The sequence below is a fragment of the Lemur catta genome, chromosome 9 (genome assembly GCF_020740605.2).
Source record: "Lemur catta isolate mLemCat1 chromosome 9, mLemCat1.pri, whole genome shotgun sequence".
In the NCBI taxonomy this organism is placed as follows: Eukaryota; Metazoa; Chordata; class Mammalia; order Primates; family Lemuridae; genus Lemur; species Lemur catta.
Window position 1 is genome coordinate 9788429 of NC_059136.1, and position 144179 is coordinate 9932607.

The 144179-nt window shown below is 48.1% G+C and overlaps 1 protein-coding gene and 1 non-coding gene across 3 annotated transcripts; both read left to right on the top strand.

Annotated features, from left to right (window-relative positions):
* Positions 1–34275: 34275 nt before the first annotated feature.
* On the top strand, positions 34276–97090 carry ST8SIA2 (ST8 alpha-N-acetyl-neuraminide alpha-2,8-sialyltransferase 2). Of its 2 annotated transcripts, XM_045560432.1 has the most exons (6): positions 34276–34461; positions 67178–67240; positions 71405–71533; positions 75736–75993; positions 79333–79626; positions 96648–97090. In XM_045560432.1, the coding sequence occupies exons 1-6, from the start codon at positions 34364–34366 to the stop codon at positions 96931–96933; spliced, it is 1128 nt and encodes a 375-aa protein (XP_045416388.1). In that variant the 5' UTR covers positions 34276–34363; the 3' UTR covers positions 96934–97090. The 2 variants fall into 2 exon arrangements, with proteins under 2 accessions (XP_045416388.1, XP_045416389.1); XM_045560433.1 differs by lacking the exon at positions 67178–67240 and having other exon boundaries at positions 34346–34461.
* LOC123645505 lies at positions 55272–55410 on the top strand. The gene has a single exon (XR_006737617.1). It is a non-coding gene; the product is annotated as a small nucleolar RNA U109 (small nucleolar RNA).
* Positions 97091–144179: the final 47089 nt, after the last annotated feature.

The window sequence follows — 144179 nt, forward strand, 5'->3', positions numbered from 1 at the left end:
AAATTTTGGCAAATCACACTAGTTTGAGAAAAACTATGCCTTTTCTCTGATTTATGAGTTTTAAGTATGACACACAGTACATATTATTTTACCTGGGTTTGTTTTTTCAAGAACAAAATAATTAATCAGAATCTTCTAAATGTGTATATGTTTACTAATCAAATAAGCTAACATTACTTCTACATGATGTTTAAGATTATGAACATTATAAATTTGTGTTCAACTAGGTTGAGTCATTATTTGACAAACTTTTTATGACAACAATAACTATATTTTATATTGAACCAGTTTTGACATAATTTCCAACATCTTTAGTTGAATTAAAACTTGGACAAATAAAGTGAGTTAGTTAACAGATTTTAGATACCTAGATATTTTCTAAATAAGATAGTATACTGAAACATTGATTACTAAGCATAATTTAAAGTTCATGTACTTTTGCTTCTTATTTTTATATGCTATACAGCTGTATCTTTGGGCTGTGTTAATGAACATGTTCATTTTGAAGTGTAAATATGATGTCTGAGGCTGATGAAAATTGTATTATGTGTATCACAAGCTTTGTTAGTCTGCTGAAATGCTTGTATATGACAGACAGTTCTCAATTATCTACCTCCCAGTTTTCTCCATGAAATAGAAGTTAGTTACGTTAGCTAAAAGTCATAATTAATATGTATGCTTGAGATTGCACTAGGAGCCCAGAGAAATATAAGAGCCTTGCTTTTTCAGGCAACTCTGATCCCGAATATGAAAGAGGGTAAGTGAAGAACAAAACATGGAAATTGAATTTTATCTTTCTTAGTTTATAATTCCTGAATCCAAAAAAGAAAACACAGAACATGTTAACATTTTGGCAAGGTTCTGACCATTTTGTAGGGCTAGCTTCATTGTTAACTGACCAATGTCTGTACCTACAATGTGAAAGAATATTTGTTACTTTCTGTGTAATCTTTCTAGATAGCAAATATTGAAATAAGTTTCTTATCAGAAAAAAATTCTCATTAGAAATAATTATCAGACTACTTTCCTGTGTTTTGTGTTGATTTTATTATGTCCTTGATTGTTAAAAAACAAAATGAAACAAAACACACAGTTTCATCCCTTGTGAAAGAGCTGAGTTTCTTTATAAGTCTATGTTATTTTAAAATGTTTTACACTCACTTTGATAAATATGTAACCAACTGTTATTTTTCACACACCTGTGGACCTATCTTAATCAAGGGCCCAAATCATCTCTAACAAATCTTTAGATTTTGCCCTCCCTAGATTGGATCCGGATTTTCAGAAAAATAAATAAAACGTTCAGGATCTTTTCTCTACCTGTATTTTGAAAATTCCTAGCAGGCCACTGGAAAAGACTATTGCAAAAATTTGTTCTTTTACCTTATAAGAGAAGAGAGGTGCTACAAATAATTAGGTTTGTTTGATGTGAGTCTTACTCTTCAGCTAGATTCACAATTGTAAGAGACGCACTACAAGAGCTGTCGGATCAGAAGGGCTCTCAGCCTCCCCTGGCTGAGACACGCCGGAGCCTAGACGCTCCCTGCCACCTGGACTGGGCACAATGAACATGACCTTGCTTCCCTCTTCTCTCTTAGAGCGTCCATGGGGACAGGGTTTAGGAGTCCAAAAGATTGGGGGAGGAAAGAGTTCAGTGACTGAAGGAAGCACAAAGAAGAAACTTGTCTTGAATGCTTTCTCACATGCTCACAGGCCCAACAACTTCTAGATGTTTCCTTCTCCAAGTAACCAGAGTGACTTTTCTAAGCCAAAGAGAAGTGGACCACTAGGATGGATCGATGGATGGATGGCTAGGTAGATAGATTAGATAAATAGGCAGGCAGGTGGACAGACAGATAGGGCTGGGGATTGGATCTTACACAGCTGTAAGCAGTCCCCCTGATGCTGCTGTCTTCCCTTCTGTCGTTGGACTGGAAGGAAGTCTCTAGGGTGGGAAGTCAGGAAGGGGAGACGGGTGTACTATGAGGAAGGTCAAGGACGCGAGGAAACCCACGGGATGGGCTGGAACCTGTGTCAGCTCTGATGTCCCGAAGCAGCTGACTTTGGACCATGGGGAAATACAGCTGGTTTTGCACAAAGTAAGAAATGTTGTGGGTTTCTCAGGTTCTCTTCACCACATTTCAGGCCACCACTTTTATCCCATTGTAGCTTATCTCTGAATTTATTCAGGGTTTTATCAAGTGGGCATTCCCGCAACTCAGCCTGAAGGACAGTTCACAAAAGCCTAAACTTCTTAATTCCTCTCTAGCTTTTCTCTCATTTGCCTGTGGGATTTTTATCTAATCTATGTTTGCAGAAGAAAAACATCTGGTTGGCAAACAATCTTCCAGAATTTTTCAGCCACTCTTGGGCAGTGGCTTTTCAGTCTTTAAAACCAAGCATGTGGTGTCTCTTCCTCTGGCCCCGCCGTGGTCACTGCTTGGGGAGGAAGTAGGCTCCCACCAGGCTGCCGGGTGAGGGCTGAACAGCGGACGTGGGCGGCTGGAGGGACGGCAAACAGGCGTTGGGGAGCAAATGGAGAAATGTAGGGGGCACAAGCGTACTCATCAGTTAACATTCCAGAGTTTTCCCCCACCACAAAAATATTCCAGAATAGGGACTAATAGGGCAATAATTTCAACAAATATCTTACTTCTTTCTAGTAAAGAAGCAAACCTCTTCCCAATGTACCTGCTGGAAACACGGCATTTGAATTGGCTGAGACATCGGCTTTGGCTTTGAAAGTGGCATGTAGCCATGGTCATTGAGAGAGGAAGCTGCCATGGCCCCAGGGCATCCCTGCCGGTCCTTGCTGGCTGTGCCCGGATGCAAAGCCCTGACAGCTCTTCACCTGAGCCACTTCTCAGTGGCTTCTCTCTCCCCAAAGAGCAGGCTTTCTCCCCTCCCTATAAAAGCAATAAATGACCCAAGCTCAGTGCTCTGCCTGTGCAGGCACCCATGAAGGCACAGGTACGCCACCTCCTCCTGCCCCCATGGGACTGCGGGTCACCGGGAAACAGCACCAACGTGACGCTCTTGCTACAGATTTTGCTGTGAGCAATACAGTCTGTTGTCTCTGATCCAGGTAGGGTAGCAGGGTAAACGCAGAGCACTAACAGTTGTTGTCAGTGGTGGTCTCTCAGTGCCTTCTCCGCAAGGGCACATCGATCACCTTAACCACCATATGTGTGGTTAAGCCCTGGGTGACCTCCATTTAGCCCCTGCTAAATGACATTAAGAAAAGGAGCTGCTGGTGATAACAGAAAAACAAAGCCAATGTAGAAATTCATTGTCCACCTACCACTGGCCGCGCGTGCCTGGGCCCCGTGCCTGGATGGCAGCAACCTGGCCCCTTGGAAGTGCCTGGCTGATGGGGTGGGGGGCTGTGCTCTTGCGTTTGGGGAGAAAGCCCCTGCCAATCCAATCCAGCTTCTCAGCCTGCTGCTAGTGAACGCTTGCCACGCCCACACTCCTCGCAGCCTTTCCAGACAAGTTTTCAAACCTAATTAAGCTTAGCATTATCATTGTTTTTATCACATTAAGTTCCCACTTGGCCCTCAGCGGCAGAGACCACAAAGTCAGCACTGCATCTTTAAACAGAAACAACAGATTTTGGTTCAATTAAAAATTCATTAAAATGCAAATTAGTTTGTAAATTTTTTTCTCTTCTTCTGATGATTCCTCAACGTGGCTTTTTAATCATAGCTGGCACTGGAGGAGAGGTGAACCCGTGGACAGAAAGGAACAGACGGGGAGAGGCAGACCCCCGAGCCCCCTCCCCAGGCAGGGCACGTGCTCTCTGAGAGACCATCCCCTTCCTCAACCTTCCAGAACTCCGTTTTCTCCCCAGAGGAGACCTCTTGCAGTCTCATTCTTCCTTGGTGCTTGACTGATACACTCAATCATTTTTCTGATCTCAATCTCACTGAACAATGTGATCTTAAGGGAAAAACCAGGATAAAATGAATAATTAACCTTATCCGCCTACATTCCCTGGCCTGCCTGTAATTCTCTGACGGTGCCTTCATGAAGATTTCTCCACTAACAAGGCAGTGAAATTTGACTAGTGAGCTCCTGCATGACTTTAAATGACAGCTAGCCCCCAAGGGCTTATTCAGGTAACCTCTTTGCCAAATGCTTCAAAATGACAGAGGCCACAGGAAAACATCTACAAGCTAACAACAATGCCTACCATGTACAGAAACTGTAGGACTTTACTCTCATCAATCTACATAGCAACCGTCCTGAGGTCAGTATTGCTATGCCTAGCATAGAGTGGGGAAACTGAGGCTTGGGGATTCTGGGATACCTGCCCAAAGTCACATAAATAGAAAGCAGTGGTCAGGATTTGAACCCACATCCACTGGATTTCAAAGCCAGTGCTCTTTCTGTTACACTAATCACATGACCCCTTGTTCCCATGTCACAGACCTGGTTCAGTTTATTGTGTCATTGAATTGACCAGCTGTTGCATTCAATTGCTCCTAAGACAGGTCGGATGTATACCATGGTGCTGGGTTTCAAGAAAACAATGCCATGCTGCCTCAGACTCAAGGAGAGGTGGTCTCATCTTCCTGTTTACCTTGGGAAGCCAAGCAGCTACTGCAAGTTCATTAGATGCCCCTAATTGCTGAGAACACATCCAGGAAGTATGGTAAATGCAACTTAATTGAGAACGAATTAACTTGTTATAGTTATCTCATTACGTGCCAATTAGATGTCTAAATATTCCTTTCTTCTCAGATAAAGGAATTTTTTAAAAAATGATGATACAAACTGGATCTCCCAGTGAGAGAATTCAGGGGGCAGGCCCTGTGTAGACGCCAGCCCTGCAGTGGCATCAGTGGGCCTAGTGGGCCTGAAGAGGAAGTCAAGACCATTAGCACCCTTTTAAAGGGACATGTTCAAAGGCAGTGGGCAGATTTTGACTTTCAGAAGAATTCTCCATTAAATCTGGTGTGAAATAGGATTTGGCTCGAGGACCCCAAGAGACAGGCCCTGGCAAGGGCTGTTCGAACCACACGGCTTTTCTGTGGCTCTTGAAGGTTGGGTGTTTTATCCCTTTGTTTGCTTTTAATCTGCCCTTTTCTGTGAAAATCCAAGGAGACCTTCCACGTAACTGCACACTGTTATCAGGAGTGTGTTGCCAGGGCAGGGCTCAGTTTCAGCTCAGCTCCTGTGTAATCGCTTGCTTTTAATCTATTTTCAATGGCGATGGAGTTTAACCCCCTCCTCTGCTCAGTTCCCACAAGCTCTTCCAAAGGGAGTCACCAGGGGTGCAGGAACTTCCAGGTGCTTCCCTCGCGGACCAGGAAAGAAAAGGAAGGAAGGGAAGGCTCAAAGAGTAAGTCTATTCACAGTGCTTTACTTTCAGCCCTGATGTTTCTTTCCAAGTATGTCTGTTTAAATCACTGAGAAAAGCAAATTCTATTATTCCCGTCAGAAACTCAAATCCATACACGGTCCTGGGAGAAGAAGTGAATCAGACCCCAGTCTCGCCCACTGGAACTGCCGGTCAGTGCGTTCGGGCTGCCTCGTGGAGCCCAGCTGGCACTGCAAGCGGGAAGGACGTATCTGGCTTCTCATCTTAATGACAAGCAGGCATGGCTGCTTTGAAACGCTCCACTTGACTCCGCAACCTTCCAGTTTGACAAATAGTGCTAATTCCAGATCTTTCTGGCTGCCTGTCTCTATGAAGAATGTCCCAACCCCATGGTTCCCGGGGCTTTTCCATTCCCCCTTGCTCACAGGCACTGTTCACTATGTTCAGGGCTGACGGTGCTAACATGGTTTGTAGGATTCCCAAAGAGAAACTAGGATGCCGAAGCCCCGTTCCTCCAGGGGAGCTACGTGCCTGCTCTGCCCCAAAACCGAACACCCAACCTCTCTCTCCAGATATGTTTTTACAAAAGAACCTGCTGGGGATTCCTTCACTCTGGCCTCTGTGGAGACAACAAGAGAATTAATTCAAAATGATGAGCCCACCCTCTGTAATGAAAATGATAAACTACTTATTTATACAGTCACTTTAAGCTACGGTGCACTCGGCAAACTATAAATAACACATAGGAAGACGCTGATATGAATTTCCAATTTTTTCTCTCTACAAAACGAGTGTGACCCCTCCCTAGTTAGTGGCACCAGGAGCTTGCCTGCCATCCGATTCATCTCGATTTGGGGGAGTTTGTTTTCCTGCCTAGGTTCTGCCAGCTAGCTTCCACCGAGTCTCCATCACCAGCCTTGTTTCTCTTCCGTCTGTGCCGGGACACAGCTTCTCTGTATCAAGCCCTCGCTTGCTTTTCTCTGCAGAAAACGCCCCATCTCTGCTTATGCATTTGTTCAAAGTTCACTTTAAGTACAGCGTATTTATCAACTGTATTGCTCTGCAAAGCGCCTGCCGCCGGTTACTCATTACGGCGAATGGCTTCCCTCCCTCTTCTGCATGGCCCCGAAGCTTTCTGTCTGTGCCTCTCTCGCGTGAGCGCTGTTTTCTTTGGCCAGCTGCCTCTGTTCTCAGCCTGCATTCTCATGATCGGTGGCATACTTCAAACTCTAGCCCTTGAGGGTGGGGAAGTAACTACCGGTTTGGGATTAACATTAAAAGAGCTCTTCTATTACATAGAAACGTGGTTACCGTGTGACAGTCCTCTTGGTAGAAGCAGCACCTTGGTGACAGCAGTCTCACCCAGGCTCTGGGGATGAGGGTGACGTGGGCGACAGGGAAGCGTGGATTCTGCCAGTGAATGGCTCTCAGCCCTGGCTGTCCACTGGAATCCCCTGGGGAGCATTTGAAAATTCCGACCCCTCTGTCCCACCCCAGAGACTCTGACTGAATCGTCTAGGCGGCAGCCTGAGTCAGGGCTGTTTCCAGTTCCCCAGGTGAGGCTGAGACCCGCAGGGCTGGAGGTGCTGCGCCAGATCAGAGTCCGTAAGGGAAAGCTGAGATTCACACTCAGGGAGAGCAAGATCACCCTCGAGTCCAGAGGATCAGCAATGGGCTTGAAGTCCAGACTCAGAGCCAAGAGTCCAAAGTGAGGCAGAAATGGAGCACAGCAAAGATAAAAGCGAATTAGACAAGAGCCACAAAAATCCAGAGTGGCCACTGTGAGGGCCGTGGCCTGGTGGGCCCACGGCTCAGGCTTACGGGCCAGAAGCGTCTGGCGCCTGCTGGTCAGCTCGGCCTGATCCTGTGGCAGGATCCACGGGGCTCCGTGACTCCCTGCTTTAGGCTGTCACGCACCCTGTACCTGCCGTACCTGAGGGTTGACTCACTCTACACCAGCCCCACGCAGATCATAATGACAAATATGATGTGAAATCACAGCGTTAGAGCTGGAAGGAATAATTTAGTCCAACCTCCATCGTTACATCAAAATCAGATCAGGATGTGTTTCTCCTCCCCGGATCTTCACGATAAAGACAAAAAGACTCAAGTCATATGTTCATAAAGGCAAGCAAAAATGGCTTGAAATTTTAATAAGAAAGTTTCAATTATCATCAACTCTCCGTGGCAGGGTGGTGGGAAACGTATGATAACCCCTAAATCAGCCTTTCCCAAACTTCAGTATACTCGGAAAATGCCCAAGGGGGAGCACTTTAAATTACAAATTGCTTGGCCCACTTCAGAGAGTCTCATTCAGCAGGTCCGGGGTGGGGCCCAGGAATCTGTATTTTTAACAAACGGGATTCTCTATAACCCCAGGCATTCTGCTGCAGGTGGTTCCAGAGCCAGGTTTTAAGAAATACTGGTTCAAGCAGTGACATCTTCATTGCCTGCTTGTAAACCTGGCTCGACTCCTGGGCAGAAAAGCAATATTCCAAATTGGCAGTAATCAACCCTGGCTATACTGTAGAATCATCTGGAAAGTCCTTCTAAGAAACACTGATGCCTGGGTACCTTAGTCCTTTCAGGTTGCCATAACAAAGCACCATAGACTGGGCGGCTTACAAACAACAGAAGTTTCTTTCTCACAGTTCTGGAGACTGGGAAGTCCAAAATCAAGGTGCCGCAGACTCGGTGTCTGGTGAGGGCCATTTCTCTGGTTCATAGATGGCACCTTCTCACTCTCTCCTCACATGGTGGAAGGGAAAGGCAGCTCTCTGAGGAGTTTTTTATAAAGACACTAATCCCAATCATGAGGGCTCTAACCTCGTGGCCTAATCCCTTCCCAATGGCCCCACCTTTAATACCATCTCATTGGTGATTAGGTTTCAACATATGAATTTTTTGGGGGGGACACAAACGTTCAGACCTTAACCCAAACCAATTAAATCAGAATTTCCTAGAGTTGAGGCCTTGTATTAATTAGACATTGCTATAACAATGCTGCATAACAAATATCTCAAACTCAGTGACTTAAATCAACATAGATCTGTATTTCTTACTCACAGATCTATGGGCAGCTGGAGTTTGGCTGTTCTAAGCTGGGTCAATTGGGTGACTCTTGCCCCAGACTGTAGGTTGGATTCAAGTCAGCTTCACGTATGTTTCGCTCTCTTTGGACCAGTGGCTACCAAGGCTATGTACTTCCCAAGGTGGATCCCTGAACTGTGGTGCAAATTGAGCACATTTAAGACTTACCTAGCAGCAAATGCAAGTTATGTGGCCAAGCCCAATATCAACAGGTTGGGGAAAAAATACTCTGCTTGATGGTCCAAACTATCACAGGCTCCTCCCCAGACCAATTCAATCAACATTTCTGGGGTGGGGTATGAGCAATAACAAAGCCCCCTGAAATGTGCAGCCAGGGTTGGCACTGAGTCTTCTATAGGGTGATTCAGCGATTCGGGTCCCAGACCCATAAATATGCAGTTGGTCCTACGTGAAGGAGTTGTGGTGTTATATATCCGGAATACAACATGAGAAGTAGCACTGTAGCAAAAGTACGACTAACTGAACGATGGAGAAAATAATAAAAATCAAGCAAAGGCCATCATGCATGTCAAGCCCCTCTAATGTTTGGCCTCCGTCTTCATGTTCTGCACCACAGACCTCAGCTCCTTCCTGACCTTTACACTGTTAGTTTCTCCAATCAGGGTCCAGACAGCTTGCCGTTCTCCTCGCCATCCAGCTCACGCTTCTCCGAACGCACTCTGTACATCCTGATGTACATCCCTTAAATCTAAGGTCTCCAGAATATCCCCCAGGGCTCCTGCTATGGCCTTGACTTGAGAGAAACAAAATCATACCGCCCTGCCCCTGTCCCCATGCCACATTTCTGCTCATGCAGCCCAGGTGAAGCCGCCAGGGGGAGGGCAGCACCCACCCCCCCCCCTCCACCGGCTCATCAGGTGCAGCCACCCTGGCTCCATGTCAAGACCAGTCTCTCAGCCAGTTGCCCTCCCAGCTCTGCCTCTGGATCCACCTCCTCCTCTCTCGCTCCTAGTTTCTGCGTCTGAGTTGGCCACAGGCTTCCAGCCCCAATATTGGTGAGTCTGGGACCATGTAGGCGTGAGAGTGGCTGTCAGAGAAGCACTGCCACAGTCCGGGGGCCCAAGGGAAGCCCAGCCACTAACTAGGGGTGCTCGCCAACAGCACTCTGATTAAACACTCAGGCCTATGCAGCCCCAGAAGATTGTTTTGTTGCTGCTAACAGAACGATCCACTAACCGCCTTCTCCCCGTCATGGAGGTGGCTAAGGAAGAGCGTTAACACAGCCGGGCCTCTGGGGCCATCTAGGACGCAGGTGCCCATCTGCCACAGCGTCAGGAGAACTTGCAGGCCTCACTCCCTTTGCCAGGAGGCCCTGCTTTTGTAGGAAGCTTTCACCACTCCCTGCACCGCAGTACGTGGGAGCGCCCATGGAGATCACTCACCCGTCAGCCCTAGTCTGACCAGCAGGCCCTGTGGCCTGGCTCTGCCTCCCTCTCTGCTCTCGTCTTTCCTTGTCTCTCTCCTGCTTTGCCACGCACTCCTGGACACCCCCCAAAACACCACATTCTTTCCCTCTCACCTACCTTTGCGGTTGCTGTTTCTGCCACCTGGAACACTCTGACTGGGGTGCCTAGCCATCCCAGCATGTCTGAAACTGTCCTTGTTTTGTCCCTGAGAGCCCTGGTTCCCAGGAATCCCCCCAGTGTGGGGCAAATAGGAGGCCCATCACCCTGCAGGCCTAAAGTTCCACATTTCCTCCAGTCTCTGCTGCATGGCATGTCCTTAGAGAGGCTGCCTCAGCCGCCTTTATAAAACACCCACCCAATTTCTTTTCATTTTTCATCACTTACTGAACGCTGAGCTTGTGTGAAATGCATTTATTGTCTGTCTCCTCTATCTCAAGAGCAGGGGTCTAGTCTTTTTTCCCCATTTAGAGCAAAGTCTGGCCCATAACAGGTATTCTTCATGTATTAATATTTTCTGTTGGACTGATTTGGGGCCAACCGTATTGATATCTTCTCCTCTCCAGTCACAGATTGGAGCCCAGAGGCATTGGTTTCAACATCACGCTCTCCTGGAACATTTTAGGAGGCCAACTCATCCTTGAGTCCCAAGAGCTTGGACCTTTGCTGTCATCGTTATCAGTTTAACAACAGCACAAGTTACCCAGACATGCAGTGACCAAGGCTCCAATGAGAATTTCATTAGCTCTTTAAACCGGTGGCAAAGTTTCCTGGAAAAACATGACAACTGCTCGACACAAATTCAAAGAGAAGAGGTATAGCTTGTCCAGGGACTGGAGAATAGCCCAGTATCACACATCCGCTCTTTAGTCATAATAAAAACAGCAACTGCGTATAGAGCACCGAGTTAATTTAATTCTCACAACATCTATAAAAGGTAGATAATATTACTTCTCTTTAAAAACAAGGAAACTGAGGCACAGAGAGAGCAAGTAAATCACATCAACTGCCAAGTGACTGCAGGTATTTGAAGACAAGTCTGATTCTGAAGCCTTTATTTTTCCCTGGATACCAAATTTACCAAATTGCCTCCTCATTTCACTAGCTGTGCAGTAATTTTAAAATATAGTGTGACATCTCCACAATTACTTGGAAAACACCATGTGGTAATGTTTCATAAAAATGTAGGATTCCAACACGTCGATATACTTTATTAATATTTACATTTTTAAAATTTTACACAAGAAAAAGCATTTATCTAAACCGTGATGTCATAGTGGTTGCATTGAGGGCTAGATTTTTAAGTAACTTAAAAAATAATTTCCAAGTGTTTGGTAATTTAGACTTTAAAAAAATCAATATATTTGTTCAGCGGGAAAGTAGTTACCAACCCCTGGTTTACTGTGATGAAGTGAGAAATCCCTCTTTCAAGCAAGACATTGGAGAGCAGAGAAAGGCTGGTGAAGTTGGAGAGTGTCTTGGCCAGCACCAAAACTATGGTGAGGATTCGCTGTCAAGGGACAAAGACCCCTGTGGACAGACTACCCTGAGCTAGTGCCCAAGGATGGGGCCACCAGCAGGCAAGGGCCTCAAACCAAGATCATTCCAGAAGGAAGGCATAGAATCAACTCAGTCCCCTTTCACTTACAAGGGGAAAAGTCAGGAGCAGTTTTCTGTTTTACAGGTGTTTTGGATCCGATATGTTCCCTGAGATGCTCTTAATATGGCCCAACCTTGAGATGTTTTGACAAGCGTATGATCAACACAGAACAAGCCTTGTGTGCACTTCCAACCAAGTCTATTATTCACAAGGCAAAAATTGGTGAATAGTGAAAGAACGACTCGTCTGTAAGACCAAATTCCTACTGTTTAGGACTTCTTAATCATTTCTCTGAAATACAGTTTTATAGAGCCCAGGACCATGGTATAAGAGTGGATTTCTGGGGATGGTGGATTCACTGAATATGGGCTCCAGCCATTCAAAGGATGGGAATCAAATGTCTCCTTTTGAACAGCATCCTTATGACAAGTTTAAATACCAAAAGCAATCCCAAAAGGCAGTGTGGATTTCTCAGGGAAACTTGCATGTGCTTCGTCATGAGTTACTTTACCATCATCGTGTGATATTTTAACAGAACGGCATAAAGGAATCAGAGATCATCCCGGAGAGGTGTCATGGTGCGCTGCGGTGAGCTCAGGGGCTGCATTCAGATAGATGTGGCTGAAACCCAGTGTCTTAGTCAGCTTGGGCTGCCGTACAGTGCCCTGTGGTGTTCACAGACCAGGTGGCTTAAACAACGGGAATTTATTTTGTCAGGTTCTGGTGAGAGGTCTCTTCCTGGTTTGCAGATGGCTACCTTCCTGGTGTGTTCTCACATAGTGGAGAGAAAGAAAAGAAGCCAGCTAGCTCTCTGGAGTCTCTTCTGGTAAAAGCATTAATCCCACCATGAGGGCTCCACTCTCCTGACCTCAGCTAAGCCTCATCACCTCCCAAAGGCCCTGTCTCACAGTAATATCACATCGAGAGTTGAGGCTTCTACATAGCAATTGGGCGGGTGAGGGGCACAAACATTCAGTCCACAACACCTAGCCTTACCACTCACTAGCTGGGGCCTTGGGGAGGCCACGTGACTTTTCTGAGTCTCAGTTTTGTCACCTGAAAAACTGGGAGACTTACTGGGTAGCTGTCGAGTTAAATGAACTATAGTATATGAAAACCTCAACATAATGCACACAGGAGGTGCCTTAGAACTGTTCCAAATATGCTTTTGGCAGCCGCACCCTTTTCTTCAGAGACAGAAGCACAACCTAAACAGGGAACAAGAGCAGAACTGCTCTGTTAAGGTCACCCTTCCACTGGCTCTCACGGACCCAGGGAATCACACCCCAGGAGCCAGGACTGCAGCGAGCACCACTCACCTGGTACAGCCCCACTGCACCTGCCCCCACCCTCACTCCCAGGAGTCCTGAATAGAAAACACACACCCAGCCAGCCACAGTGAAGACACCGTCGCACCTAAGGCAAGCCCGGACTCCTCAGGCCACATCCACAGCCTCAGAGGGATCCCATTTGCATCTGCACCGGCATCTCGTCCTAGTGCCCCGTGTTCGCTCTTCAGTGTCAGCACCACGCCCACCTCTGCAAGCCGGGGCTCAGAGTCACCCGCAAGTCCCCTTTTAGCAGAACTTGTCTATAAACTCCCCCTCCCATGAAAGCAAAAGAATTTCTTTCTTTCATTTTGGGGGTTAAAAGTTTGGAACAATGCTGTGTGTATGTGAGACACACACAGAGAGAGAGAGAGAGAGAGAGAGAGAGAGAGAGTATGTACATGTGCACACCATGGATCTCAGTTTAGACAAATTTACTGGATTTGGGAGTCTTGTTTTCTCTTGAGTTGTACAGTGGGTTAAAAGGTATATTATTCATAAGTTTTGCATTCATTCGTATCATTTCTATGCTGCCAAATGCATAATTCTGACACATAGTTCCCACTAAACCTATAAGCAAAAGGATTTATTTTATCATTTCATTTTTGTTCATTGCTTTCCCTTCCCTGTCAGGGTTTCCCTAGGACTGTGTCATGGGCAAAATTTCACCTGGGATTAGATGCGGGATTACAGTGGCAGGAACTGGGAATGTGGGTACAGGTGTCTGGTCAGGCGGCACCTGCCACCTGGGTGCAATGGGATGTTTCTGGGGAGAGGGACGGTCCCAGTCAAAATGCTTCCAGCCAGCAAAGAGGAAGCCTTACTCTTCAGAAAGTCCCTGCTCTGACTAAATTCTAACCCCAGGGTATTAGGATCTTCTTTTTAATATTTTGTATTTTCCCTCAATAGTTGGAAGAAAATGTATTTTCCCTTTAATCTGACTATCCCAAAATTCATAAGTAGTCCCCATTGTGAATAGGCAGTTCACAGAAGCATAGCAGAAGATGTTCATTCTCACACATAATGAAATAATTTGCATTTACAGCAAAAAATGCCATTTTTTTCCCACCTAGCAGACAGCCAAGATCAACAAGTTTGACACTACCCTGTATTAGCAAGTGTGGACAAACATTTTGACGGGAGAGTATGTTGGCGTAGCTCTTTGGCAACGGCCACCAAAATGTAAAATGTACATGATCCCTGAGTCAGCAATTCCACTCCAGCGACTTTATCCCAGAGCTACTGTGGCCCATGTAAATATTCCTGGAGAAAAATCCCACATCTGTGCAGGCTGGACTCACTCTAAATGGTCACCACAACTCTCAATTAGGCACCCAACCTACTCAGCAATTCTCTCTCTTTCCCTGGTCGGGTAGCGTCTGCTCTCCCGGATGACCTTGTCATGCCAGCCCCTCACTTCTTAAACCCCTGACTTATCCCAACTGGAAACACCCCTTCAGGCTTCATTGAGAAAGAGATACAGATACAAACTCATTTTCCCAATTAAAAGTTGTGAAGGGTATATCGGGGGAGGGAAGAGAGCACAGGATTTGGCACCCCAGGAGTAATGAGTTTAAATGCTGCCTACGAGCATGACGCTGTGGTCAAGGCCTGTTGTAGACTCTCTGAAATTCAGTTTCTTCATCTAAATAACCAAGATCCTGGCCAAGGCCATGAAGGAAAGAGAAGAATCAAGAAAGACTCTTAGGTTTTATGACCTAAGAAACTGCACAAAGGGTGGTGCCAGTAGCTGAGAGATGGCAAAGGTTTAGATCAGTGGTTCTCAAAGTGTGGCCCCCGAGCCAGCAGCATGAGCGTCACTCAGCCTCCCCCCCCAGAACTACTGACTCGGAAACTCATTCGAGTGGACCCAGCAACCTTCTTTAACACGCCTCCCATTCTTCCATTTCTGATTCGTGGTAACATTTGAGGACCAATGATTTGGAGGATGTATTAGAAGTGAAACAATTTTAGGTATTTTAGGCAAGAAAGGATTTAAGATAGAAGGTGCTTATAAAACCTTTGGAAGGGGAAGGAACACAGGTCAGGGGAGGGTGTCTCTGGTTCACCTCCAGCTTTCAGGAAGGGAGAAAGTTCAGGAAACCTCCTGCAATAATTTCAACTTCAGAGGTAGATGATTCATAGAAAAATGCTGGAGGCCACTGCAAAATCTCTTGTTTGCTACAAGTCCAAGAGGAGCAATTATTTGGTTTCCACTTCTCTTCCTCCCTCCAAAACTCATACAGATGCTTCTTATTGGTGAGATTTAAACTGGAAACCTATAGGCAGGAGTTCTGGGAAATGTAAATGGCAAATCCCCGTGCCTGTGACAGGGGCGGAGAGTAAAAGGCAAGAATGAGGTAGAGTTGCCAACAGACCACCTAGCACAGTCAGGGAAAAAGCAAGAATTTTGTCTGCAGTACAGATGACACATTCCAGTGGTGAGGTGAGGTGAGGTGAGGTGAGGCAGGCAGCTGGATATCCAAGACAGAAACTCAGGGGCGAGGTCAGGGCTGAAGATCTAAATGCAAAAGTCTTCAGCATATAGATGGTATCTAAGGCCTCAGAGCCCCAGGATAAACGTTGTCAGAGAGTGTGTGTAGCTGCAGACGATGTTAAGAGACTCAGAACTGGGCCTTGGTTGACCAGAGGAGGAGCAAATTGTCAAGGACCCAGAGAAGAAGGGGTTACCCAAGAGAAGTACCTTGGTGGAAGTATCTGAAGGGGAAGAGGGCCTGACCCAGGCGGAGCTGCTACGAGGTCTGGTGAGGTGGAGACAGAAAACAGACCCTTTGGTTGGCAAGATGGCGCCTACTGGCAAGGTCAATGGGGACCACTTTCAGAGGCATGGTGGAGACAAAACTGGAATTGGTTGAGGGAGAATGAGCGTAAAGGAAGAGAAAGTGGAGACAGAGAACTGACAGCCCGTTCAAGGACATGTACTATGAAAGGGGACAGAGGAATGAGTCACTGCCCAGGTCTTGGTTATTTAGAGGAAGAGCATCTATGTAACTTGACCAAGGTCTCACGCTAGTAGGCAACACGCAAACCCATTCACCCCTGAGGCTGACTGTTGCCAAATCCCGTGCTCACTTCTCTCTCCCAGAGAGACCCTCCATTATTTTCAAGTTGTTATTTTCTCTGAGTTTATTTTCTCATAGTTACTGGAAGGAAACCAAACTCCCTAGCTACTCCTCAAAGCTTCTTTTCAGAAGGTGACTTTTCTTACTGGAAAAGAGATGTTATTAGACAGAAGCAGGGGTGAGGCCCCAGGCTGGTCTTTGTATCTTCAAAAGCAAAAGCCTTCTGCTAGTTCTCTCCCATAAGCACTTGCACCGAAGGAGAACTTTCAAAGAGATACCAGGGGGAAGAAAGACTGACACCCCTTCCCTTTGATTGTTCTAGGTTAATAAACTGGTATTTGTGTAAAGGGATCGACTCCAGTGGCTTCACAAATCTGAGCCAGCCAAGGAAGATAACTCCAAAAATGATCACAACAAGTCAACACCACCCTAAGAGGGGGTCATGAGCTGCCTATCACTTGCTACCTTCCATATGATGACACTTGCTCCTAGGGCTCAGACCATGGATTGCCCATTAGGTCTGAATTCATCCTGTGTGAATGTGAGATGCATTGGATTTAGTCAGCCCAAGACAGGCTGGAAGGTAGCAGTGGGTTCCACAAAGGTGTTAAAATGATCTGCTCAGCAACTGGGTTTGACTGAGTTTACCCCTTTGTAACCTGATCCTTGCAATCCCAATCACACATGCTACCTTACACACTGGGAACTGTAACCAAATCAGCATTCTCATGAAGCACATGAACTAAGAATGGGTGATCTGATTTATTTCACCAAGAAATAAAAAATTTTGTCTTATTTTCTTTATTATTAAGTAACAAATGGACACCATAGAACAAAAATGAGGAATTACACCACACAGATTCCTGTTCAAGGTCAGACTTGTTGCCCCAGCTGTGGGGGGTGCAGTCAACAGATGGCTCCAGCTGTCAGTTCCTTCAGCATTGGGCCTGGCTCCTGAGAGCTGCTCGATCAAAAGCATGCCCTCCCCCTGGGACCTCACATCCAGCCACTCATCACGGATGCCTGGCCATTTCTACCCACTAGGGGACAACTCAGGTGGGCCCCACATGTGCCAGAGCTCCCTGGGGGCTTGGCAAAGCCTTTGTCAAGCCTGCATGCTAGTTTTCCTCCTTCCCTTGCCAATCCTGCTGCCTTTCCTTCCCTCTCACAAGTGTTGGTCCCCATAAGAACTCCCATCTCCGTATCTACCTCTAGAGAGCCCACCCTGGGATGCTTGACACTGGGAGTGGTCCAAAAAAGCAGGCACTAGGATGGGGTTTGGGAGGAGGATCCTCAGCTGCTGGCTGGCAGTGAAGAAGAACACATCACTGTGATGGTGGGAGCACAGCTAGCCTCTGGCCCAAGGTAGCAGTCCAGTTGTTCAAACTCTCACCTTTGATGAGCTGGGATGGCAGACCAGCGGAAGGGAATATATTAGCTGGTGCAATTTACCAGAAGTGTGTATCAGGGTGGGGGATAGTACCAGTCAGGATAATGGATGGAAAAGCACCACGAATACTCTAGAAAACGTTCATGAAGAGCTGACAACTGAAAGGCAAGTGTGAAAGCCAGAGGACTTCCCTGGTGTCTATCAAAGAGGCTTTCCTCTGCTGCAGCAGGAGGACAAGAACAGCTGAGACCTAGGCTCAGGACTTCATAGTAGGAGCCAACAAGCTCCAGAGAAGTTCAACCCCCAACCAAGACAGCTCTGTTATGTCAAGGTCAGGGTCCTATATGAGGAAAAACGGGGCCCACATTTTGGGGATGAGGATATTTAGGCAGATGCCTCTGGAATTTTGAATTCCCAGGTTCCTCTGAACCATGTGAGCATGCAGAAAAGTCCTAACCCTCCCTGTTAAGGTTTAAGGTTCAATGCAGAAGCTGCTTCCCCATAGGACAATACAACCACCCTCTTAGGGACCTTCCCCCCGCCTTTCTGGTCATTAGGCTTATAAATAGGGTTAAGTCACAACATAACCCACCTGTGAAGCTGCTGGACCTGCTAAAGGAGGAAGGAAGCAGTGTCCCAGAGGGGCTGCATGCCCTCGCCAGTGGGTGCTAGCAGGAGCCAGGGTGCTTGATCAATGATCATGGGTGTTCCATCAATGGGGTCAGAACATAAGGCCGGATCAGGCATAGTTTATTGATTTGGGAACTGTCTCCCAGGACACACCCTGCCAAAGACCCCAGGGAATGATGCACACTTGCCGCTAGGATGGGACCTAGATACATGGAACAAAGGATGGTTGACACAAAGTGAAGCTGAAATGCCAGAATTGCCATGGCAGGTGCCAGAGAAAGGGATTAAAAGGCTCTGCAAAGTAGGCGTGCCATGTAAATATGTCACGTACGGCCAGGAGATACAACAGATGTTCCCCTGCTCAACAGATGTTCCAAGAAAGACTAAAGATACGGCCTTCTAAGGCCAGGGGTTAGGGGCCCCAGCATCACTCAGGTGTTCAGTGGTGGCTCTCCTCTGTAAGCTAGGGATGGTGTAGGAAGGGTTCTTCCAGAACTCAGCTCACTGGGGCCACTGGGGTGACAGGACCAGGACTAATAAAGGCCAGGTCATGATGAATCACCAGAAGCCAGGTGGACACGATTATCCTAATGAGCACCAGGGTAGCAATGGCATCCAAGGATGCTCAACCCACAGAAAACCAAAGTATGGAGACAGTTAATAGAACATGGACTGCAGTTCCTCTTACTAAACTTTCTCTTCTAAGTTTCCCACAGGGAGGTAGGAGGCTCACTGGAATCTTGGAGAAGCAGCTCCCCGAACGTATGCAAAGAAAGGGATCTGCATGCTGTGAATATTGAACTGTGGACACAGAGACGTCCACCAGCTCCCCGTGGAACGAAGGGCTTGTTGCTGCAGCTGTGGGGAGTACGGTCAGTAGACAACTTCCAGCTGTCAGCTCCTTTGGGGTTTGCCCCAGCTGCAGAGAGTGACCTCACCCAAGGGCTTACCATTCCTGGGGCAACCCACGTCCGCTGAGCCATCGTGGGAGGTATAAAGATCTGGCCTTTTCCATCCCATGGGGGTAAACTCTGATGGATCAAATAGCTCGAGAGTTCCCTGCGTGATTGGCCAGATTTCTGTTAGGTCCTCCCTTGGCCCAGCCCTGTTTTCTAACCCTCCCTGCTGCTGTGGCTGATGGAGAAATGAGCTGCCCACAATCCCACTCGAGGAAGCACATGTTGCCCCAGGGGAGCCACCTAACCAGAGGTCACTCCCTCCCTGGGGGCAGCCTGCATCCAGTGGCAGAGCGAGGCAGGGCTGTGGAGGCCATTTCAGCCCCGTGTAAGACGCTGGGTTGGGTGAGGCTTTCTTGGACCTACGCTGCAGTTCAGCTTCTCCTTCTGCCCATTTCTGCTTCCCCCCCAACTCCATCCACAGAGACTGATCCTCCCAAATGCCTTGTAACCTAAGCACCTTCTCAGTGTCTGCCTCCGGAGAACATAACCAGCAACAAAGAAAGAAGAAAATAAATGTGAATTAAAGTCACCTCAAATCACAACCCCCCATTATAAATACAGAGTGCATCTCAAAGGCAAGATAGCTCTGTCATAGTATATGAAATCAGCCAAATTACATTGTAAACTGTTAAGTCACCCTTCTGTTTATTCAATGACAGTGTCGAAATCTCAAGTTTTTCATAAGAATAAAATATAAAAGCCTGCCAATACTACAACTAAGTGATCTGTAGCCCACAAACACATTAAGAATGCTACATTTATGTCATCCAGACATGATTACATCCAATATTTTGTAGAATATATCACCAGACCTCTTGCCCTGGGTATTGGTTATCTCTTACTACATAACAAATTACCACAAACTTAGTGGCTTCCAACAACACACACGTATTATCTCATAGTTTCTGTGGGTCAGAAATCTGGGAATGGTTAAGGTGGATTCCCTTCTTTAGGGTCTCTTACAACGCTGCAGTCAAGGTGTTGGCCTGCGTTGGGGTCTCATCTGACTGTTCAGCTGGGGAAGGATCCATCTCTAAGCTCACTCAGCGGTTGTTGGCAGGATTCAGTTCCCTATGGGCTGTTGAACTGGAGCCTCAGTTTCCCAATGGCTGTTGGCTAGAGGCCACCCTCTGTTCCTTGCCGTTAGAGGCCTTTCCAACATGGTAGCTGTTCATCAAAGCAAGCAAGCCAAGAAGGCAAGACAGAAGGCACAAACTTTGTAACCTAATCATGGAGTTGACATCCCCTTAAAGTGGCCATATTCTGTTGGTTAGAAACAAATTAATTACTCATGGGAAGAGGATTATACAGGCTGTGAATACCAGGAGAGACACATCATTGAGTTCCATCTTAGAGCCTGCCCACCACACCAAATATATACACATTTATGTTTGCAAAAGTGGGATCATGCTGTCTTATAATCTTCTTCAACTTACTAGAATGCAAATAGACTTTTATATCCATAAAAGTCATCTATATATCATTGCTAATGGCTGCATACTATTCCACCGAATAGCTGTCATATGATTTATTCATGAAGCCCTATTGCCAGACATTAGATTTTTTTCAATTTTCATTTCTATAAATGATGCTGTTATGAATATCCTTATATCTAAATATCTCTACACATTTATATATTTCCTTTAGAAAAAATTCCTAGAATTGTCAGGTTGAAGGGGATGTTCTTTTTAAAGACTTCTGTTACTTTATGAAATATTTTTAATTGGTCTTCAAGCAAAGGACTTGTCAGATTAGCAAGAGTCTTCCATTCCTCTCAGTAGGAAATTATACTTCTGCTCCCAGGGTTAGCCAGATGTACAGGAGGCACAGGCCTCCTTCTGGTGGGTCTGCATGATTCCGTTCTCACTGACTATTGGTTCACCCTATGTAACAGGCCCACCATATAACAAGACTTCTATTATATTGCAAAAGTTCCCTCCAGAGAAATTGTTTCAAGTGTTAGGGATTTATCCCCATTTATTTTAGATCTTCTATCTGACAAGGTGCTGACCTATCCTCAAGGAAGTACACACATGTGGGTTTCATGCCAATCCACTTCCTAGATGTCTCTGGAGCCAGGCAGAGATCATGAGGGGACTTCAAAAAGTTTGTGGGAAAATGGAATTAAAGGTTAAAAGCAAAAATATAAACCATATTTCTCAATATAAACTCCATCAAGGTCAAGACACTTTTGTAAGCAATGATACCAGCCATTTAATCCATCCCTAAATAACAAAGGGCCCTGGGCATTTAACCATGTCAATGCAGTCTTTTTTTACATTATTAACTGAAGAAAAATGGGTGCCTTTTACAGATTTAAGATTGGGAAACAAAAAGAAGTCAGAAGGAGCCAAATCAGGACTGCAAAGTGAATGCCTAATAATTTACCATCAAAACTCACACAAAATTGAGAGGAATGAGCAGAAGCGTTGTCATGGTGGAGAAGGACTCTTTGGTGAAGCTTTCCTAAAGATTTTCTGCTAAAGATTTAGCTAATTTTTTCAAAACCTTCTTATAATAAGCAGGTGCTATCATTCTTTGGCCCTCCAAAAAGTCAACAAGCAAAATGCCTTGAGCATCCCAAAACACTGTTGCCATGACTTTGGCTCTTGACCAGCCTGCTTGTGCTTTGACTGGGCGACTTCCACCTCTTGGCAGCCACTGCTTTGTGCTTTGTCTTAAGGATCATAGTGGCAAAGCCATGTTTCATCTCCTGTGACAATTCTTTGAAGAAATGCTTCAGGTTCTCAATCCCACTTGTTTAAATTGTCCATTGAAAGCTCTACTTTCGTCTGCAACTGACATGTGTGCAAGAGTTTTGGCACCCATTGAGTGAAAAGTTTGCTCAACTTTAATTTTTCAGTCACAATTGTGTAAACTGAACCAGTCAAGATGTCTATAGTGTTGGCTATTGTTTCTGCTGTCAGTCATAGATCATCGTCAATTAGGGCACAAACACAATTAATTTTTTCCTCAAAACTTGATGGGGATCATCTGCCACTGTGGGCTTCATCTTCAACATCATCTTGTCCCTTCTTAAAATAAGTTAATCACTTGTAAACTGATGATTTCTTTGAGGCATTTTCCCCACAGACTCTTTGTAAAACATCACTGATTTCACCATTCTTCTACCCAAGCTTCACCATCAACCTTATGTTTGTTCTTGCTTCCATTTTAGCAGAATTCACGTTGCTTTGATAGGGGCTCTTTTCAAACTGGTGTCTTATCCTTCTTACTGCCTCAAACTAGATCCTGTTCAGATATGTTATATACAAGTCAGTATGAGTTTATTTTGGTGCAAAATATTTTGAAATCCATGCATAGTTTTGTTAATATGCATTTTTCCATGAACTCTTTAAAGATCTCTCATATGTGAATCAGGTTAGATGTAAAAAAAAAAAAAAAAAAACAAGGAGTGGAGGACCCTGTTAAGAACTAGATTGTCTGCAGCCCACTAAAGTCCTTCAGATTCAGGAACATTTATTTTATTTTATTTTATTTTTTTAATTTTATTTATTTTTTTTTTTTTGAGACAGAATCTTGATCTGTTGCCCAGGCTAGAGTGCTGTGGCGTCAGCCTAGCTCACAGCAACCTCAGACTCCTGGGCTCAAGTGATCCTCCTGCCTCAGCCTCCCAAGTAGCTGGGACTACAGGCATGCGCCACCATGCCCAGCTAATTTTTTCTGTATATTTTTAGTTGTCCAGCTAATTTCTCTCTATTTTTAGTAGAGACGGGGTCTCGCTCTTGCTCAGGCTGGTCTTGAACTCCTGAGCTCCAGTGATCCACCTGCCTCGGCCTCCCAAGTGCTAGGATTAACAGGCGTGTGCCACCGCGCCCGGCCCAGATTCAGGAACATTTTTAACTACTTTGCTGGCCCAAGGAAATATTTTTGTGGCTCAGATTAATCTTGGGCTATGAGTTTATGATCCATGATTCATAGTTGAGAGACGGTTGGTAGAAAATAGAGTTACTACTTCTGATTATGGGGAAAAAAAAAGAATTTCCTAAGCAAAGTCAACTGTGTCATAGAGATGACCTGAAAGTAGTGAATCTTTACTAAACAAAAAGTCCTACAAAACGGGCCATCAGAAACTCCAGGATGGACAAAGAACACAAAAATGAATAAGCTTTCTCTTCTTGGGGAGCAAAACCAGGTGTCATAAAAAGCATAAATGAATGAACAAATGATGACAGCTTCTTAGTACAGTGTTCACTCTCTCCTTACCTGCTACTGGCACAGAGCTCTCTCCCTTTGAGAACCTGGGAGTAATGGGAGATGCATTTATAAATACACCCACACTTCCCCTGAATCTCAGTACCTTCAACTTCACATCCCTGGAGGACTAACTATAGGAATCCATTAAGATGATGAGGGGTTGGGTGCAGCTATATCTGTGCAACATGTGACAAGTGTCACCCCATAATTGAATCAGGGATCTTCTGCAGAGACTCTGGGAGAAAGCTATGGCTTCTGTTTCTTAATTACCAGAGTTCTGGGCACCATGATAGGCACAGAAGGAGAAGATATTTAATAACTACCCAATAGTTGGTGCATGAGATTTGAGAATACAAATGCTGTTTTAATATCACCCTCCTTCTCTTCCCCTAAGTACGTGTATTTGTTGTTCCATATGCCTTCCTCTTTGGGGGAGCGGGAGGAGCATGAAGAGAAAGACTCCCGGTCCAATTACATGCTGTGCAAGGATAACTGGGCAGAGTAGAGCCAATTTATACTTTTTAACTTTTAAATTTAAACAGCTGGAAATGTACATCTACTCTGGTTGTGCCCAAATCAGAGACAGTACAAGGCATCAACCTATTATTAATTTTCATTGATTCTGCAAGGTGTCAATCTGTTACTGGTATTCATTATTGATTATTGGAAGAACTGCTCAAATTTAATTTCTTCACCAAGCAAGGAGCACTAATGAAACGACCCCTCTGCAGAAATTACCTAGTTTTCCCAATCAATTTTTTGATGATCCGTGTGCATCCCCCCATTGATTTGTTTGCCTTTAATACTGATTTCCACAGACAATATGTCCACTTTTCATTTCGATTCCAGTTGCATGGTGATTGAAACTGGCTTCCATGAATCAGGTTAGTCCATGAGAAAAATGAAAGATTCTTGCTTTCCGTGCCACTGTAGCCTCTCCCAATTCCTATTCTCATTCTCTCAATTTCTCCTTTCACCCTTTCCTCACCCAGGATTTACCTGGTACTGGTTTAGCCCAGTACGTTGGCTGCATCAGGACACCTGGTCTAGCACAGTGCCACCTAGTGGCACACCTCAGCTATTACAGCAGGACAACAAAAGCAGGGAAAAGCCTACCAAATTGGTGAAAATGAACACAGCCAATATTAACTGTACAAAAGAAATCAAATGACTGATACCGAGAGAGACAGGAAAAATGAATTCTTTTGTGGAACTGCCCATAGATTCACAAGTTGTCTGAAATCAGAGTAAGCATTGATTCTGCCGAGACTATTTACAAACATCAAAACTGTACTCCTGTCCACGTCTTCTCTCAAAATACCTTTCATATTGTATTCTGCCAGGGGACAAGGATGGCTTTTGAGTGGTTAACCACTCTCAAAGGATGATTTCTCTTTACTGGCTTCTGAAAGCAAAACTGCAAAATGTTTTTCTATTATCTAGCAAATTATGATGAATCATCAATATTATTGATACTTAAGAGTTTATCTTTTCAAATGGCTGCAGCGACCTGGAAACAACAATTCCTACTTCCTACAAAGCATCTCACTGTCACAATGGCCAGCTGCTACTGTATCCTGGGTCCCGGCTGGTATTTGGCCGTGTGAAGACAAAAAGAACACAGCAGCAGTTATCTTTTTTAGCAGTTATCTTTTTTAGCTATGCTTTGGAAATGACCCTAAAAAACTGTGTGTTGGATGTGATTTTTTTTTAATTTCTGTATTTTTAAAATGGGTGCTGCTTAGTGATTTATATCCTGTCATTGTTTGTGGTCAATTCCATTATAAAAACTGAGAAAAAAGTTCTTTTCTTGCCAGCTTCATCTTTCCCATTGATTTCCTCACCCATTGCATGCCCCTAATGGAGCTTGAAATGAATGCAGCTTTGCTTTTGTTTTCTTCCTTTGTTGGCACACCTCTGCCAGGGGCCAGCTGCGGTGTGAGCCACAGGCACTCCTCCTGCAGGGAGGAATCTGCTCCTACCAGAGGCTGGCAGACAGGAGGTATAAAGGGGAACGAAAGGATGTGTTCTCTTTTGCTAAGCCTTGAACCACAAGTGAATATTATCTTTTGAAATGAGCTGCACTACCGAAAATAAAAGCCTTTCTACAATACACAAGAGCCAGGAAGTTAGTGATCCAGTTGGAAAGGTAGAATGACAATGTTGGAAACATGAGGGCTTTTTATACCAGATAAAGTCCCTTAAAAACGACAGAATAAATGCAGTATTACCACACGTGTCCTCGCTGGTCCAAATGGGGATTATTCACACAGAGAAACACAGAAAGAGGAGGACGCTGGTTAAGCAAGTCCTCCGAGGCGGCTGGCTATCCCTGGTCTCCGTTCCTTCTGAGCTCTCCCTGCCAGACAAGAGCCTCAGTCCACACCAGGAGCTGCATCTGTGGTCTTGAGCCAGTGGGTCCCCCTGGTAAAATTTAGAGTTTGGCTGAAGATCTTATAGGGATTTAGAGGAGTATAATAGCCCCCTATAAAACTTTTCTATCTCTGAGAGCAACACACCCTCCAGCTTTTCCTTTTTGAAAGCAAACGCAAAGCTCGGGCTGGTGTTCCCATCTCTCTCAGGCCCACTCGTTTCTCTGACTCAGCATGTAACTTAGATGATCACGGGGGTCGCTGTGATGTGTCCACTCCACCTCCAGGGATGCCAGACGGCTCGAGGCCACGGCTTCTTCCAGTCACTCAGGGAAATTTAGTAAACTGCTTTTGAACCCCAAGAACCAGCCACTCAACACTGTCTCGTTATCTCAGCGAATTTCCAGAAATCTGCAAAATGGGCTGCGTTTTCCCCATTGGATTAAGGCTCCCATGGAGGGTTCTGTCACTGCCCAGGGACTTGGAAGTGGATAAATCATAGCTGTTATCAGTAACATGTCGTCACAGAGGCAGATACACCACTGCAAATCTCTATAATCACTTAGAATTGTCAAAATTATCTCCCTGTTGGTAAACATGGACTCCAAACTTCAGTTATACACAGGATTCCGATGTATTTGTAACACGAAAGCACAGCAACACTACTAGTTCATAAAGATAGTCTTTCCAAACAAATGTTAACAATAATAAATGTTAAGTAGTGAATAATACCCTCTTAGAGTGGGGAAAAGTTGGAGACAAGTTGGGTTTTACAAATCTCTAAGAATGTGTCCAGGGAAACTTAACTTACTATCTGCTTTTTTAGCTCAATAAATTTTCTCTTAGACCGCACCAAAAAAAAAAGTTATTCCAAAATATGTGGTGGTCTCTGCACTGCATTCAAGGGGAGGATAATTCTTCTCAGAGAGCTGTGTGGCTCGGGATGACTGGAAGGCCTCGCCAAGGACTTGATTTGTGAAGATTTGGAGATGGAGGATCTCTTGGTTATCATACTGGTGCTTATCTGCCCAGCCCTCCGCCCCCATTTTAACGCCTCCTCCGGATTGTCGCCTGCAGAAAATCACCCACTGGCAGTGGAGTGTGAGCAACGGGGAGGAGGCCAGGGGACACAGCTCCTCCGCCTGTGCTAGCTGGTGGGACTGGAGCGCCATGTGGATGTGAAGCCACAGCCTCCTGTCTCTGGGTCACCCCCTTGCTCTGACGGGGGGCTTTGCTGTGATTCAGAGCAATCAATAGAGGGGTCCAGGCCGGTTTGGTGAGGAGGTTGCGTCAGGGGAAGAACATGCAAGAGGGGAGCCCTAAAGCATCTCCTGGCTTCCAGCGCCAGCAGGGGGACGTTTTGTAGACTGTGTTATCCTCTATTGGAAATTGCAATATGAATATTAGGTAGATGCTTAACAAAACATCAAAGAAAGGTTGGAAATTGTTTGCAAAACCAATTTTACTAAATATGTGTGTTTATATTGGGTTATTGAGAAAGAATATTAAACTCTGGCAAAAGAAAATAACCCTCAGTGCAGAGAAAATAGGCATAAGAAATTTTAATTACTTTTTTCCTGATTACAGAGTAATTTATGATCATTGTAGGAAATTTATAAAACAGAGAAAAATATGAATAAAAACCAAGATCAACCCAAATTTCACCACCCAGAGATAACTGCTGTTTTTTATGTGTGTGTATATACGTATGTGTGTGTATATGCATATGTCTCCTTTCTATTTTTGCATTATCCTAAAAATAAAGATTTGTATGTAATAATCACTTTATGCTAACATTTTACTAAGTACTTTAAATATATTATCTTAGTTTATTCTTACTAAAACTCATGAGTTAATTATTATCATCTCCATTTAATATCAAGGAAACTAAAACTTAGAGAGATCGAGATCACACAAATGGCAAGAGATAGATAAGTTCTGAACCCTGATATGTGTGATCTCAAAATCAGCTCTAAACCAGAACTACTCAAAAATGTGGTCCATGGACCAGTGCTGGTCTGTGAACTGTGTATTATTGGTCCATGCTGAGATAAGTAAGGGAATTGAGGACAAGCATCTAGAAGCTTTGGTAGCAATTTCACATTGTTGCTCACATAATCCATCACTGAGTCCTATTGATGAAGAGGGCTTGGGGGTGTCCAGCTTGCATGGTGAGTGGTTTATGGTGTGAACAGAATACCAGTCAGGGAGTAGGATGATTGCTTTGCAATTGATTGGAAATTTAAGAAGAAAAAAAAAAAACTCATCCTCCGCTACAGATGACTTGAGAAGCATTGCTTTAAACCATTGTATTGCTTCCCTAGGGTGAAAACAATGAAGTAAATATAGCCAGGTAGGGTGCTGAGAAATAGGGAGATGAAAGAGTATGAAGCTCTGCTCCAGACATAGCATGGTTGCCCAAAAACTCAGTCATTTCTGGTCAGAGACTTTTGGCAAGTCCTTGCTCCACAAAATCATAAAGGCAGGGCCAGTGAGGAGGTACGTGCAGAGCTTGAGAGGGGGAGAAAAAACCTATATGGTCTTTTCTATTCCCACTGTGGCAGACCCTGCCTGTTGTCCCCTCATCTGTCCTCTCTTCTTCCATAACAGATTCTCAGAAGAGTACATCAAAGCCCAGGATAAGGATTTGTTCCCTGGTTCCCTTGCAGCTAGGTGTGCCCCATGACACTGTCTGGACAAAGGGGTGTAAGTAGAAGCATCAGGTGCTTCTGTGTTTCAGGGTCTTTTTCCCTCCATTCTGTTGTTCAGAACCTGTGTATGATGGGGAACCAGAAAGGGCTCCACCTTAGGGGTGCTGGAAAGGAGAGCTGCAAGGACCTGAATCCCTAGGGACTTTGGGGGACAACCATGGCCAAACCAGCACTGGCTGCCTGCTTGGGGACTCACGCACAAAAAAAGAAGTAAACTTCTATTTTGAATAAGTCACTGGCACTTTGGGCTTACTGTCAAATCCAATCCAAACTAATACACCCACGCAGACAAAGGCACTGGGCTCTTGATCGCACCATATTTTTCCCAGTCTGCCTTGTCTAACATGACCCGGTGACGGGGCAGGGAAGATGCACAACCACACGGGCTCCATCCGAGGCAGGGGAGAAGCGCAAGAGGATCCAAAGGGACATTTTACAAGAAACTGACTTGGCACCAAGGGGCTCCCTGCCTTGTCTGGTGTTCCCTGCCAACATCCCAGCAGGGCGACATCCTGGTAAATGGTGCTGTGCCTTTGGAGACCATCCCACCTGGAGCTGACTTTAGCAATAACCTTTCACCACCACACATATTCACTAAGGCATTGGGACTGTCAGGACTGTCTGTTGCCACTGGTCACTGGTGTTGTGCTGGATGTGGCTTGTACTGATTGCTCAACACAGTCATTACTTAAAATTAAAATATATATAAACTTACAACTCAATAAGTTTTATCTAAAACAAAGGCAACATATAGTCAGAACTCATCACTTCCTAATCTTATTTTCTACCCTTTGCTATGATCTATGATCTTAAGATTATCTTGTTTCTCATATGGATATGGCGGAAATCCTGATCACGGTGTGTCATTTGCATCTCTTCCCAGCTCTGCCTTCAGCGACACGACACTGACGGCTTGAAACTGGCCACGGTGGGAACAGGTGTTGCTTGGGGTTCTACTGCGCTGGACAGTGTGGAGCCAGAAGAGGAAGAGAAGTCCTTACCCCTCTGGAGTTTCCAATCTCATCGAAGTATCATGAAAACGAGATAAAATAGGACATATGAAGGAGACCTAGCACTGAACTCAACGAGAAGGCAGGAGAGCCAGAATCTGTTCTCAGCTCTGACACTAGCGGTGGGACTGTGGGCAAGTCTTTTGGTCTCAGGGTTTTTCATCTGGAAAATCCCACCGGATGCCAAGTGCCTCTCGGGGAGGAGCTGTGCCCAGCTCATTTGCCCCGACACCCCATCCCTCCGGCATAATTCCAGACGCATGATGGGCGATGAAGCAACACCTGTCAAGTGAGTGAATGAGCAGGAAAGCGCCATTCCACCAACCCTTCCAGCTCCGGAATGCAGAGGTCCATGACCCAACCCGGGGCCCAGAGAGTGGCTGTGCCTGACAGCCAGGGAGGCCAACAAGGCCCCGCTGCCCCGGGCACCTACCAGGAAGGGGTCATCCTGGACTCAGGGCAAAGGGGGCCAAAGAGGGGCAAGCCAAGACTCAGAGATCTCAGTGGTAATTCCTCAAAGCCCTGGTAAGAACAGGGAAAGAACATTCCTTTTTATTCTTTTCTGCTATCTGGTACCTGACTTCGTGCTTTGGTTCAAAACTGCTTTTAATCCTAACCGAAGAGTTAGTAAAAAAAAAAAAAAAATCTCAGCAAAAAAAAAAAAAAAAATGAACCCCTTGCTCCTTCTACACCTCCAACTCACCACAGAGCTCATGCTCTCATCCCTCCCAATATCTCTTACTGATGATTCCAGAAACATTTACAGCCTTCGCCTGAGTGTATCTCTTTTCTTTCTTTGGCTAAACTATCATTTTGCTATTTATAAAAGTTACAAATGGAATGCAAATGTGCCTGTTAACTTTTACATATTGTTACCACTCTGATTCTGATTTTGAAGGGGAAAATGTTGCATTTGTGAGAACATTCAAATTTAGTGTAAATTTCACAAGCTCAGACAGATTCTCTCAGTTATTGGAGACACAGAAACACAATAGCCTATGAATCTATCCCCACTATAATATTCTACCTGTTTACATCACCCTCCCATCCTACCTCCAACACACACACGGCTTCCCCTTCAGGGATGATGAAAAAGCAAGACCATTACACCACGCTGGAGTTATTTAATGTTCGAAATCGCTCTTCGGAGAGTTCAAAGGTGTTAGGTATTAGGTCAGAATTTTGGATGTGATCATTATGATTTATTCTTGAGTTAAAAAATAAAGGCTGAATGGATTGAAAGGGCTAGCCTTTTCCATGTGGAAAGATGAAAATGGAGATTTATAATTACTCTCACAAACGATGGAGGGTGGGCAGTGAGTGCAGATAGATTTGTCCCCTAAATCCTGACACACCAGAACTAAGGGGATACAATAAGAATCTAAGGAGGGACTGGTTTACAAATCCATTTAGAACTGCCCCCAAGTGCCGAAGGGGACATTGCAATCCCACGATCTCAGAGGTTCCTGAGGCCCAGGGGAGCTGACTGGATTAAAATTTCCTCCCCGCCAACCCAGCCACCGTGGGCAACTTAGCCTCTTTGAGACTCAGTTTCCTCAGACGCAAAATGGAGATGATGATATCCATATGATTGCCAGGTGGACTAAATAGGAGAAATAGCCCAGAACGGTGCTGTGCACTGTATGAGCCCATAAATGCTAGCTCCCCTCCCCCACACCCCCTCCTGCACACACACTCCCTCCCACGTCTGACTTGCTTTTTCTGCCCAGCCAGTAACTTGGACAAGTTATCATCAATATAGGCCTTATTACTCCCAAGAAGTAGTTCAGGTGAAAATTTTGCATAGCTGGGGTGGAAGGGAGAGTTTAGTTGGATGTGTAAATGGTAGATAAAGTTTTGAGGTTTCCATAAATTCAGGCTCTGGGTGGCTCCCCACTCTGGAGGTTGCCGCTAGAAAGATAAACTGCCGTCAGCCAGTGTCAGAGCCAAGGAAGGGCTGTCCCACTGCTGTGTGACCCTGCTGGGCCCCATGGGGGCTTCTGCAGAGCCTCCTGCTCCTCTATCTCTCATTAATACAAACTGTCCAGGGCCTTACTAGCTGCCTGAATAGCTAATATACTCTATTAATTTGAGTTAAAATGTTAATGGGTAGTAATGACTTTTAATTTGCTGCCACTCCCCTACGACTCCTGCATTTTAACCCAAACATTCAATGACTTAGTCTAAAGAAGTAATTACTGTAAGACCTCCCAGTTTCTTGGAAAATCCAAGGCAGGAGAAGGGACTTGCTTAAACAGCGGGGTGGCCAAGTGTTTGCCCATGTGGCAGTTTACATCAGCAGTCTAATATTTGCTGCCAATCTGATCGTGCTTCCTCTTTCCAGATCCCAGAAACAAACTCATTTTTCAGAGACGGCAACGGGTGGTGGGTGTCCACAGATCACTTGTTAAAGTAGCTGGCCCACGAAAATCCAAACCTAAGTGCTTAAAGACAGCATTCTACAGTCAACAATCACAGGGATCCCCCATCACTCTCCAGGAAAAATCCCATCTTTACGACTCACATTTCAAGGACAGCCTCTACCTTACAAAGCTATCTCTACTTCCCAGCAGATGTATTTGAGGGACATTGCTCTGTTGGTCTGGTTACAAGGATTTCTCTATAAGGGATGGAACTGTTCAATAAAATTTTCTACTGTTTCCTGGCCACTCCTAATGACCCTTCTCTGGTGGGTGCAAAGGAGGACGACTGAGCCTCAGATAGGAACGTCGGTCACCTAATAGGAAACAGAAATAGACTCAGCTGTGATAGTGCTTATAGAAATGAGGTTTATCTGACCGGATGATCACAGCAACCTCCATGATGTTCTTCCTAGTAAGGGTGTAGTTGGTAGAGGAGCAGAGACCAGAGGAGGAGGATGGCCAGCTTCTTCTTGCTCTTTTGGGTGATCTTATTAATCAATTATTAATATAAACTAGTCAGGAGACCTTAGCTCTACGGGTAGCTCACATCCCCTATCATACTTAGACACTTGCAGGTCTGTCTTCCTCATGAACAGTGAGCCACTAGAGGGCAGGAAGCTAGAAGTGTCTCTCTCTTCTGCGTATCTCTAGCCCCTAGCACGGAGGGCACAAGGTAGGTGCTCAGTAAATATTGCTGAGTGTTGGAGTGAATGGAGGAGTGATTGAAATGTTAAGTGGCATGCCGGGTGCACCCTGTTCTTACCCTGCCTATTCAGTTGTCCCAACCACTTACCTCAGAAAAACAAGACAAAGTGATAACGAAAACAACTCCACACCTCCTAAACCCCCACCAAGCCAGACAGAGGGAAAGATTCCAGGCGCTCAACAAACTCCGAGACAGGATGGTTGGACCACGTGGCCGGCTGCACTGATGAGAAACAGTCTTTTGCTGTCGTGTCCCCTCCTCTGACAGGGAGAATGACATCCAACACGGCTCTCAATACCAGAAAGTCTCAACGTAAGAAAAACATGCTCCTGAGGAGCTCTCCGGGAAAGGAGCAGAGGTGCACACACTTGGCCAGGGGCTGGGAAAGAAATGCAGGGCTGGCTGGGAATCAGTGCACCCCTACTGGGGGCGGGGGTGGGGGGGGTGGACATCTGTCAGCGCTCAGAGGAGGTGATGCGGAGCTTTCTCCCACTCTGTGCCTCGTCCCCATCCTGCTCTCTAGGCAGGGGGATGGGAATTCCTGGCTCCTAAGGTCACAAAGTCCAGCAGCCCCCCAGCTTGGAAGCCTCCTTCCTGCCCCTCCTTAGAGGCGAAAGGACAAGCCACTGGTGGTGCTTCCATGGGGAAATCAGAAGGCCCTCATATGTCCCCAGCATCACCCTGAAAGGACTTGGCTGCTGCCAGCCTCTCTGCAAACCCCTCTGAGAGGTGCTGGGGGCACAGCCAGCCTGCCCGTCCCCTCACTGTCCCGTGCTTACCAGCAGCCAGGACCTTCCATCCAGCTTCTCCAGCAGGACTCTTCCCCTCACACTCACACCCCAAGGACCCTTTCATAAACCAGAGGATCATGTCTCAAAAGTTATATTTCCCGATTTCAGGGATTGTTACAATTAGTGCAAGGGGGAAAAAAAGGTAATTATCTAATTCCAGTAAAACTTAATGGGGCCCTTCCCACCCCAGGCGAATGGTTGGTTCAAAACGTAATTTGAGTTAAACTGTCTAAGGCTGCGAAAGCGCACAATAGTCAGCGGGGGATGGGGGAGCGTTACCTCTTCCATATTTTTCTATAAGGCTTTTTGATCAAGATAGGACTCCGGGGGGTTATTGATCTTGCTAGGTGAGGGTAAGAGCTGGGGAAATGAAGGCCAACCAGAGTCAGCACCGGGAGGGCCGAGGCAGGGCGGGCGCTGAGTCTGCCACTGTAGGTAGAGAAGCCACTGGAGCAGCAGCCCAGGGTTGTAGCCAGGACTGCCTTGACCTGCAACTCGGAGAGCTCTCTGGACCAGTCTCGGGCCTATAAATGGAGACCAAGATGACCACGTGGAGGGAGTGATTTCTGACTGAGCACCTCGCCCACAAATTGCAGTCAGCATCTCTGCCGAAGTTGGCCTGTCTTGGGTATTTCTTCTCCCCTCACCTTCCCCCACTTCCACTCCTAATTCGTCAACTGCTGAAACATCTGTCTGGCTGAAACCGCCTTCTTGGCGCGCGCTGGGGGCTGTCCCCAGGTGTTGGTCTTTGTGTCGGGAAAACTTTGCGAGGAAGCGAGGGCGCTGGACAAAGAGCGGGCGAGGGAGGGCGTCTGCCAGCTGTCCGGGTGCTCCAGGCGGTGCGCGCTCTTCCCTGGGCTCAGCTCGGTACCTGGTGGCACGCGGTGCCCCGAGCCCAGCCGCCCCAGGCCGGGAGTGGCAGGCTCCCGCCGCATCCCCGGCACCTCGGGAACGGAACGAAGCCAGGCGGGAGAAGCGAAGGCGAGAGGCTGGACGCTGGAGTTGGTGGGAGGAGGGGAGCAGAGGCGCGGAGCAAAGCTGTCAAACTGCGCGCGGAGCCGGGCGCGGGGCGGGGGCAGGGAGGAGAGGGGAGGGGCGGGCGGGAGCGGAGAGGGAGCGAGCGGGCTCGCAGCGCCTGAGCAACCCCTGTCTGTTGCTGCCGCTGCTGCCGCCGCCGGCCCGGACTCGCCCCGAGCGCAGCGTGTCTGACCCGCTGCGCGCGGAGGCTCCGGCGCCCGCCGCTGCGCCCTCCAGCCCCTGCTCCTCGCGCCGGCCCGCGTGGGTCCCGGCGGGCGCGAACCCACCATGCAGCTGCAGTTCCGGAGCTGGATGCTGGCCGCGCTCACGCTGCTCGTGGTCTTCCTCATCTTCGCAGACATCTCGGAGATCGAAGAAGAAATCGGGTAAATAGCTGCGCCCGGGCCCGTGCCACGAGCCCTGGCGGGATCTCTCCCTCCCCCCGTACTCTCCCCTCCACCCGCTTTGTGTGCGCCGCGCCCCCCTGTCGCTTGGCTGGAGAGGTGGGGAAGGTTTTGGCAGGGGTAGTGGTGCTGGGGGCCCGGGACGGTTTGGGGAGCCGAGGGTGGGGGCGCGGCTGCTGTGGGGTGTCCCCGGGTGGGGTTCACGGGCAGCCCCCAGCTGGCCCGCGTCGGGAAGCGGACTCACCCACCCTTCCCCCCTTTCCTGGCGTGTCCAAGCGCAGTGTCGCCGGGGTCGAGGGAGGGCGCCGGGGAGTGTCTCGCGCGGGCGGAGGGGCCGAGAGTGGAGGGAGGCAGGAGTTTCTTTGTCTCCAGCTCGGCCGCTTTCTCGCCTTGGCAAAGTGGGCAGGGGGCGCGCGGGGATTTCTAAGCTGGGGGAGGGGTTCCCCAGGCCCGAGCGGAGGGCGGGGGCTCGGCACGGGCTCCGGGGAAGGAGAATGTCCCCGGTACACACAGGCACACGCGCCTCCCGCCGGCCCAGAAACCAGGCGTAGGGGTGGCACCGCTAGAACGGGGCGCGCGGGGCTGGGCTGAGACCCCCGCCCTTGCCTGGCTTTAGACGCTCAGCCAACCTGCAGCGATCCGGGCGACCCCGGGTCCCTGTGCGCTCGCAGCGCGGAGACCGAGACCTTTCGGGGAAGTCTGTACCGTCGCCCGGTGGGCTCTGGGCCCCCAGCGCGCGATCTCGCCCTCGCTTCTCTCCGGATCACTCCGGCGGCGGGGCGGTGCCGCAAGCGCCCGCTCCTCGCGGCTCAAGACTTCCTGGAGCGCGCACTTGCGGGGCGGGACGCACCGGTGGAGTGTCCCGGAGGCTGAGACTTGTGCCCCGCCCCGCAGCCTCCTGCACGCCGGGCCTGGCCCCTCTCCAGAACCTCTAAAGGGCGAAGGACAGGTAGGAAGGCAGCCGCGGTTCTGAGGAGGCCGAAGGACAGCGTCCTGGCCCTGGGTAGGGAGAAGGTGAGGTCTCAGGGCAGAAAGTCCCTTCCTCTATGGGATTTGTGCCCAGCCAAGCGCTCTTCACGAGTCCCGCCCCGCGTGCGTCCCTCCTTTGTCCCATTTGTTATTTCATTTATCATCAGCGAGAGTTGAGGGCCCGCCACGCTGTCAGGTCCCTCCAAAGGGAGATGCCAGTCTTGGGCCCAGGATGCCAAGACCCTAACGACCAAAACCTGGGGCAAGTGACACTTCCTGCTCTCTCCTTTCCTCCCGACTCTGCGCGTCTCCCCAGAATTCCTTCCGTGAACTCCACACTCCCTCTGCCTCTTTCTCCTCCCATTCTCCGATTCCCCAAGAGTTCCAAAAACTTTCACAAATGCTGTTCTGTGAATACACGATGTGCCACCAGCTCCCACGCGGAGATAAACATGCTACTTTCCGTAGCTGTTCGCCTCAAAAATGTGGCTGGAAATCAGACAAGCCACGTCTTGGGGTGCCGGAACACGCAGTGAGGGGGCCTTCCCCGGGCTCCCTGCTTTCTTCCCTCACGTGCGGGCCCTGCCTGGCCCAGATGTCTTGCCCACCTTTGACGGGGTGCGAGGGGAGGACCAGCAGCTGCCCATTGTTCTGCTGTGAAAACATAAGTGCTGTGCTGGTGCAGGCATCCTTAGCTCCTCCATTCACTGAACTTTTACCAACTACCTTCTACATGCTGGGGACTTTTAATTTTTAAAATGCTGTCCGGAGATCACTTTGCACATAATGTTGCACTTTCCTGCCAAACGCATTGTGAAGCATGCACTCCCACCTCAGATTGTTTGTTCCAACAGGGAATTGAGAAATAAGCTCCAAGGCCTGGGCTAAGAAGGAGGGCATTTACAAACACACACACATACACACACACACACACACACACACAGTGCTCTTCTCCTGTGGGTGTGTCCCCTGGGACCTGTTTCACTTGGAGGTCCCTATTTCTTTTTATCCTGCCCCTGCCTGGGCTGATTCTAGGAAAACATTGTCAAACTGGTCAAATACGTCATCTTCTATGGTATCTTTCTTCCCTCTGTTGCCTCTCGTCCTCTGGCTTGAGCAGTCCCGACCCAAGCCTGAGTCACCCCCCTCTCCCAGTCTGATGTAGCTGCCGTGGATGGACACTCTCCATAACGTATGATTGGGACCAGCACTCTAGTCCCACCCATGGCTGGCCCCACACATATTTAACCTGGAGGAATGGAGGCACATCTGGGATTTGCCACGGCTAGGGGAGGAAAGACGTGGGATCCTAGCGTTCAGGAATCCTAACAGCAACTTCTGTCTGCTTGCAAGTGAGGGTTTGACACACAGTCACGTATTTAGTCCTTGGAACCACCCCAACTCTGAGCAGCTGGGCTCTGTGCCCATCAGTGCCCTGGCACAGTGGCCAGTGAGGGTGTGGAGAGGGCTCTGTGTTCCTCACAGCATGCCTTCTGGAGACCTTGAATCATACTCAAGACCACGCTGCTGCTGCCCCAGCCCTGCACCACCCCTTCCCCCAACTTGCTCTCAACCTGTGCTAGGGAGGATTACAAATTACCTAACGGTGTTGGTCCCTGGGAGAAAACAACGGTTCTGCGACGGGCAGTGGACAGTGGGGACCTTGTGGTCTGTTAGGAAGGAAGGAAAGACGGAAGGAACCTCTTTGGGGGCTAAAATTTCCAAGGATTAAGAAAGGAAAAGTAAAAGAAAAAAGTGAATTACATTTGTGTTGTCTGGAGGAATAAAACTGAGGCTCACTTTTCTGATTCTCTTTCTTATAACATGAGGCTTTTTAATGTGGTAGTCTCGGAGGCCCCGGCCTGCCTGGGGAGTTATACACTGTGTGGCGAGGAGCGGGGCTTTCTTCTAGGGGCTTTTTCCTATGACATGTCCCCTGTGCCAAGTGATTACTTTCAGAGTTCCGTTTCTGACTGTCTTGCTCCCATTCAGATGGGGCTGAATGAGAAAACAAAACGTGGAAAGATAAGTTCCCTGCAAAGCACCCAGAGAGTCCTCCCTGGTGGCCAAGGAGTGAATTCAAATTCTAAGCCAGAAATTGGATGGGGCTGCGGTAGAACAGGTTCTGACCCACTCTGCAGCCTCCCACGTTTTAGAGTCGTTGGGCCAAGTTGTAAGCTAGCCTTCTTCTGGTTGTCCCCGGAGCTTTAATCCTGAGCGTAACCTCCACAAGGGGAGTGTGAGACATGGCTGTCTTGCCCATCGCTGGTGTCCCCAGAACCAGGCACACGGAAGACATACTTAATACACATCTGTTGGATGACTATCCTTCCAGGTCTGCCGCAGTGATGGGCACAAGTGGCATCCTTGGGCGAAGTTGAGACTCACAGAGCCTGAGGACAGGAAAGCAGCATAGAGCTCCCCCTATAGAAACCTCCCCTCTTTTTTTTATCAGTTAGGGTAAATTTGTCTCTGCAATGTAACATCACTTGTCCAAGGTCACAGCCTGACTGGTTAAGGGCGGGGTAGGCTTGCACAGGTCTCCTCTTTGATAGCCCAATGCTGTAGTCCCCAAATGAGCTTCTCTGCCCGTAAGGGAGTTAGAGAACTCTGGTTAAAGAGGAGATGAGTGACTAGCAATGATAATAATAGCAATCATGACAATGATGAAGATGATGATGATGGATGGTTAGCATTTATTGAGCACTTGCTGTGAGCCAAGAGCATTCCAAGTGCTTTCTAGACTTTAACACGTTGCTTCCTCATGGCAACCTGGAGGTCACGTACTGGTGGCACTAAGAGCTGCTATGGGTTGAGCGCTGTGTGCCACACGCTGTGCTAACTGCTTTGAAGCACTCATTCACTCGATCCTCTAGGTTCCCTCAAACCCCTCTAAGGGAGGTACTGTTGCCATCCCAGTTTACTGACGAGGAAACTGAGGCTCGGTGAGGTTGTATAACTTGCTAGTGGTAAGGCAAGTGCTTGACCCTGGCTCCATGGGAGGCCAAACTACATAGTCTTGACCGACATGCTAGACTGCCCTGTCCTCTGAATTATTTTTCCCCCTGCCCTAATATTGGGGAATGGTTCTCATGACTGGTCTTCCTAACTCATCCCCCACAGTTCTTCCAAATGCCCTGAGTTTTTTTTAAACAAAGAGCCTGGTCTGGCCTTCTGACTTTCCCCTTCAGTAGTTTAGCAAGAGAGAAGATGGACGAGGAGGACTGGAGGGGAACTCAGGGCTCATCTCTTCAGAACATCACTCTGGTCCAACAGAGTTCAGTGCGAATGCTAGAAGACAGGATGGCATTAACAGGCAGAGCCCTGGACTAAAGCTGCTGCAGGAGGGAAAGCTCCTGGTCCATTGCCAGCCTGACTCTGATGTCAATGGAATGGGCCTTCCTGGATTCTGCACGCCGTACTGTTGGGCATCTGGAGCAGGGGTGATCATAAAGATATTTAACAAATGGTCCCTCTCTGACACCATCCTGTTAGAATGGACATCTGAACGATGGGAACTGATGCTGCCCAGTACATCGTGGCTGGGGTTCCTAGTTCCCTGCAGCCAAACATCAGGCCCTGTCTGGGAAAGTATTAGATGAGGTGGGACTAGCTCTGAGCATCAGCCTAGATCCCTGAGCAGGTGGCAACGGCTGCCGCCAGCCAAGAGTGAGGTGAGTGCGCTGTTCAGTGGACCAGTGCAGGTGAATGGGAGGGAAAATGACCTTGGGCAGGTGCAGTCCAGGCACGCTGTAAGGAGCCTACGTGATTGCTCAAGGCGATGCAAGATGCAATTTTTTTTTTAAAGTCCATTCTTCTCCCCAGTCCTGGTGTACTTCACTCAAGTATAGACATGATTGGAGGATAAAATAGGAGCTGGTTTTAACTCACTTGCCTCCAAGTCCTTGTTGCCAACTGTTCCTAGCATCAAATTTAAATTGTAAATAGATATCCATCTTAGAAACCAATTCACCACTCAGGGCCTCTTTCCCCTTGTAAAGCAGGGTTGCTAGGTTTTAAAATTGTTTTAGGTTTCACAAATTGGGAATGTTATAAATTGCAAATTATAAATACTTCTTAGAGAGAGTGGATTCTAGAAAGGCTCCCATTGCTTTCAGAAGGGCATACAAAGCAATGCGTAATCTAGCCCTTGCCTCTCTCCCTGGCCTCCCTGGGGCTCCAGCCACTCCATGTTCCTCACAGTTCCAAAGAGCATACCATGATTTTATACCTCTGTGCCTTTGCACATGCCAATCCTCCTTTGTGAAACACGCTCCTTCAACTATTCTTCCTGCCTTCTCCTCCCTCCCCCACTCCTCCCTGGTCATTCCTCCCAGGAGACTGCTCTGTCTCCTCCTTAAAGGCTAAGGCCTCATACCACCTCCTTTGCAAAGCCTTCCCAGCCCCCATGCCCTCCTATGTGCACCCTTAGCACACATTATGCCAGCATCCTATGGAGATGGATTCCACAATTATGCCTCATCTATCCTTTCTCTCCAGCCCCAGGCGATGAGTATATGGTTTAGTGAAGGAAGCCATAAGATATTTTTTGAATCAACAAACATGGGTCTAGGATATGGCAAAAATAAGCACTCAGCCCCTCTGCCCCAAGAGGTTCACACGATTCTAATAATAATTACACATCCTCCACTTGATCCAAGATCCACTTTTTCCTATGTATCTAGCATGGAAGGCACAGCCCAGCGAAGAACACAGTCTGGCTGTGACATTATTGTCTCAGAATGTTGGGGGCCAATGGAAATGAAAGCTCCTCTCTGGTTTGTAAAGGAGGAGGATCAGTGGTGTGTTTGCCCAGTGCCTGTTTGGATAGAAAGCAAAGATCTAGAGCCCAGACTCCAAGCCTCTGCCCGGCTCTTGATTCTCCAGAGAGCCCTTGCTAGCCCTCTGCTGCCCACAGTGCCACCGGGGCTGCCTCCCTCCTTCTGCTGGGAGAGGATGGACGAGCCAGCTCTGTCTGCCTTGGTCACCTTCAGGGCCGCCATACCGGCACTGAGAGAAGACCAGGAACTTGGGGCCAGCTGTTTCCTTCCAAGGGTCTGTCCCCAGGAAGGACGCTGGAAGCTGAGTTTTTGAGACATTGAGAGACTAAGAAACGTGACGTCAGGTCCGTGTGTGTCATCTCAGAGATTTTGCTTATTAAGCACTTTAAAGTGGTGTTGTATTTTAAAACACTCGTCAAACCAGGGGATCGTGACGATGAGTCCAGACTTGGGGCAGCTGCGTGGACCCTGGATGAGCTCAGCAGCCTCATCGCTCTCAGCTGTCACAAGCAAAAATAAGTTCGAGAGACAGATGGGGAGAGAGAGGAACCTGGATGCCCCACTCGGGTGAGTCAGGTGCCAGGGGACAGGGACAGGCTCATCTCCCCAGGAGGCACCCCGGGGCGAGGCTCCATCCCCTGTGGCTGCCTGACTGCCACCTCTCCAGTGCTGAGGCTTGTCCCTGAGTGTCAAGATTAGTCACTCTCCTCGGTGGCAGCTGGGTTGGTTTTATATTCTCCCCAGTCGCCTACAATTCGTCACCCTGCTAGGAAGCCGCTGGTGTCCTGAGGGGACCTGTTGGTCCCCCTGTTTTCTCAGCTTTGGCTGTCACTGACTTTGTGGTGGGCTCGGAGGGAATGGTTCCAACTGGGGAGAGAGCAGTGGCCCCGACATGACATGTGTCTGGATTATATGTTGGCAGCCGTGGCTCCGCCCGGCACTTTCCAGCACTTGGGATGCTGATTTGCTCCCCTCGGGAATCCTCGTGTGGGTGGGCGTTTGCGTTCTCAAACTGCTCTGTGAGCATGAAGCTCTGGCTCTGCCAAAGGGTTTCCCAGCACTTTTGTGTTACTATTGGAGGAACACAGAGGGACTCAGCTCTGCTGCCTGGTCCCTTTTCAGTTTCAATGCAACAATTCCCCGTCTTCTTTCTCCTCCTCCCTCCCTTCTCCCCTCCTCCTCCTCTTCCTCCTCCTCCTCTAGCCTCTTAGTCCATGGTGGGAGGTTGAAAGAACCCCTGGGTCAGTGGTGCTCAAATGCTGATGTACAGATGGGTGGTGACCCAAAAGGAGAAAGAAAAGAAAAAGCACAATGTAGTCGTCATTATTAATAGTTTCAAGTTGCCAGCTGTCATTGCCGGAGAAGAGCTCTTCTGTATTCTGAGATGTTCTGTGTTTCTTTGGGGTAGTAAGATGTCCTTTCTTTTATGAAAGAGGGGGATGGTAGCTATAATGTTCCTCACTGGCCGAGAAGGGTAGTAACCCCATCCTAACACCCCAGTGCCAATTTCCTGGACATGTTACTGGTCCTTACAATCTGATAGTCTGGGCTCTGGGTCCTCCAACAAGCACACTGGGGGGCTTGCTTTGGGAAACGAAGCCCCACTCCTCACATATTTTTCCCCGTAGAGTCTGATGCCAGCAGAGAATAACAAGTCGCTTTTTGCGTGTGTCTATGTGCCAAATGACATTCTAACCACTTTAGCTGTATTCACACCTGTAACTCTCCTAACAATCCAATGAGGTCTATGTTATTATTATCTCCATTTTACAGATGAGGAAACTGTGGCACAGAGCAGTTAAATAACCCAACCGAAGTCACACAGCTAGTAAGGTACAGAGCTGGGATTTGAACCCAGGCTCCAGGGAACAAGGATAATTATCCAAAAATGATGTCAGGTGGGGAAATTGTTCATGCTCGTATTTCCAAGGGGTGAACCTTGAAAACCCAAAGGCCTGTGGGAGAGAGAAACCTGGGATGCAGCATTGCTGAAGGAACCATAAGGGACAGCATGATGGAGCCCAGGCCATAATGGGATGTGACAGCCAAAAAGATCAATGCAATTTAGGGTTGCCAGCTCTGAAACCCCTTAATGAGGGATGGAGACCGGGCACACCGCTCTGCCTCTGCCCCCGCTTGCCCTTGCCTCCGGCCACCTCCCTGCCCCTCCCGGGTCCCATCAGAGTGGCTCTGGAGTACAGCATTGGTTTGACCTTCTCATTACCAGAGAGAGAGAGATACTGAGAGAAGAAAAACAACACAAATGATGAAGGCCTGGAGGAATTTTCTTCTGGGGAAAGACAGAAGGGTTGGTGCTGCCAGCTTCCCCACGCTGGGTGCAGCCTGGCAAGGAAGGGAGGGAGAGAGGAAGCCGTGGGAGCCCCATTTCCTGCAGGTAACACTGTTCTGCCGAGAGCTCACATCTCCCTCAATCCTCCCAGCCACCCTGTTCACCCATTTGCAGATGAGCAAATGGAGGCTCAGAGAGGTTCCAGGACTCACTAAGGTGACACAGCTGGAAAACGAGAAGCTGGGATTCCAGCCTGGTCCGCCTGACTCCATGGCCCACCTGCTCTCAGCCACTCTTTTGTACTGAGGTTACCTGGCTGCCTGCTCCCATTCCTCCTGCCCTAGACCTCCTGCGCTCTATCCCGTTTTCTGTACCACACCGAGCTTGCAAAGGGGCGCTAGAAGCTTTTTAAGGCTATGGAAGAGACTCATGGATGTGAGATCGCCTCCCAGACAGAATGGTGGCCGTCACCGTTGGGCACAGCACTTCAGCAGATGCCAAGGAAGGGGCAGACACACCTGGGCTCTGCCCAGCCAGGTGTGGGAGCTTGTTATTAGGTTTCTCCAGCTCTAATTTCAAGAACGAGAATATTGGCTGCACTCGGAGTAGTGATACCCAGGGTTAACTCACATCTTCTTTCTTGGTAAATGCCAGCGTCGCTTAAATAATGAAGGCAGGACACATAAGATGTCTGGAAAAAATGAGTTGGTAAATTGATAGGTCAGGTGACTTTCCTTTGCTGTTTTCCTGTAAGCAGTGTAGGCCCTCCGTCTGCACCTCTGGAGGTTCCCAAAATTTGGGACTTGACTTTAAGTGGACTCTGGATGATGCCCAAATTGTACCCTCATCAGAACGTTTAGTTCCCAGCAGAAGCAAAGAGGAAGATGAAGGAGAAACTCCCGGTGTTCTGGCCTGGCCTGGGCAGGGAGCCTCTTGGCCAGCTGGACACAAGGGCATGCTGACAGATGGCCTCCCAAAGAAAGAGCAGTGATGGCCCAGCTTTGGTGGTGGAGCCGGCTACAGCTCCATGACCCCTTCCCCAGCCGGCCAGAGCCACCCACCATGGCTCTATCCCCCAGCAGAGTGTCAGAATGACTCACTTAGGTCTTCATCTCTCCCAGCCTGGAGCCTTACTTTTCTGCTATTTATAAGGACTGACAAGTTCTCCTCAAAGCTGGCTCATGATTCAGGACAGTGGGCCACACCCCTGGAGCAACTGGAAGCTACTATTAGCAGATTGAGGCTCTAGGCTCTGGTAGAACACATTACCTGTGTGACCTCAGGCAAGTGAGCTTACCTCTCTGAGCCTAAGTTTCCTATTCTGTATAATGGGATTAATAATATCCAACTCAGTGTTCTGAGGATTAAATAAAACACAAATGATGAGAATGTAAACTGGTGCCATCACTAAGGAAAACAGTATGATGGTTTCTTAAAAAATTTAATGTAGAATTACCATAAGATCAAGCAATTCCACTTCTGGGGATACTGTACCATCCAACAGAATTGAAAGCAGGGCCTCAGAGAGATATTTGTACACCCGTGTTCCTGGCAGCATTATTCATGGTAGCTGAGGTGGAAGCAACAGAAGTATCTACTGACAGATGAATAGACAAAGAAAATGTGGGGTGGGTGTGTGTCTGTGTGTGTGTACATATATATACATACACAGAATATTATTCTGCCTTAAAAAGGAAGGAAATTCTGACACATGGTGCAACATGGTAGAATCGAGGATATTGTGCTAAGTGAAGTAAGCCAGTTACAAAGGACAAATTTGTATGTAAGTTTATAATACTTACATAAGTGTGTGAACTCGACTTACATAAGTTACCTACAATAGTCAAATTTACAGAGACAGAAAGTAGAATGGTGGTTTCCAGGGCTGGGGGAGGGGGAATGGGGAATTGTTTAATGGATATAAAGTTTCAGTCTTGCAAGATAAGGAGTTCTGGAGACCAATGGTGGTAATAGATGCACAATATGAATGTACCTAATGCCATTGGAATTGATACTTATTGTTAAGATGGTAAATTTTAGGTCATGTGCATTTTACTAGTTTAAACACACACACACACACACACACACACACACACACACACACACGCACGCACGCACGCACGCACAGAAGCAGCCAGAAGAGTGCCTGGCAGGTGCTCAGGACACACTGATTTATTTTAAGAGCACAGATGTGGTTTTAAACAAAGCAACATCAGTGTATTATTTAATTTTAAAAATAATATAGTGCCAAAAAGCATGGTGGGGGGGGAATGGAGGGAGAAAAAAAGAGGAAGGATATAAACGCAGAATTAGAAAAACACACCATGACTTTGTTGTGAATGTTTGGATACACTTGCTGGAAGTGGCCCAAATAGCTGGGACTTGGGATTGTGGAAAGTGCAGGTACGTGTTTTTTCTCTGGCCACTCTGAATACTTGTTGGCCTGGCGGCCTGTGTAAATTCAGTGGGGTTCCCATAGGGTTTCGTAAGAGCGTAAGCTGCATGGAGGGCACAGAGTGATGGGGACACTCAGGTGGGGCCAGGACAGCACAGACCCCTCCCCCTCTCTGATGCAGCTTCCCGGAAGCCCCTTTCTTTCTTTACCACCTGCGCAGGGGTGGTCTCTATGCAGTGTTTTTGGCTCAAGGGCGCACCTGAAAACAGTCCCAAAATTCAGCTCCCGAGATTTGGCTCCTTCTGGGCTGGAAAGAGGTGGGATGCAGCTGTCTCTTCCCCTTTAGGCTCAAGCCACGAGATTCCCAAAAGACAGCAGGAATGAGCAAGCCAGGAGGATTCCTGGAGGCGCGAAATGCCAAACTGATTTTCAAACTTGAGAGAGCATCAGAACCTGCCGGAGGGCTTGTTAAAAACCCAGTGCTGGGCCCCACCCTGGAGTTTCTGATTCAACGAGTCTGGGGTGGGGCCCAAGAATTTGCATCTCTAACCGGTTCTGTGGACGCTGTTGGCCCTTTTGAGGACCACACTTTGAGAGCCACTGGGCTAGAGCCTTCTCACTTAAAGTGTGGCCCTCAGACCAGCAACGTGGGTGCCGGATGGAGGTTTGGTAGAAATGTAGCATCTCAGGCCCTACCCCAAACCCAAAGCTGCTGAATCTGAATCTACACTGTCACAAGACCCCAGGTAATGTATACACACACTCTGCTAGTGGCAACGATTGGTTCCCGTGCCTTCTGCAGAGCCCCGCTCCAGGCTGTGACCCTGGCCCATCTTACCAGGGGAAACTTGTCGGTGTATCTCCATTGCCCATCACGGAGTTGGCCGAGAGCGGCCTTTAAGTGGATGTCCGCAAAATGAACAATGATTCTTACTGCAGCCACTTGTTGGGTACCTGCGTGTACACAGGAGCTTTTCATACATTGTTTCACACATTTATTGTAAAACCCCTGCAAACCCCATTTTGTGGACAAGTAAACTGAGACTCAGGTGGAGTAACCGCTTAGTAAAAAAAAGCACTTGAACTTCATCACGGTCTATAGCTGGCCATGTGCCTCGGTGCCCGGGGTTTGGCCATGTGGCTTAGCCTGCTTCTCTCCCTCTGCCCTTCCAAACGAGGCCCAAGGCAGAAGGTAGTGTGAGGAGAAATCTTAACCACAGGTTGAATTGATTTATTAAATAAGCCTAAGGAGGCTGCAATGTGTCCAGAAACACCCTTGACCCAGCGCTGGAGCACTCGAAGGAAATTTCTAGAGAAGCTGGACAGCGAAGCACTCATCAGCTGTGTCATTAAGCTCTCTAATGAGCTTGGCTGGGATGTGATCATTCACACGGCAAACAGCCCCACTTCACGGCTGGCACATGCAAGAACAGTTCCCTAGAGTTCTGGGGGTTCCTGAGCGGATTTGGTGACCTGCCCAGCCTGCAGGCTAAGTCCAGACTCCACTCTCAGTTATAGAAAGCAGAGGAGTGGAGCGGGGAGGCCTCTAGGGGTGGTGGAGGTAAGTCTAGGGGAGCCTTGTAAAACCAATCTGCTCCTCCAGATAAAGCGAGCCTGTGGGCAGGCTGCAAGCCAAGGATTTAATTATATTTATTTTTGCCATCACTTTCTATTTAGGGCAGGAGATATTGGTATTCTATTTATGGTAGTGATATAAAGATTCCTTTTGTGATAAATTCATTTAAGTTTTCATTTAAGTGAATCAAGTATTAAGTCAATAAAGTCTAGTTAGCAAAACACATGAAGGCGGACCCTGAAAATCATTGGAGTTTATGCAGTGATATGCCAGGCTTACTTCTGCCCCGTGGTAGTGGAGCAAAGATTCCTTGCAGAACTTCTATGCAGAGTGAGTTGATCCTCCAAAGAGGTACCTAGTTACAGAAACAATTTGTCACTATATTTGGGAAATGGTCCGACACACAACAAAAGAATCCTTGAATGAAACCATCTGATGAATGATTTAAACCATGTGCACCAACACTCCTCAGAGAGAAGGTGGTCCTGCCGTGGGGGTAGGATGCTTTCGCCCAAGAGGACCCCCCCCCCACCGCTGCAGCACCACTAGGTTAGAGCCACAGCTTGCAGACCTCTGGGGCGCTCTGCTTCTCTTTGGCCCCTCTCCACGCACTTCGTATTTGTTTTGTGCTGTCTCTCCTGCCTGCAAGATTATAGCTCCGTGAGGGCCAGGACCGTTTCGGATTCATGCCCTGCCATCCTTCCAGCTCCTTCCACACTGCCTGGCAGACCTGAGGTGCTCATTTGGAGAATGGGGAAAGCAGGGAGGGAAGGGAGTTAGTTCCTCGAGTTCCCCGATTTTCTGGGATCATTTACATATTTCTCTCCATGGCCAAAGGAGAGAAAATGTGGCGGGGCTGTATTAACTAGTTGTCTGATTTGAAATCCGTTGCGCTGCATCTTATGTATGGATGAAGCCCACTTTGCTTTTGGCTCCAAATTCCACGAAGGAAGACCGGGCCACAGTTTCAGTAAACACTCCTAGCAGGCTGATTCACACTTCCTAACAGGCTGCGTGGCCTCCGCCTCATACACACAAGCCAGAGGACTGGAGGGATGTGGCCAGAATTGGGAATCAGGCAAGCTGGTTCCTGGCAGGCTGAGATCAAGCTGATAACAAGGAGATTAATAAGAGTCTGCAACCTCCTCAATCCTGTAGCATGGAGCAGGGTTTTCAAATCAATGGTGGTTGGGCTGGCTTAACGGTACCTAATCTTACCTTTTGAAGCTCAAACATTTGGGAGTTGAGATCAATTGAGATAAAATAAAGTAATATGTGTTGACTCTGGATTTTTTGTCTTCATCACAGTCCCATTGTGCAGCGTTTTTATTTTCTGTCTTGGAAATAGGCAGAGATTAGCCACCGGAGAGTGTTGTTCTGTCTGGACTAGGTGATGGTATATTTACTTTTGTTCTTTTATTTTTCCTTTCATTTTTTCGCTAGATGATTCTTCATAAGGGAAGGGCTCATGTCTGTCCTGTTCATCTCTGTATACCCAGTGCATGTCACCTGGTAAATGCTCAATAACTATGCAGTGTCGCAGTGTCACCAGCATAGACTATGTGACATGAGCCAGTCTGCTAGGAAAGCCAGTCTGCTCCTGATTAGGTGCAGACACAGCAGCCTGGCAAGGCACTCGCAGTGCCCCCAGAGAAAAAGGGTCAGGACCCCTCCCTGCCCCTGGTTTGTGTCAGGTACCGTGAGCCATGTGCAGTCATCACAAAGCTACATGTGACCAAAATGCATCCGATTCACTCTACACAGGATGCTGATGACATGCACAGATGAGCACAGCACAGAGTTTGTCTGGTCGGGGAGAGTTCTTGTGTGCTGATGAGGAACGTGGCTGGTGGTGAGAGTTTGGGGCTCTTGGCTTTGGTCGTGTATTTGCCACCAGCTAGGGCACATCCTAACCTTTCTGGGCCTCAGTTTTCCCATTCATAAAATGTGGGTTCGATGAAGCCGCAGGTCTTCTCTAGCTCTAGACAAACAGGACTGTGTAGCTGCCTCAGGGAGTTTCCCTGTTGAGTGGAGTTTTAGCCTCACTGGAAATAGCTAATAATTTCGCTATGCCTCTAAATTTCTTGCCCTGAAATTTTAGAGCAGGGCAATAAATAGGTGCTGGTCTATTTTCACCTACCACCTGCTCTATAGTAAAAATAAAAGGTTGCTAAAGGGCAGAGGAAGACAAACTAACACACTGAGCAGCTACTCCATGCCAGACGCTGCCCCTGACACTTCCACATCTTGATGACACTGCGTGGTGCACTTGCAGGACAGGGTCCCTAGCATCATCCTGCTCACCTCTCAGTCTCACCTGGAGAATTGTCATGTCACAGCAGGATCAGTGTTCTGGATAAGCAATGCTCTATGTACCATATTTTTAAAAAGCACATGAGTGTATGCAATGGGATGTAGAAAAGCTATTTTCAAGCATACTTAAATGTGGGGATTTGGGAAGCCTTCTTCATGCTGCTGTCAGGGAAATCCATTATCACCAACACACACCTCTGTGTGTAGTGTATCAGCCTAGTTGCCGTCCTGGCCCTCCGTGGTGAGCCCTGCTGTGTAACAGAAACAGAGATGACAATGTTGTCCTCGTGGTACTGATGATTTGTACTCCAGGACCTCCAAAGAGGGAGTCCCCATAAAGAGCCAGGGACTGCAGAGACACTTCTGAAGAAAGCAAGATCAGGCTGGGACTTGAAGGAAGGACCGAGCTGGAAAAAGAATGAGGTTGGTGATTCAGATGAGGACTATGGCCAGGACCAAAGAAGTCCCCAGTGTATAACAGAGATTCTTGCATCATGACTTGGCTGGAGCAGAGGTTTGGCAGCCCCTGGAGGTGCGGGGAAGTACGGCAGGACAGAGGGCTCGGGGCCAGGCTCTTAGGACTGCGGGACTCAGACTTGATTCTTTGGGGGTTTCTTTGGTTTCACTTGGGGTGCAGAGATCTCTTAAGAGTCTGTGATAAGGTTCAGGAGATCAAGAATCTCTTGAAATTATAGGCGTTTTTCTGGGCAGAGGATCCATACATTTCAAAGGATTCTCAAAGCTTATGAAGAGCTGCTATGGGCAGTTGGGACCCTTGAAGTGCTTTGAAGGAGGTCTGTGCAGAGAATATGTAAACTGTTTAGAGGGGACAGGGGCTGGGAAGACCACCCAGACCATCCCACGGGGGTGGCGTTGAGGTTTAGGCTGGGGTGTTTTCAATAGAAAGGGAGAGAGAGTTAGGGAGTGGTGGTTCCAGGGAAGAAATGACAGCACTCCGGCCCTGGGGGGTCAGTGCTGCCTGGGAGGGCAGCTGAGCCCACTGCGGGTGCAGGAATCCAGAGGGGAGGCTGTGTTCTGGGATCCTGTGGTGAGTTTGGTTTTAAACATGACTTTAAGAGGATGAGTCCATCTATGTGTGGAAATGCAGACATTGAAAAATCACTGACTCACCAATTATTGGAGCAAGTAGAGACATTAAGAGGCCAGCATGCCCACCCACTTTTAATTAATAGGTACAACAGCTGAGGCCCTGAGATGGGAAACAACTTGTGCACAGTCACCTAGATGGTGGGCAACCAGGGACCCACCCATAAGAGAATAACATTTAGGAGCGAAGTCAGGAGACGGAGATCTGGAGCCATCCTGGGGGAGATGTAGTTGAAGCTGTTAATGCAGAGGAAGTCCCTAAAGTAGCAAAGACCCTAGAATTAAGCCTTGGTTTTTGCCCTAACTTAGAAGTTGGAAACAGACACCATGGCAGCAAAGGCCTTAGAGTAGGGTGGTCAGAGGGAACCAGGAGACCATAGCAGAGGCCAGAGGGGCAAGAGCTCCTGGCAGGAGGGTCCACATGGGGCCAGGTCGTCAGCTGGTCCCTGGAGATGCCCGAGAGACCTCCTTGATGGTGGCGTGAAGTAAGATCCCACAGAGAGGTCCCCGGTACCAGGGGCAGTGAGAAGAGACTGGCCTTGCTGCAGGTTTGGAAAGGAAGAAGCAGCAGACTGGGTGGAAACAGGCAGGAGGGGAATATTGTACAAATGAAAGTGTGCATTTGCAACAGTAGGGTGAAGAAACGAGAGGGACAAGGAAAGGGGGAGAGGAGAAAATGGGACCAAGCAACAGGATGGGGAGGAGAAGAGGAGGACAAAGATGGGGCCATCTGCTGGGGTGAGGAGGGCCCAGAACCATCGTGGATTTAGAAGGTGGGAAGATTGGGATCCACTAACCCATCGGGCTCTTTCTTGCCTACAGGGCCATGGCCCGTGCAGCCCCTCCGGCCCTGACATTTCTCCCACAGCCCTTTGCGAGGCTGGCTGCCCTTCATCCTGAGGGGTCCTGACAATGCCATGTCCTCTCCCGAGTAGTCATGCAGTCTATTTTCTGTCACTGCTTCTCATGTGATTTCTTCTCAGTGCCACCCAGTGCACAGGGAGGCGTTTCTAACTCTGTTCCTCTGCTGGGATGTTTGTGTGTGTTTGTTTCATGTCCCCAAATTTGGATTTGAAGCTCCTCCAAACTGGAATCAATCTGTCTCCATCTATACTGTGACCTCAGAGCCCAGCTCAGTGCCTGACGCAATAGTAGGTGCTGAATTAAATACACGTGCATTGGAACAAAAAGGGAAGGCAGGGGAACTGGACCTAACCTACTCTCTGCTCAGAAAAGTTTTAATCAGAACAACAAAAATAAAGTAAAAGCAGCATCTGCCAAGCTCTTTATATGTATTCACTATTTCTTTTGCTCTTCACAGTTTACCTGTTTTAAGGAGTGAGGAAACTCTGTTTTGAATACTCCACTAGTTAAGATGGAGCAGGGATCACACCAAAGCTCGTGTTATTTTTTGCCCCCCCCCCCTTTTTTTTTTTTTTTTACAGTATTGTATCAAAGAGACGTTTTTGTCAAGAGAACAGAGGCTCGATCCCATTTCTCCCCTCCTCCTTGCCAGGTGGTGGGTGATTTCTGTGCACCTTTGCCCCACACTTGCCCATAGTATCGCCCCCTTCCACATGTGCCCGGACAAAGCCCTTCCCGTGCTGGGTGTTTTACAAGAGCGTAAGATCAGTTCAGGAAAACAGGGCTAAATCTCCTGTCCACTCTCAGGACACAGCGGTCACATGGAGAGGTCAACAGGAAAGAATTCTCTTTGCCTTTGGATTATTCTAAACCCCAAAGAGCAGCAGACTGTCCCGCTCCACCCCAGCCTTCTTTCCTGAAATCTGTAAGAAACTGACAGCAGGAGCTGTGGGGAGAGGGCGAGGCTCTGAGGCAGCCCTAGAGGTGAAGCCCTCAAGGACACTTTGAGCCACTGTCCCCGGGGCACCAGCCAGGACCCTGGGGGCCAATAGGCCCAGCCTGCCCTGGGAGTCTGTGCTGATACTCAGGGCAGTGGGAAAAGCAAAGGGGCAAGGGACCTGCTAATTCTATGTTTGCACCTCTCCCCTGGGGGTGTTCAGAACAGAAACCAGCCTCCCAGCCCTGTGCACAGCCTGAACCTCCTGTCAGGATCTGGGGGACACAAAGCATAGGGCCAGCCCCACCAAGAATGAGGGGATAGGATAAGGTCAGAGGGCACCACCCCAGGTCTCTGCCTTCTCTCCTTACCTCCCCCTCTTCGCTCAGGCTGGGTGGGGCTCTGGAGTCAGGGGTGGTGGCCCAGGTGCAGGAGCCGCCCTGCCCTGCCCTCTGGTGTCTGTCAGTTTGCTCCTGTTACACAGAGTCCCAGTTTTGACTCAGCTCAGGTTCCGACCACCCCTGCCCCACCCTCACCTTTGCATCCTGTTCTCAATTAGGAGACAGTCTGCAGACAGAGCCGGGTTCGAATCCTGCCGCTAGCTGTCTCCTCTCTGTCAATCTTTGGATAGGATGCATAACATCTCTAAGTGAAACGGGAGGAATAAAAATGCCTGGCTCCCAGGGTTGGGTCGGGGAGGAAAGGAGGAAGTTCACAGCAAGGACTGCCACGTGACCAGAGCCCAGGCAGGATTCACTGTGGTGGTCACTACTCTTCTTGACACTGTCCATCCAAGCAAGGTTCTTCCCAAGTCTCCAATTCAGACACCTGATTCCAGCATCAACCTGGCACAGCCCTGGGGGCCGCCATCCTCTCTGTGCCCTGCCCCTCCCCAACCTGCCACCAGCTACAGTGACATTGGTTGGATGCCGTCATTTTCCAAGCCCTAAATCAACATGGCTGGAGTTCATTGGTTCCACTCTGAGCACCGTCTCGGGGCTTTCCCTGAGGCAGTCAGGAAGCGGCTCATGGAGAAGCCCTCCCCCACCCCCCTGTGCTCCCCAGAGCCTTGGGCACCTACAGAACACAGGTGGGAGGGGTGGGGATGGAGGCCACGCTGACACCTGAAGACACCTGAGGCTGAGTAGCCTCCCAGAGCCCAGGCTGGCTTCCTCGTGCTGTTCTATCAGGTGGTGGATCAGCAAGCTTTCAGTCAAGAAAGCAGCCTCGTCCAGCGTCTTAGGAAGCTCAGAGCTCTTCTTCCCAGCACTTTTATTTTCTGAACGTTACTTGGGGGAATAGGACTGTGCCCCGGGTGTTCCTCCTTCTGCTTCTGCTTGATTTTATCAATAAGCATCTGTCAGTGGTCACTGAGAAGAAGCAAGAAACTAGCACCCCCTGCCATATCCTTATGTCCTCAGGCATAAGAGGGGCTTTGAGTCAGGGAAGTTGTGAAGAAGGTGACATGAGCTGAATTTTGCTACTTGGTAGGAGGGTGAGTCTAGGAGTCTCAAACTCAAATGCCTTAAGGATCCTGGCAGGTCACATGCATAAGTGAAGCAGCTCAGTGTAAGACAGTAGGGAGAGGTGTGGACTGTGGAAAAATGTAGCATCTGCTCCCCCACCCCACATACACACAACCAGAAGACACTGCTGCTTCTCAGCTCCAGCAATTACTGCGGTTCCATAGTGCCCGATCGTCTGACTGTTCAAAAAGAGGCAGAAACTAAGACATTTTATAATGACTAGTCTCTTGAGTTTTAAATGTTGGCCTCTGATTTTAAAAAGGTTTACATTAGGCAAGCCCCCAAATACATATTAAGGCCCAGTATGACCTGGGGCTGGCAGTTTATAAACTAAATTCAGCAACTGAAAAATAGAACAAGGGATTCCTGAGAGAGACCACAGTATTCAAAGTTACAACTTTGTGAACTGATTACTCACACGTTCCAGAAACTGTCCCTTGCTCTGTAGAGTTAGAAGGCGGATGTGTGGAAAAGTAGAAGTTGTCCTCAGAGGGACAGCTCAGAAAGGGTCTTCTGTGCTGCACTAAGGAATCTGAACTTGATTTTGAACGCTCCGGGGAAGAATTTCAAGGCAGGAGACACGTTGCTCTCTGCATTTCAGAAAGCTGGGTCCCACCTGGGAGGGGCAGGCAGAGCAGCGGCCTCTGCACACAGGGAGATAAGACGGAGGCCACGGCAGGGATCCCGGGTGCGCGGATGCGGGCGCCCGCACCTGCCTTGCACAGGTGAGTGAGCTCAAATCCAAGGGCTGGAGACCCTTGAAGGGGGCACATGGTAGGGGGGCGTGGGGAGCGTAGACTCCGCCCTGATCCCAGATGCACTTGGTGCGGCTGCCACTCCCTGCGAGGACACTGGGACAGAGCAGGGAGGGAGGAGCTTGTGCAGAGACACCCAGGAGTGCTGTGACCTGGAGCCAGGAGGCGCCAGAGGCAGGTCAGGACGTCACCAGCACACAGATGGGCAGTAGAGGTCGGGTGCTGAGTGGCCTGTGCTAAGGGTGCACTCTCAGCACCCTCAACACCCAGGGGAGGAGGGAATCCTGGAGGAAGGGTTGCCACGAGGAGGAGGAGGAGGAGGGAGTCTGTGCCCTGAGGGATCCTCCAGGGTGGTGCTCAGTGCGCTGGCAGAGCAGAGAGACCCTGTGGTCGCATACGCCCAGCCAGGGCCCAGGCCACGCCGTGAGGGTCTGCACCCAAGGGTTCCATCGGAGTTCAGTCCTGCACGCCCCGTGGGCCTTGGGGACGCCTCGCCCAGTTTGCGGCCACCTGACTTTCAGATGCGCCTCTTGTGCTGAAGAAAAGAAAATGCCCGAGTCTGACCTCCCGCAGACCTCCCCTCGGGACAGTGCCCAGACGCCGCCCCTGAACGCAGCAGCAGCAGCACCCTGCTAGCTCACTCCGCCTTCCTTCCTCCGCCGCTTACTTCTCCCTAATGGCCTGCACTGTTGAAAAGCAACTTCCCTGAGGACAGCTGTTCCAAGGGGACTTGTCAGACTCCACTCGCGGCAACTGGTTGTTCTGTTCCGAAGGGCCGTAGCCACCACCTTTCGCAATACTGCAACCGGCATTCATGGCTGTCCGGTGCTTGTCGTTTTAATCCTACAACAGGACCCTGATTTACAGAGAAGGACATCAAGACCTGGCGAGGACTAGGGCTGCAAAACTAAAACCCATCAGGAATGAGAACTCCAGTCCCCTCCCTGGTGGTCCCATCCATGTTCCTTCCATCTGACACCGAGGCTTCCTGAGCGGTGACCGCCACAGCCGCTAGAGCAGAGGGAGTGGCCATTTCCCTGGGACCAGGCAGAGTGGGCAAGGGGACATATCAAACACCCAGAAGAAAAGTGACGCTTCAAAGTCCTTCCCAACCTGAGTGCCCTCCAGGAATATTCTCATGAAAGGGCTGCGGCTGACGTTCACAGGCTGCTGCCTCTGAATGCCGGCCAGTCAAGACGGGGACAAAAGAGAGGGAAGAAAACCAAGTTGGAGGCAGAGGTCTTTCAAGTCCCCTCGAGGCAGGTTCAAGAGCAAAGCGTGGCATGCCAGACTGGCGTGCTGCTTCTCTTTAAAGAGCGTGGATTTATCTGTACCATGTGATGGGAATGAAATGAGGAGTTTCCGGGGCTGCCAACCTCTTGGTTAAGGTTTGCTGGTAGTATATTTCTGCGACAATAAAAAGGGAAAAATGACAGCTGAGGTTAACAATGTGTCTGCAGCGTGAGACCCAGTGACGGTCAGTAATGGACACTAAATAACTGGACAATGCAGGATTGAATGACTTTTCATATAAAACCGTTCCTAAGCATGGCTGTTAACGGCCGGGTCACACTTTATCTTTATTGGTGTGGTGCGAGTGGAGAGCCTAACTGGAATGTTTTCCCAGTTAGCTAACCGAGTGTCTCACAGCTATTTGTTGAGTGACCTTTGCTTCCTCTTAGTGCTCTGGCGCCTCCTCGACTGTGTCTTAGATACTTTTGAGCAGGAGGTGAGGGGCTGGGTGCAGGGGGCAGCTTTCTGCAAGGCATATGAGGTTTGGCTGCATGCAGACCACCAGCAAGTCCCTGCTCTGCTGGCTTATGTGCTCGGTGACCCTGGGCAAATGGCTTAACCTTTTTGAGCCCGGGTGTCCTATTTCTAAAACCAAGTAAGAAATAAGAAATTTTATGTGCCTCTGGTACAGTGTGTGGTGCAGGGTGGGGCTCAAGAGAATAAAGTTGTTAATATTTTTAATTAGTGTCTGGGAATCTGTGTCCCCGTCTAGGGAAGCGTGTTAACCTGCCTGTCTGAGACAAGAATTGTCACCTGGGATGGTGGAGGCATCGCTCTTAGGTAGAGTGGAACTCTGGTGGGAAGAGAGAAGCTGTTTAGTTTGAAATATATACATATACATGTATATATATATATTCATTCAACAATGCTTTTGTTTGGAAATTTTATAAAACTATCATTTTATAAGAAAAACTGTAGACAGTAATGCTGAACAAAATCCTATTGGGTGTGAACATAGAGAAATACCGACAGTTTTAATTGGGGCACCTCTGCCAGGGGAACAGTAAGATCAAGGAAGGATTTTATGTCATAGTAAATGGAAGTGTTGCAAGGAGATGATTTAAAATAATGGATTTTCTGAGCCAGAAGGAATCTTAAAGATGCCTTGAGGACTCTAACCCATCCCATCACTCGGGACCATTTGTCATGTCTCGTCCCAGCAGCAGGCTTCCTGCAGAGGGCGCCCACGGGAACACTTGCCTCCTGCTCCCCGGGAGGAGGTCTGTCCAGGGCCACCTGCAAGCCAGGCAGAAGCTGGGACCAGACCCAGGCAGCCCCGGATCCACCTACCCAGGAAGCAGGAAGTGTCTGCCGTTGTCAAACACTGATGGAGTCCAAGTAAAAGGGGGACTGAGAAATGCCATTGCAAGGTGACACAAGAGTGCTTTTGATAGAGTGATGGGGACACAAACCAGATTGGAGTGGAAGGAGCAGAGGGTGCGTGAAGGAGAGACCACCAGGGTAGACAAATGAGAAAAAGTTTGCAGAGTGCTGGCGAGAGAGAAAACAGCTGAGGGGACTATGGAATAAAGGTGGGGTTGTGTATTTAGGGTGAGAACAGCAAACCTATTTTTCAGTGCTACCGGGGGGGCAGCCAGCAGCGTGGCCTAGTAGTTGGGAGCTGGGCTGTGTAGCCAGCCTGCTGGGTTCAAATCCTGCTGTCCCTCCTGGGTAGTTAGGTGGCCCAGGCAGGTTTCTCACCTTCTCTGAGCCTCAGTTTCTTCTTTCTTAGAAAGGGGTAATCATTCCTGCTTCGCAGGGCTGTTGTGAGGCTTAACGAAACTAATACATAATTTGTGGAATGGAGCCCAGCATGCACCAGGTCTGAGAAAAATACCAGAATTACCGCACAGCCAAAGGAAGCTGTTGCAGATGTGGAAGAGAGAAGACATGGTGGATAGGAGAGTCTCGAAGGCCACGAGGGATGCAATTCGGAACACAGGTGGAGGCACGAGGCTTGGATAAGAGGACAGCTGGCTCCTCTCTTGCCACAAGATGAAAGCCTGAGTCTTTCTATCTGCAAGTATTTATTGACGCCCTGTGCTGTCCAGGCACCGTGCCCAGCAAGACAGACACACGCTTCCACCATGGAGCTTACATTCTAGCGGCAGAGCCACACAGACATTTACCAGATGAGTATGGGGATAAAAAGATGGCAGGAGATGACAGTCCAGAGGTGGAGGCTGGGGAGGGACACCGTGGGGCATGATGGGGAGGAGAGAGAAGACAGTCAGGGAAGGTCTCACTATGAAGGTGACATTTGTGCAAAGATTTGAAGGAGGGGAAGTGAGACAAGTGTTGCAGGGAAAGGGAAGAGCCAGCACGTAGGCCCTGGGCCCGGAGCCCGCCTGGCGGGTGAGGGTAGGCGGGCGCTGGCAGTGGCAGTGGGAGTGGGGCTGGGTTTCCCCTTCCTCCCCAAGCCATGCGTCCGGGAGGCCGAAAACGCTTCTCTACAGAGGACGGGCACCTTCAGCCCTTCTGACCCATTCGTTCAGCGGTCCTCTCTGGAGCACGCTGGCTGTGCAGTACGCCTCCCGTGGCCATACAGAGATGAGCAGGACCCTGGACCCGGGCCTGGTGCAGCCTGGGGGGCAGCGCTGAAGCCAAATGCGTGGAGGCCAAGGCAGCGGAGTGGGGGGAGCACCTGCTCCGAGAGGCCCAGGCTCATCATACTGCAGGGGCTTCAGAATGGGGCGAGTGACTCAGAAGAGCTCCGTGGCCATGAACACTGTACGGAAGATGTCCTCTCTGTCCAGAGCTTTTCACCAGCTCAACCAGCAGCACAAACACCAGTATTACCCCTGGGTTTTAACTGCTTCTGTTTCTGGGGTTTTGAGTGGTAGGGATTTAGGAAGGCAGCATTGCCTTAGAAGTGTGTATTCTAAAGTCTGTCTCCTTTACAAGACAGGTGTAGGTTAGAGGACAAATCCCGCATGAACTGGTAAGTCCCAGTTCATGAATCCTCTCTGGTCGGTGCCTCTGTGCACTCCAAAAGTGTTCTGGTTTGGATGATAAATTATATCACCCCGGTTAGAGGTGACCCGCAGTTTTGTGATGAGAAAGAGGAAGGATCAGGAATTGCCATGGCGGGAAACGCTTGGCATCTGAGTGACTTGTTTACTTGCATTTTGATGTGCAGATGCCTCTAAGAACTTTCATGTAAAGACTAGGGAAATTGGCTGGAACACAATCAAAGCCCCAAGTCCTCAGGGATATTTTCTGAAGTTGAGCAAAAGAGAGAGCCAAGAGTGAGCTGGTACCTTTTTGTACACTGATGAAAGCTGATTAACAAGCAAAAGTTTGCTGAAATCAAAGCAAATGGATAAATCAAATCAAGCTAATATTTAAGTGAAAGCAGAAGAGATGGCAGGAAAAGAGCTGAGCAGCGGATGAAGAGCACTCGGGGGCTTGAAAAGAGAGACACCCATGTGCTCGCTGTGTTAATGCCCCTGTTGGCCCTGGCAGCACCCTTGGAGGCCCCGTGCCAGGGAGCCCAGCTGCCGTGGAAACACCACTGTCAAGGTCGAAACCCACATGGGTCTTCAGAGCTGCTGTGCCCAGTGGCACTTCAGCATCCATGAGGTTCAAGAGCTTCTTTCTGTACAAGACTAAGACTTGCAATATGGAAAAAGAGGCTCCAGGGCTGTTGAGCGTGTCACTAAAGCCTGATGAGCCAGACACTGCGAGTGTGGAGCCAGAGGAGAGCACCAAGCTGGCAGTGGGTACGCATTGAAATCTAACCGCGAATAAGTCTAAATTTTGGGCAAACACCTTACCAGAAGTTCTGCTTGCTGCCCACAAAGCTGAAGCTGCTGCAAGGGGGACCCCTGTACTGTCACACTGGGTCTCGTCTGGCAACCCAACAGTCACTGGCCACATCCAGCTATCAGCGTGACCCATGGCAGTTCTCACACTGATCCTGAGCGGGCGGCGCAGGCGCTTATGGTCCTGCCTGGTGGAGCCGTGACTTCAGGAAAGCCCTGCTCAACCAGAAGGATGTCATCTGGGAGATACAGCCCAGAGGCCTCCTAGGTGGAAGATGAGGGGCGTTTTGCTCCTCACATCTTAGAGCAGGGATCAGCAAAGTAGGGCTCACAGGGCAAATTCAGCCAGCTCCTGTTACACGTGGCCCTCACACCAAGAATGGAAAAAAAAAAAATCAAAGAGTGATTTACAATATGCCTTGCAAAATCTTTGCATTTGTTAGTTCAGGTAACCTTTAGAATAACCCTGTGAAGTAGATACTGTTACTCATTCTATAGATGAGGAAACAAACAGAAGCTTCTAGATAGGCCAAGTCATAGTCAAAGATCACACAGCTAACGATTGGTTCAGCTAGAATTCAGACCCAGAGAGTCTTAGTTCAGCACTTGTTCTCTCAACCTGCTTCCCCATATGAAAGTTCCCCTGCACTAAAAGGGTAGAGCATAAGTTCCCAAAGGAAGATTCAGATAATACATTCGGGTGCATTCACCAGAGGAAAGATAACAGTATGTGAGAGAAGCAAGGGAGGCTTTGTAGAAGAACGAGGCTGCCTTTCCAGCATGATGACGGGAACACTAACTTTGAACTCCAAGTAAGCAAAATTGTACGGCCCCCGAAAGAATTGCATTCTTCTCATAGTAGACTTAAGGAGATATTTTCGAGTACAAAAAAATCGTTCTCAATTACTACAGTTTTTATTTTGTCCATGGAAATTTGTTTTCTCTTACTACCTAAGTACCTGCATACTGTCTTCAGTTTTTTCTCTTGGCCCATAAAACCTGAAATATTTGCTGTCTGGCCCTTTCAAAGAAAAATTTGCTGACTCCTAGAAAATACAGAACCTTGGAGTGTCTATGAAATCTGATTAGAAAGCGTGGCTACACTTACAAAGTAGTGGGCAGCGTGCACACCATAGCCTCTAGTTCTTAACAGTGTGGGACCTTGAACTCAGGTCTCCTGATGACCTCAATAGCTACATCACTCTGACCAGCTGGTGGGCAGGTACAAGTCCTTCAAGGGCTTGTGGTGTCTACCAAAGATGCCTTAGACCAGGATGACTGGGAAGCTTAAGAAGCTCTCTGCTCACGTAGGTCATATCCCAGAGGTAGGGGATCACCTCACTGTGCCCAACCTGAAATGAATTACCAAGACTACAGATAAGGACTCATGCAACTGCCTCCCACTCAAAGTGAATGAGACCCCATGACGGAGCCTCATCAGAAGTGCAAACTGGCCCAGGCCAAAGGGTAGGGTGCCATGTTTCCCACTGTGCTGGGGCAATATAGCTTCTGAAAATACTTTCATTGCCAACCTCGTGGTGAGGATCTGCACTGGATCTAGCAAGGCTGGGGCCCCTCTTCAGAAGAGGGAGAACATGGGCAGCAAAGCTTAACTTGGTGGTAACAGATTCTGAAAGCTCCTAGCCAAGTGAGCTCTGGGCAGGTGAGCGCCTGAGCCGCTCAGGCAGGTCAGCTGATGGGCCCTCTGCTGCTGTTCTAAGCACAGGTGCTCAGGGCTCCAGACTCTGACACTTTGGAGGGGCCTCTTGCCCCTTCTCTGCAATGTTGTGCCTCCTTAGAACTGCCACGTCAGATGCCAGGCTTCCCATATGTGCTACAATGTGGATCAGCCTTGAAAACGTTATACTAAGTGAAAGAAGCCAGATACCAAAGGACAAATATTGTGTGATTCTACTTATGTAGAATATCTGGAATAGGCAAATTCATAGCGATACGAAGTGGAATAGCAGTTACAGGAGGAAGATGTGAAGGAGGGCAGTTTTTTTCATAATGGGTACAGAGTTTCTGTTTGGGTGATGGAAAAGAGAGAGATGGATGGTGATGATGGTTGTACAACATTGTGAATGTATTTAACACTATTGAACTATGCACTTTAAAATGGTTAAGATGGTGTCTTAGTTCATTTTATGCTGCTGTAATAGAATACCACAGGCTGGGTAATTTATAAAGAACGAATTTATTTCTCACAGTTCTGGAGGCTGGGAAGTTCAAGATCAAGGTGCTGGCAGGGTAAGGCCCAGTCTCTTTGTTCCCAAGATGGAGCCTTCAACACTGTGTCCTCATATGGCAATGAGCCCACTCCCAAAAGTCCTTTTAATCGTTAATCCATTAATCCACTAATCCATTCTTGAGGGCAGAGCCCTTAGACCTAAACCCCTCTCATTAGATCCCACCTACCAACACTGTTGCATTGAGAATTGTTGCCAATACATACGTGAATTTTGAGGGAGGGGATACACCCAAGCATAGCAGTTGGTAAATTTCATGTTATGTGTATTTTACCAGAAAAAAAAAATTGAGGGGAAAATAACCTCTTAAAACAAAAAACCCTGGCCACACTGTTGGAAGCCCTAGCTCTCTTCGTGTGAGTGACCCAAAATCATCCTTTCCTCACTTTTCTCCCAACTGTGTGTCTGTGGAGCCATATACTTACAGTGTGTCCCTGGGGGGTCAGCAGGCAGAAACCCCGATGGTTGTAAGGTGCACGTTGAAAAAAAGCATCCAGTATCCTCCCAAAAATGTAAAGGAAGAACCATCTGCAAATTCATTTATTGTGCTTTAGTTTAATCTTCTATTCTCAAGACTAATCAACTGTTTAAGTTGGGTGCAGACCCTTAATTAAAGTTGACAGCTCCTGGAAGCTCATTCTGAGCCTGCCTCTCCGTGAGAAACTGCGAATGTGGGAAGTTCTAACACACTGGCCGTTCCTTACCTATAAGCAACTGGGCTTGGCATATATATCACAACTTCACACTGCACCCCATAATATGTACAATTACAAATTGTCAGTTAAAAAATAATTAAAAAATAAAATCCAGACAATTGGGCTTGGATGAAGAGGCTAAACAGAAATGCAGTTTTCAAGTTTGCTCCTTTCTTTTCACAAAACTAGATTCAACTGTGCATGGTGTGGGCTTTTTAATGTTTTTACTTTTTTAGAGACAGGGCCTGTCACCCACACTGGAGTGCAGTGGCAAGATCACAGCTCACTGTAAGCTCGAACTCCTAGGGTCATAGGATTCTTCCCACCTCAGCCTCCTGAGTAGCTGGGACACAGGTGCCCACCACCACACCTGGCTTTTTTTTTTTTTTTTTTTTTTTAGAGACAGGGGCTCACTATGTCGCCCAGACTGGCCTCAAGTGATCCCCTTGCCTCGATCCCCAAAGTGCTGGGATTACAGGTGTGACCCACCATGTCTGACCTGGTTTTGTTTCATTAACATACTGTCTTATTTATTGTCTTAGTTTACCGTATACACTCTACTAGGAGAGAATATCGTGTCTGTGGTGGGAAAAAACTGACATTCTGAAAAGTAGACCTTTAAAGCCATCAACCTCTATTTCACGCTGGCTGAGAATATCGCAGCAGGGTCAAATGGACAGCTGTTACTACTAATGTTATACTTTGCTTTGTAGAGCTCTTCATAGTCTGCAAAGTGCATTCCCATGTATTTTCTCATTTGGGTGTTCTAAGCATTGACATTTCTGTAATTTCAGCACTTCGTGAATTCTTTAGCAAATGTTTCTCACCTGATCATCTTCCTTAATCACTCAACCAAGCAGGTATCCACAGTCCCCCATCACAAGGAATGTAAGCTTATTTTAATGACATTTGAGGCAAAACCTAATTGGAAAAAAAAAAAAATCCCTTGTCAATTCATGCGATTTATTCTAGAGCCAAACATCTGCAGCCCGAGTTTCTCTGAATGATGGTCTGCTCCTCCTGTGGACAACAGACAGGTGGAGCGGCGTGTGGTACAGGCGTAAATGCATGCAGGAACACAGCACATAAACTGCAGGGAAGACTTAGAAGAAAAGTCCCATTTATGGGCAAAGTTCGATTTGATTCGCTGAGCCCCAGGTGGGCAAGGCTATGCAAGTCTGAGAAAGTGAACAAGACAAGGTTCGGCCCTGTTTTAAGACAGGCTGGTCTGTTAAGGCCGACAGATCAGGAGATGACTGCTGCTGAAAAGACAGTTCCTTACGCTTGCAAGGTGGGGACCACACGAGAAAGTGCTGGGGTCGGCCAGGAGGCAGGAGGGAGGGGAAAACTGTGGCAGAGCCTTTCTTTTGGTTTGCACGGGAAGGAGCAGGCAAGGCAGGGTGAGCAGGCTTAGAATTTGCTAGTTGGAATAATTCCGGCAGGCCCTGGGGTACAGGAGCTGTCCCTAGTTGCCTGGTTCCTGGCGCGGGGTAATTAGTGCCACCAACTGTTGGCCCTGGGTGTGGCAGCCCAGTAGAGGAAGTGGTGGGGTGTGGGCTCTGGATTGGGTGGTTTGCATGTGACAGGCACACTCCCAGGACAGTTGTTTGCTGTCTCTGGGAACTGGCTAACCCCAGGAGGGGCAGTCCCTCCAGGGTCAGCGAAGCCCCAGATGTCAGAGCATCTGAACGCAGAGAATAAAAGGCATGGCTAATGCACACCCTCAAGGGCTCACACCCCAGTGTGGGGAGCAGCCGAGGAGGCTGAACCTGGGACACAACGCCAGGCCCCGGGCTCTTCAACTCTAAGAGGAGGAGTTCAGGTTGTGTAAATGACAAGATTTCCTAAAGCCTCCCAGCTGTGATTCTGTGAAGTAATTAAATATGAGAAAAAGGTGACAAATGCTGTAACAGAATTGAGTGCTCTGGGAAAAGGAGGAGAAGCCGGCTGAGAACTGAAAATCTGGATGGTTTTGAGGGGAGGCCCAGATGTCGGACTGGGGGGACAGCATGGAAAGGCACTGGGGACAGCTGACTCGCGGGGGCAGGGGATCCATCCTCCAAGGGGCACGAGGTGGAAAGCGAGAGTTTGAGCGGAGGTTCTCAGCTGCAAGCAACTTTGCCCCTTGCCCCAGGGAACATTTGGCGATGTCTGGAGCCATTTTTGGTTGTCACAGCTGGGGGGTGCCAGAGGAGGGCTGGTACCCATAGAGTAGAAGTCAGAGATGCTGCCTGTCATCCTACAGCACACAGATAGCTGCCCCACTCCTGACCCCCCCCCCACCGAGTTAGGGAAAGGGGTGGTATGAAAAGCGCATGGATTTGTAGTATCCTGAGATGCAGGAAAGGAGAAAGCCCAGGGGCCAGCTGTTGTATGGTTTTGGGTCTCCTCCGAGTCTGGCTGTCGGGGGCTGGGGTTGGAGAGGGAAGAGGTTAGGCGAGGAGCACAAAGTTCCGGACGGAATGAGTAAGTTGTGGAGCTCTGTTATACAGCGTGGTGGACTATATGTAATAATACTGTATTGTATGCTTGAAAATCGCTAAGTGTATACCTTGTATGTTCTCACCACAAAAAACGGTGTGTGAGATGAATATGTTAAACAGCTTGATTTAATCATTTCACAATGTATGTATATTAATATATATCAAAACATCAGGTTGTATGTCATAAACATACACAATTTCCACTTGTCAGTTATACCTTAATAAAGCTCATGGGGCATCAGGGACTCAGCAAAAATGAGATTAATGCCTCTACTGCCTCCTAAACTGTATTCCACGAGGGCGGGGACTATATATGTTTAGCTTTGCCAAAGCCCAAAATATAACATTACTCAATAAATTTTTGTTGAATGAGAAAGAAATTAAACGAGATGCAGTGTTGTCCTCATCCGTAGCCTTCTCAGATTTCATGAAAGAACCTGGGTCCATTGAGGTTTGCTCTTTGTATCAGCGGAGTGTGGGGTTTTTAATGAAGTCAAATCTGTCTACATTTTCTCTTAAGATTTCTTCTTATTCTTTTGAATTTAACAAGTCCTTCCCATACATTCCCCAGCCTTCATCTAAAATTTGATAAACATTCTCTTCCATCTTCTTCCCGGTTTCTTATAATGCGCCTTCTTTAAATATTTAACTGCTTAATTCAGTCCTCCCCAGAGGGGGGTGCAAGTGCTCCTGTCACTCCTTGTGGTAATGGAAGATGATTTTAGCAACTCCATTGATGAATATTTTTGCATTAATGGTTGTGTGGGGTTTTTTTAAATGAGTATGTAATCATGATATCAAGCCTGTATTTCACAGATGGTATTGCTTACGATAAGTTTTTAAAGACGAGTCCATTTTAAAATGTAAGTGGATAATAGTGTGTGGGGGTGATAAATGTGGCAAACTGGTGATAGAAATATGAGGGCTACTGAAGTTTGGGAAACACTGGTTAAATCTATTTGAAATTTATTTTGCTGTCTAAAGTAGGGTAACACTCAACGTTTTTCTTCCAACTCACCCACAGGTTGTTAACCAACTACTCCAAACCATTTACTGAATTTCTTTGATAATGATTTTTGAAATCATGTTAATTCTTACATGTAACATGTCTGCACAATCTGTTTGGTGCCACTAACCTTTCATTAGTCTCGAGCTATTACTGCAACTTTAAGTACTGTGCTTAATATCAGGCTCAGCATGTCTTCCCTCCCCTGCAAGAAGGGCTGATTTTGAGGGCTGGGGTCAGGGCGGGAGGATGAGAAAGGACAGTGACAGTGGGCTGTAGCACACCCAGCGATGGCCTCAAGTGGGCGACGGTTATAGGGCCAGCGCTGGTGGACTTTCCCAGATCCCAACTCAGCAGTACTAGAACTCTGCTACCCAAAGGGAAATGGAGAGAGACAAAAAAAAAAAAATTAGGCATTATATTAAAATGAGAAGAACCAATGATGCTCTGTGTAATTCATAACTAGGCTTGTAGTGAAATTTGAGACCTAAAGGGAGACTGAGTTGAGGTGCTGGATAAGTTATAGCACCCTTCCTGTTGTCTAGACATCGGGCTGTGAAATGGGAGAATATTTCCTGTCGCCAAATAATGACGAGAAGACATTTCAATCTATCAGGAAAAGACAACACACACGCACTGTTATGTATCTGTTATATGTCCAAGTGTGCTAATCCTAAGAAAGCAGATAGAAAAATCCAGACTTGAAACCAGGGTCGGGATAGCCATTCACTTCCCCCAAAGAGTTCTCCTTTAGTGACAAGGTTCCTCCCAACACACAGCTTCTCCAGTGGTTTTAACTGTTTCTTAGGAGTGCACCAACACTCTGACTGAAAGGCTAAATAGAATTTTTAAAAATGAGAAAATTCCTCAGTACCTCCCCAAAACATACACCATATATATCTTTTTATTAATAATTAGCCTCACATACAACTTTTCTAAAGCACACAAGGCACAAAGTGGGGTACCAGAGGTACATGTGTTCCTCCCTCATGCAGCCTAGTGTGGTAGTGACACAGGATGACACTGTGTGGCCAGACAGAATGGCACTGGACAGAACTGAATGGACAGTGGGCTGGCAAGGGCCTTAGAATTCTTTCATTCCAAAAGCTGTCCTCCAGAGGAAGGAATAAAAGACCCCTTTACCCACCCACTGCCGCCCTGCTTCCCCGCAAAGTGACACCACTTAGTATCATTTCTCCCGCCACCAAAAATCAAATCATTATCACATTTGGTTGGAGGCACTGTTGACTAATCTCGTTGCCTCTGTTGAACTTCTGGTGTCTCTCACGGTTGGAGAAAAGGTGATGAACAACTGACCACATGTGAGAGAAAGCAAGAGAAGACAGCCAGCAGACGCTGACTCATGCCAGAGCAGATGCGCTGAGTCATGTTGTATCCTGTGGGATTCACCAGGGGAAACTAATCCCAAAGGGGTTTACTTCCAATCTCAAATGGGTGCTAAGTGACATAATCTTCACGTTGGGGGACAGGGGAGGATCTGAGAGGTTCCCTTACCTGTAAAAATTCTTGGGCTGTGGCTGCGGCCAGGACTTTGCCCATTCTGGAGAGTTCGGAGTGAGATCTTATCCTCCCCATTTTAGTTCTCCAGGTGGGCTGTGGGATCTCCTGGCAATTGAAGCGGGCTTTGCAAAGAAGAGCTGGGTTTATAAATAATGCATTTCCTTTGTCTTGCAGGAATTCTGGAGGCAGAGGTACAATCAGATCAGCTGTGAACAGCTTACATAGCAAATCTAATAGGTTTGTAAATTAGATTTTATGTTCATTTGTTTTTGCTGTAAGGCAGCTATTAATCTGCTTCTTCTCTTTGCTGGATGGTGCCCTTCTTACTTCGCAAATAGATCTGTTTCGTTTCACTTTGGCTTTGCATTTCCCTAATCACTTTTGGGGGGAGCTGTCAATGGAAGATCACATGAAATGACCTAAGGTCTAGAAGCTGCAGAGATGGAAAATGCACATGAGGAGGAGTCACTTTCTGGAAAAGAGCCCACCCACTTTATAATGCTTGGGCCACCAGCGAGCTTTCTCATAACTTACATTTTTGCTGAGCAGTGGAGACCCTGAAGGGAACTAGAACTTTCACCCAATTTCATTGTGGTAGATGGCTTGTCCAGGAGGTTAAGATGGAAAATAAAGCATTCGGGAACTTTGCTGAGACCTCTTAAAATATTTAGGGAGTCAACACACTAATGTTAACCCTGATTATTGAATGTGCATTCCAAATTCTGAAAGAGTGTTATTACTTCACATGACAGTGCAGGGACAGTCCTTGGCCAGGGGACAGCTTGATGCAGGGGAGCCTGCAAATGCTTTGCAAGTCAACAAGCCCAGCCTTGCCACTGGCTGTGGCTGCACCAGGCTTCCCAGTCCCCATTCTCCATCAATGACAAGTGCCCCAGAGCTATGGCCTGTAGTCTTATAAGCCTAAACTTAAGGAGCAGTGCAAAGAAGTGCCGAGTTATTTGACATAAACAAAAGCCACTGCTCAAAATGAAAGCCTTATTTTGCTTTCTAAATATCCTATTTTGGTCAGTCTGGGAATGAGAGGTCCATATTATTTGGAGGACAGTGTGTTGTCTGCCCTTCCACAGTTTTTGAAAATCTCTTGACCATATGAGACCAGTCAAGTATGTCCATTCCTGACTGCATGACTGACTCAAGAAACTGGACCCCTGGCCCTGACATCATTGCTTCTGGATCTCTAAGGACCTTTTAGCCACCTTGGAGCTATTAATGAAGCTTATGTTATGCCTGGTGAAATGCAGACATTGCAGAGAGAAAGGAGAAGGCCATGTGTCCCCAAGTCCCTCTGTTCTACTGTAGGAAGATTCCCCCTTTTCAAGAAAATAAGATCCTGTCCCTCAAGCCCAGTCCTGTGGTGACCTGGGGAGGCACAGTCTCAGAGGAATCTAGTATAAGTAGTGGAAAGAACAGGCCAGGCACGGTGGCTAACACCTGTGATCCTAGCACTCTGGGAGACCGAGGCAGGAAGATTGCTCGAGCTCAAGAGTTTGAGACCAGTCTGAGCAAAAGCGAGACCCCATCTCTACTAAAAATAGAAAAAATTAGCTGGGCATCGTGGCGCATGCCTGTAGTCCCAGCTACTTGGGAGGCTGAGGCAAGAGGATCGCTTGAGCCCAGGAGTTTGAGGTTGCAGTGAGCTACGATGATGCCACTGCACTCTCTACCCAGGGTGACAGAGCAAGACTCTGTCTCAAAAATAAATAAATAAAATAAAAGTGGAAAGAGCAGTCTTGGGAGCCAGGCAGCCCTGGGTTCAGCCCTGGTGCCTGCTAACCCAGGCTCAGGCAAGTGATTTCACCCCTGGAACCCTGGCTTCTTCACTCAGTTGGAGTAATGCTGCAACATTTTCTTTGAGGGGTGTTTCAGAATTAGAACTACGGAATATAAGGGTCTGTCTAGTCTAGTGCCCGATGTGTTCAAGGCACTCAGTCGATGCTTGTTACTATCACTGCGGGTCTATCTATGGCATCAGAAGATGGTCACCGAGTGTGGAGTTTAGGAGTTGGGGGGGTGAAGCAACTTTGGCCTGAACTGCACCTCTCATGTTATTTGAGAGATGGGGAGGGGACTGGGGACAGGAGGACACGCTCACTGAAGGGGAGAATCTCAGCTCACCCACCCAGCTGCCTTTGTGCTGCACAGAGCGTGTAAAACCTGGGGTTCCCTAATCCACCCCCTTCACTTTACAGATGAGAAAGCAGAGGCCAGAGACCTGGAGTGACTTTCCCAAGTCTCCCGGCTAGATAGTGACGGAGCCAGGGTTATAGCCCCACGACACCACACCTGGCCACACGCAGGGTCCTGTCCAGGGTCACACCAGGAAGTGGGGACGGAAATGGAATTTTGCCACTGTCCCTGCTGGCATTTATCTCTCTATCTTTCCTACCTCTACCACCTTGTGTTCAAGAGAAGTCTGGAAACCCCTTCTGGACATGTCTGAGCAGGTCCCCTGCACAAGCATCCATGCGAGAACACCTCTGCAGGTCGTTCTTCCCCGGGAGCCTGGCGTCATCCCATCTGCCCCAGGCTCTGAGAACCATCACCCTAGACTGAATCTGCCTTAAGCCACAAGATGCCAGGGCCCCGTCACTGATTCCGGATGAGAACATCAGCTAGCCTCTTAGGATGACAATGCCTCATCACAAACATTAGAGCATTTTTATCATATATGCCTACTGCGCTGCAGTGAAGCTTGGGGTCCCAGGTGTGGCAGCTAAATCCGAGGTCCTAAGGCCACCGCTCCTGCCTGTGGCCCACACAGAAGTAGGCAGCACCAAAGGGATGCTGCCACACCAGGTCCTGTTAGAGCTCCACAAGATGGCAGCCAGTGGTACATACAGGGACCATTGGTGGCCCTTTTGGAATTCTAGAACCTCAGAGCTAGATATAATATCTGCCTCCTCCACACCATCTTTCCATAAATGGGGAAACTGTGGCTCAGGGAGGCAAAGTGATTGACCATATACTTACGAAATCTTTCCACTATATCCTCTGCTTCTTTCACGAAAACAGTAAAAATTGCGAAGGGTCAGGACTTCATGTCCTCTCAGAGGCTCCCTCAAGCCTGCATGGCAGGAGGAGTCCATGTGCCTTGCTCAAAACTCTTACAGATTTTGTCTTCTGCAAAGTTACATACATTTGAATCCAAGACAAGTGGTATCAGCCATAGGACCAGAAATATTGAGCAACAGAGGAGGGTGGATGAGGGGATTGGGCGAGATGATGCGTGCCCCTAAATGAATTCCTCTCTACCTGCAAAAGTCAAAATAGAGTGTTGGATTTGGCCCTCGCTAACAGGATTTCATCTTTTTTAACTTGGCTGTTCCAAAGTAAATGCAGCGGACAGAGACGTTTGGTTTGAACTCTTTAAAGCTTCAGAATTTGGCATCCCAAATCCACTTATCATTCTAAGTGGGAGAATCTGCTGTCAGCACAGACAAAAAGAACTTTGGATGTGACCCACATGCGTCTGTGTGCATCCGGCAGAAAGCAGGCTGGCTCTTACGCTGCCTTTAAAGATAGAATTGTAACCTAGTTTCTTAGACACCTAGTAGCATAGATTTCAAGCCTCTGAATTCAAGCGGGTCCCACAATGCCTGGAGTTCCTGAGTCAGGCGGAAAGATGATGTGTACACAGAACCGTGATCCGCCCGGGGCATACAATTGTAAGCCAGCCAGCCACTTCGTCCGCCCCAGCCCCAAACCACCCCCCAACCCCAGGATCAAGCTCAAACTCAAATTCAACAAACACTTATTTATTGAGCGCCTGCTATGTTAGACCATTAGAGAATATAGCAATGGACGAGGGCGATCCCCTGCTCGCGGTCTGGTAGGAGGGAGAGACACCACACAGGGAACTCCCTAACAAGGGAGATGTGCCAAGGAGCATCTCAGGGTTACCCGCAAGAGAAGGGACACTGGGGGAGGACAGAGAAGCCACCAGCTACAATCACATTGTCCTGGAATGAGTTTGTTTTCTCTTTAAGTTTCTAAGCCTATCATTTGATACTTTGCTGCTAATATGACCTGCTCCTGGTGGAGTTTCTTATCAATAGCTTGAATAAGAAATATTCCTATTCTGACAGTGACTGCTAGAGTGTTTCCTCCTCACTGGGAGGAAACATTGGGGGTGGCAGGAGAAAGACAATTTTTCACCCCCCTTCCTGTCTCCAAGAATGCGTGGAGTTTATACCTGAGGGAGAGAGTTTGTGCATTCTAGAAGATAAATAGACTTCCTTCTCTTCTCAGGTAATAACTGCAATTTTGATCTTCTGAAGAAGTTTACATTCAAGCCTGTGCAAAAACAAAACTATTAGACTTGTCATCGGCATGCTAACAGATCATGTCTATCCTTTTCCTTTTTTTTTCCCCCCCTTCCAGAGCTGAAGTTGTAATAAACGGCTCCTCATCGCCAGCTGTTGTTGACAGAAGTAATGAAAGCATGAAGCACACCATCCAGCCAGCCTCGTCCAAATGGAGACACAACCAGACGCTCTCTCTGCGGATCAGGTACTGGTAATTACCTCTAGGACAAGAGGTAGACTTGGCCTTCTCCAGTACAAGCCGGCAAATTGCTGCTCTCCATCATCTAAGGAAGTCAGAGTAGAAATAAAATGTTTACCTCCCACTGGGGCAGGTGTCATCGGTAAGCGATCAATTGGAAATAAAAACCCGAGGCAAGCCTGGCGGCCCAGCACACGTGAACAGTGAAAGAGCCTGGGAGGTGGCAGGAACACCTGCTGAGGCCCTGGGTTCATGAGGAGTGAGGCACAGGTCAGCAGCAGAGGGGACCTGGACAGTGGAGGCCACAGGTGGCCCCTTCCTTCCTGGCAGAAGGAGTCCTTTCTGGTTTGGGCCTGCCTGGCACCCACGTCCCCTTTCTGTGACAGTCCTCCAATTAGTCCTTAGAGAGGTGCCCCCGACCACAGTCCTTGGGGCATGCATAGGCTGCCCCTGTGCCATAGCATGAAAATGAAAAACTAGAGAGACCCAGGAACTGACCCGACACCTGACCCAGAAGGCAGATGTCTGTTTAGCCAGAGAGCAGCTTGTGTCCTATCTCTGCAGAGTGATGTTTTTATTCGGTTAGGTGGTGGGAGTGGGCATGTAGAGAAGGAATTACAACTTCAGCATTTGGGGCACTTAGCTTTGATGCAGCCATGATTGACTCAGCAAATATTGGTCAGTATAACCCAGCTGTTCATTTCCAGACATTGTGCTGGGGACCAGGTGCTGAACAGACGTGCTCGGTGGAGAAACACAAATATAAGCAAAGACAGAACAGCACAGTATGATACACACAGGCAGCATTGTGTCTTACAAATAGGTGCACATAAAAGAGATTGTACTGACAGAGTCATTCATTTGGTAAGAGGACCAAGAGCAATGGGTTTTGAAGGATAATTAGGAGTTTGCCAGGCATGCCAGTGTGCCTCCTGCATGCGCAGAGTTGAGATCTGGTGTTTGTGCACAGCGCTACAGGAGCACAAAGCAGGAGGTAGGGAATGGGGGAGGGGTTGGAGTGGTCACCAGGACTGGATGGGGAAAGCCTTGATGGCCATCCCTGGCTGTCACCATCAGAGAGAGAGGAGAACAGCCACCAGAAGTGTCACCACACAAAGCAGGGAGTTGCCCCCCCCAGTAGCCTGTCAAAATGGAAATGCCCCACCCCCTTGTTCTAGAAGCTGTTTTGGGACATGCACAGGTGTGGGAATAGAAAGGCATGAGCCCTGGGGACGTGGCAGCTGAGAAACCACCTGAAGGTGCTAACTCTGGCTCCACCCTGCTGCCACCCTCCACCCCTTAACTCAGCACCTCTTCAGAGCCCCCTCGGGTGGGTCCTCTGCCCGCATGATGTGGCCCTAACAGCTGCCCCCTTCAATCAGGGGCGCTGCGCAGTTGCCGAGCCCACTTGCATTCATTCCCTAGGGCTGCCTAACAAATTCCCACCACCTGGGCAGCCTGAAACAACAGAGATCGATTCGCCCACAGTTCTGGAGCCCAGAATTCTGAGCACTCTCTTGAAGGCTCCAGGGGAGACCCTCCGCCTCCTCCAGCTTCCGGTGGCTGCACCGCCTGATCTATGTTCACGTGGCCTCCTCTGTGTCTGTGTACTCTCCTCTCCTGTCTCTTATAAGGACACTTGTTGAATTTAGGACCCACCCAAGTAACCCAGGATGATCTCATCCCAAGATTCATTACATCTGCAGAGAGGCTCTTTCCAAATAAGGTCACATTCACAGGTTCCTGGGGTTAGGAGTTAGATATACATGTGGGGGGCCACCGTTTGCCTCACTACACCACCTAGGCATGAAATCCTCCTGCCAGCACAAGCCGACTCGCAGTCCCCGCTCACCCCACTTTTGAAGGCCAGACTGCAGCCTCCGTAAGGAGCCTGCAGCACAATCACCCAGCTGGAACGATGTGCTCTCACCCAGAGGGAAAAAGAATTTCTTTCCTTCCACTTCAGTCAGTCACCAAAATTATTCCTAATAGGAGATTCTGTGAGTGATACGGAATCATGTTTAATAACTGATAGTAATTTCACTTAACTAGCTAGAAATTAATTCACTCACAGAGGTGTTTGTTTGTGGGCTTTCTAGGGGCTCTCTTTGCTTTTAAATACTTTGGGGTAAGTAATTGCAAGGGTTTTAGCAATTTCCAGACTGTATTAGTTTGTCCAGTTATATAATCCCTGGTAAAGCACAGTAATTAAAAACAATGCCCCTGTTTTCTATCCAGAGATACGAATTATTCAGCAAGGGTGGTTTTCCCTGCATGAGGACACGAGATTCAGGTCATTAATAAGGAAGAAGGGTGGAAGAAGAGCGTGTGTTCCAGCAGCCCCCTGGCTGCACCCGAGGCCCCCGAACCTGGGCAAGTGTTGGAGTCTTGGGGCGCTGTCGAAAGCATGCCGAGACCTGGGCCACCTGGGATCTCTCAGGTGTCAGCCCAGAGCTTTCAAATTCTTTAAAGTTTCCTCCAAGTGATGGAATGAGCAGCCCACACGGGCTGCAAACGTCTCAAATCCCCGGGCTGTCAGTGCTACCACCCGCACAACGGGGCAGCCACGCGGAGTCTCGCGCTTTCAAAGTGCACGAAGATTCTGAGCCTGTGGGGCTCCGGAAAGGAAGACCAGCGTCTTCGTACCCGTTTCTAGCTGAGGGCTCTCTGCGGGGAATCGATTTAGTTTTATCTAGTCTCAGTATCCCATTTTTCTTTGTGACTTGAATCATTCCTAAAAATCTTTTGGGTGATTTGGACAGTTCTTCAAGTAAAACCCCCAGCTAGGGTCCCCAGTCTCCTGGGGGCAGGCTGCATTTTGGGTAAAACTTCCTTGTCGAGTCCAAGGACACCCACCCCTTTCTGACCCTACCCCATCCCTTCAGTTTGCTTCGCTAGATTATTTGAGAACTTTCCTTCCCCAGATTCAAAGCTACCTGGCAGCCTAGAGAGCTGTCTTTCGATCACCTTCGTTCTGAAACAACACAAAGGTATTGCAGCTACTTTTTCCGCTCTTGAGCGCGGCAGCGAAGGAAAAAATAATTACTCAAAACAGTGTTTAGAGAGGAGAGAAGAGACCAAAGTCTGAAGGAGAAAATGGCCTCCTCAGCTGGCGTCCTCCCTATATTTATTTCCAAGGACACGTGCAAAGGGGCAGGGCCATTTGCTAATTTCTTTAACAACTTCCATACAGGTCAGCTGTTTTCAGCTGACTTTTGCACTCAGCAAACAAGCAGCTTCGGGCATGCATTTTCGCCTGCCCCTTCATTCACCTGCTCACGTTCTTTCCATCCATCCATCCATCCATCCATCCGTCCTTTCTTTCCTTCCAGGTCAGCTGTTTTCAGCTGACCTTTGCACTCAGCAAACAAGTGGCTTCCGGCAGGCATTTTCGCCTGACCCCTCATTCACCCTGCTCACATTCTTTCCATCCATCCATCCTTCTAGGCCCAGCCCATACACAAAGGAGCCCTGCTCTGGGGCCAGGGAGGTGTCAGTATTTACAACCCCCCAGGGCCCCACTACTCAGCAGCTGGGGGGCAGGGCGACACGCACACAATACGGAGCAGCTCCCAGATGGCAGGCCACGCTCTCAGTGTCTCAGAGGTGAAAGTGTGGCACACCTCACAGTGCCCACACTCCTGCTCACCCAGGCAGCCCCTTTGCCCAGAGAAACGGTCCCTGGAAGAAAATGGGCCAGTGAGGAGTAAGGGACATGTTCCATCCGGCGTCCTGTTCCTGGTTCAGGACCCCCTGTCAGATGATGGCCCTGCATCCCCCTAAGAGCGGGGGTTGTCATGTAGGGTGACTGAATGTCTGGGTTTGCCTAAGACTGAGGGGTTTTCTGAGATGTGAGACTTTCACTGCTTAAACCAGACGGTCTTGGGCAAACCAGGATGGTGGGTCCCCCTTCCTTCCTTCCGGGGTCCTCATGAAGAGCTCACCTCCAGTCCTAACGGGGTTATTTCACCTCTCATAGGAAGAGACTGTAACCACAGCAACCACGAGATTGGCCACCACCGTAGTCGCCTGTGGGCCTCTTCTGGCCATCCCTGCCTGACGCCCCTTCTCCAGGGCATCTGGCCCCTCAGCGTGCTCCCCCTGTTTGCAGGGTACAGCTGCCCTGTGGGGGGACACAGGACAAGCTGGGTTGGCAAAGGGCAGCTGGCAACGTGGAGATTGTGCTCATGTGTGTTTGGTTTTCATAGGAAGCAAATTTTAAAGTTCTTGGATGCTGAAAAGGACATTTCTGTCCTCAAGGGGACCCTGAAGCCCGGAGACATTATTCATTACATCTTCGATCGAGACAGCACAATGAACGTGTCCCAGAACCTCTACGAACTCCTCCCCAGAATCTCGCCGCTGAAGAACAAGCATTTCCGGACTTGTGCCATCGTGGGCAACTCGGGGGTCTTGCTGAACAGCGGCTGTGGGCCAGAGATTGACACACACAGCTTTGTCATCAGGTAACCAACCGCGGCAGGTGCTCTGGGCCCACAGGTAGACTGTGTTTACATCGAGCATGCCTAGATGTCTCAGGAGATCGAAACAAGGTGCATTGCTTGAGTTACCCCCGTTCTCAACTGTGACTGCTCATTGGAGTCACTTGGGGAGCTTTGTCCCCAATGTCCAGACTGTACCTCAAACCAGTTAAATCAACGGTGGGGTGGGGGTGGGGGCAGCAAGGGCCTGGGCAACCCAAGGAGCCCAGGTGATTCTGCTGTATGGCCAAGGTTGAGAATCACTGATCCAGAGCCGAGGTGGGCAGGCGGCAGCCCAGGGCCTGCTGTTGCAAATGGAGCTTGATTGGAACACAGCCGTGCCACTCGGTTTCTACCATCCGTGGCTGCTCCTCGCTGCAAAGCCAGTGGAGTAGCTGGACAGTGTGGAGTAGCTGGGCGGAACAGAAGAGTTGCAATAGCGAAAGCACAAAGCCTGCTAAGCTGAAAATATTTACTTATGTGACCCTTTACAGAAAAAGTTTGCTGACCCCCTAGGTAGGGCCTGGCACAAAAGATTAGTACAAATGTCTCCTGGGCTGGCCAGTTGTTGGACCAAGTTTGCAAAACTCTTTTAAGTGTCCTGGAAGGTGGTGCTCTCCTAGTAACTCTGTTATCCTGTTGTCACAATCTGGGAATTGAGGGAGTAACAGGGAAACCTGCATTTTGTACCTGACCATCTTTTTCTCTAAATGTCAGCTCTCAGTTTTCAGTCGCCTGGGACATTTGGACACAGTTACCTGTGGCCCTGACACCTGACCCCCAACCCATACAGACTCGGAAACAAGGCCTTGCTGTCCCCTGGTCAAAAGTAGGGCACACGGAGCCTCAAGTTTCTTTCCGAACAGCTCCCCAGCCCTGGCAGAGCTGCATTCTGGGTCTCAGGTTTCTATGGGGATGCAAAGAGAGCTTTGTCCTGGGGCTTTGGGAAGCAGCCTTATCATAGAGTTCCCTGAACCCCAGGACACGGGAAGAGATGGTGTCTACCTACGCCTGCACCCGCTGGGACTGAAGAGCTACCGTGGCCTGGCAGCCGAAGCTGTTCCAGTTTTGTTATCCTTTGCCAGGTCTGTCTGTGCAGGGCATAGCCCACGCCTCAATCCCTGTTTTGCAAAGCCTCCAGTCTACAGATTGGTAGCGGGAGGCTGAGGGGAGGGGACAGGCAGGAAGGAAGTGTGGCAGGTCTGTTTGATCGGAAGCCAGAGGAGGAGTGAGGGTGGGCATTAAAGGTGAGGGTGTGGGGGCAAATGCCTCCTCCCAGGAGGTCAGAGCACGTCCAGGGGTGCTGGGCAGCGTCGAGGGAGGCCTTTCAGACCTAGCGCCACACCTGTAAGCCATGCACATCATGAATGTCAACAGTGAGCTCTCTGTACCCCATGGGGCCCTGCCCCGGGAATTTGCAGAGGCAACGGCAGACTTCGGCCAACAGTTTCCTTGTGGACACTTTCACAGCAAAGTGAGTGGCACGGTGTCCAAAGCCGAGCCTTGACTCTGCTACCCATTTGTCAGGTGACTAGGAGGATGTCACTCCCCCTTTTGGGCCTCAGTTTCATCATCTGTAAAGTGGGCGGGTTGGACTGGCCAGCCTTGAGGTCCTTCTGTTCTGAGCACTGGCTGCGCCCTAGCCCCGTGCGCCCCACACGATTTGCCTGGGCTTATTAAAATGCAGTGAGCAGGTCTGGGGTGGGCCTGAGAGGCTGCATTCCTAACAGGCACCCAGGGGCTGCTGCCGCCTCATGCCTGGGAGTCAGGTCCACACCTGTCTACATACGCTTGGAAAGTAGGGACCCGAAATGCCAAGGAGACAGCTACTCCAGAAAATGCAGTGTCCTTTGACCCTTAGGCCTATGCACGTGGCTCTCAAAGTTCTTCGTGTCTCTGGGATAGACTTGAGGGGTGTTTTAGGGCAAGATTACACAACCCCACTGTGTATAGACCTCACATTTGCTGCCAGGGACACGGCACCCCGTGGCAGCACTAGCTCCTCTAGCCCCCTCCCCGGGACCCCTCCTCTAGGTTCATCCCATCTGGAGGATCATTCCACGCCCTGTGCTCGGAGCTATCCTGCAGCCAAAAGCCCCACACGGAGAGTAAGGACAGAGTGAGGCTGTGGGCATTGTGTCCCCTGCACAGCAGGGCACGCCAGGGGTTCATGCTCTGTGGACTCTGTCTCCACCCGGCCTGCCTCGGCCCCAGGCAGTGAGCGCCCCTGAAGCAGAGTGGCCGTGCCATCTTGGGAGCTCCAGCCCAAGGTTGTGCCCAGCACAGAGGAGGGGCCCCGTGTGGCATTGCCGAGGTGACAGAGGTGGGGATGTCTCTGTCCCCGTTGGTCCCAGTCTTCCGTCAGTTCTCCTTGCCTGGCGTTCACCCCGTGAGAGGCACAGACATGGCAGACCTCCCCCTCCTCCGCGTGGGGGACCCGAGCCTGTGCGTCCCGGGAGGACACGCTGCACGCAAAACACAATGAGCTTGCGGACAGGGCGCCTCCTGGGGAGCTCAGGGCAGGCTGCGAGAAGAGGTGGGTCGGACTGTGGCTTTGACTCCAGGGAAAATGGTGAGGAGGAGGCGGAAGCAGCCTGCAGGGGGGCACGAGAGCAGGAAGGCAGGTTGATGCCTTTGGTGAGAATAGGCCGCTGGAAACTGAGGCTGGACGGGGGGCTGGTCCCAAGACAGCCCCAGGGGCCTGCAGTGCCAGGCTGGGGAGACGGTGCCTCCCCAGGATCACATGTGCAGAGTGACTTCACAGGTGTTTCGGTGTTTGGGGATCAGAACTTCACTGTGTGCTCACACGTCCCTTCCACAGGGAGACTCCGACACACAAATGCCTTTTCACAGGTAGATCATCGCGGTCATCCCTTAGCATTACTGGGCTCTTAGCACTTGCCCGGTGCTATTCTACACCCTTCACGTTGAACTCACCTAATTCTCACAACTGCCCTGTGAGCAATGTTCTGTTCGTACCCCGGCTTTGAGAAAATTGAGGTACGGAGAGCCAAAGTCACACAGCTAGCGGGGGCCAGGGCTGAGGACTGGCTCGCTTGTTTCTTTCCTCCTCTCCTAGCTCCCGAACTCTAAAAGGCAGGCATTTTACATCCCTGGGGCTTAGAAAAGTTCTAGGTATGTGGTAGGAGCACAGTAAACATTTGCAGCAGGAGGAGGAGGAGGAGGGATGACGCGAGGGGCCCGTGAGGAGGGGAGAGATGCCCTGGGTGTAGGAAGCAAGGAGCGGCAAAGGACAGGATCCAGTTCAAGACAAGAAGAGCTCTCAGCTTTCCCGCAAGAACCATGTTGCTTTTTCCCTGGCAGGTGCAACCTGGCCCCAGTGCAAGAGTATGCCCGGGATGTGGGGCTCAAGACGGACCTGGTGACCATGAACCCCTCGGTCATCCAGCGTGCCTTCGAGGACTTGGTCAATGCCACGTGGCGGGAGAAGCTGCTGCAGCGGCTGCACAGCCTCAACGGCAGCATCCTGTGGATCCCTGCCTTCATGGCCAGGGGCGGCAAGGAGCGCGTCGAGTGGGTCAACGAGCTCATCCTGAAGCACCGTGTCAACGTGCGGACTGCATACCCCTCCCTGCGCCTGCTGCACGCCGTCCGCGGGTGAGCGGCCTCCTCACGGGGCGGGGGGACCATCACTAAGTGTGGGGGGTGCTTGGTAGGCGATGTCCCTTTCCCAGATGCATTTCCATGCCAGCTCTACCACCTACTCAGGATGACCTCAGCAAGTCACCTGGCCTTCTGCCTCCCGTCCTCAGAAATGAGGGGGTTCGGCAAGTGGCTTTCATCTGGCATGCCAGTTTTGACCAACTGGTAGTGCCTGCCTGGAGACCTGTGCTGAGAATGATCCTGGGGCTGTATCCAGGCTCAGTGGGAACAGATGCCAGAACTGTGGGAGGAGGACCGTGGCTGGCATGTCACGTATCTGTTATACCATCCCAGGTGGGTGATTTCTAGGAAAATCGGGATCCGAGGCACTCAACTTCAGATATATCACCTTAATCTCTCTAAACTTTAGTTGCCTCATCAGTAAAATAGGGGTGGGGATGGTAACATTGGAAGACATGAAGACAAGATAAGTGAAATGCTAGTAAAATGGGTAATGTCAGTAGAGACATTCAATGTTATCATGATCCGTACCTCCCCGTGTAATATTCTCTCACTCTGCAGAATACATCTTATTGATTGGGCTAAGATCTCCAAAGATGGGATATGTTTTTGTCCACAAGGTCCTGTCTCTGAGATGGAGAAGAAACTTCATGTAGGTGATATGAAAGAGACAGAAAGAGTCAAAGCAATGGAATCTACTCTCTTTGAGAAGAGTTTTGACACAACCAATCAAGTAGGGTTCTCCTGGTTAGGCCTGGATCGCTGATTCCAGGAAAGGGATTCCAAGTATTAAAGAACACAAGCAGGGAATTTTGATGAGGTTCTGAACTATTCCTATTAAGAAGTCCATGTCAATCCAGATGAGGCTCTTTTGACAGCTGCAGCCAAACTAGTATTATAGTAATTCCCAATCTCCTGTTTGTTTCCTACCATTTGCGTGGCCTGACATGGACCTCCCTGGCACTTGGATCAGTAAGTTGGCTATGACTAACACTAGTGACCATCATAGCAGCCACCAGAAAATAGTTGGATATTAAACATTCATTCCGTCTGTTCCAGTTATCTATTGCAGTGAAATAAATCAGCTCAAAACTTAATGGCTTAAACAAAATCAATCATTTTATATATTTTACAATTTCTGCTCGTCAGGAATTCAGGAAGGGCTCAGCTGGATGGTTCTAGTCAGGGTCTCTCATACAATTGCAGTCAGATTGGCTGGAGGTGGAACACTGCAGGCCAGAGCAGCTGGGGTTGACCACGCGTCTCTCTCCCTCTTCATGTTATCTTAGGGCTTCTCCATCTGTTCTCTCTGTATGGGCTGGATGGGGCTTCCTCATCTCAGAGTGGTCAGACTGCACACGTGTGGCTCAGTCTCCAGCACAAGTGGTCCAGAGGCCAAGGCTGCATCACCTTTTAAGACCACATCATGTCACTTCTATCATAATCTACTGGCCAGTCACTAAGGTGGCCCAGAATCAAGGGGAGTGGACATAGACCCCACCTCTTAATGGAAGAGTGTCCATTTGTGAACGTGTTTTAAAACCTACATATATTCATTCAACAAATATTTATTGAGTGCTTACTGTGTGCCAGGCCCTGTTCTAGACACTGTGTGATACAGTAGTGAATAAGATAAAGTCCCAGATCTCATTAGCACTTAAGTTTTCTTGTAAGCCAGGTACAGTAGCCCTGCAAGGCCAAGATGGAGGATCACTTGGGGCCAGGAGTTTGAGACCAGCCTGGGGAACATAGCAAGACCCCATCTCTACAAAAATATAGAAAAATTAGGCAGGTGGTACATGCCTGTTGTCCCAGCTACTCAGGAGGCTGAGACAGGAAGATCACTTGAGCCCAGGAGTTCAAGATTACGGCAAGCTATGATGATGCCACTGCACTCCAGCCTGGGCAACAGAGGGAGACCCTGTCTCTAAAATTAATTAAAAATTTTTTTAAGTTTTCTTATAGGAGGAGATAAATTACTGATAAATAAGATACTTTCAAATAGTCCTATCAGAAAAGTCTTCTCTGGAAAGAAGTTGGTTTGAGCTAAGGCTTGAGGGATGAGAAGGCACCAGCCATGTGCAGATCTGGGGGAAGAAACTTCCAGGTGGAGGAACCTCAAGTGCAAAGGCCCAGAGGTGGGAGTGTGTGTTTAAAGGTCAGCAAAGAGACAAGTATGGTCGGCGCAGAGTAAGCGAGGAGAAGAGGCACAAGAGGTAATGCCGGCGAGAGAGAGGCGGGGCCAGAGTGCGCACAGCCTATGGGCCACGGTGAGGAGTTTAGATTGGAATCTAAGTTTGAGGGGCAGCCATGGAGGTGAGGGGGAAGATCTGAATTCTATCTTTAAAAGATCCCTCTGGCAAGAATGAAAGCTGAGTCTTTGTTGTGACGCTGTTTCAGGCAGGAAATAATGGTGGCTTACACTAGGATGGTGGCATAGGATATGTAACAGATTGGTCAGGTTTGCTACCAAATTTGAAAGTAGAGGCAGCAGGATTTTCTGGTGGATTCTATTTAAGGACCATAAGGGGTGAGAAAAAGAGAAAAATCCAGATGACTCTGAGGATAGGAGCTTGAGCAAATGTGTGGATGGCGGTGCCATATTCTGTGATAGGAGAGCCTGGAGAAGCCCAAGCGTGTTTGGGGGTATTGAGAAAGAGAGTTCTCTCCTGGGCATGTTAAGTTTGAGATGCCTGTTACCCCACCACACTCCTGACCTCCCAGCGTGGGGCCAGGCCCTGTGCCCAGTTGCCCATCCAGCCACATGGCAGATCACAGCCCTGCCCCAGGGACACGAGGGAGCCCAGTGCACAGGCTCCCCACTGACCAAGGTGCATTGGAATGTCCTTCACGGAGGCCTTAGCATAACTCAGTGTGACCCTGGGAAGCCCTCTGAGCCACTCACAAAGGACTCTTGTCCTCATAAAGGTGATTCCCAGGGTACCCAAGCCTGTGACCAGCACTGGTTTCATCAAGATGGGTATCAACACAGGAAACCCACTGCCCCCAAGACAGACGTGGAGAGATATTCAATAAGGGGTAGAGTGATGCCTGTATGGACACAGGTTCACCCCTTAGCCTGGAGGTTGTCCCTTCCAGGGTCCCTTCAGCATCTTTTCGCTGCATTCCTGTCACTGAGTAAGTCTGCAGCAGCAACCCTCATCTCACAGATTTAGGCTCCATGCCTTAAATGTTGTTTCTTCCTGGAAGGAGGAAACTCTTAAGATAATTTGGAGGCCCAAGGGGACAAGAGGAAAAAGACACAATCCCTTGGATGAGGAATGGGCAACCACCTGGAAGAAACCTATGCAGCCAGAGCTATTTCCAGCTATAATTGACTCACTTTCATCTGTCAAAATAGCATTAAGCACCAGTAATAAGCCCTTTAAACAAACAGGCCGTTAATCCTGAGATTGCCACATCTTCAGATGCAGGAGCTCCCGGGAGGAAATACTGCAGGGGAGATGGATGGGGCTGGCCTCTGCCTTAGCAAGGGGAGAAGGTGGGGAGAGGGGACTTCGGGGGCCTTGGAGTGGATTTCTGCCAATGGTCCTCTCCCTCCGTGGGGCCACTGGGCCTTGTAGGGTGCGGGGTCCAGTAGGGCATTGGTGAAAAGGTGGGCAGTGTGTGCAGTAAGCCTCTGCCTTGGTGGACCTTACCTGGCGTTCACTGCAAATGGAGGAACGGGCTGGGGAGAGACACAGAGCAAAGTCATGTGAGGAAAGACCAAGGGATTGTAGAGAAGAAGACCGAGGAGGAACCTGGCCAACAGGCAACGTGGCCTCGCGTCAGAAACATGGGCGTAGGAGGTAGGGACACCTCCAAAGGGTTCAATGCCAGTGCCATGACTTGCTTGGTTATATCCCCTGTCTTCCCCCTGAGCCCTGCGGGGCGGCCTGCAACCAATCAGTTGTGACTAATGCAGTCATGGCAGCTGCCACCAGCCACGTGGAGAGCTACTTCATGGGAAAGGGATTAGACTTGTCCTGTGGACTCAGGAGATCTGGAGGGCAAAACCATGAGAAGGAAAGTACATTTAAGCTCAATTTAATACAGGACTGTAGTAGTCAGAGCAATGGACTAAGTCAGATCAGTCAGTCATGAGTTCTTCACCTTAAAGTCTCAGTAATGGACTGTAGTTTGCAGAATAATCTTGTTTCCTTATTTAAACATGTGTTGCCCAATAAACCCCATGTTTATAAGGTTTGGGGTGTGAGAATAAACCTTTTTATTGTGATAAAATATACATAACAAAATTTACCATTTTAACCCTTTGTAAAAGTACATTTTACCTGTAAGAAATTCACTTAGAAGAAAACATAGGGGAAGATTTTCATCACCTTGGGTTTGGTGATAGTCTTAAGTATGACACCAAAAGCACAGGCAACAAAAGAAAAGATAAATTAGACTGTATCAAAATTAAAAATATTTGTGCATCAAAGGACAATCTATCAAGAGGGTGAAAAGATAAGTCATAGAATGGGAGAAAATATTTACGGATAATATACCTGATGAGGGATTAACATCCAGGATATATAAAGAACTCCTACAATTAACAGCAAAAAAAAACCCTCAAAAAACCAAAAACCAATTTAAAAATGGGCAAAGGACTTGAATAGACATTTCTCCAAAGAAGATATGCAAATGACCAATAAGTGCATGACAATATGCTCCACTGATCATTAGGGAAATACAAATCAAAACTGCCAAAACTACCCACTAGCACGGCTATCATCAAAAACAAAATTTCTTTGAAAGTGTTGGTGAAGATGTGGAGAAATTAGAAACTTCGTGCTTTGCTGGTGGGAGTTTCAAGTGAGAATCAACCTTTGAGGCTCGCTAGTGTCTCCATTTTGCAAATGAGGAAAATGAGGAACTTAATGCTGGGACAAGTTAGGTGATTTGTACGAGGTCACCCAGCCAGTAAGTGGCACAGCCAGGAACTGAGCCACGTTATCTGACTCTAATCAGAGCACCAGATGCAGCAGGAACTTGTACCCCCTAGTTCTGGACTGGGGCAGAGGGTGGCAGTGACCGCAGTGGGTCACAGCACATGCGAACTCCACGTGCACACTGCAGTGGTTCAGAGAACATGAGACACAACACGGGCATGTTGAACCCAGTTGGGGCTCTTTGTGCCGTTCACCTGTGACCCTGCCTTTGGCGTTGCCTCCCAGATCTACTTGGCTGTTCCTTCACATCCAAGACATCTTTCAGAAGAAGAGCAGACGTCCTCAGATGCTGACCATGCAGTCACACATTCTGAATGCTGCTCTGGATGGCTGCACCGGGACACGTAGAAACATAGATGAGGTGCACCTGTTACCATAGTGAACACTTACGTGCCAGATGCCACGCTAAGAGTTATCTTGTGCAGTGAGAGAACTGCTGCCACTATCCCCATTTTCAAGATAAGAAAACTGAGCCTCAAGCAGTTCCTTGTTCCATGGCTGGTAAAGGCCAGACCCAGGACGTCTCCCTTGCTCCTAGTCCCCAGCCACTTTCCTCGATTGCACGGAACTAGGAAATAGTGAGGGGCCCTGGAAGAATCATGTCAGGAAGGCCAAAGCCAGAATGGGCTTGAGCGGAGGGAAATATTAAGAAAAAGAAAAAGGGCTTTTTGTGTTTCAAATAAGAAGAGCCAAAAGGAGAAGAGCAGATGGCATAGAGGCAACAAAGGACCGAGGTCAGATGGATGCCCCACCTCCTGGTTTATCTGTGTTTTCAGCAAAGGAGATGGGTCTTTTCCTGGATATGGGAACTGGGCCTTTGTCGTCTTTACTGACAGGCGCACTAAGCTGTGCTAGACCAGCAGTTCTCAATATGGCCCCAGGTCTGGGCAGCATCAGCATCTCTGGGAACTTGTTAGAAATACAAATTCTCGGGCCAACCAGAGACCTACTAAATCAGAAAGGCTAGGGGTGGGGCCCAGCGCTCTGTTCTAACAGCACTCCCGGCGATTTGGTGCACAGTGGAAGTTTGAGAGTCGCCACTGTCAACGAAATCAAGACCAATGAACATCCCAGGGGAAAACTGGCAGTAAGACCAGCGAGCAGCCGGCCATGATCTTCTCCAGATCGTGCAGAATTGGAAAAGTGCAATCTGGGGTGGGCAATCTTTGCCCAGACAGGTAGACCTGGGGCCGGTCATTTCATGTAAGTCAGCTACTTTGACAAAGCGTTTTATGGGCAACTTGGAGCTAACAAAGGTTAACTTCTCAGAACAACCTTATAAGATAGGTGCTACTTTCATTCCCGTTTTATTCATAAGGAAACTAAGGTTTAGAAATGGCAAAAGTATATTGCCCAAGGTCACAAGGATGAGGAGGAGGTGGGAGCTGGAATTAGCATCCACGTATAGAGACATCAAAGGTCCCTATTCTTCTCATGGCCACCTCCTTCACGTGTCCTTAATAGATTCTCCACTATCTGTTGACCACTGACCCAAAGGATGCTAATCAAGTAGACTCATGTTGAACCTGCCCCCAGGCTCAGTGCCTGTCCTCATTTTTACCATGACTTGAATAGGAGCATCAATGGTCTAGCAAATTCACCAGGGACATGACTTTTGGGGGATTCTGAATATTTGGATCTCTGGGTTAAATCCAAATCAAAGAAGAAATTTAATATGGACACATGCAAAATTCTGTACTCAGGTTCAAAACATTTGTACAAATCAGGGGGTGTGTGCTTGCTCAAAAAAGTAACGTGATCTTAAGCTGCACCAGGGGATGTATAACATCTTTGTGAGTCAGAGAGGTCAAAGGTGGCTTTGTTTTACTCTGCCTCATCATATTCCACTTGGAGAATCACATTTAGTTTTTGGGTACCAGGCTGGAGAAGGACCGCAGTGGCAGAGAAATTTGGAAGTTGAAAGGTTTTGAGAGAGAAGAAGGCTCCAAGGAGCGTGAGAGCATCTTCCTGCATTCAACAGATACTCCTTAGGCACTTAGAGGCTCCAGGCCTGTGCTGGGGGAATAAAAAAAAAAATCAATACAACAAGATCCCTGCCCTTGAGGGGCTCATAGATTTGGCCTGTGAGGTTCCAGGTGTAATACCAGGGTCGGGGGAGGGGGCCAGAGTCCATCCGGACACTGGGAAGAACATTCTAAGAAATAAGATCATCTGAAATGAGCTTGACTGTCGCTTGGGAGGCTGTGAATTTAGCATCACTGGAGATGTCCAGGCAGCAGCCAAGCACCCTCCCTGGGGCCGTGGAGAGGGAAGGCCACGTCCTACAGACAGAGCTGGCGTGTTAGTTTGCTGATTAGGGCTGCCATAGCAAAGTCCCAGAGACAGGGCGTCTTAAACAGAAATGCATGGTCTCACCCTTCTGGAGGCTGGACGTACAAAACCAAGGGGTCAGCACAGCTGGGTCTTTCTTGGGGCTGTGAGGGAAGGAGCTGTCCCAGGCCCTCCTTGCTGCTCGCAGATGGCCGTCTGCCTGCTCACATGGCCTGCTGCCTGGGTGCCTGTCTCCGCGTTTTCCCTGTTTGTAAGGACGCCAGTCATGTTGGATTAAGGCCCACCCTAATGACTGAATTTTAGCTTGGTTACCTCTGTGAAGACCCTATCTCCAAATAAGGTCACATTCCAGTGTACTGGAGGCTAGAACTCAAGCACATGAACGTGGTGAAGGGACATAAATCAGCCCATGGCATTTGGTAGGTGGTGTTCCTTCCCATGCCGGGACTCTGTGATTCAACACCTCTGTGCCAGGAACGTCTGCACCCCACAGGGTACTTATCAGACTCCTGCCCGTCTGAGGCAGCCCGCCGACCTGGGCACCGCAGGGGCAGGGGAACACGGTGCCGAAGCCAGCGCAGAGGCCTGGCCTGCCACTCTCACCGGCAGCTGGCAGGGCCCGGCCTCTGATGCCAGCAAGGCGGGCTTCAGCCTCCACCCCGGCCTGGGCAGCTCTCCCAGGGGCCTCTGGCTCTGCCGGCCCTCGGAGTGGCACGGTGCCCTGGCTGGCTGTTGGCAAGGGGGGTGAGCAATGGAGGGGAGGGACACCAAGGCACATGAGTATGGCCACGGGAAGTGGGACGCCGTGGTCAGCAGCTGGTGGTGAGTGGCGCTAATTTAATTAAACAGCGGGGGAGGCTGCGACCTACAGAGAGGGCGGCCCTCGGGCGGAAAGCAGCTCTTTGGCTCATTCAGACGCCCAGCCCGCTCGCCTGGTTGGTGCTGACAAGGCCTGTGCATTTGTGCTTAATGAGGCACCAGGAGTGCTGGGCCTGAGCCTTGGGGTGGCAGTGATTCAGCTCCCCTCCCGCCAGGGCCTGTGGGGACAGAGAAGCAAAGCAGGCGCTGCCACTGACCAGCAGGGGACAGGGACGGGAGGGCAGGGTGAGCACCAAGGCAAGGGGCAAAGAACAAAGGGCGAGACCAGCACAGGTTGAGGTGTCCCCCCAGACAGTCCCTCTCATCCAGAGAGTGTGGCCCTGGGGTCAGTCCCTTCCCCTCCTGGTCACCGCCTCCTCCAGCGGACAGGGAGTGAGGCGGGTCGCACTCGCGTCTCTGGAAGTGTGTTCTGCAGAGAAGAGAAGGAGAGAGGTCTGCGGCGGTACAGCACAGATGGCTGCTGGCTCTTGTTTATCTTTAATAGATTCTCCTTCTCATTTTTTAAAATAGCAGTGCACATAGTAAAAAGAAAAATCCAAACGGGAAAAAAGGATTTAAAGGGACAAGCAAGCTCAGCTCCACACCCCTTGTGCCACCACCCCCCCCCCCCCCCCCCCCCCCCCGCCAACAGAGGCAACCTGTTCATCTGGTTGTGTGTGGATCCTTCCAGAAATATCCCTTTTTACATATAAGGGAACATGTTTTAAGCGCTGCACCTTGCTAAATTCTGGAAATTATTCCATATCGACACACCCCACCTCATTCTCCTTCACAGCTGCCTGGCAGTTCACTGTGAGTCTGGACCATAATTCATGTAAGCAGAAGCGTTGGGGGGGTATTGAGCGTGTTTCCAGTCTTTTGCCAGAATAATCAATGCTCCATCGATCACCCTTGTACTGGTATCGGCAAGCATATGTGAATCTATAGGCTCTCTTTTCAGAAGTGTCTTTGCCAATTTGCATTGTTAATTCTCATAGATATCGCCAGTTGCCCTTGCTAGAGGTAGGTGCCAGTGTACACCCTCACCTACAATTATTGAAAATGACTATTTTCTCGTAACCTCACCAACAGGTGTGTTATTAACATTTGTCATATTTGCCAATCCAGTGAAAAATGGCATCTGATTGTTGTTTGAAATTGGATTCCTTTGCTTGTGAATGAGAGTGAATATAATTTTGTTTCTTTGGAGTGGCATCAGTTGAAACTCCAGAATCCAATCAGAAGGTTTAAGCCCCAAGAAATGGTCTTGCTGGGCCTGTGGGGTCAGAGGTGATCCTTGGGCATGAGCAGCAATCTTTCTCCTATCTGGGGGGCCCACCCTGTCGCAGGAGGAACCCCTGAGGCGACCAGCAACCTGGTTTTCCTCCTCACTTCTGGTAACTTGCTGTCTAGGATGGTGGTTGCTTGCCCGGCCTGGCGGCTGCCTAGAAAAACTTAGAATAAAGCCGGGCTCCTTCAGCTCTCCTGACAGTGCCCCCAAAGTGATCCACTGGCCTCTGCTTGCTAGTTTTCATTCATTGCTTCGCCAAATGAAATTAAGATTTGTGAAGTACCCACTTCTGGAGTTATACAGAAGCAGGAAGTCAGTCCACTTGTTTACAGACTTTTAAATTGTAGGGAAGGAAAAGACAAGCAAACAATTAATTACAGCATCGCATGATGGGTTCTGTGATAGGGAAGAACAACATGCAAGACACAAAACCATCCAGGGAGGTCCAGGAGGCTTCCTGCAGGAAATGACATCAAAGCTGAGACCTAAGAAGGGACTGCTAGCCAGGAGCATGTGGGAGGTGTCCTGGAAGAAGCCAAGAAGTTGCTTATAGCAGTGTGGCTGTGCACACCAGGGTCTGGGAGAGATTTGCAGGCCCAGATCTCAAGAGCTTCACAGCTGGGCAGAGGCCATCAGATTTTATCCTGTGGACTCCAGGAGTCATTGGAGAGTTTTCAGTGGCATGGTCTTATTTGAGGCTAGCCTTGCTTACTCGAGCGAGAGTGTTGGCTTGGGCAGGCCTGGAGGCCTGGGGGTCAGAAATCAGTCTCCAGCATCCCCATGGCTTGGACAGCTCCTAACGACAGCCCCAGCCAGAGCCGGGCAGTCTCAATGCTGCAGCACACCAGAGCCCTGAGCAGTGGTCCCCAAGAAAGGACAGCAGTGGGCTGCGGGGGCCCACATGAGGGCTGAGGCTGCTGATTTAGGGACAGGACACCAGCAGCCTGAGATCTCTGTCACCAGCTCTGCTACTGCTCTTGTGCATAAAGTATCACCAAGTGTCCCCAACAGCCACCTTGGAGGCAGTCCTGCTTTTTAAGGACCATTATGAACTCTACCCCTGTGTTTTTAGTTTCTTGGAGAAGGTCCTCTTGGTCCCTTTTGCCAACAGCAGCAGCTACTATTCTTGCCACATACCCAGCCCAGGAGTCCAGCGAGAGGGACAAATGTGCTTTAGAGATGATTTTGGCAATCCTCATTGATTGCTGTCCATGCTCATAAAATACAGTGCTTAATCGTCATGGCAATTGGGGTAGCCAATCTGAAAAATAATTACTGCCTTCTTTGAGATTACTTTGCCTTCTAATTAAAATCTCAAGACTGGGATATTAAAGGTGCATTGTCAATACAGTGTCCCGGATGCATCCAGCTAACCTCGTTCAGGAAGGCAAAATTAATTAGTTTGTGTTTTAGCACCCAGCTGTTATCCTAAGGAAAGAAACAGTCTACAAGTCGGCCACGGACACAGTCTGTAAATTGGCCAGAGCAACTGAGGGGATATAAAGGAAATCGAGGGTGATTTGTTCCTGTAGAACTCAGTCAGCTTCTATTACAAGCTGCTCATTAAATGGCACTCCTGTGTCCCCGTCAGACGTCGCCAAGGAGTTCTTGTTTACCTGTGGAGGCAGAGCAGGAAATAAGCGGGTCCCACCACACCACTGAGCCCTCGATTCATTCCGGAGCCTCACTGCTGTTAACACCTTTCCCCGTCAGCGATTCTGGGTGAAAAACCTGGCCCCGGATCTGAGGGGCTGGGCGTTTCTATTCCTGTCCCAGCTGGCCACAGTTACAAAGCCGCACACACGGCTTTGTTCTTGCCTGCGTCTTTCCATTTTTCAGTTCCACTGGAGTCCAACATTTGCTGAGTGCAACAGGAGTCAGGATCATCAATTCTAGGCTGTGCTACAATAACACACCCTGAGACGCCAGTGCTTTAGCACAACAGAAGTTTATTTCTCACTCTTGCCAAATGTGATGTGAGTTGGCGGGGGCCTTCTTCCAATCGGCGATTCAGGAGCCCAGGATTCTTCCGTCTTGGGCCGACACCATCATCACAGGAGGCTTTGAAGTTCTCCAAGGCAAGAGAAGAGAAAGTGGGAGAACCTGCCCTCGAAGAACATCAGCCAGGAAAGGGCACGTTTCTTGTCACAGCCTGTGGGCCAGAACTGGTCGCCTGACCCCAGCCCAGTTACAAGGGATGCTGGGGGATGCAGGAGAGCAAGAGCAGTATTTGCTGAGTGCAACTGTCTCTGCCGCGTGCTTTGAATACAGCACACACTGAGCCGGACGCCTTTGAATCCTCCCACAAAAGGGTGTAAGGTGGGGTCCCTGCTCTTGGGGAGATCACAGTAGAGTTTTGTGTAGGAGACCCACTTATACAGCAATGAATGATCAGCCCGGGTTGCTAAGCACAGTCAGAGAAGCAGACACAAAGCATAATGATCAGATGGGGGTGATTAGCACAGTCTGAGCTGGGGAGAAGAGGGTAGAACAAAGGGAATATTTCCAGGAAGATGCGATGCATGTGCTTTCATTTTGGAGGGGAAAAATAAGAGTTCACCAAAGGGCCACGTTGGGAAAGGCAAGGGGGTGTAGCACGTGTCTGTGTCGCCTCAGAACCACCCATGAGCTACTTGGATGTCTCATTGCTGGTTAATTCTTCTCTCCCCCTTTCTAGGCATAGTGTTGATGGCCTGAAAAGGAATTCATTTCTGAAAGGCTTCCCTGCTAAGGCCTTACTATCAGAAAATAAGCAAACCATTGTTTATTTGGCCAGTGTTAGGTCTTGTATTTGCTCCTGGAGTGAGATGGTCTCATGTGGGGAGTGTCCCTGGGTAGCATCGGCCTGCAGCTGCAGCCAACGTACTCCCAGCTCCAACCCTTCCCAGAATTGCCCTGGGGTGAAAAATGCCCAAGAACCAGGAGTCTTGGAAGCTGCATTTTATCCAGATCTGTCCACCCAACTGCATGAGAAGCTTGTGTCTTCTCAAGTAAGTCTCTGGGACTCCCACATTTTCCTCTGGGAAATGAAAGAAAAGGACAAGTTCAATCCAGAAGGCCCACAGATTTACTACACAGACATGGCCTATTTGATTCACCCAATACGGCTTCACGTGGTGGTTTTTTTTTTTTAAGTTTGTTAACATTTAAAAATTTGGAGAATATGCATAAAACTCCAGATTTCTGATACTCAAAAAGATCAGAAGATCTGAGTGCACCATACCGGATAACAATAAAACTGGGTACCCACTGAGATGCCCCAGTCCCCACCACTCCCTACTGCCACGGCAACACTGAGGCCAGGTGTCGGTTTTCTTTACACGTGTCCCAAATGCCAGCTCACTCGGTTATATCCCCTGCCAGGCTGCTGGGCTACGTGAGTTCTCCAGGCCCAATCGTCTTTGAAACTCGATGACTATTCCTAACGCTTACTCTTTTTCTCTAAATATATCTCATCTTTGGGTTCTTTTGGCAGAGCCACCTACCAGGCAGAAGAGAACTTAGTCTTAGCTGCACATTTGAATTTCTGGGGGAGGGTGTAAAAATCTCAGCGTCCAGGCTGCACCTGGGAGTGAGCTCCATGCGTCTCTCAAAGCTCCAGGTGACTCCAGCATGCAGCCTAGGTTGAGGACCTCTGCGTCAGAGCTGAAAATGCGCTGCACTGGTTTAGGAGCAGGTGAGCTCCCCGCTACGGGACATGGTTAAGCCCAGGTGGACAAGCACTTTGCAGGGCTGTGTGGGAGGATCCCAACATCAGCTGCTGCTCTTCTGGGATTTTTCTCCTGTTTGCGTTCCCCTTGCCTTCGTCCCCCAGAGCTTTCCAAGCTCAGCTTAGCTCGGTTGAGCACAGGCAGTGCTGGGGTGGTCTCAGCAAGGGCTCCTTATCCAACAAGCCCCAACCTCAGCATCAAGCATCCCCCAAGCCAGCGCTGTGCCTCCCATATCAGCTGGTGACTAGGCAGATGGCCACACGGTGCAGTCCCAGGACAATCACATTAGACCAGCCACATTCCCGGCTGCCCACGAATCTGCTGGGGCTGCAACACGAAGGGGAAAGAACATGAACTTGGAGCCAGAAGGCCTGAAGGGAAGCCCCGGTTCCACTCCTCACCATCTGAGGGCCTTGCTCCGTCCTCGTGCCCTGTGCAGGGCCTGGGTCTGTGGCGCGTGTCAGGGTCGAGGATACCCTGTAAGTGCTGGGTAAGGGTAAGATGCTGACAGGGGGCTGCTGGTGTTGGGCTCGGTCTCAGTCGGGTGACCGGGAGGGAGGGGAGGAGCCGTGTAGTGTGGACAGGAAGGTTTGGAGAGAGAGAAAGGGGCATGAAATGAGCTGTCCAAACCAGACCTCACCTAGAGCTCAGAGCAGAGCTGAGATGGAGGCAGTTTTCTAATAACCCTGATCACAGTACCACCGCTCGAAAATACCCAGCAGCTACAGGCAGTACTTTTGGTGTCTTGGGCGTTCTTTGGGGAGTGGCTCCCCAGTGTCAGCGTCCCAGCGGTGTTCCCTGGTCTGAAGCCGGGATGGCTGATGCTGGCTGCCCCTCACCCAGCAGCAGGCATGCCCGGGGCCGCTCCAGCCTGGCTCGCCCCTCCTCCCTCAGAGGGAGAGGGCAACGGGACAGAAACGGACGTTGGTGCAAGCGCTTTGGCCAGAGCAGCGGCTACAGAAGGCAGATGCTCTGCTTCTGGTTTCTTCTAGCCCCAGGCCTCCCTGTGGCCAAAGAAAAGGGACCTCAGGACCATCGAGGGACACATCGGCAGAGCAGCAAGGAGTCTGGCCCAGACCCAGCCAGGGCTTCAGTGGGACACGCCACCCTTAGGCTGCCCCTCACATTCCCAGATCTTTTTCTTAGAGACCAGTACCCGCCTGCCCCAACCCCCTACCTACCCCATAGAAAATTGGCCATGGCCCCATGGAATCACAAATAGAAGAGGAAAAAAAGAAAGACCAAGCATACAGGCAGGACCATTCACTTCAGCGGTCAGGCTTCTCCAGGCCCCGGCACAGAGACAGCAGGACTGGCAGCCGCTCAGCAGGAAAGCCACGCGTGCACAACGCAGCCCTTTGAGAGAGACCACAGCCCAGGGAAGAGACTGGTGTGCAGGTGACCACAGCTGGCCAGAGGGACACACTCTGCACAGCCCAGAGACAGGACAAAAGAGCAAAGGAGTCTCCGCAATGAAGGAGGCCTGGGAAACAGCATGGCGCCATGGGAGCTGCGGCCGTGCGTTCTGAGCAGGAGCGCGGCGCGTGTGAGAGCTGCAGCCGGGTCTTGCAGGGTTTATGTTCTGCACTATGGAGTTTGGATCGTACCTAGAGCAGGGAGAGGTTTCAGAGAACTTCCTGGAAGGCTGCTAGGTGGAAGGCGATGGGCTAGCCAGCTGTCACATACAGACCTCACCCCACAGGGAAGCAATGAAGAGCTGCAGTGAGTCCACAAACTCTTCCTCCTGTTATCTTTCAGTTGCATTGTGTTTGCAGTGACAGAGCCACTGTCCTCCACTCTGCCTTTGTCCCTCCCTCTGAATCCCAGTTGGAAAATTCAGCTACCGGGAAGTTTCTTGGTCCAGACAGGATGAAATCGTAGCAAGTTCGAGGAAAGGGGCCTTCCAGTGACAGGCTTATGGAACAAGCAAGGGGCCGCTCAGGAGGCTCCTGCTGTGCCCAGGAACCCCACCATCCGCCCCACTCTGGCCCTCTGGGACCATGGCCTCCATGAGCGATGTCGAAACAGAGGTTCAACTCACCCCAGACTGACAATCCAGTTGGGGGGGTGGGGATGCATTTTACTTTATCAAATATTACATGCTTTACTGAAATTATATGGCTTATTAGGAATCTTTAACCTTGTCTGATGCAGAAACTAACACTTCCTCCAAATAAACAAATGAAAAGGATTTAAGGTAGACTCTCTGGAATGTTTTGGGGGTTTCCTTTTTAAAGAAGGAACCATTTTGCAAAAGGAAAGTAGTGTCTGAGCCTGCCCCCCGCAACCTTTTAGCTAAAAGCACTGAATAATATAAAACAGGTTCATCTTTCGGCAATATGTAAATGTTCTGTCTGGCATACGTTTACTTCTGGCAGGAATTTAATTGGTGTGTTTGATTATAAAGTCATACGCATTGCTGTGCAGTCACTGGGAGCTGCACTGGCCTGTACTTTGGCTGGGGATGGGTGTTTTCAAAGAGGCAACTGGGAACAAGCAGGATGGGGACTCACTGAAGACAGGAAACGTGGTCACTGTGGCAAGGAATTTGGGGTAAGGAATTACGCCTTTCTGCCAAGGTGTAAGTGTTGCTTTTACAGGGATCCAGCTTTTACTGGAAATAGAGAGGCTGGACCACACATCCCAGTGAGCTCTAAGTCCCTGTGGGAGAGCAGCTGTGATGGAAAGCAGGGATGATGACAAATGGAATGAACGTGTTCCCACTTCTAGAGAAACTTCTAGGTTGTCTTGGAATGTTGGAACCTGCAAGATATCTTGGAGATCATCTGGACTGTGCCCCATCATTGCATAAATGTGAAAAACTAGATTCAGCAGCGAGAAGTGACTTGCTCCAAAGCACACAGATTGTTGGTGACAGAACTGTCACTAAAACTCGAGTCTTCTGAATTATTTACCTCCTCCACGCCTGTTTCCTCGTCTGGGAAATGGAGATGGTGCCTTCCTCACTGCACTCTTGGCTCAGACACACCTGACACCCTGCTCTCTCTGGTTCTCCATGCTTCCTCTTTGCCCTTCGGCAGATGCCTGGAGGCGGGGGGCGGGGGCTCTGTTTCAGAGGTGGGTACACCAAGATGTAGTGACGGGTGTTTAGAAGGAAAAGAGTGGGCAGAGCCCAGCCTCCCAGGGCAAACCACTGTATAGTGCCCTTCAGCCTCCTCCTCCTCCTCCTCTTCCTCATCCTTCTCGACTCCTGAGTCCAGGAGAGTCACCCGTGGTCAGAGATGGGCTACTGCATCAGAGGGTGAGTCTCCTGTAGGCAGGGACAGGAAGGAGATCTGAAGGTGCTCAAACAGCAAGCGTGGAGTCAGGAATGGCAGTCTGCAAAGGGAAGCACAGCGGGACCCCTGAAAGGCAGCAAGCACCGTGCAAGAGGAGGTGCTTTATCCAAGGTCAGCAGAGCACTGCTGGAGGGCCAGCCCTGCCCACACCCCTGTGTGGTCTGTGGCTCTTTAATTCTACAACTACACGGAAGGCCAGTAGTTGCAACTGGGACTATGTGGCCACAAAACCACAAATATTTATCATCTGGCCCTTTACAGAAAAAACTTGCCGACCCAAGTCAAGGTGCCGCCCGTTTCTGCCTGGGTGACCTCAGGCAAGCCGCTTTTTATCTCTGATCCCCATGCCTGCATCCGTACCCACGGACAGGCTTGTTTTGAGAATTCCTTAAACTCATGTATGTAAAAGTACCCAGTCTGAGGAGTGGCTCAGCTGCTTAACCACTGGTGGTTGTCAGTCCCCTGCTAAGGGAACCAGGGATCAGTGGCTTGATTGGTCCCCAAGGCTCCTGGCATGGCAGGAGGCAGGCTGCCAGGCAGAATAAAATCTCCCCCTTCCTGGAAAGGGTGATTCACAAATTTATGTTTCTTTTTCCCTTTTTTTTTTTTTCAGATACTGGCTGACCAACAAAGTCCACATCAAAAGACCCACCACCGGCCTGCTGATGTACACCCTGGCCACGCGGTTCTGCAACCAGATCTACCTCTACGGCTTCTGGCCCTTTCCACTCGATCAGAACCAAAATCCTGTCAAATACCACTACTATGACAGCCTCAAGTATGGCTACACCTCCCAGGCCAGCCCCCACACCATGCCCTTGGAGTTCAAGGCCCTCAAGAGCCTGCACGAGCAGGGGGCTCTGAAACTGACTGTCGGCCAGTGCGACGGGGCCACGTAAGACGCTCACCCCACGGGACTCAGTGGCTCGCATTTCCTGCCAGCTACACCACAGGCAGATGGGAGTCGGGGTGGCACAAGCAATAGAAAAAGCAGGCTAGTGGTTTTCTTTGTTAAAGTGTAAAACAGTGACCAGAATATATATATCTATACCTGCATATATATATTGACCTGAGTATTTATAACTGTGTGGTGTTCATCTAGCATTAGGCAGATAAGCCACAAGAAGAAGGTGTGGAGAACCCACCTGAACCAGATTGAGACTCAGTCCATCTTTGGGGGCCGAAGGACTTGACATGAAAAGAAGCTAGTCCCAAGACTTTGGATGACAAACTGCCTCCTGGGTTGGAGGGATCTTTGGGCTCATGGATGAGTGGAGAGCCACCTGTTGTCAGCTGCCCCGAGCCTCTGGGATATACGGATTCTGGGTGAGCCAACACCCAGAGGGGACACTTGACCCAGCCTAAGGCGGGTGCTGTTCACAGAGGAGAGGGAGTTTAGAGAGTTCAACCGGGCAAAGGAGCACAATGAAACCAAGTGGCAGAGGCCCCGTGAGAGTTGAGGGCCTTGTTCCACGAACTTAGAGTTTGACTGCCCAAGGGACAAACTGTGGTGTTGTTACGTCTCAGACGGGCCTCCACAGCCACAGAGAGAAGGCTAGAGGAGACACGATGGACAGTCCATATCCTGGCTTAGCAAGAACCACCAAGAACTTTGGGTGAAACAGGAAGATGGCACTAAGAGGTGGGGCGTTCCAAATCATGTTTTTGAAAAAAATCGAGACCTCCTGCTAAGGTTTCGCTCTACCCCAGAATAAGGCAGAAGTGTGTCCAAAACACAGTGGTTGTGTTGGGTGTTCCTAAAAGTGACTTGAGTCTGTCAAGGAGGAAGAGACCCTGGGATTTCACCCTCCAGGTCAGTCTCCCTCTCACCCTGTTAGAATGTCATGTGAGGGACTCTACTGTCCTCCTCTGCCACCAGGGAAGCCACAGCAAGAGCTTGAAAGGGCACTCTCAAGGTAAATGTCATCCTTCTTAAAATATACATGATTGCCTTTCTGGGTGCTTCCCAGAGCTGCAGAGTGTGAGACCTGAAAGAATGTTAAGCATCTAGCTTCATGTCTCTGCAACACTCTCTTTGTTTGCTTTCTGCATTCTATACTCTGTGGGGCCGCAGCAGCCAGACTGCTGCGTCAATGTCACTTTCTTGTCACCTTGCTATCCTGATGGTCACACTAGCCCACACCACGCTCCAACTTTGCAGGGAGAGGTTCCAATGTCCACCGCACACCCACCCACCACCATCTTCCCACATCGGCAATGATTTTAGAATTTTGCAAAATCCTTTTTCTTCCCCTATTAAGGTTAATGTTTAAGACTTTAAAAAACAAAACAAAACAAAAACCCCAAAGCCAAATGCAGTTCCAAATACTGGACATAATCTGCTGGGGAAATCTGGGCTCGATGCCAATAACTTAGTGCTGGACGCACGGGTCACACCAGAGAAGCATTAGCCAGCTCGATCTTTTAGATGCGTCCCCTCGCCTGATAAATAAGTGTTTTAGAATATATTTGAAAGATAAGTTAAAAACCACTATCTTGAAGGTGAAGAGAGTTAAGGGAAGTAATCAAGATCTGCTCCTAAGCGTAGGAGACCGGGAGTAATTAATCAACGGCAATTCAGAACACGACACTGGCGCTAAATTAAGGGCTGATGGGAAGCCTGTGGAGGTGGCGGAAGGAGACCCAGAACCATCAACCACACGCGACACTCCTGCCCAAAACCGTGACGGCCATACATCTCTGCCTTTCCCTTCGTTGTTGCTCCAAGTCTGAGATTTGGGATTTGCATTCTAAAATGAATATTTAAAAGAGCAAACAGCCCTACCAGCCTCCGTGGGAACTGAGTGGTTGCAGACTCCTCAGGAGCAATGGAAATAACGAGTGTCGTATTTTACACCTCTCCAGACTCTTTCATCCTGAGGATCTCAAAGGTCCTAGAAGACGTTTAATTGCTAATGCTTGCAGTGCTCTGGGGAGCAGGTCGAATTTCCGCCAGGGTCTCGGTGGATTCCAGGAGGTCCCGCGGGGAGTCCTGAGGGGAGCCCAGATGTCAGGTTCTGGAGTCGGCGCCCAGCTCTGTCCAGCAGGACAGCACCCCACCACCCCCCACACGGGAGTAAAGGACCAGAACTTTTCGGGGGGTAAAGGACCAGAACTCTTCGGAGAACCAGAACACGGTTCTCTCTGTCCTGTCTTAGTTTCTGGTCCATAAACTGAAACCGATGGGAGCTGGAGTGGAAGGAGCCCTTGCGACCTGCGCTCGGGCCCTGTCTGCAGGAAGGCTGGCGGCCCCAGGACAAGCCACACGTGCACTTTTGCCCAACTCAGCTGGAGTCCCGCGCTGCAACATGCCTTGGCCGAGATGGCAGGAGCTCCCAGGGCCTTGGCTCTCCCTGGCTTGCGTCCTTCTCCATCTGGGCAGCACAGTCGGGAGGCCGCCTGGCCTTCCCTGCCTGTTACAGTCTCCGCCGTGGGCCAGCTGGCCTTGGGTGGCCCGGGGAGTTGCCCTGATCCAATGCCTCGTAGCTACAGCAGTCACGTTCCTGTCAGCGTCAGCCAAGAGGGGCGTCCAAAATGAGATCTCCCCTCAAAATCTCCTGCTCGCTCTCCTCCCCCTTCATCTGCTTCCTCCCATTTCAGAGGAAGCATCATCCACACCCCCACCCCCTCCCCGCCCCCAGTTATGTTTCCTCTCACAGGCTCGGCCTCTCCTCCACCACCTGGTCCCCTCCCACCACCAGCCTCCAGCCTCCAGTGTGCACTCGTTCCACCCGTCCTGGCTCCTGCAGCCTCTGCCCTCACCTCCTCTCACCTCCAGACCTGGGGAGGGTCCCCAGCACCTCCCGCCCGGGCTGCCCTTACTTTCTGCCACCCCTCAGCTCCTGGCCCCTCCTGAGCTCTGAGCCTGGCCTGGCTCTACAGCGACCCTCCTGGAGGCTCCTCTGCACCTCGGCACCCAGGATACCACGTTCCCGTGGTTTTTCTCCTCCCTTCCCAACCCCTCTTGGCCATGTATTTATTTATATATTTATTTATGTATTTATGATTTATTTATTGACACCCCTACCTTGATCTATAAAGGAGTCAAGGCAGATCTGACCATTCCTCCCTTCTCTTCACCCCACAGTGTGGACATGCCTTGCATCGGCGTCCTCTCCTCGGTCCCCTGACACTCTCCATCAGCAACCTCATGCCCACCTCCCCGCTCTCTAGGAGTGGCCCCTCCTCTCGCAGCCCAGCCGTCCCCCGGGCCCCAGGCTGGGATGGCTCCTGCTTGGACACTCGCCCTGTCTGCTCTGGTGGCAACACCATAAGCTCAGCACCTCTGAAGCCAAGTGGATCATCTCTGCCTCCCCTCCCCCATGATCCCTCCTTTGTCTCTTAGGAGACAACCCTCAACCACCTGGGCTGAGACCCTAACGTCATCTTCAACTCCTGTCCCACAGACTCCCTTGCTACTCCTTCCCACTAGCACTAACCTCACTCTTTACTTGTCTTTTGGGCCAATTGACAGCAGTCCCCTCTCCGGGGTTTCCTCCATGCATGGTGACACATTCTCCAGTCATCCTGGACATGCACGGTGATTTGCATCTCCAGCCACTCACAAACCTTTCAAAGATCCCCTGACCCATGAATGAGTGTACGATTCTTCACCCTGACATTGCAGACCACCCAACAAGCCCTCATTCTTCCTTTACACCCTACACCGGTCCGTCGAGAATAGCTGTTCCTGGAAGGGGCACCTGCATTTCCCTGTCTGTGCCTTTGGTCTTGCTGTTCCCATCCCCTGGAATGCTCACGTTTGTTCCCTTCAAGGCCCATGCAGAGACCATGTCTTTCACGAAGCTCTCCCCAACCTACCAACCGCTGGGATCTCTCCCTCTGCTGAACCACCATAGCACTTTATTTGTACCTTTCTCATGGCACTTACCATATTCTGCCTTGTATTATAGTTATTCGTGCACTTGTCCTAGGACCATTCTTAGACTGTAAGCTCACCAAGGGCAGGGACTGTGTTTTGTTCATCTGTATCCATCACCGCACTAGGCGTGGTGCATAGCACACAGCAGTTGCTCAATAAATGTTTGTTGGATTAAATCCTAATGCCTGTAGAGGGCTTTATAGTTAATGAAGTTGTTTTGCATTCATAATGTCACAAGAACCTCCAAAACATCATGTAGGTTGGGCCAAAGCAGAAAACATTGTCCCCATTGTACAGGTCATAAAACTGAGTCACAAACCTGCAGAAAGCTTCGAAGTCACTGGTAGGATTTTCACCCAGGTCTTCTCATCCTCACTCCAGGGCTTTTTCTGTTAATTGTTGTGGTTGGGTGGCTGTAAACTGGAAGGTGACCCTAAGCCTGGTGCCACAGGGCTGGGCACAGAGACTGGGCAAACCTCAGCGTGAACCCCAGCCTGTCAACACAGGCAAAGTCTGGCTCCTTCCTGGGGGGGACAAAAGCCATTTGGGTTTTATCAGGCCTGGGGAGTGGAGTGACAGGACCTCATCAGTCATTCCCACTGCTGTTGTCATAGGGTAAGAAACCATCCGGTCCAGATGGCAGAGAGACCAACAGCTCCAAGGGGCTGCTGTTTGATAAATCTCTTCATGCCTAATTAAGGCTCCCTTCCAGAATGAACGGAACAGGGGTGTTTATTGATGCTAGTCAGATGGGACTCCAGACGTGCGTACTACCTCATGAATGCCTTTAATGGCATCCCCAACGACACAGACAGCCTGCCCCAGCCCGCTGGCTCTCACCAGCACTCCCGGGTGCCATCTCCTCCCATCATGATCCCCATTCTTCGCTTCTCCCCAGGGCTCTCCTCTTGGCACCCACCAAGGGCAGGGCAAGCCCAGAGAGACAAATGGCAGCTTTCTGCTTGAGTCCCTGAGCCCTGACCCTGAGCGACGCTGTCAGATGGCAGGAAGGGACAGGATGGGGAGCTCTATGGCACCCCTAGTGGAGGCAAAACACAAACAGGCTTCTGGTGGTACAACAATGGGAGGTTTCCATGGTTACTGTCTAGAAGCAATATTTTAGTTGTTTGGGGGCTTTATGGTGGGGGTAGTTTAATTTCCATCCTTAGCAGTCCGGGTGGGGGAGTTTCCACACACAGTGCACTGAGCCCGGATCCAGCCCCAGATCACAGTCTGTCCAGAGTCACCCTGGTTGTCCGTAGCCAAAGCCCAACAGAGCCACCCAGCAAGAACGCTAAAGATCCCATTTGCCTTTCTCAGTCTTCCTCACCACCTCCTCGGCCATCCCACCTTCCCCCTCCCTGAACCTAGAGTGGGAAATGGGGCTTCCAGAGGGTTCCAAGAACTGTGTCCAGAAAGACCTCAAATGCTCCAGCCATGACAACATTTTGAAATGTCAAAGTGGCCTCTCAGAAACTGACCCAGCACCAGCTGGGAGCAGCCAATCCCCAAGGAATTAATAGCAAATGAGACCAGACAGCCAAGAAGTGGGAAAACTGCCACGTGGCCACGTGAACCCTGGCATGACGGGTCCATCCGGCCACAGGAGGAGCGCAGATTTGCAGGCATCGTACCAAGGTGAGCTAAGTGGGGTCGCGCAGGAAACACCCCTTCAATTTAGTTCCAAGAGGCTTCATTTTCTAAAATGAGACCATAACGGTGGAGCTCCTGCACAAAGTCAAGGGAGGGCGGCCAGCCCATCCGAACCGGGAGTGCTTAAGGGAAGTGGGAAGTTGCAGGGAGACCACTCTGGGGCGAACTGTTTTGCTCAATGACAGCAGCTAGGATTGCACTCTCTCATTCCAGCGGCCAAGGTGGTGAGACTATAACTCACTGTAATAAAAAGGGTGGGACGGGTTGCCTGGCTGTGTCTTGCGCTCTGGGCAGGAGCTGGGATGAACACCAGATGATCTGGATGCCTGCCACTCAAGAACCTAGGCGACACGGATGAGGCTGTGAGGCTCTGGTGTTTTCCCATCTGTAAAATGGAGAGGACACCTACCTACCTCCTTTACCAAGTTATTGCGAAGATGCAAAAATAGGATGGGGTAGGTAGAGAAATTGGGGTGGGGGCAGTGGGGAGGCTCAGTGCTCTAGAGCACGTGAAATGTGTGCAGCCGTGAGTTCCCAGGATTCTGCCTGTCCAACATCAGATCGAATCACTCCCCTGCTTAAACCCATCCGTGGCTTTCCTTCACCCTTGCAGGAAAATTCTGAGCCTCTTACCATGGCTTATAATGTTTGAACCCTCCTCCCTCTGGGTCACTGTTATTGTGACCTCAGGACCTTTGCACTTGCTGTTCCCTCTGCCTGGAAAGCTGCTTCCCAGCCCCTTCCAAGTGGCTCCTCATCCTTCAAGCTTCAAATTGAATGTCACTTCCTGGGGAGTCCGTTTCTGGTCTCCCTCAGCTAATTACTTTCTATTACATACCACATTATCCTGCTAGGTGGTCTTCATAAACTATCTACATTATCTCATTTATTTTGCAGTTCTCAACCCCAAGCAGCTTTATAAAAGATCCCAAATGCTCAGGCCACACTCCAGACAAGTTTAATCAACATCTCTGGATGCTGATCGTGGACCTCCTCCCAGCACACAACCAGAATTGAGAAACACTGATATATTTGCTCACTTGTTTAGCATCTGCTTGCCCTTCTAGGATATTCCAGGGGGACTTGTTTTCCACAAGGGTCACCTGCGCCTTGGGAGGTGGAAGTGGCCGTTCCCCAAGGTAATTGTTAAGGACTCTGGGGTGCTGGCAACAGGCTGGCAATGTGACCACGACCTGGGTGCTCTCAATAGGCACAGACTGGCTTTGAATGTTCCACAGGTGGCACTTTTTCCCTTGAGGCCTCAGGTGATGTCCAGTGTTTGTACCCCTTTAGCTGAGCTGGTGGGCAGAGTTTTTCCAGTTGGACCCGCTCAGAGAACTTCACGACTCTCGCTACTCTCGGCTTACACAGGAGGCTCGGCCTGACCTGGGCAGGCATGAGAACCCCACACCCACCCCGAAGACCTTTACCAGCTCAGCTGCACATTGGAACCACTGGGGGGGGCTTTAAAAGCCCCTGAAACCTAGGGGTTTTGATGCTATATTGTCTGGGTGTGGCCTAGGCATCTCTAGAAGCTCCCCAGGTGGCGCTGAGGTGCATGCAGCCCCTGCAGGGAACCCAGACCCGGTGTCTGAAGCCCTACAACCTCTTCCACGGCAGCCCCTCTCAGGGCCCTGGTTTGAAGTCTTTCTTTTATTTCTGGCTTCTGAAGTTTCCCTTCCTTGATGTCGAGCTTAGCCCTGTTTTGTCTGCGGGGTTATGTGGCTGCTGCTGCTGTGTCAGTCACATCCAGGACTCTGCACAGCTGCGTGCCTGCAGCAGGAGGAAGGGCCTGTCCACCGCGTTGCTGCCTCCCCCTCCAAGCTCCGTGAGGACAGGGCCTTGTCTGGCATGTTCACTGAAGGGTCCCCACCTGCTAGAACTGTGCCTGGCACAGAGTAGGCACTTAACAAACTCCTGTTGCCTGCACGAAAGAATGAGTGTGGACTGCGTGGACGTGTGAGTGCTCCAAAGGAAGGCCTGTGCCTCACCGATCCCAGAGTGGAAGGGGGTCCCCCCTAATGGGAGGGAGCAGGGGTCACCCCCACTTCTTCAGCTAGGCCATGCCTCCCGGACCCTGCCTGAGATGATTCCTGAAACGCTTATCCATACAACGGCCCTGTGTGTGGTGCTGCCTCTATTTCACAGATTAACCTCCAAGATCCTTGGTTGTCTAAAGACTCACTTAAGATGCCAAAGTGTGAATGAGTGGATGGTTTCATGCCAAAGCCAACAATGTTCACACCAGCCCATGCTGAAAGCCCCTGAAGGCCACTTAATTCTGTCAGCCCTCAGCCATCTTGTCATAGCGTGATCCTGCCCGCAGGAGGGAGAGGAGGACGGGCAGAACTCACCCTCCCACTGCCCGGACTCGTCACAGGCCACTGCTCTCCTCGGGGCTTCCCATTGGCGGAGCTGAAGCAGGCCTGGACCACACCTGTGCGGCAAAGTCAACTGCCAAATGCGTCCTTGCCAGGTGTTCAAGAGTCACAGCTCTGAGGTCCCCAAGTGCCCTGTGCTGCAGCACCGTGGCCAAGGGCCATTCTGACTGGTCAGGGCCCCTCTGGGTAAGGAAATACTTCGCATATCACCTCCGCTCCCAGACCCTCCAGGCAAGAGACTAAGGACCAGGGACCTGTTTGGGCGTTTGGACCACTGGGCAGGACACCAGAGCCTCCCCGCACTGGCGTTCTCATGGCAGCCCCTCCTGGAGAAGTGACTGGCTTTCCTCTTTCCTGTTGTCCATGGACGTATCCTTGACCCAAAGCAGACATTCTGTGTAGCTCATGGGAGTGCAGATTGCAAACCCATTAGTGGATGTGTGGAGTGGCACGAGGAGAGGCATCCTATTGCAGTCTGCCAGAACTGGTGACAGGCAAGTGATTGCCTTAAATAGTCTCTGTTCAAAGCGCATTGAGTAGATGCTTCACGTGGACTAACTCAGTCCTCACAGCCACCCATTGGAGGTAGATGCTGTTATTATTCCCACTCCATAGAGGAGGAAACTGAGGAAAAGAGGTTAATTAACTTGTCCAAGCTAGGAAGTGGTTGAGCTGGGATCTAAACCCAAGCCCTCAGGCCCCGGAGTGGCGCAGAAAGTGTACCCCCACGGCTCTTGGGGCTGCTGAGTGGCCGGTGAGTGAGCCAGCCACGTCCCATACCAGTCTCAGCCCTCCTCACCCTGGCTGTCACTCCTATGCTCATCAGTGCAGCGCCAGTGACAGGCTCTGTCTGCACAGCCCTGGCCCACGGCTGCTGCTGCAGCCTTTGCAACTGGGCAGGGAAGCTGACCCTCCTCCTCTGCACACACCAGCCCACGTGGCCCCATGTCTGGGGATGAGACAGGGGCAGCCAAACCACAGGCTGCTGGGAACAGAGGCCAGCCTGGAAGTGAGAAGTGAAACCAGCAAAGCACAGGACACAGCAAATGAACCCAGCGGACTGTGAAAGGGCAGGGAATTGTCCTTGAACACTGCAAGACGCTACCAGCTGTCCTGGCCAGGAACTTCGCTCCAGCAGCCAGCCTCGAAATTAGGGGTTTGCACCAGGCTGGGTTACAGCCGAGAAGGGGCCCCCAGCCCTTTTTTGCTGCATCAGGGAAACCAGGGACCTCAGTTGACCCAGACCCTCCCTCTGCCTCCTCACTTCTTGCCCGAGCAGCGTGGGTCCAGCCACTCACCTCCTGCCTTTGTTTCCTTATCAGTAAACTGAGAGTAGGAAAATCTGCCTGGTTCAGTAGCTCTTGTGATTAAACCAGACAGGGAGCCTCAAGCTCTTCACTGGCTGCAGCATTAGATCATGACAACTCATTTCCTTCTGCTCTGGGTGGCAGCCTCAGACCAAGGGGGCAAAAACTAGTTTGTGGTGAGTTCTGCCCGGCCCCTCCTAGCTCACCCTGCCTTCTTCGCTGGTATTGAAGCAAGTGGGTAAGGCCTGGCATGCAGTAGGTGCCCAATAATGAATGAATGCCTGTTCAATGAATGAATGAATGCTTCCCAGTTTCCTGAAATCATTCCTCTCTGGCTCCCCAACAGGTGGGCTCCCCTGGCCTCGGTTTTCATGCCAGAACAAGAGAGTTACGTTTCTCTGCCTCACTCTACCTGAGAGCTACAGTTGGGATCTTAGTGATATAACAGACAACATCCCAAATTTGATGTCAGCACCCCTAAGTTCTTGCCCAATTGCATACCAGACAAGGTGCTTTTTTGCAAATAGCTCTGTGTTCCTGCAACACCCTTAAGTCAAACAGCCATCGCACTCACCTTCCAGTTGCTGAGTGTCTTCCCCGTGCCAGCCACCGCACTGAGCACTCCCACTAGGCTGTTTCATTTCCCCAGCAGCTCTCTGAGGTTCGTGTTATTTATCCCCATTTTATGGGTATGAGACAAGGCCCGTGATTTGTCACACAGCTAGTAAGTGGCAGAGCCAGAATCAAACTCAGGTCAAACATTCCTCTTATGAATCTCTGTCTCCCTAATCTACACAGCAATCGAAGCCCATTCATTTATTCTTTCATTCATCTCTGTCTTAGCTCTGACTGCTACAATAAATATACCATAGACTGGGTGGTTTAAACCACAAACGTTTATTTCTCACAGTTCTGGAGTCTGGGAAGTCCAAGATCAAGTGCCAGCAAATCGAGCGTCTGGTGAGGGCCCACTTCGCGGTTTGCAGAAGGCCATCTCCTTGCTGTAGCCTCACACGGCGGGGAGCAGAGAGACAGGCAAACTCTCAGTCTCTTTTTTTAAATGCACCAATCCTACCCAGGAAGGCTCCACCCTCATGACCTAACTACCTCCCAAAGGCCCTACCTCCTAATACTATCGCACTGGGGGCTTGGATTTCTCCTTTCCTCAGCCACAGGCTTTACGATGCCCAGTCTTCAGATGGCAGTATGTCCATTTGCCTTCTCCTCCTGGGCTCACCCTGCCGTGACCTCCGCTAGCTCATGCCTGCTCGTGACTCTTCTCTTCTGTCTGACCCAGCACACTGAGTGGACCCCAGAGCAACCGACCCCTGGCTCATGTCAGTGTGTCTCCAAAGAAAATCTCTCTTGGTGCTGCCCAGGTAGGTGAAAACAGGAATTTCCTGGGCCCGACTCCTAAACACTCCACCCCCAGCTGGGATTAGAGCAGGAGGGAACTGCATTCAGGCCTCACAAGAAGACAAAAGCCCAGATACAAGGAACCATCTCAACTGTATATAACATTGAAATTGCATCTCTCAACTCCAATCTGAGTAGCCGTCGATAGAAAATGGGAGAGACACATCCCTGTTACTTGATGAAGTCCCTCTTCATATTTACTCCTTATCTGGATTGATTTTGGGGGGGAAATAAGATAAAGGCTCAGTTTAAAACAAGGCTTTGTCTTTTACCTAAAACCTGCATGGAAGAAGGACGTGAAAGGAACCTTCATAAGCAGAAGCAGATTGACGATCATATTGCTGAATGTATCAGAATTACAGGCTTTCTATTATAGCAGGGTATGACCTAAGACCCTCTCTGAAAAGTGTCTTGTGGTCTTCACAGAAGGAGGAGCTTCGTGCTTCTCTGCAGATAAGGGAAGACAAATTGTATAATTTAGCAAACTCCATAAAGGCTAGTTGAATGGGATGTAGATAACATTCATTTAAAAGGGGTCAGGATGTTTGTTCAGAAAAGCATTAAAGAGCTATCATTTCATTGAGATTATAGGTTTCTTCCTGTCCCCGCAGGTTATATGGGTGAACTTCTGTCTATTACAGAGTAAATCTCTTTATTTCAATCATCTCTCCTCCACCAACAGCTTCATGTACATCAGGATTAGGAACATTATTTTTCCATCTGGGTTACATTTTTCTTTGTTCAATTTATTCTGCTTGAGATCATTCTGCTGCCAAGAATCCCTTGTCCAGTGGCAGGGAAAGATAAATAATTTTGAAATCTCACTTCTTAATCAGATGCCTATGATTTCCCATCCTCTCTCCCTCCAGCTATCCTGGCTAAACCTGGGCCAAGTCTTCCCAATCCTCAAAGCAACCCCAATTGTTACAACTGAAGCCCCCAGAGCCTATTTTTCATTTCAAATGTTCCTCTTTCTTAGTAAGAAAACGTAAGACTGCTCATTCTCACCTTTTTCTGTTGTTGTTTTTGTTGTATTTTTAAAACTCAGATATGTTAATAAGATTCAGCCAGGAAACCGGAAACCTCTCTAGGTATCTCAAATAGGAAAGGATTTAATGCAGGGAATTAGAGGCTTACAACTCTGTTGGAAAATCTAAGAGAATAAAAGTCAGGGAAAATCACCACTAACTTTCAGGAAATTAGAAAGTATGGGGGCCTCAGGAAATTGCCACTGGTGATCTGTATCTCCCACTGCCCCAAAGAGGATAAACGGAAGCAGGAGGACCCATAAGCCACTGGCAAAACCTCATGTCTACTGTCTCCTGAAGCCCATGTGATTGTCTACCATATTGCAGGAGCAATGATGACTTCTGTTTTTCTTCTACTTTCCAAGTCACACATGAGTGCCTCCCATTGGTGGAATCTAAATTGGAATCTGGCTGGAAAGGGATATTGGGAAATGTGGTTCCCAGAATTCCAACCCCACGAATGCAGCAAAGAGCTTTGAAGGGGGTGGGGAAAATGTTAGTTTCCTAAATCTAGTACATTGAGGGTCTACAATTCTCCAAGCACTCTGTTAGCAGCTTTATATACATTACCCACATTTTTCACATGAAGAAATGAAGCTCAGACTTATTAGGTAATTTGTCCAAGGACATACAACTAACCAGTGATCACTGGTCTGATTTCCAAGCCCAGGCTCCTCCCACAACATTGTCCTGCTTCATACTGTACTTTGGGACATAAACTTTTATAACCTATCATGTCCTTCCTGCAGTGCATCTCCAGAAATTTGCCAGGGACAAATTCCTCCCAATCTATGGGACAGCTGTTTGGGTGTCCTTATTTCTTAGCATTCCCATGCAGCTGCTGTGCCTCCCCCTCCTCTGGGGTACTCTTCCCCAGACGGTCTTGACGCTGGCTGTTCACGTCTCCTGTACTGGCTTCAGCCAATCCCTGGTTACCTGGTGCTCTCTAAGAGCATGATTTTTTTGCCCATTCTCAACTTGACATTGCTAATTTTCAAGCTATAACACAGAAGAGGAGTCCTGCCAAACTCTACTCTGACTCCGTAGGTACCTCTTTAAAAGGCCTGTGAATGGCCTCTGAAGGTCTGCTAGTCCAGTCTTCCAGGAAATAATAGGTCATTAAATGTGAAATGTCCAATTTCGAATGAAAAGTTTAGTTTATTATATCTCAAACAGGAAGCAGTACAATTAATCAAAGTATGTGCCTAAACTGTCGACACAGTTTTACCATCTTAATGGTAGCTTGTTTATGCCACCAGTGAAGAAACCTGGAGAGTGAGTGGCAATGAAATCGTGAAAAACGTTTTCCACAGTTTGTTGAAAATTGAATATTTTTCCTTGCAAGAAGTGGTCCAAGCTTGGAAGAAGTGGTAGTCAGTTGGTGCAAGTTCTAGTGAATACAGTGGATGACAGAGAGTTTCCAAGTCCAGCCTCTGTAGTTCGAGCATCATTGTTTGTGCGACATGTGGTCAAGAGTTGTCTTGCAAGAGGATTGGCCTGTCCCTATTGACCAATCTTGGCTGCTTAATCACAAGCATCCTCATCAGTTTGTCCAGTTGGTTGCAGTAGACATCTGCTGTAATCAACTGACCAGGTTTCATGAAGCTGTAGTGGATAATACCAAGCACTGCACCACCAAACAGACACCATTAGATTTTTTGAATGAATATTCAGTTTTGGACTGTGTTTCAGCACTTCATCTTTATCCAACTATTGTGCCAGACACTTGCAATTGTCAAAAAGAATTTATTTCTCATCACACCCAACAATACGGTGTAGAAATAGGTCACCTTTATGTCATGACAGCAAAGAACGGCAAGCTTGAGATGATTTCTCTTCCAACACTCATGTAATTCATGCAGACCCCATCTATCCAGCTTCTTTACCTTGCCAATTTGTTTCCAATGGTCCAACATTGTAGGAATAGTAACAAATCTTGCTGCTAATTCACGCATAGGTTGAGATGGATTTGCTTACACCACAACTTTCAGCTCATCATTATCCACTTTGGTCTCAGGTCACCCACGTGGCTTATTTTCAAGATTAAAATCATCAGAATGGAACTTCTCAAAATATCAACGTACTGTGCATTCATTAGACACATCCTTTCCAAACACTTGTTTGATATTTTGAGCTATCTGTACTGCATTGGTTCCACGATGGAACTCATATTAAAAAATAACACAAATTTTTTACTCATCCATGGTTTCACAAAAATTGCTCTAAAAAAATTTGAGAGATAATCACAAGCCAACTTGTGCATTTGCAAGACTGAGGATGTACCTTCACAATAAACATAACACAAGAAGGGTCAAAGTGAAATGTCAGAGATACCAACTGTCAAACTTAGTACTTAAGGAAATCGGATGTTTCATACTTAAAAACCTAATACTACAAAATTCCTCAGGATCACTGCCAACTGCATCGACCACTGAGGTGCAGATCAGAGTTCTCCTAGTCTTTCTCAGGGACAGTGGAGGTCTTTTGCTACAATACTCCAGAAGTTAAACTGGACAGAGAAGAGAAACTGAGAAGGAAGCTAGTGGTAGCTCCATGGATCGCTGAGCTGGGTTAGCAGGACCTTGCATTTTTTCTTTTGGTCTGGAGAGAAAAGGATGTTTCTTTGACATGAGGAGCAAGGTCTCAGCACCTTATGATGTCATCAGTCAGGATGCCACTGAAGTTGCTATAATCTCAGGAGACTGGGTTTCCCATCCCAAGCAAGGGCGTTATTCTTACTCACCTTGTCCACGGGTTGAAGGCTTTGTGATGAGGTCCTACGGCAGAGCCATCCTCCCCAAGAGGAAGAGATGAGTGATGGGAAAAATGCAACACTGCAAATAGTGAGGTGCCTCACAATTTGCTCCCTTAGTTAAAAAGAAAAGGAGAAAAGAGTAACAGGAGGATCTACTCAGAATTGTATCTGGAGGTGGGGGTAGAGGGAAACAGAAAAGCCCATTCTACAAAGTGGTGCCTTTTCAGAAGTATTGAAGGTAATATAATTTGGCCTGACAATCATTAAGACTGATGAAAAGATGTTAGAGCCAGCAAGGTGAAATCAAGACATAACAACATAGTTAAGTGATGGTGTTTTATCAGTGCTTATAAGCTCACACCCAACAACATAGATGCCAACAGAGCTCATCCTTGGGTTCACTCTCCCATGAGAGACACCAGCTACACTTCTGGCTCTACCAGATGTTGACCTTGCAGTCAGCCTATTTTAAAATAGCACACATAATGTAAAAGTCTAGATTTCAGGAGCTGGGGAACAAAGAGGAGCCCTGCCTGCTTTTGACCCAGGCATTTTCCTTACCAATCCTGAGAGAGAATTTTGGAAATAATGTGTCTTCCATTTCAGAATTGCTATGAGGTTTCCCAGGGAGACACTAAATCACAGGCTAGACTCAAACCAGACTTTTCCTCCTGGATATGCTAAAGGCAGAAAACTGGTCTAGAGGGCCTGGAGGGGACTATTCTTGATCTATAATTCTAGCCCATGTTCGTATCCATGACACTAGGCAGCTGCCACCACGGCTTAACTCAACAGGGCCTTAGCTGTAAACCAGGGATTGAATAACATCACATGTTTGCACATAAATGTATATACAGGGTGTAGGTCCAAGATGCCTAAGATATACCCAGAGTAGACTTAAAAGTAATATTGGTTAACTGAGTCCCAATAATCTTCTAAATATTATACCAGTGTTTGGAAGCCAAACCCGAAGCACAAAGCATTTTGTTTTTCCTCCCTTTGGAATGCGTAAACAATAGCCTACTTCTACTAGAGACAAAATGAAGCCTGTGAAAGTCTATTCCAGGCCACAACCTCGACATACTGTCCCTTTGTCCCACATACACCCTCCTTAAGGGCTCCACTTATCGTCATATTCTCCAAGCAAAATATTAGCTAAATTGCAATATATTTCTTGAAATCAGGCCTTTTATGAGTCCCTCTGTAAGGAGGACAAACTGGGCTTTTATCAAGCTTTACATAAATCAGGGCATCCAAAGTAGAAAGGAAGAAGTCAAATTAGCCTTGTTTGCAGAGGACATAACCTTATGTTTAGAAAATTCTAAAGACTCTACAAAAAAACTGTTAGAACTGATAAGTGAATTCAGTAAAGTTTCAGGATAAAAAAATCAACATAAAAAAGTCAGTAGCATTTATATATGCCAAAAGTGAACAATCTGAAAAAGAAATCAAGAAAGTAATCCCATTTACGATAGCTACAAAAAATAGAAAATACCTAGGAATTAATCCAACTAAAGGAGTGAAAAACCTCTACAATATAAACTATAAAACATGATGACAAAAGTGGAAAAGGACACAAAAAAATGGAAAGATATCCCATGATCATAGATTAGAAGAATTAATATTGTTAAAATGACATTCTTCAGAGAAATGGAAAAAACAATCCTAAAATTCATATGGAACCACAAAAGACCCCAGACAGCCACAGCAATCCCGAGCAAAAAAGAACAACACTAGAGGCATCACACTAGTTGACTTCAAAATATTCTGCAAAGCTATAGTAACCAAAACAACATGGCACTGACATAAAAACAGACACACAGACCAATGGAATAAAATAGAAAATCCAGAAATAGAGTCGCACATTTACAGCCAAGTCATTTTCGACAAAGGCACCAAGAACATATATTGGGGAATAGACAATTTCTTCAATGAATGGTCCTGTGAAAACTGGATATCCATATGCAGAAGAATGAAACTAGACATCTATCTTGCACCATATAAAAAATCAAATCAAAATGGATTAATAAGTCAAGTGTAAGACTTGAAACTATGAAATTACTAAAAGAAAACATTGGGGAAACACTTTAGGACATTGTTCTGGGCAAAGATTTTCTGTGTAAGACCTCAAAAGCACAGGTAACCAAAGCAAAAATAAACAAATTGGATTATGTCAAGCTAAAAAACTTCTGCATACCAAAGAAAATCTACAGACTGAATAGACAACCTACAGACTGGGAGAAAATATTTGCAAACTATCTATCTGACAAGGGATTAATAACCAGAATATATAAGGAATTCAAACAATTCAGTAGCAAAAACAAAGAATAAATATAATCCTATTTTTAAGATGGGCAAATGATCTGAATAGATATTTCTCAAAAGAAGACATACAAATGGCCAATAGGCATACGAAAAAATGTTCAGTATCGTTAATCATAAGGGAAATGCAAATAAAAACCACAATGAGACATCATCTCACCCCTGTTAAAATGGCTGTTATCAGAAGGAAAAGAAATAACAGCTGCTGGTAAGGATGTGGAGAAAGGGGAACACTAGTACACTGTTGGTGGGAATGTAAATTAGTACAGCCATAATGGAAAACAGTATGGTGATTCCTCAAAAAACTAAAAATAGATCCACCATGTATGATCCAGCAATCTCACTGCTGGGTATATATCCAAAAGAAAAGAAATCAGTATATCAAAGAGATACCTGCGTTCTCATGTTTATTAAAGCACTATTCACAATAGCCAAGATATAGAATCAACTTAAGTGCCCATCAATAGATGAATGAATAATGAAAATGTGGTACATATACACAATGGAATCATATTCAGCCATAAAAAAGAATGAAAACCTGTCATTTGCAGTAACATGGATGGAACTGGAGGTCATTATGTTAAGTGAAACAAGCCAGACACAGAAAGACAACTATTGTATGTTCTGACTAAGATTTGGGAGCTAAAAAATTTGATCTCATGGAGTCAGAGAGTAAAATGATGGTTTTTAGAGGCTGGGAAAGGTAGGAAAAAGGGAGAAATAAAGAGAGGTTGGTCAATAGATACAAAAATACAGTTATATAGAAGGAATAAGTTCTAGTGTTTGTTAACACAGTACAGTGATTATAATTAACAATAATGTATTGTATATTTCAAAATAACTAAGAGAAAAGATTTGAATGTTCCAACACAAAGAAATGATAAATGTTTGAGGTGATGAATATTCTAATTACCCTGATTTGATCATGACACATTGAAAGCATGTAACAAAATATCACATGTACAGTATGTACAATTATTATGGCTCTCTCTCTATATATATATATTTAACACACACATACACACACACATATATATATGTATGTGTGTATATATATATATATATATATATAAACACAAAACTGGTTCTACTTCTGTTCAGGGATTGGCTAAATTGTAGTAACTGTAAATCATGGAATGAAATACAGATATTACATGTCTAAAAAATTAAATAAACTCTTTAAATATTAAGAGACATATGCCTCTTCTGAGTTGAAAACATCTATGCTAAAGCCACATAGGCTACTCTTTCTCACTCTGAAAGTTTATGGTACCAGAGTCACAGCACCACAGTTTGGTCCTGAGGGCATATTTGGTGAATAAATTTTTGTGCTAGATGGTGAGAAAGAAAACTACCTCTCCACACTTAATAGTCCTACTCCATAAAGCTTCCTCAAACTGATCATGGTCTGTCATCTTCAAAAATGCTCCAAAGTTAAGAAATTTACTTATCACCCTTGCTAAAGAGGAGAACTACAGAGTGAGTAAAAATGTTCTTTTTGCTTCCTGAAGGCAGTGGTATAGATTGTTCCAAGTTCCGATGAAAACAACTTGGAATGATAAGATATACATAAGATTCCAGGTATGGTCATCCAACAAAAAAAGCTATTTTCCTAAAAATTGTGGGAACAGGTCTTCTGTATAAAGATGGAGATGGAAAGGATCCATTTACCTTTACTTCTTCCAGAAACATCATTAAAGGATAAAAAGGCATACAAATCCACGGGCACAGAAAGAATGAGAGAGAAAACAAGAGATATTTGGAAGATAAAAGGCAGATGGATTAATGAGAACTGACTTGGCTACATTATAGCTGGCTGCAGGAATGGTGGAACCAGGTGCTTGTGAATGTGAGGATGAAGATGAGGCTAAAAAGAGGAAAATTGATTTAAAGACTTAAAGGAGCAATTAGACCCTCAGGTTGCCTCTCCCCTCTGGGAAACTGAATGATGACTTCTCATATACCCAATCTGGGAGACTATAAAACCAAAGACCTGTGGACACCAGGGACAGGTAGAGGACAAGGGTACCAACTAAAAACAGAGAGACTGAGTGACTACATGCATACTGACCTCTGAGGCAGCCCCACCACCATACCCAACTCCAGCCTTTTTCCCCATCTCAGCTTCCAGAACATGGGCTGCCATGACTCACCCCTAGGTAAGCAATCAGAAGAGACTTTTGAAAATATGACCAGCTCAAGAGGAAAAAACATAAAGATACTGACACCAGAGGCCAGCCAGATATGAAGCTCATAGTAAAAAATCCTCTGGAACAGGCAGAAGTGATCAATAAGCAGTCAATCTGCTATCCCACACTCCCAACCCACTTGCAGTTAGGCAGAGCCTAACTGTAACTCGATCTGGCCAATTGACTATAGGCAGAAGTGGCGTGGAATGAAATGTGTTAAGAACCGGCACACAACAGTCTGGCTGTCTATTCTCCTACTGAGGTGTCCAAAGAGACTACATGATCCAGATGAAACAACCGAAAAATGATGGAACCACCATGAACTGGGGTTCCTGAGTGTGGCGCAGAGTTCTATAGCAACCCTCACTGGATACATTGTGTGAGAAATTAACCTTTATTGTGTTAGGCCACTGAGAACTGGTGACTGTTTATTGCAAAACAAAAGTCTAGTCTCTCCTGACCCAAAGCCACACAAACACACACACACACACACACATGAGTTTTCAATCAACATTTTGGTGCATAGTGCTAAATTATAAATAGTTGAGAATCACTAGACATCTGAGAAAAGCCTCTATTATGAAAAACAGAGGCTAGAGTAAATAGAAGATGGCAGTTCGGAGGAACAAAGATTAGGCAAGAGAAGAAAAACGATCATGAAGAAAGAGAAGATATTTCAGTCAAGGAACAAGAGCAGAAATGCTATAAAGAAGAAAATTGCATCCAGAGAACCAAAAAAAACCTCTCAGAATTAAAAATATGATAGCAAAAAATAAAAATTCAATAGAGGCATTTGAAAAGAAAATTGAGGAGTTCTTCCAGAAAACAGGGCAAAAAGATACAAAATAAGAAAATTAGAGCCTCGGTATAGGAGGTCCATCATCCAAATAATTGTAGTTCCAAAAGAGAATGGAGATAACTGAAGGGAGAAAAAATGTAACTCAAGAAAATTCCCCAGAACAGAAGCAAATAAGCTTTAAATTTTTTGAAAAGAGCTCACCAAGGGTCCTGCAAAATGGATAAAAATAGACTGATACATCTTTTATCTTGGAATATGTCAGGAGAAATTATTTGGACCAACATGCCTTCTGAAAACAATGAAAATTCTAGATAAAATATTGAAAACATCTAAAAACAAAAAAATGAGTGATGTATGTCCCATTCAAAACCTAAGTGAAAGCAGAAATCTAGAGAAGTAAATGGAGCACTGAGGTCACTTTTGCCCTAAAGTCATTGCCAAGCAGAGTGAAATTAAGCTTTGGTTTTTATGGAACAACAAAGTTCACACCACCAGGATAAGGAGGAGCCCGAAGGAAACCTATTCCAGTTTCCCTGCATACCCAGGAGTCTAAAGGAGGGATGAAAATCTAAAAGTCCTCCTGGAGCAGTCATCACCAAAAGTTGGTATTTATGTAAATTTTCAGCCCACATGTGCATCACATGGATAGTTCAAAATAGACCTCAAGCCATGAACCTAGTTGAAAGTGATCCTGGGCTGGTAGTGCCCCAAAGCCTCCCCTGACAAAAGCCAGAGTAAATATTCTCCAGAGGAAGACACTTTCATCCTAGTCCAAAAAATATTTCCCACAAATAAGTTTTCCAGAAAATGAGCAGCACACAGTCAAAAATAACCAAGCAGTGCTCACTTTGTCAGCATATGTACCAAAATGAAACAATACGGAGAAAAAACAGCATGTTCCTTGTACTAATAAGTTAAACATACAGTTATTCCGTGAGCCATCCGTTCTCCTCCTAGGTATTTAATCAAGAGAAATGAGAACATATGTTCCCACAATAACTTGTGTACGAACGTTTATAGCAGCTTTATTCTTGATTGCCCCAAACTGGAAACCATCCACATGTTGATCAACAGGAGCATGAATAATCAAACTGTGAAACAGTAATATAATAAAATATTACTCAGCAGTAAAAAGGAGCAAGCTATTAATGGGTGAATGAATTTAGATTTTTTCCTTCCTTCAAGTCTTTACTGCTTTCAAGCCTGAGTGTGAGGGAGTGGAAAAGGAGGGGGAGGCCCGTTTTCCTCTCTCCTAGCTCCACCTTCTCCTCCCCTAGCTCCCCAGCTGTGGCGATGCTTCCTCTGACTGCCCTCGTACAGTTCCAGCTGTTGGCCCCTGGGAACTCGAAGGTTACCCTTCTGAGACTCTCTCAGTTAGGGCCTCATCACCTTTCCAGTTGTACTGCTTGGGGAAAGTTTTTTTCAAGGCACCACCAGGCCAAATCTCCTCTGGTCCCTTTGACTCATGGGAAATTCCCAACATCACCTCCCAGCAGCCCCAGGTCTCCCAGCCCTGGTGCCTCAGCCTGGAAACCTATCTCTAACTCTGATATGTGTTAGGCCCCAGGCCACTGTGTCCCCTAATTCCTAACTCTCTAGCATTCCAGGTGATCCTTCAGATGGCTTCTCTCATTTCTTTTGCCTTCACTCCCCTATAACGCACAGATTAGGGGAGTGTGGCAGATCACATCGCATACTAACAACTCCCCTCCAAATATCCTCTTGTTCTGATTGCCAGTTTTGATGATTTTATACCCTGAGACAAGTGATGGTCTAAGGGTCAGGATGCTGGTTTTGGATCACTCCCTTTTGCAAGTCCTGCACAGATGTTAGCATCTGGCTTGGGAATGTGAGCATGCTTGGTTGCTCATGTTAAAGGCAGAGAGTCCCACTTTAATATGCTGTTACTGGTAATAGTTCAGGCAGCTCACTTGAAAGCCCATCTTACAAGGGTCGGGCAATCTCAGAGGCCTAGACTTCTTGGAGCTTGATCTCTAAGGTCCCAGAAAATAGACAATTGGTAACTCAAGGGCCATGATTATGGCTTATTGAAACTTAGAGAACTACAAGAATATGGGGGCTACATCTTGGCAATCTGAAACAAGATGAAATTCTATTATCTACCCTTCGCCTCTGGTTTGCAATCACATTACAATCAGAATTCCAGATTAGCAGTATCTGTATTTCTATGACATCAAATGGTCTGTTGCTAGAACTGTTCCCTAGCCAGGAAATAAAACTTCACAGCAATGGGAAGATGAATATAGGAGTTTGTACACAGGCTCTCCTAGTGCTATAGAAATGTTTGGAAGCTGGTGTGCCCTTCGTCGGTCATTAAGAGGTTTCCAAACAGTGCCCAGACTTCGTAAGGTCAATTGTTGAACAAACGGAATCACAGTTACAAAACATTGTTGTTGAAGGGACCTTAGAGACATTCTAGTCTGAACCAAATAAGTGGTAAGCACACTCACTCTCACACCCCATCTTCATGGCAAGCGTCTAATTCATCTCTCCAGCCTGCCACTGAGCCTAGCCCCAGCAGTGCCCATCAATGTGAGATAAAGTCTATTGGCCACCCCCAATTCTACCTAATTCCCTTATTTCATAGGTGAGGAACATCATCCTGTCACTTGCTCAAGGTCACACACAGTATAGTCAACAACAGAGAAAAGACCAGACTCCCAACTCAGTGCCCTTTCAGCCACTCCACTCTGGATTAATGGGGAAAGGAACCCGTACCTCTTATTTACCTTTGGTCTATTCCCCCACATTAAGTCTCCAAAAACTGAAGCCTTATTCCACTTGTAGATGTGACCCAGATGCTATGTTTACCAGAATCTCTCCTGAGCCACAATACTTCTGTTCTTCCATCCCGAGATCTTCCCAAGAAACATCAAATTAAGTTCAAGTACTTTCATATGGACTACTTAACTCACTATTACTGGAGCATTTTGACCTTAGCAAAAAGTCAAATGTTATGCTTTCAGATTAAAAGGCTAACATATTCCTGGAAAAGTGAAAGTGGAATACTTCCAAGTACCATATTATAGACACACTAAACTCTTGGAACAGATTGCATTTAAGATCTTGAGTCTAGAAGTGACCAGAGAAAACAAAAACCACCCCTTCAGATTCTCAGCATCTTTCTGAATATTTTTCCAACAAACTTGCCTACCTCTGTCCAGAATGGCAAGTGCTCGTGGGTTGGAGGTGACCGGGAATGCAGACGTAAAGAAACGGTGCCTTCTATTCCTGGATTGCATATTACTATTGCATATGGGGGGGCGAGCCAAAACATATGGCACTCCATCTGCAAGATGGGGCTGGCTAGGTCCCATGAATGGCTTTTAATGCAAGGAGATTCAGGCTGATTTGGTCTGTCTCCAAAGGAGAGAAAAAGCCAGTGATTCAAATATTGTGTAAAACCATCAAAATTAATGGCACAAAACAAGACTCATTTGTATTCTGTCTAACTTAAAAGATGTCCATTTGGTGTAAAGTAATGAATTAGTTGTGGGGGAGTTTGGATGGGGTGTTTGACAGTCTCCTTGGAAGAACAAAATGCCATTTTTCCTTCTTTCAAGCCACTCTCTGTTAAGTTATTTTGAGCCATTCTCCCCAGGAAATCCATTAAGCATTTTGGCTTCTGTAACAGGCCAGACTTCAAGAGGTTTGCAACACTGGACACAGCCAATTGTGCTTCAACATCCCAAGTCTGGGATGGGAGGGAGAATTCTAGGAGATGCTCTTTTTAAAACCGCTGAATGTAGTCATCTTGTGAGCGGGAGACCAGGCCATGCCCTTCCAGTAAACCTCCAAGGACCACTTGTCATCCACAGACTCAGTGTGCAGGAGTCCTTGCCCTTCCTGAAGGCAGCGAGAGAGGACCTGGAGTTCATCCTTGAATGATTGCACGGGGCGCCCATGCCACACATTGCGCTGGAATGTCACAAAGGGCTCAAGTGTACCCCCAGCTACTGTTCAGTCACTGAACCACACCCTATTCACCCTCCAGTTAGCGAAGATGATGACGATGGTGACAATGCAATACAGTGAGACCCTGCTCTGTGCCAGGTATCATGCTGCACATTATGCGTGACTTGTCCGACATCTTACAACCCCTTCATGAGGCGGGCATTGTCCTCCGCACTTTACAGATGAAGAAGCTGAAGTTCAAAGGATAAGCTGCCAAGGTCACAGAGCCAGCAGGCAGCAGACCAGGATGCAAACACCAGTGTTCCTGCCCCAAAACCCATGCTGAGATTAAAGAGGAAAAGGTTCGCGGCTGCCCCTGTGAACACCCACCTGAGCTGCTGCATCTCTGGATGAGACGGCCCAGCCTGTTGTTTGAAGTATGAAATACTAGCGAGCCCCAGCTAGGGCTAACGGGGAAGCAGCTACTTCCCAGTCAGGACGCTTAATCGAAGCAGAGGCCAGGAGCCTGCGTGGAACCCCAGTGGCATCTTCCCACCTGGCCTGGGACCAAGCAGAAAATGATGCTTCACACTGGCTTTCTTAAAACCTTGTTATATGACTCAGATCAAGACAGCTGTGATGAGGGCCCAAGCCCACCGGAAACCCCACCCTGCCCGTCTTTCCCTATGGGGTGAAGGCTCTCTGCTTCTGATAGTCCATTCTTGGTTGTCTCTGTCCCGTGGTTTTCAAACCTACTTCAGCAGCCTTTTTTCTTCCCCAGATGAAATTGGCAAACAGAATCCCTCCATTTGAAGAGAGGATGGGGGACTCGTGGCTTCCCTCTCCCCCTGAGGACAAACCCTGAAGAGTCTAAGGAATTTAACAGATCCAAGCATCATTGTTGAAAATCTACTGTTTTAAACCCATTCTTCACCTTCCATCTATAAGGGTCCTGGCAGTCTCAGAGTCACAGTTGTGTGTTCCTCGGCTCTTGCTAAGAAGCAGAATTGCTGTGGAAAGCTACCATGCTTGTGGGTAATAAGAGCCATTTTTATAATTGCAGGCATTAAGCAAACCATACCATCCTAGGTGATCACATAAGGTGGCGTTCAAGGGAACGCAAGCCTGAACCATTTCCAAGAGAAAGTATTATGGGAACCCTTCTGTCACAAGTGGCCTTTGCTCTCTAGCAGGCCGTGCAGCGCGTGCCTGGCCACTGCGCCTTGTTTACTGCTTGATTTGAAGGAGGCCGGGGAAGCCTGCTTGTTATGCGCCTTCTGCTGCACTTGTGATGGGAGGGAAAAGTGCAAGAAAATTAAAAGAAGATGGTACATAGTTTTCTAGTATCCGTTCTAAGTAAAACAATTCAATGTAGATTTCTCAAAAAGGTGGATCAGGGACTCTCTTTTTGCGGGAAAATCATGGAAGTTATTTTTTTGTTCCTTCTCTATCTTCATACCGACACCCAGTGTGAGGCTTAGCATGATTTCTTTCAGGTTCCCTGATCTCAGAGCACACGCATCAGAGTTCTTCCTTAAGAAGCTACTTGTCAGCAGCTGGCCCAGCAAATGCCAATGTAGCTGCACTCCGGGCGCATGGTTCCAAAAATAAAGAAGCTGTGCAAAGTAGGAGAGACGGTGCTGAGCTGAGCTTGGTCCCAGGGAGAGGGCCCCCGCTTGCCCAGGCTAGGAGCCATCTCTTGCTTCTAAAAGAAAATTTGCAGCAAAGCTCACATCCTGGAAAACTTACTTTATATGCTAAGACATTGACCGCGGTCTCCTCTCCCGCTTCCCTGGGACAAGAGGCCAACAACCTCCTCCGGCCACGTGCCCCTCCGCATCCCCACTCTGCTCCTGCCCCACACAAGCCTGTATCACCCCCACTCTCTGATTCAGGACCTGCCCTTCCCCCTTTCTAACATCCAATCTGCAAACAGCCCCAGAGTTCTGCCACCTGAAGAAAAGACCTATAAATCTTGTAACGTGTGCGGCCGACACGAATCACAGTCCCCAAGTCCGTGTGGGCCAGTGATAAGATTCGCCTCATCTTTCTATAAGTCAAGTTTATTTCTATTCTGGGCCATGGCTCCACCAGGCTGGGGGAAAGTCCACCTTAGGGCAGAATTCTCTCACCTCCTGGTGATGGAGCCTAAATCCTGGGACTTAGGTGGTGCCAGTGTATGGGACAGGGGTGCACCTGGTCCTTGGTATCAGCTGTCAGCTCAGGCACTTCCCAACACCCCTTCATTCTGTTCCTTGTGCCCTACAGGCTGGCCCTCCCTGGCCCCCATGACTTGTTGGAAGGTTCTTGATTCTGCTCTTCTGGGGTTGGGGGTGGGGCTGGCTATTGTCTCATGCAGCGTCCAGGCTTCACTCTTGATGTCTCCGTAAACACGCTGCCTACCTGGGACCCTTGCCCTTCCCTGAAGCACAGTCACCAGTGGGGCCCCCCGGGCAGGGGCTCAGGCAGGCGTCACTGCTTGTTGGTTGCGTTTAGTTGGAGGGGTTTGTTGCCCCTGAGGGATGCAGGATGGTCACTGTGGTGGAGGGGAGGCAAAGGCAGGCCTTGTCAAGGGAACAAAAGCAGTTAACATCTTTTAAAAATATGACACCGCTCTTCTGGTGTGAGCTGTGGTCTGTTTTCCACCCTCTGTAGAAGGTGATCCAAGCCTGAGAGTGTTGGAGGCAGGGAGGCTACGGTTGTGGTGGGGACAACCCAGGGACCCTCCCTGGAAGGCAGGATGTGGCTGGAGGGGGCAGGCGGGTATTTTTGGAAAGAATCTCCCATGCAGACAGGGCTTCCCCGGAGCAGGCCTTGCAGCTCCATCTCCCGTCACCACGTGCTCGGGGTGGGAGCCCCGGACCCTGGGGTCCTTCCAGCAGCGCAGGGAGCTGGAGCTGTGCTTGCTGACACTAGGAAGACTTTTCTTAATTTTTCTGTCTTCCTCTCTCAGATGTGAGCTTCTCAAAGCCACACAGGAGAGCTGTCTCCCCAGGTCCCTGCCCGCTAGGGCACAGAGTGGAAAGACGTAGGCCCGAGTCATCGAGAGGCGAGTTTTGGAGTCAGGAGATCTGAGTTCAAATTCCATCCTTGACTCAACTCCCCAGCGTGGTCTGGGCCTCTCAGAAGCTCCCACTGATCTATTGTAAACTCACAGCTGCCTACGAGAACGGGCTGGGGACAGCTGTGTGAAGTCTTTGGCCCAGCTGAGAACTAACAACACCAAGAATTCAGCCCGTTGGGTCACCACAACCCTCAGCTTCACCCCACCCCTTCCTCAGCCTCTGCCGGGCAGCCAGGCCCAGGGGAGCAGAGGCTCCCACTGCCCCGTGCCAGGGAGGCCTGTCTGTATGACCCGACCCCGCAGACACCGATTTTGTCCCAGGTTTGTGGAATGAAGGGATGGGGATGGGAACAGCAATGACCACCTGGAGCCGACTCTGGGCCCTTCTCTTCCTACCCGTTCCACTCATCCACCGGGAGCCTTCCTGGGTGCAGGGGCCATGTTTGGTCACCCAGGTAAACATCAGAGACTGGTGCCATTTCCGTGCCAGCCACGCCTCACTGGGAAATCTGACCACCCTTTGCTATAAGCTGAGCCTTTTGGAGCCAACCCACTGTCCCATAATGTCTCAGAGTGTCACTCTGGTCCTAGTCCATGGATAGTCCACAGCACAGGGATCTCGGACACTGAACCCAATATTTCTGAGGTCCCAGTAGCCTGGAGCGAACGCCCAAAGCATGCATTGCCAGTGGCTGGGGGGAAAGCTGTGGTCCTTCTTGGGGCTGGCTTGTTCCCCCACTGTGCAAGGAGAGTCCACTCCAGTGGCCCTTTTGCAAGACACAGAGGTTAAGTCCAGACAGGGAGAGTAGAGCACAAGGACCAGCCCAGGTGCAAATGCTCCAATTGGGACGTAGATCCGGGTTTAATCCTGTCTAAGGAGATCACCGCAGGAGTCAGCAGACATCTCTCCAAAGATGAATTTGAGGTTAGTTCATGTTTGCTAGCTCCTGCCTGGCGCAGACACAGGGTTGGAGGCTCTAGAACAGGGGCGGGAGTGGAGTGGAGGTGAGAACTCGGCTGGGGAGAGCGAGGCCTCGGGACTGGGACTCGGGCCTGGGGCTGAGGAAGAAGATTGTGTTAGGGATGGGGGTGGGGTGGAGCCCTGTGGGGCCTCAGGGCTGATGAGCTTTGAAGAAAATCAAACCCCAGGACCAGTTTTAAGGTCTTACATTCTTTTCTGTAATTCCCCAAACTTTGGTGATGCTTTTTAAACAAACAGATCAATGTTTGCATCTGTCCCTTAGAAAATAAAGTGCAGACCAGTGTGCAACTCTGAGGTCAAGGCAGGCTGCGGTGAGAGAGGGACACCCCTCGACAGGAGGCTCCCCCTTCAGCGCTTGTGGGTAGATTTTTCAGATATGTATGGAAGCCAGACACACACTTGCCGAAAAAGCATCCGAGACAGTGATCGTTCATCCTCTGATAGAGGAAGGACACAGCAAACGAACAACACGCGACGCCTTCTGTAAGCGGTGCAGTAATTATGGCTCTGCTGAGCGCAGCAAAAGAGAAGAAGAGACGGCCAGGAGACACTGTAACCAGCGATCTAACCAACAACTTTTATTATTGTATTAGAACAGTATGTTTTATATTTTCAACAGAAGATTGTTATATTATTTGAACATCAAATTTTATTGGCATCCCATCGTGACAACTGACATCTAGTGAAAATGAGGTTCCTGACACTGCTCTGGTTTGCATAGTGCTGAGACACGCTTCCGGAACAAATTCTGGCTGTCCCCCCACAAACACAGCATAGGGCCAAGAGTGGCCCAGAAAAGAGGACTGGGCAGGAGCAGGCAGGTATTATAGGCTAACTGTGTCTCCCCAAAATTCATGTGTTGAAGTCCTAACCCCCAATAGCTCACAACAGGACTATATTTGGAGGATAAGACATTAAAGAGGTGATTAAGGTAAAATGAGGTTATTAGGGTGGGCCCTGCCGCAAGCTGCCTGGCTGGTGCCCTTACAAGAAGGGCAGATTAGGACACGCACCCGGACACAAAGAGGGAAGACACGGGGGAAGACAGCCATCTACAAGCCAAGGAGAGAGATCTCAGAAGGACCCAAGCCTGCTGACACCTTGATCACGGACTTCTAGCCTCCAGAACTGTGAGGAAATAAATTTCTGTTGCTACAGCTCCCAGTCTGATTCAGCGGGGAAGACCTGCCAGAAGGAGGTGAGGCCGCCAAACCCACCCAGCAGGGCCTCTCCCCTGCCTGCCCTACACCCCGCTTCTCTGTGCACTGGACAGGGGTCAGGCCTCCCCTCCACACTGAGAAGATGCAGGGCCTCTGCCTCTAGAGGCCAAGGCCACCACCGTGCCCAGGGACTGGTGGCAGTACCTGCGCTTTCCAAGAGCGGCTTTATCTTCCCTTTTGCCAGAATGGCTGTTACCAAAGGCCCGAGAGCCTGATCCCCCTCCTGCAGGCTCTGTGAGTGCCTCGCATTTCTTGCCTTCTCCTCTCTTAACCACAGGGTGAATACAAAACAACCTCTTGAAAGTCACCAGCAGCAATTGTGCATTCCAGCTCCTCTGGCAGAGCAAGGAGCACTGAGCTTGTAGTTCAAAGGAGATTATCTCCTTGGATTTAATGGGAGCCACAGTGAAAGCAGCGACCCCAGGAAAAGGGGAAAACACCACCACAAGGAGGAGGAGGAGCAGAAAAGAGTACCTGTCCAATCGGTGTCTCTAGCACAGCCTCATTATGCGCCCACTTCTGACATTTGCCAGTGGTGTTAGATTTGAGCTGTAAAAATGTCTTTTGAAAGGCAGATTGACATTTGCCATAACCATACCCCCTCCAACCCCCTAAAATTTAAGCACTTAGCATGATGACTGAGATTAGGAAAAGGAGAAGGGGGCAGTGACTCAACTCACTGGAGAACAGGCTGGTAACTAGGGAGGGGGAGAGGGCGGCAGAACATTCTTGCTCCGTGTGAACGGCCCTCGTCTTCATGTCTCGGTGTGATTTCCTTTTTAGGGAACATTTAATAAGATACAGAACCCAGATTTGGTGGAGCTGAAAGCAGGATCGCCATGGCAACCTTCCTTTGGAGGTTATCCAAGTCAGGTAGTGACAGCAAAGCTGAGTTAAAGGTCAGCCCTGCTGAGAAAGATGGGCATTGATAAAGGATTTTAACAAGACCCAGAGGAGCTGGTATTTGAGAACTACCTGTAGAGGATCAGCCTGGCACCAGGAGTGGGAAGCAAACAACATCGGGGTGGAGGGGAGAGGCCTGGGGGAGTCGCCCAGAGCCCCAACTCCATCCCCCAGATGGGCACCTCCAGCTGCCACCAAAAGCTCAGACTTGGAGCAATGTGCAACTGTTCAACGGAAGGGTTAATAACACCAGGCATCCAGAGGAGAAAGAAACACGCTCGAGCCACTGTGTGCCCAAGACATGCATTCCTAAAAAGTTCTGAACAAGCCCAGTGTTTGCAAATGGCACTGCTCTGACCTTCTTTGTCACTCCAGAGATGCTTTATTTAATCTCTTTTCTATTAGAACATCACTTTAAAACCTTGGAGTTGAGAAGGCTTTTTTTTTTTTTTTGCTTGATGCTGAAGCCAGAAACCTTCGAGGAAACTGCATAAATATAAATCTCTGTGTGGCCAGTTGCTAGAAAGAGATGTAAGAATGATTTTTAAGTATAACAAAATGTGAAAAAGTATGCAACCTTCCTTATAAATAAGTAAATGCCAATTTAAATAACAAATGCACATTAAAATAATAACACTTTTGTTTATCAGATAAGCAAAGATCTAGAAGTGTGGTAATACCCAGAGCTGGTGACATGTTGAGTGGGGAGAAACAGGCATTCTCATACACGCTTGGTAGGAGTGCAAACTGGTGTCATTCCATTGGAAGATGATTTGCAAATAACCATCAAAATTTAAAATGGACCTCCCTTTGAGCTGGAAATGCTACTTCTGCATGTCTGCTTACACATAGAGATATATGGACATAGATGTTTGTTGCAGCATTGTTTATATTAGCAAAAGCTAATTAGAAGCAACTAGAATGCTTATGAAATAGAATAATGGATAGCTGCTACAAAGAATCAAACAGGTGTTGATATAAAAGTCTCCCTGATATAGTAAATGAAAAAGAGCAAGTACAGAATTGTGAGCCTTGTATGCCCACATCTACCTTTCTACAATTAGAAATTCTTAATATCTGCACTTATTAATTTTTCAATTTAAAAAATTAGGGTTGAAAGGTCATCTAGGCTTTATATTGTGGGCCATTTGTCCCACGTAGTGGACATTGTTGCTACCTTCCCAGCATCCATGTCTCCTTCCTCCGTAACGGCACCCTGGCTTTGCTTAGGAGTTCCCTCTCCCTTCAGCATCCCCGTGATTCCAAGGACATAAACTGACGCTCCAGTGGTGGGCCCTGAGCCGGTAGGTCTCAAACTTGAGAAGGCGTCAGAACTACCTGGAGGGTGTTTGAAACCAGAGTGTGTCTGGTTCAGTGGGTCTGGGGCAGGCCCTGAGAATTTTCATTTCAAAGAGCTCATGCTGCTGGTCTGGGGACCACAGAGCCCCTGGTTTAAGCCAAGTGCTGAAATCCCCTCCTGTTTTTGCCAATGGTGGCATCAGAGACAGGATGCCTGTACCACCTGAGACATGGTGAGATGTTTGATGGGAATTTTTTGGAAGAAAATTTCCTTCTCTTAAAAGAGGATCACAGGGCAAGACTTTCGCTCTTCTCTTTCCCCCTGATCATGAACAAGGAGGAATGCAGCCCTGACAGTTACTGGCAGGCATCCTATAGCCACAGAGAAATCAGCCTTCAGATGTCACTGATACTCCAAAAAGGTGGGGCAAAAAGATGGGAAGATCTGAGTCCTGGGTCTGAGATCTACCGACTGCTAGATTTCCTTTTAAATGATTCGATACATTTGGTTGCAATTTAAGCCCCTCTGCCTTGTGTCTTCTGTTACCTGCACACAAATGCATCCTAATTGACACAGGCATAATAAATACTATTTTTAAATATCTAAAGTTAAAACAATTTTTTCCTATATGGCACAACTCCATACACTTAGTAAAAAGACTAATAACAGGTCAGGGAAGATATTTGTAGCACGCTCCTGGCATGCCCCATCTCAGTGAATGGCCTCGCCCAGGAGCCTTCTAGCTTCTTTAAATCCAGTGCCACACAGAAGAAGATACTAAGGAAATACAGTTTGGAATCAAAGCTCAGAAGAAGAACTGTATTTAATAAACAGCTCCAGAGGGGCAAGAGGAAGAGTCAGTCTGTGAAGGGAAGGTTACAATGTCCAGAAAAAAAATTCTTAAAAATAACCAGTAACAATGTTTAGCTCATCTGTCTCCCCCACGTCCCCCAGAGTGGAGCAGCTGCTCCCCAGTCTTCTCGTCCTACATCTGTCCCCCAAACGTTTTCTGCTTCCTCTCCGATGATTCCTGCTCTCTCCAGATATGTCGCCATTACGTAAAGTCATCCAGTCCTCTAAACTGCAACCAATGCTACCTCTCCCAGCTCTCCCTGGAGGGGTGCAGTCGAGGTGGGAGGTGAGAGGAGAGCAGCCACATTTCATACGTATGAAATATGAACTAATTTAAAGATGAAAGAGTGAGGGGCAGAGTTTAAGTAACTTAGTCCAAAATCACATCTGGAAAACCCAAGTTCTCTGTCACTACACTAACCTGCCATCAACAAAGGATTGAGGTCCCTAACATAAAAATAGCTCACACAAATCAAAGGAGAGGGAAAAACCACCCTAATGGAAAAATTTGCAAAGAACATGCACAAGGAAATTAAAGAAGAAAAACAAATTTAAAAAGACATTCATCCTCACTAGTAATAAAACGAATGGAAATTAAAACAATATTTCAGCTAGCAGATGAGCAAAGATTTTTTTAAAAATTAATTATAACCAGTGTTGGCTGGGTATGGAGGGAAAGGAACTCCCACACTGTGCTGATCAGAGAGTAACTGAAGAAAAATTAGATAATACCTCTGCAAATTTAAAATTAGCGTACATTCAACCCTGCAGTTCTGCTTCTAGTAATTCATCCTAACTAGTTTATCAGACAAGCAGGAAAAAAAATATGTAAAAGAATGTTTACAAAGCAGTATGTTTTAATAGTAAAACATGGAAACAACTTAATGACCACCCAATAGGAGATTAAACAATGTATGAGAGAGAGAGAGAGAAAGAGAGGAATACTATGGGCTTCCCAGTACAGAACACCACAACTGACTGCCTTGTCTACCCAGTCACAGGTGACATTGGACAAACACAGGCTCCCTCAACAGTACTAGACCTTGTTCCTGGAAAACTCACAGCAGGGAGCCCGGAAGCCAACTCTGCATATCCCAGGAGGGAGGAGCTGCTAAGCTTCTCAGTTCCACCCTCTTCTCCAAGCCCCCCCTCTTCAGAGGTTTAGATGTTACATCACGGGTAGGCTGGAGTGTTACCTTAATGGAGGTCCCACCCCTTGGAAACATGAAGACAGGAGAAAGAAGGTTCCCCCTACCTCAACCCTAACATAGATATATATTCACAGAAGAAATTCTGGAGATGGTTATCTGTGATGGGCAGTTTATCTACCTTGCCTGAGTGTATACAGGTTGGGACACTTCAGAGACATTTCTCCAATGAGTCACCAGATTCTTCACACTGGCTTACCACGGGGGAATGCAGGAAGGAGTAGAATGTTGGGAGTCAGCAGGCCGGAAGTGAGACTACAATTGTAAGGGGCAGGGTGTGCCCATGGAAGGCCAAGGTTGCAGAGGGGATGGCCTAAGCCAGAGGCAGTTGGCAAGTGTGTCCAAGGCTCAAGATCTGCAATGAGGACCTAGGTGGGGCCCAGCCAATGGGGGCAAGAGAGAACCATACCCCACCTTTGACAGAGGTAAGTAGCAGATGCCAGGAGGATACCGGATGAGCAGACAGGACAAAGATTCTCTGCAGGGGTGCCTGCAAGAATCCAGAGGCAAAATGACTCCTCCATGAACTAGGTGCCGTCCTCATTGCCATGAAATCACTTATGTTCTCAGCTGTACCCAAACGTCATCTTTGAACATTAGAGAGTGGAGAAAACATTTGAAAAAAGAGAAACTGGCCCAGTCGAGGTGTGTACATTGACTTTGACTAGATATTTACAGTCAAATTCAATGATGAGAGTTAGAACTAACTTATGAGAACTCTTACAAGATTACCAGAGACTGTGCAAAAAGGTTTTGTTTTAAAAAAATTATATCCAGTGTTGGCTAGGGTATAGGGGAAAAAGACCTCTCACACTCTGCTAATGAGAGAGTAACTGAATGAAAATCGGATAATGCCTCTGGAAATTTAAAATCAGCATACATTTGCTCCAGTGATTCTGCTTCTAGTGATTTATCCTAATGAGTTCATCAGACACCAAGAAGAAAGAAATACAAGAATGCTTACAGAGCATTGTTACAGTGAAAGAGTCCCCTTCTGTCAATATTGGCAATAACTGACACTCCCAGATGTTTGTCACATCTAAGTTGGAGTGTGTTAATTTCTGCCATATTTCTACCTTACACTATTTAATGAGATGAATTAAATGCTTTGCTAGTTGACCTCCATAGGCATGCTGCAAAAAACACAAGGAACATTCCTAGAATGAGAAAATGATGTGTGAATCTTAATGCAAGAAAAGATTGTAAGGCCGTAGAGTCAGCTCATGCCAGGTCTTCAGGTACACCTGTAAGGGTTTTGTTCCTGTTCCTTTGCTCTTGCTTATCCTTGCTTTGGGGTGTGTTCATACTTATTGCTTTAATGTCATTTTTATTGAAGACAGTGTTTGTAGTAGACAGTGTTGGTCTCCTGCCCACTTCTATTTCTGTCCAGTGTTTCCTGCCAGCAGAGCAAAGCCAAGGGCCCCCTCAAAATTGGGAGTGTAACCAGAGACCCCCAACAAAAAGCTGGAATGCTAAATACTCCACCCTCCATGTAATCGTGATCTAGAAATAACCCCACTTGTCTAAGAACTTCAAGGAAAATTGTCTGTCTAAAACCTTTGTGGTGAGTAGAGGGAAAAAAAAACATCTCCCTTGAGAGTTTGTAATCTCAAGTCATCCTCATGCAGGTTCACAGGCTGAATTCAAACTACCTGGTTGATGTAAAAAGCCTCCAGATGGGAATTTAGTTCAAACAGTCCCAGGTTGGTAATTCCCCAGACACCAGACAGCAACAACGCTTCCCCTATCTGAAGGAAGTCGTCTTCAACCCAGCCCTCCAAACATTTCCTCAGATAGAGTTCCAAGTAATAGAAGCTCACAATCAACAATGAGAGGTCATGAACCAGGACCAGCTGAAAAATCAGACAGCAGAAAGAGACCTGCAAACATGGTAGCGACTGGATTATCAGAATATAAAGTAAGTTTAATATGTTTATTTAAATGTAGAGGAGGCTGGAATGTGTATTAGTAAGTGAAAGAAGTCAATCAATCTGAAAAGGCTAAAATTCCAACTATTTGACATTCTGGAAAAAGCAAAACTATAGAGACAGTAAAAAAGATGAGTCATTGCCAGGGGTTAGAGGGAAGGAGAAATGAATAGGCTGAGAACAGAGAAATTTCAGGATAGTAAAACTATTCCGTGTGCTACTATAATGGTAGATACAAGTCATTACACATTTTCAGAACCCATAGATGTAACATCAAGAGTGAACCTAAATGTAAACTACGGATTTGGGTGATAATGATTCGCCGATGTAAGTTTATGGATTGTAACAAACGCACCACTCTGGGGCAGGACGTTGATCGTGATTAGCTGTGCATGTTGGAGGGCAGGGGCAGTAGGGAACATTATTTAAACTTCGCTGTGAACTTAAAACTGCTCTAAAAAAATAGAGCCTATTAAAATTAAATAGATTAAACTCTAAAGCGAAAAAATAAAGAGATAAGTAAGAAGCAAGTATATTAAAGCATCAACAGAACTTCTAGGAAATAAAAAATATAATAAGTGAAATTGAAAATACATGTCAGAAACAGTACACACCCACCACAATAGCTAAACTTAGACTGACAATATTAAGTGCTGACAAAGATATGGAGCAACGACAGCTCTCCTACATTGCTAGCAGGTATGCAAAATGGTATGGCGAGTCTGGAAAAAGTTCTGACACTGTTTTATAAAGTTAAACGTACATTTGCCATATGATCCAGAAATCCTACTCTCCTACTCCTAGATATTTATTCAAAAGAAATAAAACACACGTCCATAGAAAGACCTTTTAAAGGTAAAGAAAGGATCTTTTCCTAACAGATAGTAAGACAGTCTTCAGAGCCATATAACCATATTAATAAAAACATTTTTGTAGTAGAGAAAGGATAGATAAGTAGACTTGTGGAAGAGAATGGAAAGCTCAGAGTAAAACCTGTAGGTTTGAGCCAAACCTATGTACACATGCATGTGCACATGCACATGTGTGTATATAGAAATTGAATATGTGACAAAGGTGACACCATGAATCAATTGGGAAAGAATGGGTCATCGAAACTAAATTTAAGCCTATTACCGAATGCAAAGGTGGACTTCTGATGGATCAATGGCCTAAATACGAAAGATAATGTAAATATAAAGTAATCCCCCAAAATGCAGATGAGAATTTTGGGGATCGTAGTAGGGGAAAGAAAGGATTTTTAAACAAATTTTCAAAAATGTAAATTACAAGACAAAAAAAAGGATAAAATTGATTACATCAAGATGAAGGATTTCTGTTAGATGTAGGACACTGCAGACAAACTTAATAGAAAGAAGACTAGGAGAAAATATTTGCAATGACTAAAATCAACAAAGGAATAATATCTAGAATATATAAGAAATTTCTTCAAATCAAAAAGAAAAAACAGAAACCCAATAGAAAATGAACAAAAGATATAAAAAAGCATTTTACACAAGAGAAAACCAAAAAACTAACAAGTATGTGAAGAGATCCTCAACCTCATTGGGAATCAAAGAAAGCAAGTTAAAATAACAATGCGGTATCCTTTCTAATATTCTTTGCCTATTAGATTGGCAAAAATTCAGAAGCTGGCTAATGCCAAGTGTTCGAGGAAAAGTAGAGACCCAGAAATCCCATATACTGCTGGTGAGAACTGTTCTGAAGTACAGTGGGAACTACGTCATCAAATTACGAATATGCCTTCCCTGTGAGCCCACAATTCCACTCCCAGGGATAGATCCAAAATATACTCTTATAGAGGTCTATAAGAGGAGATACACACATACACACAACACACCCACACACACAGATATTTATTGTAGTTTATTTGTGAGGCAAAGAGGCTTTCTGGATGTCCATTACTGACAGAATGATACGATTTATAACAGCACATAATTTTCAACTATATCAATATAGAGCATCTAAGAATAAATTTAATAAAAATTATTGAAGACCTATATTGAAAATTATTAAAGAATACCTAAGTAGATTGAGAGGTAGACCATATTAATGAATTGAGAGACTTACTATCATATGTTGGTCAATTATCCCCAAATTTACCTTCAGATTTAATAAAATTCTAATCAAAATTCCAAAAGTTTTTATTTTAATAGAATTTGCCAAACAGATACCAATATGTATATATGGAAGAACAAAGAATCAAGAATAACCAACACACTAGAATAAGTTGAAGTAATTTGCCTTAACAGATACCAAAAAGAACCATGAGGGCAGTATGGTATTAGTACAAAATTTACACATAGACCAGTGAAAAGAATAGAGAGCCAGAAATGAAGCTTCTCCAATATGGAAAACTGATTGATAACAGAGCTAGCATTTCAATAGCAAAGGAGGACCAATCAGTAAGTAGTGCTGGGTAACTGGTTATTTATGCAGAGACAAATGAAATTAGGCCCTTACTTTACATCACACACAAAAATAAATTCCAAGTAGATTAAACACTTAAGTATGAAAAGCAAAATTTTCAATTAAGAACAAAATACAGAAAAAGATTTTAAAACTTGGAGGGTAAGGATCTATTTCTTATTCAAAACCTAGAAAGCATAAACCACAAAGAAAAAAATTGATAAATACTATCATATTAACATTCTTCAAAAGACATAAAAATGCAAGTGAAAAGTCAAGATAGAAAGTGATATCATATATACATAATTGATAAGAAAATGACAACCCAATAGAAGAAATAAGCAAAACAGATAAACTTCATAGAAAAGGAAACCTGAATGGTCAATAAACATATGAAAAGATGTTTAATGTCTTTGGCAAAAAGAGAAATTAAAGGTAAAACCACAGTGAGAAAGCAATGACAGCCACCAGATTGGCATAAATTAGAAAGCCCGTCATTTGTCAAGAGTCAGGAGTGACCAGCTGAACACTTAGGCCACACTGCTGGGGTTATGAATTGGTCAAACACTTTGGAAAACAACCTGGCAGCAATTCCACTCCTAGGTATGTGCTTGTGTGCTGTTTCGCTCCCAACTGGGAGTGCCGCAATCCAGGTCTGACACCACCACCCAGAGGCCAAGGGCAAAGTCCTCCCCAGGACTGCTCTCCACTCAGATGCCACATACACTTCTAGTCAACTAACTATAAATTTGGGAGTTCCCAAGGGCCCCCTCAGGTTTGATAATTTGCTAGAATGACTTGCAGAACTCACTGAAAGTGCTATACTTATAATTACAGTTTTATTATACAGGATATACCGAGGGAGGGTCTGAGAGCCTCACCCAGACGCAGAGACCCTATGCCCTCTCCCTGCAAGTCAGGGCACGTCACCCTCCCGGGACATCAATGTGCTCCCCAACCAGGAGACTCACCTGACCTTCAGTGTCCTGAGTTTTTACTGGGGTTTCATTACACAGGCAGGATTGATTACATCACTGGCAAGGTGACTGAACTTGATCTCCAGTCCCCCACCACCTCTCCCAAGAGGTCAGACATCTGCAAGTCCCAGCCCTCTAGCGCTCAGACTGTTTGATGACCAGCCCCCATGCTGAGCTGAGTCAGGTTCCACGGAGCCACTCATTAGCATAACAAAGACACTCATCACTCAGGAACTTCCAAAGGTGTTTGAAGCTCTGTGCCAGGGACCAGGAACAAAGACCAGACAAATTCTTTATTATACAACCTCCCTAGAGAAACTCTTGCATTTGTGCCTCAGGAGACAGGTACGAAAGCACTATCTGTAACAGGAAATAAAAGGAAACGACCTACACTGCTCAGGTTATATTGTGATAAACTCATACATGGCAATACCATATACACAGTGATGATAGCGGTGGCAAGGACAGGGAGTTATTGTTTGGGAAAAAACGGGTAAGACCATGCACTCGAGTGATGGGTCAGAAGAGTCTCCTTTGAGAGTAGAGGTGACTCTGAACATAGGGAACTTGTGCCTTCACCTTGATTTCAGATTTCTGGAGGCAGAAGTCTCACCGAAGTGGCCCCCCTCACCAGCAAGTATGAGAGGGCTGACGACTCTACCCTAGCTCATCAATAACCATGAGTTCCCTGAGTTCCAAGGCCATGGAAAAGGACCCAGCTTCACTAGGTCACCCCAAGGGGCCAATGATTAGCTAAGTCACGAGAGCAAGCTAGTAGTGCCACATCCAATGCTGTCAGAGGCCAAAAGGGGCTGAGGCCACACCTCTGAGCGGCATCTGCAAGAAGAAACCAATGTGAAGCCAACATGGCCCTAGGAAAGCTGTGTGTTCCACCCAGCAGAGACCACCGCGCAAGCACACACAGTCTCAGGCCCGTCCAGGTCAGGAAAGTGAGAGCCTCCCCTCCCCGGACCAGCACCAGAGACCCAGCACCAAGCCAGCAGGGAAACTCCTTAATCAGAAGCAGCCTCCTGCAACCAGCTCACTACACCCAGATGCCACCTCGGGGAGAGACAGTGTCAAGTCAATTAACTGACGTTCTCCTCCAAAAAATCAAATCTTAGGCCAGAAATAAGATAAGTGCCAGGTGCCAAAAGAAAAAGAGAAAATAGGGACCCTGTTCTAAGTTGAATTTGGATGTAGGTATTACAGAAAATCCATTTTCGTAAGCTGGAAAACTGAGATTTGGAAACTGTTCTACTTCTGAAACATTATATTCAACGCATTTATATAGATAGGTATGTAGATAGATAGATGTATACATACACACAAAATGTATCTTTGTTAACATTTTTAAACAAAATATGAGAACACATAAGCATGCTGTTCTTCAACTTGCTTGGTTCTATTCACAGTGTGCTGTGGACTCCTTGACCAGTTATTTACACAGTATTTCACTGTATGAATTATATATAACATGGATTTGAAGATAATTATCTTGTGCCACACCCTGCCCCCAGTCTTCTCTTCCAAGCAAACATCTCCAACTCTTTCTATAGCTCATGCCTAGGTTCCTGTTGGCCTTACTCTTGAAAATCCCAGCTTGGCATGTTCCTCTCAAAGCATATGGGGGGGGGGTCAGGCAAGGGAAGTGAGCAGAGGTGGTCAGGGATGTGGTTTTCCATGCAGAGCACTCAGCAAGGGCCCTGGCAAGGATCTGGCCCTCGCCACAACCTTCTGAACCCCCACTTAAAAGTCTCTTTTCAAGATGCTGACAGTACTTCAAAGGCGCTGTCTTTGGACCATGCATTCTGACCAGCCCCACCTAGGGCTGGCCTTCCAATCCAGACTCAACTCTTTCTCCACCAAAATCAAACTTCCTGGCCTTACCTGCTCATCTCTGGTCTGCCCTCCAGCATTCTTCTAGCGTAGCTTGTGATAAGTTGCTCCACCTCAAGTGCTGGCATCTCCTTCCTGAGAAAAAGACAAAGCAGCACAGTGGTAGACCCTGGCCATGTGTAATATTTGGGGTGCTTCCAGTCCCAGTTTGACCCTTTCTGTTCCTACCCTGGCTTCACGGGACATCGCAAGAGGTCTAATGCACATGTTTGTGTCCAAGCTAGTCTGTAAGTCCAAGCTCTGTTCACACAAAGCATCTCTCTCCTTAATGTGACCTCCCGTTGGCTGTCCCTCTGACCTTGCAGGGCACAGCCTGGCCTCTCAGGCCCTGGCAACAGGCTGGGGCCATCTGGGCAGATAATTCTTGGATCTGACCCCTGAGTTGTAGTCTAGATGAGGGGGTGCAGACAGTAGGCAGGCGGGGGCCCGGCTGGATGAGAGGCCTCTACAGTATGCAGCCTGGGCTGCCTGGCCATCCTGCTGTCAGGGGGCCCATGCGGCATGGCCCAGGGCATCTGGGCACCTGCAATGACAATGGCTTCTGAAGTAGTAACTCTGTAGCTGAATATTCCAATGGGCAGAAACGTGTGCTCATTTTAAGCAAGAGAGAGAGTTCTGGGCAAAGGAGTAAAGGTAAAAGAGAACTGAGGAAATTCTAGGAGCTGCCAGTCATGCTGTGAGCACAAGGAGAGGTGACAGGTGGGGGTGAGGAGGGGTAGAGGCGGCAGTGAGGCCAGGCCTGAGACCGTGCTTGGGTTCTGTCAGGAAAGCAATAGGGAACCACAAATAATTTTATACCAAGGGGGGATGTGATTGCATTCGTATTTTCAAAAGGCAGCATTCTGCCACTGGGGCAATAATGGAATAGAAAGTCAAGGAGAACAAAAGGCAATGGCGGGGAAGACACAGCCTGCTGAGAGCAGGTGCCGCAGGAGGAGAAGGAGGAAACGGGGGTCCTGGGCCAGGTGGGAGGCAGCCGGGGGGAGGACAGGCCGCAGGGCAGACCTCAGACCCAAGCTGAACCCACGTTCTCACCACGGAGGAAACTAGCCAAGCTACTCAACCTCCTTGAACCTCAGTTTCCCCAGTCTTTAAAATATTATGGCACAGAGATTTACTGCGAGAATTCAGGCAAGTGTTAACATGGATATGAACTGTCTGGGCAGGCCGGGCTCACGGGGCGTGCTCAGAAACGGAGAACTCCCCACGGAAGATTCTTGGAGAGTTTCCACAGAGAGCAAGTAGGACACCACAAAGAAAGGCTGGGAAGAAAAGTGTCAGTTATTTCATAATCTTGCCAAGCTCCTTGGAGCAGAAAGGGAGCCAAAGAAGGAAACAGAAAGACAGACAGAAGGTTGGGACTGGACAAGCCTCGGGGAGGTGCTGTGGCTTCTTTGCCGAGTCCCCCAAACCCTGACAGCAGCAAAATGGGAACAGCTTTAATTCATTAAGCACGTAATTTTGTGAGGCTTGGGGAAAACCACCAAACCCTCGGTGGCTGACAGCAGCCCCAGCTCCCGCACCCCATCAAGAAGCGCACTCCCAGGACAGCTAAGTGCACCACGTTCCTGGAGTCCCTCCAGACTAGGTTCTGATGAAGCTGTTCCCACAGGGTGACCACAGCCAAGAGTCTCAGGTTCCTGGTGAACAAAGGGACCAGTAACTGCCAATGACCACGGCAAGCAAAACAAAGACAGTTTCAAGGAAGGCGCTGAGAACTGAGAACGGGGACACAGGCGGAGTTGGAGAGAGAACAGAAATCCAACAACTGGGCTAAGCTATTGATCCATTTTTCTCCTAAGCGTCTACTCGCAGAATGCTTTCATTAAGAAATAACATTTACAGGGCTGCAGCTTCCAAACTGCGCAGGGGGTGTGGGGGGAAGTGCATGTCTGAGAAACTTGGTCTGTCTGGGACAAAATATCAGTCCCCTACTTTTCCCAACCCAGGAACCTCCCCCCACCACACACACACACACCCCTTTTGAGAATCACCACCACTGTCGTGGAAGCTGGCATCTTACTTATGTTTTCCTGAGGCCGGGTCGGGATGCTACACAGACTCTCTGGGGGTCAAACACAGGAGCATGGTGAAAAGGGCCAAGGTCTAGCAGGGGACAGTTTTCACCCATCCAGCCTGGGGTAGGGCCCCAGCACCCTCCCTGCTGTGCATGCAGCTTTTTCCTCATTTATCTTCAGGTTTTAAGGTGTGCTCCCACGCCACACCCTCCTTCCATGAGGAATCCTCCGCCCCATTCCATGCGCCCAAGGCAGTAGCCTGGTCAAGTGATTTCACCTGCCTCCCATTGCCAAAAAGAGGTAGATGGATAAACGTGAACGCACCCCATGGAAGGCACGTGGGAATGAAGAGTCCCTGTGGCCCTGGGGGACATGGGAGGAGGGCAGTGGCTAAAAAAATAACATTTATAGAGATAGACAATAGATAGTAAAATCCCATTAAATCAAAATCAATTAATCACAAATCTGCAGCCATTTAATTTGGGCTAAGTTAAGGCTTGCCTGTAACCTGTGGCCACAGGGCTTCTCCACCAGCTGAGCACTGGAGTTAGAACGCCAAGAGGTGTGCAAAACCACCACACACAGGTGCTTCCTCCTTGCCATTTATATCACACATTCTCTTTGTCACCCCATGGGGTGACATCCAAGGCTAAGTTGACTTAAGGTAGAACCCTCCACTGCCACCCAACCTAGTGACAAAGGCCCCTTCTCTGTTGGGTTTAATGTCTCATTATTCACATGGCAGGAATGGCAAACAGCACATACACCACCTCTCACCCTGCCCAAGCCCTCTGTAGACATGACTGGCCAATCAGAGCTTCAGGATCCTTCTCAATCCAGTGCTCCTTCCACTCAGCCATCCTCCTTCCAACGAGAAAACATCTGTTCTACGGCCAAGGGTCCAAGGGGTGAGGTCACTTACTCTGGAATTACACTGTCAGTTTTGGGAAGAACTGACAAAGCAGCTGGTGGAATGGGGCTTTCTATTCTCTCACCCTTTTCCACAGAAAGTAGCTTGACAGACTGAACGCTCTGAAAAGGAGTGAAGATCTCCTTGGCCAAGTGGCGTGTCCCCAGGCTACAGCAGGATCTGAGATGGGGGTGGGAGGAGCAGAAAGTGGCAAGGGGAGGGGGGGAAGAGAAGAGATTCCCAGATGCCCAGTCAACTGAGAGGCACCCTAGAGTAGTGGGTAAGCACACGGCCCTGAGTTCAAATCCTGCCTCCATTCTACTTACTGTGTGCCCTTGGGTGCGTTGCTTAACCTCTCTGCCCCTCGGTTTCCTTGTCTGTAAAATGGAAATAGTAACAATACCTGTGTCACAGCATTGCTGTGAAAATTAAATGAGGTAATCTAAGAAGAGTTTCTAGCATATACTATGTACTCAACAAATGTCACTTTATTGTTGTCATAATTCCTATTATCAGACAGGATGCTGTTGGAGTAGGTAACACGAGCTTCAATAAAGGCATTGATTATCTCCAGTGAGTCCACAGGCAGGAAGTTCCAGGCACAGCTGGTTAAATCGCAGCTGCTTTTCATCATTCTGTTCGGAGTCTCCAGGTCAGCAACTGTTTTCTCCCCAGTACGAGCTGGCCCTGCATCTCCAGATGTCACGTGGCCTCTAGCAAAAAAAAAAAAAAAAACAGAGGAGGAGGCACGTCCAGCAAAGGGGACAGCAGGAGATGGCTGTTGGGGACATAACCAATAGCATATGATGACTCAGACTGAATTCATGGAGAAAGGAAAGGCATGTTTGCACACACAAACCCCCCGCACACACATACTCCACCTGTGTACGTTTGGTTAATGGGCCACAGCTACATGCATTCCAGACACCATGGGACACAGCAGAGGGGCTACACCAGTGTGACCACCCACCTTGTACTGGGCCATTTCACATTGTCTTGTCTCTACCTTGACCTCTCCAACAGATATCAAAGCCTTTGGCTGAGTTTAAACAGGTTCATTTGCTCTTGAGTAATGAGTGCTTTGAGGAAACCACAGGCTACGATTCATCAGATGCTGCTGCGTGTTCATTGTAAGCAGAATTTAATCTGGGAGCTACATCGTGTGAAAATAAAGCTGCCTAAAACCACATACATTCAAATCGGGATGATAATAATGCAAGCAGGCAGGGTTTTCTTGCGTGGCTTATGAAGTGGTCCAGAAACAGAGGAGTTCCAGAAATCTTTCAAAGAACAGTGGTTTGAAGAAAATAACACTCTTTTGGAAATATATACAAATATATGAAATCCCACAGATTCAAGAATAAGACCTAGATGTAACTCCTGGCTCCCACCATTGTGTGACCTAGGATGAGTTAGTCCTGTCCCCTGAAGCTCAGTTTCACTGTCTTTAAAATGGGTACGATAATACCTACTTCAGAGAATTAATGAGAGAACAAGTTAGGTAAAACATGGACATACACTGCCTGGCCTAGGAGCTGGCACTGGGAAAGTGCTCATGTAGTGGGTTCCATGGTGGTCCCCCAAAGATATGTCCACCCAGAGCCTGTGAATATGACCTTATTTGGAAAAAGGACCTTTGCAGATGTTATTTAAGGTAAAGATCTTGAGATGAGATCATACTGGATTATCCAGGTAGACCCCAAATTTAATGCCAACTGTTCTTTTAAGACAAAGGCAAAGGGAGATTCGAGACACAAGCAGAACAGAGAAGGAGGCCACATGACCATGGAGGCAGAGAAAGCGGCCTCCCTCCTCTGTCTCCAGCAACGAGCACATTCTGTGTTAGGCATTCATTCATGTCTTTTGTTTTTTCTTTGTTTGATTTTTTAGTTAATTGGCAAAGACAGTAACTAGTTCCAAGAACAAGTTAATATGGTCCTGCATGAGTCAGGATAGCTCACAAACCACCCCCAGAGCTCAGGGGTGGGGAGGGTCTGCTCCGTGCCATCCTCACTCTGAGACTTCGGGGGAGAGTCCCCTCTCATCATGAGTCTGTTGGGTCTGCAGGGAAGTCAGGGCCTAGGGACCCAGCACTGGTGTTTACGTGTTCATGCCACGTCACCTCTGCTCCATCACAAAGACTGAAACCACTGACAGGAAATTGCAATGCTTGGTGAGCCCAAATCAGGAGAGAGCTAGATACTGGGGAATATTAGAAATAGCTTCCACAGATAGCACTCGGTGATCTCTTTGCCTCCACATTTTAAGATTACAAAGAACCCCAGTACGGACTGTAGATGAATGAACTGATCACAGGCCAGGGAGTTGTCAATCTAACTATTACCACCTAAAAGTTGGCCCTGACCTGTAGACTCCACAATGTGGCAGCTACACATCACTGTCATTTGACTCTTCTTCTTCTGGACAGCCACTCCCCCCTTCCGCCAAGATTCATGGGAATTCAGCCCCAAGAGCCTATTAACCTCAGACGCTCCACAGGGTCCAGCCTAAAGAGCCCAGATCAGTGAGACCAAGCGAACGGTTTCTCAGAAGTCCACGACAAAGAGCAGACGGCTGGCAGCCAGCATGCGGCACCAAGCTTTGTCTTTGTGGGAGGCTGGCTGGGGCCCTGGGGGAGATGTCATTTTTTTAATGGGAATGGATTTTTTTACCTGCTGAAGGAGCCACCAGTTAGCAAACATTGCTCTTCCAGGAAAACAAATACACAGTTGGGATATTCATTCTTCTTCCATTATTAAATATTGTTGGCTTGATGTAAAAAGATTTCAAATACAGCAGCTCTTTAAAATTCCCCGCCTGCCTCCCTTTCCCCATCTCCCCGCCCTTTGATGGAGTTTCGGCGCCCACACGCCCAGCCACAACGGCTATTTCATCTTCAGTTTCTATAGCAGAAAATGTAGGTCAGTGATCTTAGAAGTGGCCTAGTTTCCCAGCTCTAAATAGAAATCTTTCCCCAGGTTGGGGCTTTTTTCTAGGTTTATGTCTAATAAAAGTACAACCTGCTTAGCCCGGCCAAACAAACTGACTGACCCCTCCCCACCCAGCGGCTGACCGGGAGCTTGGAAGAATGGCCGGTTGGGCTTGCAGCCTCAGCAACGTCCAAGGCCACAGCTAGCCCTCAAAAGCAGCCTGAGGGCCAGAACGTGGCCCTGAGGACACAGGTGATGGGACCTAACAAGGAATATGCGGCAGCTCCCACGTGGCCCAGCAAGCAAGGACAGAGCAACTGAGACTGGTCAGATGTTCTCCTGTGCTGGGCACTTCTGCACACCTTCACGTTTCACCCCTATCGGGGTCCTTCTCCTCCCCCTTTCTTCCATCCTCCTTCTCTCCTTCCTTCCTTCCGTTCTTTCTATTTTTACCCATACAAGTAATCCAGGCTTATTGTAGAAAATTGGAAAACATAGATGAGCTAAAAGAAAAATTATCCATAATACAACTAGAGAACAATCCTGCTAACATTTCTTTGTGTATCTTTCTAGTTATTTTGCTCTGCATATATACTGATATTGACTTATTTTTAACCAAATTAGTATCATAATAGTCCGTGGCCTGGTTTTCCCCTTTAACCTATATTACAGTGCTTTTCCTGGTCAATTTGTGTGTGTGTCTGTGTGTGTTTGTGTACATACATGACCTTGAGATTTTTTCTAAAATTACAGAATATTATAAAATAAATTCTAACCTAAAAGAGTTAGCTTGTCATTCTCTTAAGATTGTTTCATTTAGGGTTTTATAAAACAGCTAAGCAGGCAGCTAGTGGAAATTAAGGAGCGGTGGGACTTAGCC

Bases quoted from the DNA above. Each gene is read 5' to 3' on its own strand.
- ST8SIA2 (XM_045560432.1), top strand. From the start codon at position 34,364: ATGCAGCTGCAGTTCCGGAGCTGGATGCTGGCCGCGCTCACGCTGCTC. The intron at 71,534-75,735 runs GTACTGGTAATT...TGGTTTTCATAG, and splicing joins ACGCTCTCTCTGCGGATCAG to GAAGCAAATTTTAAAGTTCT. The intron at 79,627-96,647 runs GTGAGCGGCCTC...TTTTTTTTTCAG, and splicing joins CTGCTGCACGCCGTCCGCGG to ATACTGGCTGACCAACAAAG.